This window comes from Prionailurus viverrinus, chromosome D2, assembly GCF_022837055.1.
Source record: "Prionailurus viverrinus isolate Anna chromosome D2, UM_Priviv_1.0, whole genome shotgun sequence".
In the NCBI taxonomy this organism is placed as follows: domain Eukaryota; kingdom Metazoa; phylum Chordata; class Mammalia; order Carnivora; family Felidae; genus Prionailurus; species Prionailurus viverrinus.
This window is the reverse complement of record NC_062571.1, coordinates 16,839,247-16,949,799: the sequence shown is the minus strand read 5'-3', so window position 1 is coordinate 16,949,799 and position 110,553 is coordinate 16,839,247. Positions and strand designations below refer to the sequence as shown.

General features: G+C 42.4%; 3 protein-coding genes across 7 annotated transcripts; 1 reads left to right on the top strand and 2 right to left on the bottom strand.

The window, feature by feature from the left end:
- Window positions 1-3,419: 3,419 nt before the first annotated feature.
- On the bottom strand, window positions 3,420-11,393 carry EXOC8 (exocyst complex component 8). Of its 3 annotated transcripts, none has more exons than XR_007145213.1 (2): window positions 5,787-11,392; window positions 3,420-3,614 (listed from the first exon to the last, which is right to left on the bottom strand). XR_007145213.1 is itself a non-coding variant. In XM_047824509.1 (2 exons), the coding sequence occupies exon 1, from the start codon at window positions 11,271-11,273 to the stop codon at window positions 9,090-9,092; it is 2,184 nt and encodes a 727-aa protein (XP_047680465.1). In that variant the 5' UTR covers window positions 11,274-11,393; the 3' UTR covers window positions 3,420-3,614; window positions 9,076-9,089. The 3 variants fall into 3 exon arrangements, 2 of the variants coding, with proteins under 2 accessions (XP_047680465.1, XP_047680466.1); XM_047824509.1 differs by having other exon boundaries at window positions 9,076-11,393; XM_047824510.1 differs by having other exon boundaries at window positions 9,080-11,393.
- A 185-nt stretch (window positions 11,394-11,578) lies between these two features.
- On the top strand, window positions 11,579-25,066 carry SPRTN (SprT-like N-terminal domain). The gene is made up of 5 exons (XM_047824511.1): window positions 11,579-12,144; window positions 13,663-13,762; window positions 18,771-18,899; window positions 22,135-22,396; window positions 23,505-25,066. The coding sequence occupies exons 1-5, from the start codon at window positions 11,924-11,926 to the stop codon at window positions 24,251-24,253; spliced, it is 1,461 nt and encodes a 486-aa protein (XP_047680467.1). The 5' UTR covers window positions 11,579-11,923; the 3' UTR covers window positions 24,254-25,066.
- Window positions 25,067-33,475: 8,409 nt separating this feature from the next.
- On the bottom strand, window positions 33,476-91,651 carry EGLN1 (egl-9 family hypoxia inducible factor 1). Of its 3 annotated transcripts, XM_047824512.1 has the most exons (5): window positions 90,178-91,640; window positions 43,499-43,618; window positions 40,238-40,374; window positions 37,534-37,601; window positions 33,476-35,952 (listed from the first exon to the last, which is right to left on the bottom strand). In XM_047824512.1, the coding sequence occupies exons 1-5, from the start codon at window positions 91,105-91,107 to the stop codon at window positions 35,888-35,890; spliced, it is 1,320 nt and encodes a 439-aa protein (XP_047680468.1). In that variant the 5' UTR covers window positions 91,108-91,640; the 3' UTR covers window positions 33,476-35,887. The 3 variants fall into 3 exon arrangements, with proteins under 3 accessions (XP_047680468.1, XP_047680470.1, XP_047680469.1); XM_047824514.1 differs by lacking the exon at window positions 43,499-43,618 and having other exon boundaries at window positions 90,178-91,651; XM_047824513.1 differs by lacking the exon at window positions 37,534-37,601 and having other exon boundaries at window positions 90,178-91,648.
- Between the last annotated feature and the right edge of the window lie 18,902 nt (window positions 91,652-110,553).

Sequence of the window (110,553 nt, the reverse complement as noted above, 5' to 3'; positions counted from 1 at the left end):
AAGAAAAACAGAGTGTTCAACCCTATTTCAGGAAGTACCTTGCCCCGCCCCCTGCTGGAAGCCTCTGGATATTTTCCTCTGATACTAGGAGAACCTAGAAGGAGGTATATTTCACAATATGGTGGGTGATGAAATTTGAAGTGGGGTTCGTGAGCTAAGAAAGAATTCTTGAGACTACTTTAGTGCAAAAAGGTGATTTTATTAAAGCACGGGGACAGGACCGTAGGCAGAAAGAGTTGCACTGGGGTTGTGAGGAATGACTGATTATATACTTTTAAGATTGTGGAGGGAGGGGAGGGACGTATAGATAACAGAGGTCTCCAAGGAGTTTTTGGATGCTGAAAGCAGGTCTCCCAGGACCCTGAAGATTTAGCTATTGTCAAGGTAAGGTTGCTTTTAGTTTTTAAGGAAGTGTCAACATTAAGCATTAAGGCAGCCATGAACGTCTTGGGGAGTATTACACTGACATCTATCAATGGGCTGCAGGCTGTAAGGGCATTTCATTTAAATGACATTTTTCTTGCCTTTGTTTCCCTCATCAGTGGGGGTCCCCCTGGAGTTAACTCTCAGAGTTTTGGGCACTGAGCCTCCAGTGAGCGTTCAGATTTCTCTGCCCCAGCACTGGTTTCTACCCTAAACTTCTTTCTGCTCTAGTAAGATAAGACATCCTATATCTGCCAACTGGTCTCTTCAGTCTGGGGGCGGACCCCACCTGTGCCCCACCCCCACCCCCACTTGTGGATCCAAGAAGACTGGCTGCTTTTTCAGTCTCTTCAGCTTTTACTTATCAGGACAGAGGGAGACTCCTGGGCTTACATGCAAAACCGGAAACTAGAAGTGTTCTTACAAACTTATTTACAGGAGCCTGGGTGGCTCAGTTGGTTTAGCCTCTGACTCGTGGTTTTGGCTCAGGTCATGATCTCACAGTTCGTGGCATTGAGCCCTGACTTGGGCTCTGTGCCAACTGTGTGGAGCCTGCTTGAGATTCTCTCTCTCTCCTTCTCTCTCTGCCCCTCCCCTGCTGGCTCCCTCTCAAAATAAATAAACTTTAAAAAATCTGATTCATAAATCACATAAGTTTACGGAGTAAATTTAATTTAGGAAGTATGCTAATATTTTTGTAGAATAAATCTCCAGAAATGGATCGTAGGGTCAAATGGTTTGTATAGTTCTGTATTTTTTAAAATGTTTTATTTATTTTTGAGGCGGGGGGTGGGTCAGAGAGAGGGGGACAGAGGATCTGAAGCAGGCTCTGTGCTGACAGCAGAGAGCCTGACATGGGGCTCAAACTCGTGAACCATGAGATCATGACCTGAGCTGAAGTTGGATGCTCATCTGACTGAGCCACCCAGGTGCCCCATAGCTCTGTAATTATTTCCAATCTGTAAATATCGCCAAAGTGCCAGTGACCCAGTTTACTGTAATTCCCCCCTAGCAATGGCTGAGGCTACACACACAAATATTTTAGAGACACTTCAACATTGGTGTGGATCCTGTAACTTTGAGGGACATGTTTAGCTAGAGAGGGTAAGTCAACATATTAGGTAAAAGGAATCAAATGTGACATTTAAGACATAAGCTCTTGTCCTGCAACTTTCCAACTTAAATGACACCTACTCACCTGTTTAGAAGGTTCATCTAAACAGCTAAGTGATATGTATCTTCATGCCCAGTGAAATTTCTTCAAGTTTGAGACTGTTTAATTTTGCCAATTACAAAGAATTCAGTAACGTACACGTCAGTGTTAATGGGGCGCCTGGCTGGCTCAGTTGGTGGAGCATGTGACTCGATCTTGGGGTCATGAGTTTGAGTCCCACATTGGGCATAGAGATTACTTAATAAACAAAGAAATAATAAAATATCTTTAAAAAAACCCAAATTGGTGCAAATGCAAATAATCTGGTTTTATCTATCTCATTAACTCAAATCTGCCACTTCAAGGAAATTATAAATTATGATATCCTCTGTCAAAACACCATTAACTTTAACAGAATACTTACAACTGTAAATGGATAAACCTTTGAAATAAAGAGTGATCTATACTAGTGATATAACCATCAGACATAATCCAATAATCTAGCCTACTGGCTCAGAAGCCAGCCCTAGAAGAAAGTCTATCTGAGTTCAAATCCCATCTAGGCTACTTATGGGAACTCTTTACAGGCTGAATTACTTGCAAATTACTTAACTTCACAAAACCTTAATGCCTTCAGAGACTGATGTGAAGATTAGATAAAATAACCTGTTAAAGGTGCTGTAATCATCGATAAATGGTTCTCCAAAGGAAGGTTTGCATGTTGTTTATCATACTTGAATTTTTTACATGTCAAATATTTTGATTCTCTTTTTTAAAATGTTTATTTATTTTGATATATATAGAGAGACAGAGAGAGAGCACGTGTGAGCGGGGGAGAATCCCAGGCAGGCCCTGTGCTGTCAGTGCAGAGCCCGACGTGGGACTTGATCTCACGAACTGTGAGATCATGACTTGAGCCAAAATCGAGGATCAGACGCTTAACTACTAACTGAACCACCCAGGTGCCCTAAATATTCTGATTCTTATTGATGGAGCCACATGTCAAGAAAATTTCATCTTCAGAAAATGTACAAAGAAACACCAATTTGAAAGAATTCTGTGTATTAGTAGTGGTAGGGTTAAAGGTGGAGTGTAGAGAATGTTGCTTTGGCGTTGAACAGACCTGGCCTTGAGCACTGCCTCTCATGCTCAGTGGGGAGATGCTTTGGCCAAACAGCAACCTCTCTGTCTCTTTCCTTAGCTGGACAAGGACTAGAACAATTGCTATCTTCCAGAGTTACTGTGAGGGTCAAATGAGATAACGGCTGGAAAGAGCCCGGTGCAAACTAGGACCTTCATAACCGAGAACTGTCATTAGTTATTCGAATCATCCAGTCAATAATATTCATTAATCAGCATTTATCAAGTGTCTATGTTATGCCCAACACTGCTCTAGGGAAGCCGATGAGAAAAAATGAAATGCAAATATTCTGTATGTGTGGTGTGAGATTAAAACATACATGTGTTTCTCAACATAATGGGAATATATTTAACATACATGTATCTTGCATGTCCCGGACAACTCTGTTAAAGAGTAAAATGGAATGGAGAGGAGGGTCAATGGAACACCTCCTTATCTCTTTGTGTAAGAGCTATAACTGTCCTATAAGCTTAGAGTGGCTAATTCTGATTTGAGGGGCTACAAGCCAGCTGTGTCACCCTGTCTGATTTTTCATTCTCACTATTTGGGGACTGAAAGAAATGAGAATGTGTCTTATCATTTCATTATCATTATTATCAGGCTCCACGCACCTCATGAGTGACAGAAGCATGACAAAGCACACACACGCCATCATAGACTGATATTGCTAATGGATACCGAAACAAAAATGTGAATGAAGTCTTCATTAGAATCAGGCAGTATATTAAAACAATTATATATTGCAACCAAACAGAATTAATTCACAGGGTGTAAGTGTGGTTCAGTGTTAGGAAATCGATTTTAAAAACTCATCCAATTAGTATGACGTAGAAGAAAAATCACGAGGAGCTCAGCGGACACTAAGATTCATTTGGTATTTCAGAATGCATCCCAGACCTAAAAAAAAAATAAAAACAACTGTTAGTTAACAAGAATAGGGAATCACTTCCTTAACATAATGACCAAAAGCCAATGTCAGGCTTCAATGGACAAATAGGAAAAACGCTCCTACCAGATACACATCCAGTATAATTCCTAATTCTTAGGCAGGAATATCAAGCAAAAAGAGTGATGTAACATAGTTCTGGATGTTCAACTTAATACAGATACTAAGACAACTACGTAAGATGTGTAAAAATTGAAATGAGGCAAAATGATCTTTATTTGCAGGTGATGTGATTATATACTTGAAAACTCCAAAGAAACAACTGGGAAACTATTAAAACTCATAACCTAATTAAGGCACTGGTTGTAATATCTGTAGTTAAAAATATATTGTTATTTTTTTAATGTTTATTTTTAACATTTTTAACATTTATTTATTTTTGAGAGGAAGACAGAGCGATCAGGGGAGAACAGAGAGGGAGGAGGACAGAGGATCTGAAGCAGGCTCATTGCTGTCTGCACGGAGCCTGATGTGGGCTAGAACCCATGAGCCACAAGATCATGACCTGAGCCGAAATCAGGTGCCCAACAGACTGAGCCACCCAGGCACCCCAAAATGTAATGTATTATTAAAATGGCACTTCTAGTCAGTGAGGAAAAAGGACAATTCAAAACTGTGAAAACAACGTGCTTATTGTGGGAAAATGGGATCCTTACATCATTCTTTAAAATGAACTATAAGTGGGAAAAAATCAAATATTAAAATGGACAAAAACATGACATTTTTAGAATCTGGGTAGGGTAAGAATCTGAGTGATAAGGCTGTTCTAAGCCTGATGGAAAACAGAGAAGAAAAAAACCCCAGGTATACCTGGGTTCAATTAAAATTTACTATACTACAAAGGTGCCTGGGCGGCTCAGTTGGTTGAGCATCTGGCTTTGGCTCGGGTCGAGATCTCATGGTTGGAGGGTTAGAGTCCCACATCAGGCAGGCTTTGCGCTGATAGCACAGAGCCTGCTTTGGTTTCTCTCTCTCTCTGCCCCTCTCCACCTGTGCTCCTTCTCAAAAATAAATAAACATTAAAAAAAATTTTTTTTAATTTACTATACTACATAAGTAGACAAATAAATGACAGTAGGAAAAACCGACAGCATTTCGTACTCATGAATTTCCCAAGTATTCAATAGAATCCGGCAAAATGGTAACACAAAGATAATCTAAGAACGGCAAAGAACATAAACGGGTAGCTTAAAAAAATACGAAATTGCTCACCTCACTCATAAAAATTACAAACGAAACTAGGTACTAGTTTTTCACAGATAGGATTAGTAAAAATAAATTTTATTACTAATAAGAATAATCTGATTATTTAAAACTGGATGAATAAATGTGGACAGGTACCGTACATAGTTGGGACGAGGTAAAATGGTTCAACTTGCCTAATGAACAATTTGGCAATGTTTGCCTAAATTTAAGGTAGAGTTTGGTAGAGCAATTTCTAGAAATGCATCCTATAGACATATTCACGCATGTAAGCAAAGATATACGTACAGGGAACTTTTTTCAGGAGTTTTTGTAACATAAAAACCTGAAGCCAACAAACTATTGTAATTGGAAAATGCAAAATCATGATAAATCCATTCAATGTGACTGAATACTGTTTAAATCACAGGGAAAAAAAACCCCAAAACCCAGTCAGTGTAGCTACAGGTATTCACTTAAGAGTCTTAAAAATACTGAATTGGTGAGTAAAAGCAAGATACGGAACAATAATGTATAATACAATCTAATTTCTTTTTTCTTTCTTTTTTTTTTTTAGTATTTATTTCTAGGAGCCCTATGTGGGGCTCGAACTCAATGAACTGTGAGATCATGACCTGAGCCAAAGTCGGATGCTCAATGGACTGAGCCATCCAGGTGTCTCCAGTCCAATTTCTGAGGGAAAAAAATGTACGAGAAACTCTTCTGAGTGGCCACCTATGGTTAGTGGGTCACTGGGTCACCGGGCTTGGGTGCAATGACCCTTTTTACCTCACGCCTTTCTGCGTGGGCTCAAGCTTTCTTAATAAGCACGAATGAATGACCCCACCTTTCTTGCCTCCAATATTTGAAACATCTTCCGTGTGTCCCTGCAGCCCATCCTAGCCTGTGCCTCAGGTACTCCCGTTTGTGTCCCTGCTCACCTTTGCTCTTCCTTTTCCTTTGTGCATTTAAATCTTGTCCATCCTTCAAGGGCCAGCTCAAAGGCCAACAAATCCATGAGGACTCTCCAAACTTCTCAAAACAATGCCGCCCTCTTCCTTCTCAGTATTCCCACGAAATTACTGAGCACGAAAATGACAACACACAGGGCTTTGGGCTTTTTTGCAATGCTGTCTGCACTCAATTATTTAATTGATGTAATTTGCATCACACTGTTGTGTATTTCATTTACTTTCCAACCTATTTTTTTCCAATTTTTTATTCTCTATTTTTTCCAAGTCTCAAGCATTTCAGAGAAAGCATGCTCAAATTTATTTTGTCCTCCCCACCCCACGTTATAGTCCATGTGAGGCATGGCATTCAACAAATACTTTTACTTTTTAAATCAATCATATGTGAAAGCTCCCTCAGGATCTATATGTATTAAAAAAAACAGACCCTTGTCATTTATGTTCCTAGGTCCTGGGTCACATGGCCGACATTACATTTCCTTCATTTAGGGATGTGCAAATGGCATCAAATCCACTTTTTAGAGCCAATTCACACTTTGTGTGTCTGAAATTTCCCATTCAAGAGAGTCCCCCCAAAACAGATCTGATTTGATCACAATTTGGATAGTAAGCAGAACACTTATTTAAATTAGCTAACAGCTTCCTACCTATCATCCCCATATACAAAAATAAACCAAAAAAACCCCCCAAAAACCAAAAAAACAAAACCTGGGCTCATAAAACAGTATTTCAGTAACAAGGATGTAAGAATACTGAATCCTAATTAAAGAAGAGAGATATAACATTGTAATACCAATTTTATCCAGCGTAAGAAAAATTTTAAGCTTTATTTTGATAAAACATTTCAGATTCCCTCATATCACAGCATATCAATAAGCAAGATGTACATGTACTGATTTTATCCTACATGTCAAGCCCCAAATTCCCAATCCCAGGTAAGCAAGTTGCAAAATACAAGTGCCGATAATTTAACTATAGGTAGTATTTTAAAGAAAAGTGAGTGTTCAGCACTTTAAATTAAATGAGGCTTTAATCAAAGAGAGACTTAATACCACAGGGTGTCTTTTTTGCAACAGTAATGAATTCAATCAAGTCTGTGATTCCAAGCTCGAGCGACAGTGTTCTGTTTGAGGCAAACAAGCAAAGGCAATCAACTCTTCGGTGGTATATTACAGTATGTACTATATATTTTTGGACAATTTCATTCCATTTTTAGCACTTGGGAATCTAAGGAAACAAGAATTAGAGAAGAGCTCTGATTCCACTTTGGGGAATGCAATGTAATGGCTCTGTCTTGGCACAAAGGTACACTGTAACACTGGTGGTGGTCTTTGATCAACTTCCCACGGTAATTGAATCACCAACAACTATAACTCTGATCAAGGAACACACAGATTTTACCAGAAGAAAATTCTGTACTTCCAGTTTTAAAAAGCAAACGGTTCTATGAAGACGCAACCATTTGAATTATCTGAGTATATACATTTAAGTGTTTACAACTTCATGCCTTAAGTTTTGACTTCCAAAGTATCATTTCCTGGACCCAACATCAAATATTTACACGCTATGTGTTTCACACAATATAATTTTAGAAACCGTAAGTTGCACAAAGTAATCGTAAAAGTTTTTATCAAATTCATGTTTCCAGTGATCTTAAAAAAGACAATTTATAGTTGTTTTTTTGTTATCTAGAAAATCCTAACTGTATGTGAAAAATTAATCAAAGAAAATCTGTAACTCTGATAGTTTTCCACCCTTAAAAGGCATCGCTAAAAATAAATAAAAGGGCTCCTCTGCCAATGAGTAATGACGTCAAGGAGCTTCGCAACCCTAAGCCACTCTTGAAAGCAATTTTAAGTTTTACCTAATTTCCAGTCTTAATATCACTATTTTAATTCAGGAAAAAGATATGACCTTTTGAAGTCCGTGGCATCAGAAATGGCACTTTTGGACAAGAATCACAACTGAAAGCTAGTGGAAAAATGAACCTGAGCACAATTTCTCTCCACGGATGAGAGATATGCTCAAGGTACAGTAGAAACAGTAGTTCAGAAACCTTGGGAAGCTCAAATATCTTGAGCTATTTTTGTTTCACTAAACAATCTGAAGCATTATATTCACTTTTAAGAATAAAGGAAAATATAAAACATGAAACATGCAGTAGGAGTCACCAAACGTTCGTTTCCTCCCTTTGCTTTGGGCACACTGTCTCACTTTTTTGTTCTCTACTTTGTTACAAAAAAACCAAAAGCAGATCTCTGCTGAAAGCAGTCATACTTGAGAACACTATAGGGTGTGCATATGATTTTTTCTCTTTTCCCATCCACCCAGACCTGAAATCTACATAAATATTTCCATGTATACTTTTCTCCCATTTGCATGAAGTCTGAGCCACTATATAATTTACATGGAAAAAATCGGGGGAGGCAGCTAAAAATCACTGGTGGTTGCCAGGTTCCTCAGTGTGTCCTGCTTCTTTAATCATTTTTATTTTTTTAATATGATAAAGACAAAAGCTCCAGCTGGAAATTCACACAGTTCAGGAACATGTTGAAAATGTTTTTTACCATAGTCCTTAAGATTCAAGTAAATGCTCCCAAATCAAGTATCATAAAGCTGCTAATTAGCAGCTCAAAATAATCAGCCATTCAAATGACGTTGGAAATGTTTGCTGAACTGTTTTTATGAAAGCTCCCCCTTGTATTCTAGAAGGTTCCAAGTACTAGTCCACAAACTAGCCACTTTTAAGAAGGAATTCTTTTGACCAAAATGTACCCTAAAACCAATCTTCTCAATTCCTTTCTTTTCCCAAAGTTGTTCAATCACATTTTAAGGTGGGGAAGTATATGACCCAGGGTGTTTTGTATGGAACTGTACTCTTTAAGAAACCTAACATTTTAGTCAACGGGGAAACTTCACAACATACTTAAACCCTATGTATTTTAGATATGATTTCTCTGTGCTGCATAAAATATACTGTAAGGAAGTGTGTTTTGACTCAAAGGATACACTGAAATGCTGCAGTATGACAACATATTCTTAGCATAACTTAAAAGGAAAGCATGTATTTTAACAATTCCAATGTTTTGTCATTGGGGCTTAATTGGAACTTTCTTTTCTTTTTCCTTTTGATTCTGCATTTCTGTTTGAGAGGGCATCTTTTATTTTTAAGCTGTGTTTGAGACTATAAAGAATATGCTAATGCAACTTAATATATAAATATAAATAATATATGAGCAACATATACGTATACATATACCCACGACGCGAGCATCAGACCACTGATGTTGTACTTTCGGGGTTCACACGAATAAGTCTAGATGCGTTCCTCAGGTCCTGGAGTTGCTTGGCAGGTTTCCCCACACCTTCCTCAAACCTTTTCTCCACCACGGGGAGGACGGTCTCATATAGAAAGGATGCATTCTGTCTGATAAAGGCCTTTTTCTCTGGATCCTGCTCACACCGAAGGCTATAATCCACATGCTGCACAGCGACCAAAATAATCTCCACCAGGCTCTCCAAAAGTACCATGTGCAGCTCGGGGAAATACAGCTTCAGTGCCTCTTCCAAGAAGCCCATGGTCTGTTTGGTAAAAGCAACCACCGTGTAGCTCAGGTTCACCCAGCAGTCGTCCCCGGTGTACTGCTCAAAGTTCCTCACCCCACAACTCTTCATCTCCTCTTTGAGCTTGCCCAGGGCCTCTGGAGTCATCAAGTTCATCCTCCTCCACATCTCCTCAGAGTTGCGATGTTTAGTGGCTTCGATGATAATTTCTTTGTAACTGTGCAAGGCCCCTTGGATGTCTTTCACCAGAAGGGCATGGATAATGAAGGTGAGGTCCAGTCCGATGTCACCCAGTTGCTGACAGTGCTCCTTGGCCACTTTGACACACTCAGCCGCTGTAGAGAGGCTCTCCTTACTGTCAAACACCTGCTTGCTAAAAGCATCCACGAACATGCCCATGGCTGATCTCGCCCAGACCACAAAGGCAGAGTAGCAGCCACTGTCAGTGCCTGCAAAATCCGTCTCGAATTCCCTTGCAGTCTCAAGGAGGCTCGTAAAGAAGACGTGGCATAGCTTATGGATGTAGAGTAAAGTGGCACCCTCGATGCGAAGCTGGCGGATTGCAGTATGCACAGCTGCTGCCCTGTTTCTCAAAAACAGCTCACAAGCCTTTGTGCACTGGCCAAGCCGGATTAGTTGAGAAACTGCCCTTCGAGTAGCCTTGGGACCACCTCTCAGGGAACGATCTGGGGAGAGTTCAAAAACTAGCACCTCCGTGAGCTGTCGGACGCGCTCATCCACTTTGGCCCTTAGTTCTTTAACAGGCGGTGGGCTGGGCTTATCTTCCAGGTAATGGTTCAATTTGTCCAGCAGGTCAACGGCCCCTTCGAAGTCCCTCTGGGCGATACAGACATCCAGGTCTTCAGGCAACTCCTGGATCCACTCCATTGAGAGGTCCACCTTCTCTTCTTCTACCTCAGGAACAGCTGGTTCGTCCTCTTCTTCGTCCTCAAATGGGTTACTGGCCTTGGAAGGCACCTGCGGTGGTCCTCGTGGGGCCGCTGCCTCCTCCTGTTCCCTGCGTCTTTTTTCACTGAGGGCCCTCTTGGTTTCCTCCAGCACTTCCAGCCACTCTCGTTTGATTTTAGCATTTTCCGCCTGAAAAATACGGCTCTCGGGAAACATTAGCAGCTTGAACATGTCTTTCATGGGCGGGTTGTCCTTGACATTGACCACGGCCAAACCATCCAGGGGATAGAGGGCGTTGTAGCGATACATCCCACGCCTCTGAGGCAGCCAGGTGGCCACCAGCAAACAGTCATTCATGAGAAAGCCGTGCACCCGCTGCAGTTGGGCCATGTGGTCCGCCTCGTATTCCACCAAATCCCCGTTGTACACCAGGTACTGCCCCGGCGTCTCCAGCAGGTGCCTGCAACCTTCCACCTTCTCAAGCAGAGTGGTAAGAGTGCGCTGCTTCCCTTCCTCGCCCGGACCCACACCGTCGCGGGAGGCGCCCCCGGGTGTGGGAAAAAAGCCAGCCTGGCCCCGCAGGTGGTCTCGGCCCCCCGCGCCACCTCCTCCTTCCTCTCCTCCAGAGGCCGCGGCGGCCCCGGCGGCGGCGGCGGCGGCAGCCGGGAGCAGGGTAAGCGGGATGCTCTCCAGGCTGCTCTTCTGCTCTGTCAGCAAATGGCTGAGCTGATACATCTCGCTCTCCAGGTAGGAGATCTCGCGGGCAGTCTCTATGAACTGCCGGTAGTTCTGGTAGACGTTGCGCTTCAGGTTCTGCGCCGTCTCCTCCGCCAGCGCCTGGATGCGCTGCCGGTGCTCCTGCAGGTCCCGGTCCCCGTCCGACTGCTGCGAGAGCTGCTTCACGTACAGCCGGGCCTCAAAACCCCCCGATTCCAGCTGCCGCCGCAGACGGCTCGCCCCACTGTCCGACATCGCCATCGCCATTTCCCTCCGAGTCTCACGCAGTCGCTGTCACTACCGCCTCCGCGGGTGCCGCGGCGGTCGAGACCCACCCAAGTCCCGCGGAGCTCCAGGGCTGAGGAAGCAGGACGGAAGGGAGACGAGTACGCCTGCGCCCGGGTCTGAGTCTCAGACTGCGCCTGCGCAGGGGCCGAGCGCAGACAGTGCGCCTGCGCGGGAACGCCAGCGGCTAGGGCTCATGCGCCGGAGGCTCTGTTGCGGAAGAGAGTGGAGGGCGAGGCAGCGAGACGTGGGTACTGCGCATGTTCTGAGCGTGACGTTGGTATTTGAAGTTAGTGGCGAAGCGTAAAGGCGGTAACCGGTTTCTTGAAACCTTCCTCTAGACCAAGGCCTGGGAACCCACGTTTTGAGCCCACTAAGAGGTGTCATGCTGAGTTCTCTACTTTAAGCCGCAGAATCTTGGCTTCGGCGTTTGGGGCAAATTCAGTTTTCGTTCTGGAGCCGGTTATTCTTGAATTCTCGCGAGATCGGCGGGCTGCCTCGAGAGTAGCCCGAGAGCCAGTATCTCCTAGGAGCCGGGTCAGGCCGCCGCCGCCGCTTCAGAGAGGTGGAGTCGCGGCCTCCCCCGGGGGCCCGCTTAACGCCGGCGAACGCCGCCTGGGATCCCGGCAGAGATGGATGAGGATCTGGTGTTGGCACTACGGCTTCAGGAGGAGTGGAACTTGCAGGCGTCGGAGCGCGACCGGGCCCAGGCGCCCTTGTCGCTGGTGGACGCGTCCTGGGAGTTGGTGGACCCAACCCCGGATTTGCAGGCCCTGTTTGTGCAGTTCAACGATCGGTTCTTTTGGGGCCAGCTGGAGGCTGTCGAGGTGAAGTGGAGCATGCGAATGACCCTGTGAGTCTCGAACCCCGCTGGGGAAAAGAGACCGGCTGGCAGCTCTTCTGCAGCCGCCGGCCGCGAACTTCTCCTCTTTCTCCGTCCCCAGTGGTCCCAGGGCCTGTGCAATGCGGGGCGTGGAGGGGAGTGTCGGTGTCGGTCTTGTTTTGGGCCAGCATCTCCTGGTGTATCTCTCCCTTCCCTTCTCTCTTTCTCTGTCTCTGTCTCTGTCTCTGTCTCTGTCTCTGTCTCTGTCTCTCTCGTGCTCAAACAACTTGAGGAAAGCTGTGTGGGCCATCTCGCCAAGAGTTTGATTTATAAAGGACACAGTGAGGGGCGCCTGGGTGGCTGAGTCAGCTAAGTGTCTGACTTGGTTTTGGCTCAGGTCATGATCCCACGGTTGGTGAGTTGCATCCCCCTCCCCCATTGGGCTGACAGTGTGGAGCCTGCTTGGGATTCTCTCTCTTTCCCTCGCTCTGTTCGCGCGCACGCGCTGTCTCTCTCTCCCGAAATAAATAAACTTAAAAAGCAAATAAAGGACACAGAGAAAAGGATATTCCTTTGTTTTTTGTTGTTTTTGAGAGAGAGTGAGCACGAGCGGGAGGGGGGTGGCAGGGGGAGAGGGAGAGAGAATCCCAAGCAGGGAATCTCCACACTGAGTGTGGAGCCCCAGGTGGGGCTCGAACTCAGGGACATAAGATCATGACCGGAGCTGAAAGCGGGAGCCACCCAGGGGCCCCGAAAGGATATTTCTCTGAATCTCCCCTCACTTGAAAATCAATTAACACATTCCAGATTTGTCTTATGGTAGTGCTTTGGGACCCAGGAGGGAGAAGCGAGTCTGCCCCAAAAAAAGAATGCTGAGGACACAGGGAAGCCTCCCAAGGGTGGGTGTTGTCCTTTTCCATGCTCGTTAAGACACCACCACTTAGTACTGAGCTCAGGTGTTAGAAGGGTTGACCGTTTCCATATTGCTGGACCCAAGGGATCTTAGGGGATGCCTCTAAAAGGATCCCTTTCCCACCAAGGAGAGAAGTCCCAATTTGAAATCATCTATTCCTGCACATGAGCTGAGCTAACAAGTTTAAGATGGGGTTGTGTTCTATGTGCTTGTCTTTGAAGTGCTACACGACAGCCTTAAGTAAGCCAGGTTAAGATAATGATATAAAACTGTGTGTAAAGAACAAATCTCCTTCATAGAGGCTTCTGTTACCGCTTTGGAGACGTGCTCATGGCGACCTGGCTGTAATCACCGCAAACCGATTACAGTTTGTAGGGAGGAGACTAGGCGCAGCAGAGGAGGATGATCTTCTTTGGGCTCTTGCAGCCTGGCAAGGCCAAGGGACAGTCACTGCCTGGCTGGGGCAAGGGATGTCACTACCATTCACACATCTTTCTCCCTAGGGTGAGATGCAAATATCTCCTGACAAAGAGGGTGTCCTGGTGGGAACTAGTGTGAAGTGATTTACTCTTTCATTTCTATTTCCCTTTTGTGTATATTTGGTAAATAATGCTTTTGTGGTGGTTGTTTTCCAGGTGTGCTGGGATATGCAGCTATGAAGGGAGGGGCGGAATGTGTTCCATCCGGCTCAGTGAACCTCTTTTAAAGTTGAGACCGAGAAAGGATCTTGTAGAGGTATCCTTTGCATAAACTTGGTTCTTACCTCAGTTATTTAAAAATGCTTATTATTGATTTAGACTGATGTGAATTCACCTATACATGTAAAAAAAATTTTATTTCCTCACAACTTTAATTGCAGGGCCAATAATAATGATTACCTTATATTTTTATGGTTCTTCACAGTTAAAGTTTTTCAGGTATAATACCGGATTTGAGCTTTACAACCACCTTGTTTATGTGCAGTGTGTGTTGTCCTCATTTTTATAAATGAAGAAATTTAAGGTTCAGAGAGCGTAAGTAAGCTAGTTTAAGTTACATACTAAGAAGCAGAGAAGAATCAGGACCCATATCTTCCTATTGAGGCACACAAATTTTGATTGTCCTCTGTTCAGCCACAATGACGCTGTCCTCCCAGAACATCTCGCTGAGCTGGTAGAACCAGCCCGCGTGAGTGAGGGCACTTGACTAGCAAAATGGAGCCATAGGAGCTCCCGGATTATGGTTAGTTTGAGTTTAGAAGATGTCTGAAATTCCTCAAGATATACCCAGTATGACTTGTCTTGCCCCAATTGTATAACTTGAAACGTGGGCACCAAAGAAGATAGAGTGGTAGAGGCTGGATGGGACGTACATTAAAATATGCTTGGAAATACAAAAGATGCTGTTTTTAAGGATAATAAAAGGTAATGGGTTGCAGAACACTGTGAATACATTTAACACTCTTGAGCTGTACACTTAAAAATAGTTAAGATGTTAAATTTTGTGTTGTGTTTTTTTTTTTTACAATTAAAAAAAAAGTAAATGGCTACTAAACATAAAATGGTACAACAGGAATACTTGATTAATAAAAAAGAAAGGAGGAATAAAGGAACAAAGCCCTCCAAAAAGAAGGGTAGGTGTGAAGACGATATCAGTAATTATATTAAATGTAAATGGACTAAGCACTGGTTTAAGACATGGAGTGACATACTAGATTAAAAAGGTGTGCTTAAAGTCACACACACGTTAAATGTGAAAGGTTCAGAAAAAGTATATCATCCAAAACCCTAACAGAAAGCTATTGTAGCAAACTAAAGGTTTTAAGGGAAGAAGTTTTACTAGAAAAAAAAGTTCATGTTTTATAATGGTAAAATAATCTATTAAATAAAAACACATAATGATTCTAACAGTAATAATGTAGCTTTAAACTACATGAAGCATAAATGAGTAGAAGCAAAAAGAGAAATAATCGACCCATAATCATAGTTGCAGATGTTAAACACAACACTCTTGGTAACTCAGTGAATAAGCAGAAAAAAAACTGTAGACATAAAACAAAAAAGTTGAACATAATTAACCAAATCCACCTTCTGAGGAGCCCTAATTAGAGTAGTAGTTGCATAATGAATATTTATTGTGTGAATGATTAAGTAAACACACGAACAGTGTTCTTTTTAAAGATAATGGGCGATGGGGGCGCCTGGGTGGCTCAGTCAGTTAAGCGTCTGATTGCAGCTCAGGTCATGATCTCAGTCTGTGAGTTCAAGCCCCACTTTGGGCTCTGTGCTGACAGCTTAAAGCCTAGAGCCTGCTTCGGATTCTGTGTCTCCCTCTTTCTGCCCCTCCCCCACTCACTCTTCTGTCTCTCTCTCTCTCTCTCTCTCTCTCTCTCTCTCGTTCTCTCAAAAGCAAATAAACATTACAAAAAATTTTTTTTTTAAGTAACGGGCAATTGGGGCGCCTGGGTGGCGCAGTCAGTTAAGCGTCCGACTTCAGCCAGGTGACGATCTCGCGGTCCGTGAGTTCGAGCCCCGCGTCGGGCTCTGGGCTGATGGCTCAGAGCCTGGAGCCTGTTTCTGATTCTGTGTCTCCCTCTCTCTCTGCCCCTCCCCTGTTCATGCTCTGTCTCTCTCTGTCCCGAAAATAAATAAACGTTGAAAAAAAAATTAAAAAAAAAATAAAGTAACGGGCAAGAAGAGAACGGAAAATGTGTGGTAATGCTGTCAAGTGAGCATTTGCTATTGGCAGAAAGTTACAATATCAGATCAGTGTAAGAAGGCCCACGGAGGAACAGTGTGACTCTGGCCTGTACATAAAGTAGCGACACATATTATAATGAATAGGATTCAGGAAAGGAAAGGACTGAGTCTGGGTGAGGACAGAGAAGAAAAGCTTCATACGCATGTATTTTATTACTACCTAACATCACCACTCCTGCCTCTCACTCTTTATTGAGCACGTATTATATGCCAGATTTTGGACTAGGGTTCATCTAGTTAATAGCTAATCCAGTGTGTGCCTTTCCCGTAGCCCCGCAAGATTAGGATATCCCCATTTTAGCGACGAGCAGCAAGTTGTAACTTGTCCAAGGTCTTGTGCGTAATAAGTGACAAACCCTTGTGGTAGGCTCTAGTTTCCCTGGCCCTAAAGCTCTTGTCCTGTCCCCTCATCACTACTGCTGTGTGATTGCTACTGCTGCAAATGATAACATGGAGCTGAGCCTCACAGGACAGATCGGATTCTGACAAGTAGAGACGGTACAGGAAAACTACTCTTGGCAGAAGGAATAGGGTGCCGTGAGCAAAATTGAGGCGTGAATCTCAGGGCATATGGAGGACTAGAAGTAGTTGCTTTTGGCCAGGTAGAGAACCCAGTGGTGGGAAATAGAGGTGTTTTGGGACCGTGTTGAGTAGAACCTTGAATCTAGCCTAAATGTGCAAAATAGAAAATACATAAAAATAGAAACGTTCAGTGTGGTGCCGTGTGCCGCTTTCAGGATGTTTCCGTTGAACCCCAGATTAGGGATCTAAATTTATTCCTCCTTTGTAAGAATAGTTACTGATCATGACTTTAGAATATTGGACAAAACTGAAATGTAGAATGCCCTTTGAATTTGAGTCCTAGTAGAGTGGCATTTACTTGAAAAGATTAAGTTCATTTTCAGAGCTACAGAGTCGATCATTGTAAAAGGGGTGTTTTCACAATGACCAAGTTACAGTGCTTGACACACCCGTTTTTCTGTTCGGCATAATTTGATAAGCCTACGATTCATTAATGGCAATCTGGTTCTTCTGGCAGGAATTCTTTTTATAAAAATTATGAACAAGGTTTGTTCTTGAAGACCTGTATGACTTTCACTTTTTAAAAAACGTCTTCATATTTGTTAGGACCAATTATGAAACAGCAGCTTTAAATACTTTTAATTCTGCACCTAAATGTCTGCATTCGTGGTGTGGGAATGAGCAGGAGCGTGGTGATTGTGTTGTTTTAAGTCAGAGATTTTTGGAATTTCTCTAAGTACAAACTCAGACAAAATCTGGGCCAGTCACAGGATTTACCTTCAGATGCTATTCACCAGAGCAGTAGGTTTTAGTGTTTGTGTGTTTTAAAATTTTACATATTCAGAAATCCCCAAACTATGGAAAGCTGTACACAGAGAAATGTCCCACCCCATCCCTGTATCCAGAACTCCCCAATTACTGTATGACACTCTTGCCATTAGTTTCTTTTTTCTTTTATTGTTGTTTTGCAAATATTTATGTCCATTCTTATTCCCTCTCCTGATCACATAACATACTTCTTACACGATATATTGTGTACTGTCTTCTGCCTTTCGCCTTTTTCATTAAAACCATGTACTCTGGGGGCGCCTGGGTGGCTCAGTTGGTTAAGCGGCCAACTTCGGCTCAGGTCATGATCTCACACTCCGTGAGTTCGAGCCCCGCGTCGGGCTCTGTGCTGACAGCTCAGAGCCTGGAGCCTGTTTCAGATTCTGTGCCTCCTTCTCTCTCTGACCCTCCCCTGTTCATGCTCTGTCTGTCTCTGTCTCAAAAATAAACAAACATTAGGGGCGCCTGGGTGGCGCAGTCGGTTAAGCGTCCGACTTCAGCCAGGTCATGATCTCGCGGTCCGGGAGTTCGAGCCCCGCGTCGGGCTCTGGGCTGATGATGGCTCAGAGCCTGGAGCCTGTTTCCGATTCTGTGTCTCCCTCTCTCTCTGCCCCTCCCCCGTTCATGCTCTGTCTCTCTCTGTCCCAAAAATAAATAAATGTCGAAAAAAAAAAAATTTTAATAAAAAAAAAAATAAAAAAAAAAATAAACAAACATTAAAAAAAAAAAAAAAGCATGTACTCTGTAGGTTCCTCCAAATGATTTCAGAGATCTTTTTCATTTTTTTTTTTAACTCTGTATAGAATTTTGTAAGGATTTTCCATAGTTCATTCAACCAGGTCTCTATTGCTAGACACTTACTTGCATTGTTTTGCTACCATAAACAATGCCACAATGAAAATACCTTGCACCTATGACCTTTCCTATTAGCTTAGGTATTGCTGGGTCAAGGGATAAATGCTTTTGTCATTTTGTGAGATGTTACCAAATTCTCTTCCGTGGGGGTTTATAAAACATTTTGCACCTCCTGCCAGAGACAGCTGGGAACGTTTGCTTCCCTTAGCTTTACTAATGGGGTCAAACTTCGGGAATTTACTCCTCTAGATAAGCGAGAGGTAGCATGGATTTGTAATTATTTTTATAAATGAAGTCGAACATTTCTTTTCATGTTTATGGGTCATTTACGTTTTTCTGTGAGCCATCTATAACCTTTACCCACTTAAAAATTGGATTTTAGGTCATTTTCCTGTTGACTTCAGTCGGTCTTATGTTTGAAGAATTAGTAGCCCGTGAGAGGCATTGCACGTTGTTCTGAATTTGTCTTTTCACTCAATGCCGCTTTCTCCCCCATGCGGAATTTTAAAGTTCTTTTGTAGTTGAGCTCATTGATCTTTCCTTTTGGATTCTGAGTAAGAATCAAAAGGGCTTTCCTGCGACAGGAGTCCTTGACCTGGGATCTGCAGAACTTCAGATATCATGCGCTGAGTTTTGTGAATGTATGTGTACGTAATTTTTCTAGCAAAATGGTTCATGACTTAACAGTTTCTGAAAGGAGCCTGTGATCCAAGGGAAGTTAGGTCCCCAGGTAGAGAAGGAAAATGCATTTCTCTCTTCAAAAGCGCCCTAACAAATGCATTTGTATGTTTCTGTTTCAGACCCTCTTGCATGAAATGATCCATGCCTATCTATTTGTCACTAATAACGATAAAGACCGGGAAGGGCACGGCCCAGAGTTCTGCAAACATATGCATCGCATCAATCACCTGACCGGAGCCAACATAACGGTGTGTAAAGCCGCGCGCGTTTATGATTTTTAGTCACTAAAAATCATAAAAATAGACAACAGGGTGGAAACGAATACCAACTTTGAGGATTTTCCACGGTGGGTGGTAAGACAGGCCGAGAGAAGCTGACTGGCTTGTTTGGGCCTCACAGTAGCGCCCTTGCTGTCGCCTCGTGGCACATCTGGTGTGACATGTTGTGCATGGTTACCGCAGGCCCATGGTACCTCTGGGTTATGACATTTGTCTCTTTGTTAACTTAGTTTTCTGGATTACGGCCTCCTCCTCCGATAGTTCCTGTGCTCTGTCATTTCATGTGTTGTTACACTCACTGAAAGTCTTCCTTGATTCCTCTTTCTGCATAATATTGTAGGAAGCAGAGCCTGGGGTCAAAAAAGCGTGAGGAGTCCTGACTGCTTGGGTTGAGATGCTGGCTCTGTGGATGGTTAACTGGGGGGCCTCCTCCCTAACTTCTCTGCACCCCCGCGTACTCCGAGGCAGCACGAACTCATCTGCGGGTCCTTGGGGGGGATCAGAGGAGAAAATACAAAACGTCGTAGCCTGGTTTGAGCACAAGTTAAATACAGGTTGTTTTTATTACTGATGTATTTTATCAAGTGACCGTAATGTCTTTAGTTTTTTTTTTTAATTATTTTGAATGTTTATTTATTTTAGAGAGAGAGAGAGAGCACAAGCAGGGGTGGGGGAGAGAGAGAGGGAGACACAGAATTCAAAGCAGGCTCCAGGCTCTGAGCTGTCAGCACAGAGCCTGACATGGGGCTCGAACCCACGAACCGTGAGATCGTGACTTGAGCCGAAGTCAGACACTTAGCCGACTGAGCCACCCAGGGGCCCCAGTTCTATATCTTAGTTCCTACAAAGATTAAATTCTTTGGTGTGTTTGGTTATTTCCTGCCTTTAAAGGGCGGTAAAGACCGGTGTGGTGGAAAATGGAAATGTTCACCTTCTGTGTGGTTTTTTTTTCTAGCTATTGGTTTTCATTTTCTCCAGAGCTCTTTTCAATTTTTTTTTTTTTTCAACGTTTATTTATTTTTGGGACAGAGAGAGACAGAGCATGAACGGGGTAGGGGCAGAGAGAGAGGGAGACACAGAATCGGAAACAGGCTCCAGGCTCCGAGCCATCAGCCCAGAGCCCGACGCGGGGCTCGAACTCACGGACCGCGAGATCGCGACCTGGCTGATGTCGGACGCCCAACCGACTGCGCCACCCAGGCGCCCCCAGAGCTCTTTTCATTATTGCATAGAGTTCCTTCAACGTCAAGAAAGTAGCTTGCATTAAAAATCAGTCCCATCAAATCCAGATTAGCAGAACAAGTATGGAGCTGCTAGTACAGTACAAAAGGCTTTTAGTTTCCTCACTGGTGTTTTCACTTTAAGCAAAGTCCTGGTATACTTCCTCTTGTTCACTTGGAAAAAGAGCATCTATTCTTTTATCTCGGCCGTCTGTGTGTTTTCATTTAGGAGGTTTTATCGAGTGGACACCCCTTGCTTTTACAGGTTACATCCTGTTATAACAAACTCCGCAGGGCATCCAGTTTCACAATTTTATTTTAGTGACTATGTCGTTAAAGAAGTCACATCCCCATGCTGGAGGAGGAGTTACAGGACTTGGAAGCAAAACAGATCCCACTCCCTGATCTTTTTGGCCAAGAAATGAAGCGAAGAAGCGGCCGGGCGTTCCCGATCTCTTTGCCCCTAAACCTCTGCCCTCCAGTTCCTTCTGTGCCTCATATACTGTGCGTTACTGATATGCTTGCCAAGTGATACGAGATTTTTGCTTAGGATGGAGAGGTGCTATAAAACTAGGTGTAGAGTTATGGAAGGCTTCACATTCCCTTAGGGGAATTTATTAGAAAACTCAGTCTCTGGTTAAGAAAAGTCTCACTGGGGCGCCTGGCTGGCTCAGTCGGTAGAGTATGCCACTCTTGATCCTGAAGTTGTGAGTTCAAGCCCCACGTTGGGTGTGGAGATTACTTAAAAATTAAAATAAAAAAGTCTCATCTATAGATGCTCCTTATCTTGTACAATAGTAACATTCCACTGAGAAGAGAGAAGAAAAAGGTACTCAGGGTTATTTAGGATTACCCGCTTTTATTTTTTATTTATTTTTTTAAAAGACACTTTCCGGGGTTTTGTTGTTGTTCTTAAAAAATTTTTTTTAATGTTTATTTATTTTTGAGAGAGACAGAGTACAAGTGGGGGAGGGCAGAGAGAGAGGGAGACACAGAATCCGAAGCAGGCTCCAGGCTCTGAGCTGTCAGCACAGAGCCCGACGCGGGGCTCGAACTCACGAACTCTGAGATCACAACCTGAGCCGAATTCAGACACTTAACTGACTGAGCCACCCAGGCACCCCAGATTATCGGTTTTTAAATGGTGCCCTGCTATCCTCCAGGCCCCCAAGGTGGTAGGCCTAACTTTCCTTTCAGACCTCTTTGATCTGTCCTCTGCTTGGGTTCTGAGTAAGGTCCCATCTAGAAGGTGAAAAGAAAGGATCCCATGTAAGGATCAAAAAACACATTCGCAGAGAATTTTATTTGAGTCAAGAAGTGAAGCTTTCCATTCACCCAGGCAGCAAGCAGGTACTCACTGTGCCGGAGCCTAAGTTAGCCACTAGGGGAACAAAGACGAAAACGATCCTGGGGAGCCTTTGCCTTAACCAGATAAAATGCTGCCCCATGAGGCTCGTTACAGAGACCGGAGCAAAGAGCTGCAGGGCTGTGGATAGCGGGTGTGGCAGAGGCCGGGACAGCGCAGGGTGCTGGGTGGCGGGGGCCGAGAATTTGCAGCAGGTGGTCCAGCACCCTGTGGTTCTGTCACCTCTGAGGGCAAAGTTGCCACTGAGCAGTGGCAACAGTTCTTCCTTATCATGGCACTATGCACAGTTTTGTCTTTATCCAAATATTTGATTGTTTTACGATTTGGTCTCTAAAACTTCTAGCATGTGATAGAGCTTTTGGTGAGTCAGAAAATATTTTCTTTTGTCTTCTGATCTTGCGGTTTTCTATCTTCACACAGTTCCTGGAGTATGAACTGCTGCCCTTCCATTAACGTGAAATTTCGAACAGAAGCTAAATCTAGTTGCCACCTTCCCCCGGGTATCCCTACAGAGAGCTCTCGGAAGCTGCAAGGTTGAAACCGAGAAAAGGCTGCCCGTGTATTTTCTGGAAATCGTTAACCTGCCCCTCCTAACGCCTACTGCGTTCTGTCCGCGCAGGTGTACCACACGTTCCACGACGAGGTGGATGAGTACCGGCGACACTGGTGGCGCTGTGACGGGCCGTGTCGGCACAGGAAGCCCTACTACGGCTACGTCAAACGCGCCACCAACAGGGCGCCGTCTGCTCACGACTACTGGTGGGCAGAGCACCAGCAGAAGTGTGGTGGCACCTACGTGAAGATCAAGGAGCCGGAGAACTACGCCCGGAAAGGCAAGGGGAAGACAAAACTAGGAAGGCAGCCGGTGGCCGAAAAGAAAGGTACTTCTGTCTGTCCTTCTGCCTCTGCCGAGACTGCAGCTGATGGCCCAAAAAGCCAGCCCTGGCCTGGGGAGGAGCAGTGTTTAGATGAGCTTAAGGATTGTTGCTGGTGTAGATGTTTGCAAGCGTGGACCTCAAAAGATCACGTTTTTTTTCTGAAATGGTGGTAGAAAAACGTACGCTGCTCTGTATGGAGGGGAGTTAAGGTAGAAATAGTTTGCACTGGCCATATCAGAAACTAAAAAGTCCCTTTGCTAGTGTGACTCACGCTGCTCTGTATGGAGCATTACATTAAAACTAAGGGAGAAATGGTTTGCACTGGCCATAATTAGAGGCTAAAGTCCCTTTCACGGTCTGGGCTCCCTGAGTCACTGGGAAACAGAAGGCAAAAAGATTGTCAAAATAAAAACAGGGATTCAAATAACAATGCCCGGAATCAGTCCTGACTCCACCCCTTCCTATCAGTTGGATTCTGTCCAAGTGACTTCTGTGGATGGACGTGTTTTCACTGGGAGAATGGGAAAAGGATATGACATGTATGTGCTGGTCCTTCATCTGCAAGATTTATCCGTTTCCTATGAAGTTCAGAGTCACTGCCTCTTGAAGAGGGAACCAGGTCGCTGAGTTAATGCTTCTTCCCTTGGCGAGTTGCTGATTGGATGCAGGAGCCTAATAAGCTGCCCTTCCCGAATCCGAAACATTACGTGAGTGGAGGCGCTAGAGAACGTCCGTGGGGAGATGACGCATCCTCATTTTGTGCGAGCCGGAGGAAAGCGAAGCATGTGGGAGCAGACTTTTCCCCCTGGGGCGGAACCGCAAGACCGCTATGTGATTTTCAAGGTCCAAGTGCCTTCGCTAGTGGCCCTCGGATGGTAGAACCCCTGATCTAAATAGGAGAGGATGTTGTTTTCTGGCCTTTGCCCCACCAGCGCCCCCTGACCGCTGCAGATCATCCCCCTCCCGACGAATAGGTAGTTGGTGCGGGGACCGAAGTTACAGAATAAAACCGTATTTCTTCATTTGGAAAAAAAAAAAAAACCTGTCCATTAGCTCGACATTTGTTACCGTGTTGATCTCGAGTCAGGAAAACCTCTGCTTTCTTTTGCAGATCAGCCCAACAGAGGTGAGACCCAGCTGTTGATCCCTTTCAGTGGGAAAGGATACGTCCTGGGAGACGCGAGCAATTCGCCTTCGTCCGGGAGATTTGTCGCTTCACACGCCGTCAATAAAACCCAAGATCTTTTAAGTCAAGACCACTCAGCAACAGCTCTGAGACCTAATTCTAAAATGGAGGTGAACTCTGAACAGAATGGTCCAAGCAAAAAAACCTCTCTCGTCGCCCCTGTTCTTGCTGCCAGTCGCCAAAATGTCCTAAGCAACTACTTTCCTAGAGTGTCAGCTGCCAACCAGAAGGCCTGCAGAAGTGTGAGTGGATCTCCACCAAAAAGCGGGGCAGTCCGCGACCTCCCTAAAAACTCCGTCTCTTCCACGTCTCACAGAAGGGTCCCCTCCTCTAAGATAGCCCCGAGAAATTCTTTAAAAGCCCCGGAATCAACACCTGTGACCGCGGCCCTGGACGGGAGCGGGCCCGAAGAGAGATTGCCAAGTAAACGAGCCAGGCTAGAAGACCAGTCTGTTTCTGACGAGCTTTTTATCAAGAAAGAGCAAGTGCAACGTGGTGGAAGTGATTCTAAGTGGAGTTCACGTCCTCCAGCTGCGGCTCAGAGCTCCAGCCCTTCAGCCAGTCAGAGCAGAGCGGTCAGTTGTCCTGTTTGTTGGAACGAAGTCCTAGAGTCGCAAATTAACGAGCACTTGGACCGGTGCCTTGAAGGTGCTAGCGTCGATGGCAAAAGTTGAAAAGGTCTTCGGAAAACAGACGGGTGTCACACGCCACCTGAATTACCTCACTAGTCTAGTGTCAGGCCCTCAGGAAGTTCTTGTACATACTCCGATTTGTCGGTTAGAATTTAGTTCTATTTTATATATACACCTGAGATTATAATGAAAAATATTTTATGTTTTAAGGCGCTACCGTTCACTCCTGCCTTGTGTATACTGTAGCCCAGAGTTTACTCTGCATGTATACACGTAGAATTTTTAGATATTTGTGTTCTTGCGGTTAATCTTTTTATTTATACACCTTCCTCAGAATACTCCGTGAGGAATCCTGTCCGGTGTTTGGTTCGCTGAGCATTTCTTCAGTTACATTAAAACTCAGTCCTAGAACTGATGTTAATTTCATGATGTCAGACATACCAAAAAACACAATCTGGGGTACACAGCATATTAGTTGTTTCAGGGTACTCAGAGGCTTGTTTTGTTTTTGTTTTTTTTCAATCTTCACAGGAAGTAAATTTTCTCTGTTTTAAAGAATTTTACTTCTGTCATCACTGAAAGGTGGCAGCAGATTTTAGGTTCAAGTACATAAGGAGTACAGTAAAATAAACCTTTTAGAATGTTGCCAGTAACAAATAGCTACTGCAGTTTCGTAGGCCAGGGTTGAGCGGTTTTCTCAACGCGTCGCCGAGTGAGTGGATCCGGCGCTACCCACCTGGAACGTACAACGTCACAGAGCTGCCTCGGTGGTGTTCACAGTAGCGCGTTCTCTGGAAACAGTATTATGAGCCGTAAGCCAAAGTTGTAATCGTTCTAATAAAAAGGAATACCATTTGTGCATTTTGAAAAGTAGAATTCTTTTTGGAAATACTCCTTTCCACCTCTGGCAAAGAGACGAAGATACTTTCGTCTGCCGAGTTTCTGTCTCTGGCGACGCCTCTAGCAGGTTGGTTGGCATATTCCCGAGAGTTTAGTTCACGGGTTCTCCCTTTTCTCGACTTTGTTGCAACACGACCTGTGTGTTCCTAAGGGGCCAGATCCCCAGTGTACAGTGGGGTGAGCTTCCCCGGGGGGGCCCCTGGGCGCCTGCTGCCCAGATCAAGTTAGAGAACGCTGTGGTTCCCGCAGGAGGTGTCCTCAAGGGTGCCCACTCCTGAAGTCCGAACTCACAACCTCCAAAGGTAACACGGTTTTCATCTCCGTCACCGCAGATGGGTGGGTGAGCTTGTTTTTGAACTTCACAAAGGTACTCTCCTCGCTGCTGCTGCCGGTGTAGATGTCTAAGTTCATTGTTTCATTGCTCTGCGGCGTTTGTATGAATATGCCAGCGTTCATTCATCCATTCCACTGCTGCTGGGCGTGGGAGTTCTTTCCGATCTGGGGCTGCCCATCAGGAATAATGCTGCTGAGAACGTGCTTCCTCATTTCTGTTGGGCGTATACCCAGGATTGGAACTGCAGGGTAGATGTACGTCTCGCTTTACAAAATGCTGCCAGGGGACCCTCGGGCCAGCAGTATGGAAGCGTTTCAGGTATCCATCTGTCTTAACTATTATCTATTACCATCTATTATCTATTAATAGCTAATACCTTAACTATTATCTATTATTCCTTTTCATTTTAGCTTGTGTGGTGAAGTGTTGACAAGTTTTGATATTTCTTAAGTATGAAGTTAAAAAATAGTACTTAGTATTTACAGATAAAGGACTTCAAATATGTGTATTATGTTGCGTATATGCCGTTACCTGCTTGCGTAGAGGATCATTTTCTCTTCATTTGGCAAATTATGTGCAGGTAAGCATTTTTTTGACTCAAAACTGTACAAGGTTCTGGGGCAACGAAGTAAAATGCCCCATGTCCGTAAGTTTTACAGCTTGGTTGGGGAGTGAGACAAGAGCGGATTAATTTGAACACAGAAAGTGCTCTGCTGGGTGCTGTGGGGACGTCAGGACTTCGGGGGATGTTTCCTGGATGAGACCACATCCAAGCTGGGTCTTCTAGGGTGAGTCAAGCTAGCCGGGTAAGGAAGGGTGGAAAGGGCTGAGCAGAGCGAAGGGGCACCAGAAAGGCGGTGGAGACAGACCACCACACTGTTCTGGCAGAAGTAAGCTGTTCCGAATGAACAGAGTAAGATGTGAGGGGTAAAGCTGCAGAAGGACGGCAGACAGGCCTAGCTGAATAGAGTTTCGGGGGTGGAGACCCTGTCTGTCACTTTGTCCACTTCGTGTGGCCCCTGAGAGTACACATCTTTTGATTCAGGTGGGGGGGGGGGGGGGGTTGGAAAGATTTGTAAGCCAGAGAGTCAAGGACGTTTGAGAAGCGTTCAGATGGATTCTCCGGGGGCAACATCAATGGGCAGAGGAAGGGCACTGGCCGGGATGAGAGAGGGGTGGGCCGAGAAAGAGCCAGCTGGTAAAATCAAGAGGTGGTCAGGTTTAAGGGATGATGGAAGACTGTTGGCTGGCAAGAAAAGGGAAGTTAGTTTTAAATTTGGAAATTAAATGGCCTTCAATTCGCATTAAAACTTTTGAGAAAAAATGTTACCTGAAGAATTCTGTTACCCCCAACTCTGAGTCATTTATAACAAAGAAAATTTTGTTGGTTTTGTTTTTTTATCCCTTAAAAAAAGCAAACTTCCTACCCTAATACCAGCTGGAAATTCTGGGTCCACCTTTAAATGCTATCACCCTTCATTCTGGGGACATGGGTTGCGGGGGGGGGGGGGGGGGAGGGGAGTAGACTTTATAAAAACTCTGTGTTTTCTTAGAGCCAGGGCTATTCATTATCTAGCAAACCTGACTTCAAATCTGGAAAGTCCTGTCTTTTTAGACTATAAATGTGTATCTAAGTGAAAGACACAAGAGCGAGCATCTCATGCTGTCCCATTGTCCTAAAGCACTGTTTATGTGTTTTCGGACTTCGTAGGATTTTTAAGTCAATTTCAATGTCAAAGTGGAATAGCTGCTGTATCTTCTTACAGACTTGCTACCTCCCTGGGATCCTGCACCCGGGGCACGTGCAGGACCTCCTCTCATTGGGTTGTTTGAAGAAAAAAGCTGAGCTCTCTGTAGTTTAATTCCTACTGAAGAGCAAGGGTTTCCTGTTATTCTTTGTCTTGGTTTTTTAGCAATTTGTTGTAGTTGTTGTTGACTAGTGAAGTGAAACTCTAATGTGACAATTATCATTACGGGTTAAATCGCCCAGGGAGTTAAAATTAACAGAAAAGGACGTCACGTGATTAGCGCTTTTCTGACATTCCCCCAGAATGTTACGTATCATACTTCATCATCAGCTGTCTTTTGAAATGAAGAGCAAAAGACTTGCTCTTCTTAAATGACTCTGGAACCACATCAAGGCTCACAGTGTTGTATACTGTAGTACAGAAACTAGCTGCTGTTGGCTTGTTTCTGTGCTGGAATTACCCTTGCCCAAATTTACCCTCTCGTTTATTGAACACCAGGGGACGCTCTTGGGAAGTTCAGTATCTGAAAAACTGAAGGTGAAGCCAAAGGAAATGGAGGAAACTTGCCAGCAACTGGCATGATAGCTGCCAGTTCTGATTCATAGAAAGGAAAGGACAGGTTATGATCTCAAGTCCTGTGAGAAGGGAACGGCAGGCCAAGAATGTGTGCTTGTTCAAACAAACAAGGGCCGATGCACAAGGCACCCTCACCTCCCCAACCTTGTTTTCAGTTGGCCTTTCACTGGACACACTAACAGAACAGTCTTCTGCCAGAAAGACACCCGGAACCCACATATAGGGCCTAATGGTAATAATTCAGAACAGGAAGCCTTCCAGACAAGGCAAGACCTATATTTTCCTACTATTTCTGAAATTACAGTGCTGTTCCTTTGAGTCTGTCTGACATCTAGCACTTTGCTCCATATCATAGATTAGTCTGGAAGCTTCCTGGGACACAAATAATGTCGCTTGACCCTACATCAGCGGTCCAAAAGAACAAAGAGGAGCCTCTCAGATTCTTGGTGTTAAGTTAGACATTTCTCAAGTTTGTTTTTATGTGCTTTTTCAATAATCCCTTCATGAACACGGACGCTTTCCGAAGAACCAAAGTTTGTGCATTCTCAAGCTAGAATACTCTTAAGAGATGCAAATCATTCCAGGTTAGCAGCACTGTTTACAAACTAAATATTCCTTACAAACGAAACGTATGAAAATCTGCATTTATACGAAAGAAATGGGGAGGGTATTTGTTTTATTGTTGTTCTTACAAGATTCCTCACAGGATTCTTTTTATGTATTGGTATACACATAAAATAACAATAGAGGAGCGCCTGGCTGGCTCAGTCTGTAGAGCTCTTGATCTCAGGGATGAGTCCCATGTTGGGTGGAGACATTACTTAAAATCTTCAAAAAAAAAAAAAATTCAGTATATAAATGTGTGTACCTACACAGGTATAAATGGTTTCCAGGAACTCATTTATGAAGATAGACCGACCCACACTTGTTCAGTGGCATCCTAATGCCAGATATCCAGTTACCTCCATTCGATCTACAAGGGGAGGCTGTGTATCAGTAGCCCCTCCATTCTCGTCACTGTGTGAGCGCACCGCGATGCACACACACTTGTGTGCACCCGTTCTGCTTCCTCTGTGTAACTTCTGCTGTGTACCCTTGCCTGCTCTCCTACTTTTCTTCACTGCCCTTCCCTGAATCTGTTCTTCCTTGTTCACCTTTTAATCATGAGATGATTTTGTCTTTTTCATTTTTTTACAGGTCGTTGAAGGTTTTCTTTTTTGTTTCATTTCTGTGCTGACATTTTGAATGTTCAAGTTCCGGCGTGAAGTTTAATTTCTGCAAAGTCCTGGGTAAGGATATTTGACTCAGCCTGGCTCTTGTGGTTTTCTCTGCCTTCTGGTTGAGGAGGGGCTTTTCATCAGCTGGAATTGACTCTCATTTTGTCTTCTTCCTATGGCAGTGTTTATAAATGTTGTCTTCCTTTTTCTGCTCATTTTGAAAGGCATTCTTTCTCTTGACTTGCAGAAAATTGGCTCTATCTAGGCAGACATGAGGGGTTTGTGTGGCTTACTGGGTATGATTCCAGAGTGTTCTGTTGGTACCGTGACATGCAGTATTCCTCAGAGGGAACACTTTGCTATTTGAGCTGGGAGGGTGGTTCTCTTCTGATTCTGTGATTTCCCCCTGCCCATACCCCCCCCACCCCTCCCCCCGCTTCCTTCTTGCACTTTACCATCCAGCCCCTCCTCCAACAAACAATACTTTCCCCAAACAGCCACCTGCAATCTCATGAACTTTCAAACTTCTTGATGACCCAGTGGCCAGTGCTCTGGTGAACTGGTGTCAGATTTAGCGGTACAGAGATCCTCCCCAACTTACAGTGGAACAAACCCATCATAAGCTGAAGATGCATTTAATACACCTAACCTACCCCACATCCTAGCTCAGCCCAGCCTTCCTTAGACAGGCTCAGGACAATTATGTTATCCTGTGGTTGGGCAGAGTCCTCTAACACACAGCCTATTTAATTTTTAAATTTATTTATTTTTGAGGCAGAGAGAGAGCAGAGAAGGGGCAGAGAGAGAGGGACAGAGAGAATGCCAAGCAGGCTGTGTACCATCAGCGCAGAGCCCAATTTGGGGCTCGAACTCATAAACCATGAGATCATAGCCTGAGCCAAAGTCAGATGCTTAGCTGACTGAGCCACCCAAGCACCCCATAGCCTATTTTATAATAAAGTGTTGACTGTTTCATGTAATCAGCTGAATGCTGTGCTGAACAGATGGCTGTGTGGGTGCAGAATGGTATGAAGTGTGTCGTCGACCCTTGTGATTGCATGGCTGCCCGGGAGCTGAAGCCGCTGCCGTCATCCGGCATCATGAGAGAGTATGTACCTCGTATTGCTGGCCTGGGAAGAGATCCAAATTCAAAATTTGAAGTACAGTTTCTACTGAATGTGCATTGTTTTTGCACCCCTGTAAAGTCAAAAAATCATTTAAGTTGAACCATCATCAGCCGGGACTGTATTTCCATCACTCGTGGTGGGGTCCCGTGTACTGCCACCACTCGGCCCCTCTTGCCCTCGTCCCCTTATCATACAGTTTCCACCTGACTCTGCCTTCACATGGGTCCTGATGCTGGCCTCGGATGCTTATTTCTCTGCTTTCCTGAAAGCTGAACTTCTGTCTGTGTCTCACACTTACACTGCAGGTATTGCAGGTATGCGTTATAGGGAACTTACTTGGTTCTCCTTGTCTGTATGGTCTTGGGAAGATTATGAAAGAGATTCAGATTTAGGCAGCTGCCAATATTTCTTGGAACACCAGAAGCCCAGCTACCTCCCCTTAAATATGAACGCACAAGAATTATGACATCTGAGCAAAACTTACAACGTGAAAGAGAAAAATTAAACCCAAAGTAAGGTTAAATACTGTATCAAATAGAACAGGTTATTGTATCCTACACACACACACACACACTGAGAAGAAAAGAGAGCTCTTGGAAATTAACACCAAACCCTCACTTGGCGTAACTGGAAAAGAGATGTAAAACAAGTAAAGGACAAAGACACGGTAACTAAGAGCAATATGCACAAACCAGTCGATGCACTGTCTGGACAACAGAAGTTCCAGAAAAAGCAAGACAACGGAGAGGAGAAATAATCTCATAGTTTAAGAAAACATCCTCAAATGTGGGGCGTGAAGGTACAGTCTGCATGCCTGCTACACTGGCTGAGAAAGAGGATCATGCTAAAGCATGCTGTAACACTACAGAGACCCGGGAGCGAAGAATCATTCCAGGAGCTTCCACAGAGGACAAGCAGGCTACATATAAAGAGTGAGGAGTAGGAACGGCCTCGGATTTCTCTGCAACCACACTGGAAACTAAAACCAGTGAGGCAATGCCTTCAAAACGCTGAAGGAAAATGATTTCCCAACTCGAATGGTAAGCTCCATTCTAGTTACCAACGAAGCGTGAGGGCAAAATAAAGACACTGGTCTTGGGAAATTTACCACCCACATACTCTTTCCCAGGAAGACACGTGAAGGACACGCTCCACCAGACCGAGGAAATCAGCTGAGAAAGGGGAAGATAAGGAAGGGATCCAGGAAACAGGAGACCCAACAGAGAGTGGTGGAGGGGGTCTCCAGAACAATGGGGAAAGGAGACCTCAGGAAGACGGCTGCCTACCAGGCAGAGAGGACAGCAGCTCCGGACTGCTGCAGGCTAGAAGCCACAGGAAAAGTATGAAAAACCAGGACATCAGGATAAAAGCAAAAACTGTGGAAGACAAGTCATCACAATTTCCTCCGTGTAAACCATGCTCTGAATATCACCAGTAGTCTTGACTATCAACCCGATCTAGGTTACGAAAGAATTACAAAAGGAAGATGGGGGGATATGGAGGCGTGCTGTACATGTTTGGCGGGGATGGTGAGGGAGGCCAGACAGGAACCTACATTTTTATCTTTCATGTGGGGAACCGGTCAGTACATAATAAGGTCTCACACCGAAGATCCAACATGGAGCAATGGGATTATTTTACTTAGACCTCTTCTGGCCACAAATTAAACCCAAAGAGTCATGTAAGAGTTAAATTCTCAGATGAAGAACAGGAGGGGCTGTTTTCCTTAAAAACCCTTACAGAACAAGTTGACTTGGCTACATGCACATGTATAGCTTTGACTATGAAAACAGGGGCGCCTGGACAGCTCAGTCAGTACAGCATGTCACTTTTGATCTTGGGGTTGGGAGTTTGAGCCCCACGCTGGGTGCAGAGATTACCTAAAAAATAATTTTTAAAAAGTTACGCCAGGAAAAAGGAAAGCCGATGCTCACTACCGCTTACTAGCTCCGTGACTGTGAGCCAATCACTGCGCTATCCTGTTGCAATTCTAAATGGAGATGAGGTTTGCTCGGCCTACTCTGCTGGTTCTGAGGGAAAAAAATGTAGAGGGATTTTATAGAACTTGATAATAACAGTAATTAACTTTGGCAGGACAGGTCCTAATCCCAATGAAAAGACCTGATCCAGTAACGCCCTAATAAACTTTACACCTTGTTCAGAGTTAAAAGATCACCCGTTCGATAGACGGCGCTTTGGCTGCTGGCAGCTGTTAGGGCTCCACCTGTCTTGGGAAGTGGTTTCTTCTTGTTTTCTCCTTACAAAACTCTTTCCAGCTCGTGAGGCCAGGCCCTTCACGCACATCACTGGTCCAATGGTTTATCCTTGGGCACTTGCCCTATTTCAAGTGAAATTTACTTGCTGGTGGATCAGGAAAAGAATATGCATTAAAACCAACAGCAGAATTTGGGGAACATATTCCTGACTTCAGACTCCTGAGTGGTTATAAACTAACGGAGAAACTCCAGTCTACAAGTCCATTATTAAATGTACGGTACAAATACTGACCATCGGAGTCTACAGCCACAGCGGAGCTCTCCATCCTTGGGCCATGTGCACCTTGGGAAATAATCTGTACTTCATTAGGTCTTAACAGCTCGCAGGTCCGGAGCTACTGTGTTTATTTTCAGATGAAGAAGTCCCCAGCGGTCACATAATTAAGTTCCTGGGCCAGAACTGAAGAGAGATTTGTCAGTCCTGTGCTCTTTTCACAACACTACCTAATTTAATTAGTCTTCGTCTTGGACTCATCTGCCCTCTCCTTTCATCCACCCAGCTTTATTTCAGTACAGTTATCCAAATGCCCCAAGAGAGAGGCTGGAAAATAACGAGAACACCACACTAAAAGTTTCTTAGATAAGAGATAAAGGAACGTGTCTATTGATCTCACATGGCAAGAGCTCTTACATTTTAGTCCATGACCACACAAAGTAAACTTTTGTGCACACATAGATAGGACACCTGTGACAATTATAGATCTATGCCTGATGCCCCTTCTTGTTTGTTGCAGAGTGGGTGATACAGATATGCTCAGCAGCCCTGGTGTTAGGGTAGTTTTAAAAATTCTATTGAAACGGCAAGAATCCAATTGTTGAGAATCCAAACGGAGAGCTCATGGATCCCATGGACAGGCCAATCACCCCCAGGACGTCTCTAGGATTGTTAGACTCCTGTGTTTACTGTTGTCTCTCTTTCCCTCATTATCATTTATAAAAATTCATCCCAGACATTCTGGACTGAGCCAGAGATGTGTGATAGAAAAGCACATTATCTGATAGAAGGGCCCATTAAGACTGTCCGTGTAGGATAAAAGATTTAAAAACCGAAAGAAAAAAAAAAAAGACAGCTGGAAATAACAACCATAATTTTTCAAGAACATTTATACATCTTTTTAATTAGATTAGCTTTACAAGCAACTTGAGAGCTCTTTCGTAACGGAACACTGCTTTTCAAATTACATGACTTTCCCGTCTATCTGTATATGAATCCTGAAATTCTTTGCCTGCTGTTGATAAAGGTCTGTGTTTTACAGCCGGTTAACGTATTCAATGAAAAACAGCATTAGAAGCTTTGTCTTTAACTAGGATTAAACATATATAGGCCACAAGTAGTTTTAAATTTTGTTTTAAACATAGTCCTGTTTGGTGACAAGTTAACGGTCCCGCTAACATGAAACAAACAGGTTTTAAATGGATATTAAAGAAATGGCTCTCCTGGATTCCTTGATCCTTTCACAATGATCTCCAAGGAATTAGATAAAATTTTCCGAAAAGTACAAATGTTAAGACCTGCCTGGAAAGCACAACCCACATAGAGTAGAATCTGACACTTTGCACAACTGCAGAGACACACATGTGAATGACACAGGGGCTCCCACCCTGACAATCACACAACCCCCCCTCCCCCCATCAACAGAACAGTCTCCACTAGACCTAAACATGACAGCGTTTCTGAGTCAAGGCCGAGTGCAGCGTGCCGCACGCAGACCAGATGGCAAAGACAGCTTGCTCTCCCAGGTCCGGCTGGCAGAGGCACTTACTAGAGAGATGTTACATTGCATTATCTGGAACAGAGAGAGGAAGTGGAACAAAACTGAACACGGGCAAGGAAAAACAACCATAAGCTCTAATTTTCTCCTGCAAGTTCTAAGTGAGATCACGATACTGAATATTTAACCCCACCCTAAGTCCACACTATTGGTCTCACTAGATTTTTTTTTTTCATGTTTTACATGAATAACAATCTTTTAATAAAAATTACTGAGCTTTCCATAGAAAAGGTCTCTAATTGAATACAAACTATACAGATGCTAAAACTGTCATAAGTTGAAATATACAGAAATATTTCTGTACACACATTTTGGCAAAGATTAAGGACAGAGATAGAAAACTGAAGTGGGCAAGGTCTAGACCCTAATTCACGTTAAATACGGATACCACCCTCTGGGCTCTGCTAAAGACTAGCCCAGGAACATGAAGTCTTATGTATCCATCCCAGTTCATATATCAAAAAACAAAAGTCTGGGAGGCCTTGTGTGATACTGTAATATTCCCTCTTCTTCTGAAAAGTAAAAGAAAAATCATAAAACAGAAAAAATCATCTGGTTTTCCACTTTTTGTTTTTTTAAGCTAAACACACACCTTTCAGTACTGACAAGGAGGCGAGTATCACGCCTAGGGAATACCTGCCTCAGCACTGGTCTGCGCTATCTCGGCTCAGCCCTGGCGCTCTGTCCGCCCGCCCCTGCCCCGACGCCATCCAACAGAAGCAAGGTTCTGATCTGCACATCACGTGGGTCGCAGGAGGAGGAAAACATAACAGCAAAATTGGAAGTACGACTGACTGGCTGGGAAGGAGAGCTCTTAGGAAGGGGACGTTACCTTCTACATCTACAGAATATACCTGAAAGCGTGAGAAAGCCCTTTATCTCGGGAACTTGATGCAGAGGGCAGATCAAGTTCATTTAGTGCCAGTCACTTTAGTCTTGTAAAAATTCTAACTTAAAAAATAAAGCCTTCTGGGTATTTTTTCTTACAAAATGTGAACTGAAAGTTATTTGTAGTAGTAAATGGTGATGGTTTGTACTGTTATGTTCCATTAACAATGTCAAAAAAACGACAGCAGCAATTTTTAAGAGTTCAAATTAGTGTACGAGACGGGACTACAAAACAATCTGATTTTTTAGTTGGTGAGTAAAGTGCTCCTTTTCTTACGTTAGGTAAAAAGAAAATGAAAGGAATCATCAGTCACTGGCAACAATCATTATGAGAGGTCTTTTAGGGCAAAATTTAATAGTACGAAGAAGTTTACAAAAATAGATCGATGCTATTTTGGGGAATAATACTGTAATTTTTTCTCAATTCAGTTTTGATATATTGTACCTGATCATACAAAAATTACTTCAAATTCAAACTTGACTATATAAAAAAGGGAGCGATGAAATGAACTCATCTAGATGACAGATCTGGCAAAATATTAAGAATGAAAAAATTCTACCGAGGGCACTTATTTCATGTCCAGATGTCAATACCATTGTCAGCTGGTGGCTTATACTCTTCCCATTAGCAATCACAGGTTTGGAGTCGATCATGCAGTACAAAGTCACGCAGTCCAGATCTTCCTTCTGATGCAACACAAAGAAGTTGTTTCTGTTTCCTTATTAAAATGCCAACTGGTTGTCTATTTGTCTTTATCCCACTTATTTGTATTCACAAGTTAACAAATCGCGTCAACAATTACTGTAGGTGAAGGGGGGTATTGCTGGATCAAAGGCTCTATAAGACGTCTTTACTGATTGAATCAGAAGGCTTATTGAGTTCAACCCTCACACCTTTTTCGCCTGCAAGGCAAAAAAAAAACAAAAAACAAAAAACAAAAAACAAAAAAAAAACACAACAATTATTACTCATTCATTAAGCACCAGCTAGCTTCTGTTACTGCTTCCCACTGAGCTAACAGTGTGCACCATGCCTCAGCTTTGCAAACATACATCCCCTGAAAACGATCACACTCTCACTCTTAAAATCTACCGGTAGCACTGTTGTAACTGATGCATTACTCTGAACTAGCAAACCTTCAAAAGGAAAAGCCATTCTCTACAGCGATCATGATTTTATCTCCTTTTCACTTCAAAAGCAATGTGAATTGCTACAAAATAGCAGTGTGTTGTCACTGAAAGCTCACCACTAGGGTTCTGCCACAAATAAGAACTTAAAAGCACAAACATCCAATTATAGGGTTAAAAAAATTTTTTTTAATGTTTTATTTATCTTTGAGAGAGAGACAGAGTGTGAGCAGGGGAGGGGCAGAGACAGAGGAGGAGACACAGAATCCGAAGCAGATTCTAGGCTCTGAGGTGTCAGCACAGAGCCTGATACGGGGCTTGAACTCAGAAGTTACGAGATCACGAGCTGAGCCAAACTCAGACACTTAACCAACTGAGCCACCCAGGCGCCCCCAATTTTATAGTTTTATAAAAGGTTGGTGTGGGATTATCGACGGCTCATGAAAATACAGCTAATCAGTAATGTGAGCACTGAGCAGCCTTTGGAGATATAGGGTAGGGTTAAAGAAGGAAGTGGTCCATCTGTTAGAAAAGTAAGACCCACTTCTCCTGGGAGAGAGTCCGTGGTAGGGACGGCGGGGGAGGCCAGCACGCCGAAGGATCTTCAGATCTGGTGCAAGTGTGTTTGGTCCATGGACACCACTGGCAGGTACAGACTCAGCACACCTCACTTAATGGTTTCAGCATTTCAATTCATCTCCTTTGTATTAACGTTCTTCAAAAATTCACGTTCAATGTGGAAAACCTGGATTCTTTACGTATTCGTTAGAGCACGTACTTTTAAAAAGGAAAGGGTACTGGGGCGCCTGGATGGCTCAGTCGGTTAAGCATCCAGCTCTTGGTTTCGGCTCAGGTCATGATCTCATTGTTTGTGGGTTGGAGCCCCGTGTCGGGCTCTGCGCTAACAGTGCGGAGCCTACTTGGGATTCTCTCTCTCTCTCAAAATAAATAAATAAACTTAAAAAAAATAAATAAATAAAAAGGAAAGCATACTTATGAACTTCCTGCTAAGAGGAGCATGAAAGGAAGCCAGATGGCAGTTATCAGAAGTGTTTGGCAGCCTGCGATTGAAAGGGATATAATCACAGAAAAACTCCGCTTGTGTCTGAATAATTTTCTGACGGTTTCTTGCCTCAAACTTTCCTAATCTTTGAATAATTTTTTGGTTAATGATAACAACGAAGAGAGCTTCAGAGAAGTCCTCTTTTACCTAAAGGAATTAAGGAATCTGACAGAAACAAGGAGCAAGTCTTTGTGGTATTAATAAAGGCTGTGTCTGCGCTCACACTCACGGACAGCACCGCCTGACTGCGGGCGCTTTCCCTGCAGTAGACCCTGGCCCCAAATAATGTTTACCTGTTAGATATTTTACTTTAGCTCGTGCTCTCTCATCTGCATCAAAATACCAAACAGTTATTGCGTACCTACAAGAAAATTTAGAATAGGGTTAAGAATGATCACACCGGGGGGGAAGAAAAAAAGTGGTAAGCTCTTCCAACAGCCTATTAAAACGTGTAATGCCAAAGTAATGCCTAAATTGAATGATCTCAGAGGATAACAACCCACCTCTCCAGGAAGCTCAATGCTCAAGAGTATAGCAGAGGGGCAAGAGCACCTAACAGTGATGTTGCCAAGTTGATGAGTTTTCATGATGTTCTTACCACCTACTTAACCTGCTTGATTATCTGTTTTGCAAGCCCACAGATCGGAAACCGACAATAAGAAAGTAAAAGAACTGGCTGTTACAGAAAAAGCACACTATCAATAGCATTAAGTTCCGCAGAACAGAACCCCAGGCTGGGGTCCTGTGGAGAGGAGGAGGGCTAACAGTTTGAACCGCTTCTGAGGACGTCGCTGAATTACCGCAAAGACTGAGGGACGTTTACAAGTTTATAACCTGGAGCCATCAAGAAAGACTTCAAATTATGCTAAGAGTTTTCAGGATTTTTACCAAAACACACTCTGTTTTAACATTTCAAGTTTATTTAGCTAAACTCCATTCCTCTGAAAACTTCACTTAATTGGAAGAGCTCATTCCACAAATAAAGGAAGAATCTCTGGTTTATCAAATACTACAGAGCACAGTTACAGCTTCTGGTACCAATAATGGGGAAAGTGCACACACACACACAAGGAAGTAAAAACACCCTATAAATGGTTAATTCCTTAGAACACAACAGTGAAACCATCATGCAGATTCTGGCCAGGGCTCCCTGGTGGGGGAGCAACACGGATCGGATGAAGAGCCCATGAATGTGAACTGAACGAGAACTGAATCAGGTAGGCGTCTCAAGGAAGGCGTCAAAGGCAGAGGAGAGTCAGAGTCTGGACAACTGGGCAAAGTGAGGTTCACAGATCACTCAGCTGCTGAGTGACAACAAGGAGGTCAAAATGAGGCCTCCTGACTTCCAGATTCTGCTCCTTCCAGAGCTCCAGCACCCTTCTAACCATGTAGCCTCTTCTATGTTTCCCCAGTGGCCTTGGCAATGGGAAAGGTGCACAGATATTGCCCCAAATTTTCAGTTACTTAGTAATCGGAGTCCTCCCATCTGGATCAACCCCTTCTCTAGCCCGTAGTCCTCACCGGAACACAGCTGGAAACTCACACGCCATTCTATTCTTCTGCCCTGATCTCCCATCAACCTACTCAAGAGTCCTTCTCCTCACATTAACTCTGCGCTTCTGGTCATTCTGGGCCCAGCTGAGCTCCTCTCTTCACTGTGACACCTGGCTCATCTAGTCCATCTTTTCCAATTAATGCCACTCTCTCCCTCTTCCAACGTCCTGTAGCATCTACTCTCCACAGCTGTTTGGCATTTACTACCTAAAAATGTCCACTCTCTCTTTATCTAGAAACGATACAAGCAGACCATACTCAAGATTCCATAAAAAGGAAGGTCTATGAAGCCGTTTCTAGGTCAAAGGGGTTTTAAAGAAGCAGCAGGAGCAGAGACGGGCACCGGGTGCCAGCAGGAGAGATGGGAGAGTCAGGACAGGCACATCATCTGATGGGACAGGATCCCCCCTGGTTTCCATCTGTGGCTTCTTAGGATCTCTTACCACAAACTACTAGGCTTGCTACCAGCTGTGTGAATCAGGGTTAAAGGCAACACAGCTCAGAAGGAAGAAAAGAGGGGCACCTGGCTGGCTTAGTCGGTAGAACATGCAACTGTTGACCTTGGAGGTCGCTGGGTATAGGGATTACTTCAAACAAAAAAAATGCAAAGAAGGAAAAAGAGAGATGACAACAAAGTCTTTGGAATTGGAGCCGCACTGGGGCTGGCCCACGCCTAGCATCACCGGGTAAAGCCCGCTCTTCTCCTGTTGTATCTGAGGCTAGGCCTCCTCTGCCCCCACCTACCCACTGAATGCCGGTAATTCATTACCATGATGCTCAAGGTCCCTTCTGTAATGAAAAGTGGGTATCTGAAAAACAGTGCTATTTTTCTATAAATATTTATAATGAGGTCCGCAACATCTTCCATTTTAATACTCTTAACATTTCAATGTAGGAAAATGGCAGAAAGAATATATAATAAGGCTCACAGATGCTTATTATTAAAGCTGAAGAGTTACTTGGCTAACGTGAACTCCCACACATGGCAACTTTTTCCTCCTCACTTCTACTCTCTGAGTGCTTCTGATTTTTCTGTTTTGTAAAATTTTTCTACATTATCCCTCTTTTTCCTCCCTCACTCTCTTTTAAAAAACTGCCTTTTTCCTTCTCTGTAGAATCCTTCTGTCCCCCAAATGACTATCACAGAATTGCAGAATGGATAGTAGTTAGAGATGCATAAGACAAGGAGACAGGGCTGGAGACAGATGGCCTGTATTTCCATTTCTTAGCCTAAACATAAGTGAGTGTGCAAAGAAAGTCACAAACGCTTGGCACTGAACTGGGAATAAGTCATATAAAATTATCCAAATTAAAAGTTATGACTGAAGCATTATGATAAAGATTACTCGACAACAGGAAAATAGAAAACTTTCAAGTATATCCTATCTATCCCCTCCTCTTCTACCACAGTCTTTTCCAAATTTTTCTTAAAAGGAATACTACCTTGTAGCATATGCTGGTTGTACTTCATGAGGGTTGCGACGGTCAGACCAGAAAAACAGCAGTCTATCAAATTTGGGTTCAATGTCAGCAAACTGGGCTTTGCCTTCTGGAAAAATTCGAAGTATACCTCCACTTACCTAAGGAAAAGAGCCAAATATTTGAGTATGAGAGTAAGAATACTATAAAATTAAATTGATGGGGGGCGGGGGAGATCATTTCAGAATCAAAATTCTTAACTGGATTATTCACAAATACATTCCAATTAACAAGGTATGAAAAGGAGCTGAGATTCCAAGTACATGCAATGATATGAGGAAAAATTCATTTTTTTAGGGACTTTTTTGTAAATATTTGGTGAAACAGATGAATATTCTGAATTCAAAAGGCTTAAACATGACACTTCGAAGTTTTAAAAACTAGTCATTACACCTTTCTGATTTAGGTATGCTAATGATATGCTTAATTAGCCTATTCTTTAAAAATGTGTCCGTTTCAATTACTATAAATGGTTAAGTATGTCGAATAAAGGGCTTACTGTGTTTTAACATTCAACAGTAATTAACAGGACAGTCACAAATTTAATGGCTCTTACTTAAGGAATTCAAACTATCAGTAGAAAGTGTCCTCATTTATGATCATCACTGCGGTCATTTTATTAGAAATGGGGGCTCTCCCTTGCAAGACTGGGCCTCACACATTGACGGCTAGCTGCTTACAGCACTGGATTCCATCCAGAAAGGATAATTACTATTCACCCAAATACACATCCTTCTCTATCTGGAATCAGATGGACTCACCTATTTATTCCCATACCAACCGAGTGTCTACTGTTCTGGGACCTGTGCCGGGCCCTCAGGACAGAGGAGGGAACTGTGCACACAGATGCTGTCCTTGTGGTACTTACAATCTGGGGGGAATTAAAGTGAGGCAAAACCCACCCAACTGAGTAGCTCTTTACCCTTGAAGAACTGAACTCCTAAGCACGTAGATTCTAAAACTGAAAGGAACTCATACTTAATCAAGACATCAAGGAGGTTGAGCCTATGCCCAGAATCTGTAGACAAGCTGTTTATCAGGCTCATCCTTAAGTTAAATTTGAGCTACTGTGTACCCTGGCCTGCCTTCCTCAGGCTCTCTTCAGATGGATTCCCGTGGCACTCATGCAAACATCTAAAGAATCTCTAGACTATGACCAAGAACATATCCTTTCTTCCCCTTGCCCTTTGACTGGAGTCACTGGGAATATCACAGGTGATCTGCTGAAAATATTTGAAAACAGGTAATTAAAGCTTCCAATCCCCCTGTGGGAAACCTTCCCTGAACCCTGAATTAGGTGGCCCCCTACGTGGTCCCACAGCAATCTATCCTGCACTGGGCATAAGCAATTGTTAATGTACTCATCTGTTCCCTCCACTAGATTCCAAGCTCCATGAGGGTTATTTCTATTTCTGGTCTATTTCCAGCATCCAGAATGATGTCTGGCATGCTGTACATACTCAGTGTAATCTTGCAATGGAAGCTTTTAGATCTATATACAAAAATCCTAATGACTTTTTCTTCTTACGTACTAATTTAGAAACTACGTATTAATGACCTTGGCTAGGTCATATCAAAATTAAAAGGAGAGCAGCCTAAAAAAACCTAACAAAATACAGAAGTTAGGAGTTGTTCAAACATATTTCTAGCTGTCAAGATATTCACAGAATTGGGGAGAAATATTTTTTAAGTTTTAACCGAAGTTACATCAATCTGTTTTGTATGTTGGGCTCAAGGTGAATGACCAAATTTCTTTCTTTTAAACTTTGAAAGCTGTAATAGAAAAACCATGCACGTTGTAATGCCTCAACATCTACTTAGTAGTAAAACTTACCTTCATTTTGAACTTGGGCAAAACCAGAGGAAAATCTTTAAATTAGTATAACACAGAAAGATTACTAGAACAACACTGTGAGCATGCCTTAGGTTTTAGGGTATGATTTAGGATAGGACTAGGTTTTTACATAATTAAGACTTGGTGCTTTCCATTTCTGTGTATATGTTTGTTTGTGGGAGGGAAGTGTTTAAAGGTTATTTGATTTTTAAAAATTACTGGGGCACTTGGGTGGCTCAGTCAGTTAAGCATCCGACTTCAACTCAGGTCATGATCTCATGGGTCGTGAGTTCGAGGCCCATGTCAGACTCAGTGCTGACAGCTCAGAGCCTGGAGCTTGCTTCAGATTCTGTCTCCCTCTCTCTCTGCCCTTCCCCCGCTCACACACACACACACACACACGCGCGCGCGCGCACGCACACACACACACACACTCTCTCTCTCTCTCTCTCTCTCTCTCTCTCTCTCTCTCAAAAATGAAGAAACATTAAAAAAAAATTACCCTGGCTATACAGGTGTGTTCCCTCTGAAAATCCACAGAGCTATCACATACAGTGTGTTCATTTTTCTATTTGAATATTTTGCTTCAATAAAAGTAAATATAGATTTTAAAAAATCAACCCAAAATTAGTTTAAACAACCTACAAAGCAGTAACAAAGCATGACATACTTCTGAGGTTTCAATCATTTAAACTCAAGTGAAACTCAGGCTAATATAAGGAAATAAATATTTAAAACAAGAGAAAATGTACTGTAAACTCTAGTAGGTTTTACAGGATTTGTCAGCACTGATAAACTTCTAGTTTTTCCATAATCAGGAGAGAAGGAATCCTGCCTCCAATATTCAATTCAATAACCCAATGCCAGACAGTATCTCTGCAACAACAAGAAGTAGGAAATAACCCATAATAATTATTTATATATAATCTCCCTCAAAAGCCGTTATAAAACAAGTGTTCTCAGAAATGTTTTTTATAAAAGCCACTAAAACGTATATATTTTAATTAAATACATTTTGGTATCAGTTAAATTTGGGGGGGCACCTGGCTGGCTCCATCAGTAGAGCATGCGACTCTTGATCCCGGGGTCATGAGTTCGAGCCCCCCGTTGGGAGTAGAGCTTACTTAAAAGAGAAAAAACAACAACAACAACAAAATGTTACATTTGGATGAATGCTCTAATATCTGAAAACAAGGGAATCCACTTTTTGAGACATATTATTAGATTTCACTTACAAAGATCCACTCCTAATACCCAAGACTGAAACAAATCTAAGAAATTTTAGACTATTCCATGTGTGAAAGACAGTCTCACCTAAGAGGAATCTGAGTCTTAATACCTATGAGAAAAAAAAAAAAAAAAAAAAAAGAACGGTCAAGCAAGCTGCATACCTTGGCATCCCAGTCTTTATTAAGATAATATATACACGTCACACATCTTCCATCTCCATTTGGATTATCAACGTGACGTACATAACCCGTTCCGTTGCCTGGATAACAAGCAACCATAGCCTGTAATAATAACGATGATGGTTTTAAAAATCTATACATACATGAATAAAAAGGAAAACATTTTATAAAAGAAATCTCTGATTTGGGACTACTTTTACACTTACATTCTCCTAAACAAAAACCGTATTTTGTAGGTAAGAAAAGGCGAAGATATTCTACGTTGACACAAAGACTACAAAGGTAGGTTGGTGAGTAATCCAAAGCCTGGGGAAATCTGCTTCACGGTGAAGGGAAGAACTGACATCGAAGAATCAGAGAGTATCACTTGGCTGTTACAAGCCATGTGCCCTTGCTTAAAACCCCAAAGGTCAGAAGGATTCAGGAACTACTTTCACCTTCATTCGTACTGATAATCAAGATCAAGTGAGTCTTTGTTCTGCTCCAGGGGAGACTATCATCCCTGAGCTCAACCAAAGAACACCTACATTATTACTGTCCGAAGGCGAAACACCCAATCTGACACTGTCTCTGAATTTAGTTCAACTCCAAACATTAACTCATTTGTCAGTGACTTTAAAAAAAAAAAAAAAGGCTAAGTGTAAAAAAAGGCTAAGTGACTCACTCCTCCTCAAACCAGAAAGAAAGTCGTTTTTTCACTCAGATTATAACAAGATATAGTTCAGAAGACCGTTGGGTTAATAAACACGAAGGTGAAGAGAGGTCTAAAATAGGAAGCACTAAAAGAACTCATAGGTTCTACGACCGTAGTATAGTAACCAGCTGAAATTAGAAAGAGTGATTAAAAACAAAAAACCTCAGGAATTATGCAAAAAACAAAAATAAAGATGGTCACCACTTATTCCCGAAATCCTTCACTTCTCCAATCTCTTCATGGATTGAAGTCAATAGGGTCAGTATTTTTTTTTTAATAGGGTCAGTATTAATGTCAATGAATTAGTATAAAGTTATTACACACTAATTAAGTTACATCATTATTTAAAGGATAAATGGCAAATGCTAATTTTTAAAATTCATATTCAACTGATTAGTGAATAAGTAACTCAGTGTTCCATCTCTGAGAGACTAGGAAGCATTTTAAACCTGAAGGCTTAAAAAAAAAAAAATCACATTTTCATAAACAGCCTGGACCTACAGCTCTTTCAGAAGCAGAATTCTTGGTAAACATTCCATACGTCTCTATTTTTTCTGATTCCAGATAGACTTACATGCTTTCTCTTGGGACTTGAGGTTGGTAGTAACAGGCAAAACAGCATGAGCTCAGTGGATTGAATAAACCCAGATAATTTCCTTGTCACTAGCAGCTAGGGAAGGCATGTGTAGCAGACCTTGAACAGTAGTATAAGAAGGTACCAATTCAGGGTACCTGCGGGACTTGGTCAGTTAAGCGTCCGACTCTTGGTTTCGGTTCAGGTCACGATCTCATGGTTTGTGAGATCAAGCCCCATGTCAGGCAGGCTCCATGATGATAGCGGGAAGACTGCTTGTGATTCTCTCTGGTCCCCCCTGCGAGTGTGTGCACACACTCTCTCTCACAAAATAAATAAAACTTAAAACAAAACCAAAACACCCAACCTGAAGTCTTCTCTTCTCTAAAGTGATCTCATCTTAAAAAAAGTTCACTGAGGCCTCTCCAGCTATCTGGTAACCTGAGCATATCTTGAGCAAAGAACAAAGGGGAAAATCTTTCTTTGTTCATCCACCCACCACCCCACCCCATCCATCCCATAGCAAACACCCCCTGAGCATCAACTATGTACCTGAAAGGCCTTGGTAGGGAGGGGCTACAATGATGAACAAAACAGAGTCCCTTGTTTTCATTTATTATGGAACTTAGTGTAGTGAATAAATAACCAATAAACAAACATATAATGTTAGGTAGTTATCTTTTCATAAGGTTGAAGGACACAGAAAACAGGATGATTTCTAGAACAGAAATCAAGGAAGACCTCTCTGAGGAGCTCACATCTGAGCAGAGACTAAAATGAAGGGAGTGGCAGGTTGTGCAAATATCTGTGGGTGAGCACTGTGGCTGAGGGAAAATGAGAGCAAAGGCCGAAATGGCTGGGCCAAGTGGAAAACCATCGCAGGCCAGCTGGACTAGAGTGAGCACGGGCAAATTAGGAAGGGCTCAGCAAGCCATGGTAACGACTTCGGATACTGCTCTAAAAGGGACACAAAGCCAATGGAAACATATCTGATCAATGTTTCAAGAAGGTCGGTTTCAGTTCTGGATGCATAAAACATGGCAACTGCAATAACCTCAGTATCACCTACTAGCTGACGTTTGCCAGATGCTGACCATCTGCCCACACTATTCTAAGAGATTTGTGTGTAAGAACTCCTCTGATACAACCACACGAGGTAAAAAGTATCATTATCCTGGTCTTCATTTAACTGTGAGGGAAACGGAGTCCCAGAAAGTCTAACACACTCAGGGTCATGTGACAGTAGAGCCAGGTATACTGCAGGCAATGTGGTTTGGAATCCACGTACCGAACCGCTACATGAGGCTGCGGGGAAGAAAGAGTGAGAAAACAAAGGCGGCCAGCTAGCTGGCCGCTGTAGTTTCTAGCAGAGAAACAGAAAAGGAGGCTGCCCAGGCGGGCAGAGTGGGGCATACTCTGAAGGCAGAAAAGCAAGGTGATTTGCTAACAAAGCAGAAGTAGAAATCGGGAAGAGCCAAGGATGACTTCAAGGTTCTCCACCTATATCATCGGATGAATGGAGTTAAGTCTTCCCCAAAATGGAAATACTAGGTGAAAGAGCGGTTTTTATTAAAAAGGGGAAAGAAGTTTCTCAGCAATGGTCAGGATGAGCCAGACACGCCAGAGCAGAACAAAACTGCACAGCGGGATTATGGCTCGACGTGGGATCTGTTTGTACTGGTCACTTCTAAACTGCTTTCCTTGGAATCCTGGGGTTATGTAGAGGTAAGGGAAGGGGGGGTGGAGGAGGGGAAGTGAGTGGGGAGGATGGGGGGGAGGCACTGAAATGAGAAGAGACCTGGGCACCTGGGTGGCTCGGTCGGTTAAGCGTCCGACTTCAGCTCAGGTCATGATCTCACGGTCCATGGGTTCGAGCCCTGTGTCGGGCTCTGTGCCGACAGCTCAGAGCCTGGAGCCTGTTTCAGATTCTGTGTCTCCCTCTCTCTGTGACCCTCCCCCATTCATGCTCTGTCTCTGTCTCAAAAATAAATAAACGTTAAAAAAAAAAATTAAAAAAAAAAAAGAAATGAGAAGAGACCAAAGTAGGCGGTTCTGCCCCAACCTTCAACTAGGGGCAGCATTTCCCCACATGCTGGTTTGCAACTGAGGAAGCAAGGCCAGGAGTGAGTCCCCAGAGCACATCCCTGCAGGCAGACACTAGGAGGGCAGAGCCTAAGCATACCCAGAAAAACCAGACTGTCACAGGAAACCTGTGAGCTGGGCGGGGGCGGGGGCCGGGGGGGGGGGGGGCACTCCTAGAGGTTCTGGGGAAAGAGAAACCCTGTAGGAAACCTGCAAAGGTCTGGATGAATTCATTCAAATACTGATATGGGGACAGTGCATTTAGTAACTGACGCACGTACCAAGACTCCTCTCATTTGGACTGTAGAAAACACAAAAAGGTATTTCTCTAGGGCTCGGGATTAAGAAGGGCACTTGTCTTGATGAGCACAGGGAGATGTGTAGAATTGGTGAATTGCTACATTGTACACATGAAACTAACATAACCCCCGTATGTTAACTGGAATCAAAATAAAAACTTAAAAACTGTAAAAAAAGGTATTTTTCTAATCTCATGAAATCTGGCAGCTACAACTGTCTTCAGCCAGTATTCATATTTAAACAAAGTTATCCTAAAAGATCTGAATTATCAAAATTTAAAGTTCCTTAAATATGGAGCACCGGGGTGGCTCGGTCAGTTGACCGTCTGACTCTTGATTTAGGCAAAGGCATGATCCCAGGGTTGTGGCATCAAGTCCCAAAGGTGGGCTCTGCACTGGAACCTGCTCGGGATTCTCTCTCTTCCTCTCTCTGCCCCTTCCCTGCTCACTCTCTCTCAATAAATAAATGAATGAATAAAGTTCCTCAAAAGTAACATAGCTTTTCCAGTTCTTCCAGTTTTGAAATGATATTCATGCTCTATTTCTTAATTGGTACTTTTGTTTTCCTAGTGCATTTTATATATATTTGTGTAAAAAGACTCTGATGTTGCTGTTCTTGTTTTGTTTGCTTTCAATATGCACCTAACATGTTCTTATTCATAATACTTTTAGTAAACTCACTTTTTTTTCTATGAATCAGTTGGTAAAGCAACTAATAGCCACTCATTCTAATCTACATGTCATCAGCAGCCTTAAAAAATATTTATGGCACTGATTGGAATTTAAACAAAAACTTTAAAAAAAGAATTAAAAAAATGTTATTTATGGCACACCTACCATATTGCAACTACAAAAAGGGCTGCTATGGTAGCGGTCTCAAAGGACTTAACTGCAAAGAAAAAAAAAAATAGGCACACACAAAACAAATAAACTGAGTCGTATAAATAATAAACAGAAAAAGAATCTGAAAAAAGGAAGCATTTGTGTAGGATAAAGTAAAGTGAGGGGATGAGGCTTTGAGCTACACTAAGACTGAAGCTTATCTTTGAAGGACAGATGTGATCTGAAAAGGTGACAGGAAGAAAAGCAGAGTGTAAGAGCGTAACAAATACAGCAGTTAAGTGACTGGGGGGTATTTTATTGATCTGCTCCACTACTTGACTACTTAAATGGTGAAGTTCATTTGGTGGAAACAGGATGAAATCTTGAAAGTTACGCAGAGGAAGTAGGACATGAAAGGGAAGCAGCGGTGGGCCACTGTGGTCCTTGGGTGGGTATGACCACTGGGAAAGCTTTTAAGAAGGCAGCTTTTTTATTCTAGGATTTATATGAAAGATTATTCTAAGATAAAGCACACTGCTTTGGTCTGAATGTCTGTTCACCCCAGATTCATGTTGAAATCCTAACCCCCAAAGATGACGGTAACAGGAGGAGCCTTTGGGAGGTGCTTAGAGGTAATGAGGGTGGAGCCCTCAGGAATAGGATTAGTGCCTTATAACAGTGACTCTGGGGGGATCCCTGCCCCTTCTGACCAATGTGAAGACAGTGCAAAGTAGCTGGCCATGAACCAGGAAGAAGGCCCTCACTAGGCCCTGCTGGTCACCTTGATCTGGGACTTTTCAGCCTCCAGGACTGTGAAATACATTTCTGTGGTTTAAAAACTACCCAATCTGGTTTTGCTGTTGTTGTTGCTGTTGTTATGGCAGTCTGAATGGACCAAGTCACATCTGTAAAAGATAAAACTGTTCCAACAGATTTATGTTAGATGTACTAGTTCTAAGGATAAGGAAATGCATTAAAGTCTATCAAGAAAACTCAAAATGAGGCTTATCAGGGATTGAAGTGATATTCCCTGGTTGTCCTCTGTCCTTTCCCAGGAGAAGCAGGACTAGACTTGACCCTGCACTCCTCTAAGGTTTGGGGATGAGGATAGCAGAAGAATCTAGGCATTGGGGGGGGGGGGGGGGGGGCAAACAATGCAAATGCTCATTTACAATTCTGAGGTATGATCCTAATCTGCCATGTCTTTGAGATGCCAGCTTTAAATATTTCAATTTCCCACTAGGAAAAGCCTATTTAAACATAAGCAAAACAATTAAATACTATTTTTTCCTTTTTGATATGAAAATATACATGATTGAGGATGTTCTTAAGATAAGAAACACCATAAATTTGTTTTTCACTCTGAGAATAAAAGGAAGGAAGAGGTTTGTGATACCTCTTTGGAATCTGAAGACATTTATTTCTGGCATTGGAAGACTTGTATTCAATATGAAGTTGAACCAGGAAACTTTAAAAAAATTTTTCCTTTTTGAACAGAATTATTTTAAAACATGGATTCAAAGCTAAGAGAACTAGGGGTGCCTGACTGGCTCAGTCGGTAGAGCACGCAATTCTTTTTTTCTTTTTATTTTTTTTTAATTTTTTTTTTTCAACGTTTATTTATTTTTGGGACAGAGAGAGACAGAGCATGAACGGGGGAGGGGCAGAGAGAGAGGGAGACACAGAATCAGAAACAGGCTCCAGGCTCTGAGCCATCAGCCCAGAGCCCGACGCGGGGCTCGAACTCCCGGACCGCGAGATCGTGACCTGGCTGAAGTCGGACGCTTAACCGACTGCGCCACCCAGGCGCCCCAGAGCAGGCAATTCTTGATATCGGGGTTGTAAGTTCGAGTCCTGAGTTGGGCATAGAGAGCACTTAAAAACAAAATCTTCAAAAAACAAAAGAAAAAAAACGAAGCTAAGAGAACTAAAATTTTACGGGCTATCAAAGTACTATTTTCCCTGGATGAAGGGAAACTGTTCATGCTCTGAAAATCTATCCTATTACAATGTACCGCCTAAGGGTACACAGCCCTCTGCCCTTTGTCCATGCTGACAGCTAACACTAGCAGGCCCTGCCTGCAAGCCAGGTGTGGACGATCTCCTTTAGATTTCACAGCAAATTTATGAGGAAGGTACAATTAATCTCTCCATTTTAGAGGTTAGAAAATTGAACTACAAGGAGAATAAAAATCTTGCCAAAGGCTCTCAGCGGTGGAGGTGGGGCATAAATTGAGGCAATCTGGAGGGAAAAATCACTCCGCCTACTGTGTTCTTCAATTCTTGGCCCCAGTGAGGCTTGTGTTCAGTCTGAGGGGTTCAGACGGGATCGGTAACACAGGCTCCTATGTGATTCTCCCGCCTGCTATATGCCACAGACTCTCGCATAATGCTCAACTCTCAGACGTACAGATGTTTTCCAGCTCTATAGGACACCTTACCTTTTAAGTCTCTTCCCCATCCATTCTGAAAGCACACCCCGGGCCCATCATTGCTACCTCTGTGGTTATATACATCTAATTCAAATATGGGGAAAAATAATTGGTCATCAAAAGAACTGAAGAGCACATACTGTAAGAATAACCTAATTTTAAAACTGCAGACTTCAAGTACACCGGTTTAGGTAAATCTCATTTCCAAAAAAAATACCACTAAAAACTTTACAGAAAGTCATGAATTTTGTTCACTGCTTTAACTACTACGGAGGGAGGGGGTAATGAAAGAGGGCAATCTACGTGCATTAACGTTTTTAATCTCTTATTTGCTAAGCTTAATGTTATAAATAAATATCTCACCATAAGTAAACCCAGACTTTACGTTTTGGGAGGCAAATTTTGCAAATCCATGTCATGGCAAAAACGAAACTAGCACTGAAAAACAGGGTTGGGCAGTAAGAACAAGGCCAGTTTTTCTCTTGGTACAAAAGCCTCCAGTCCACATGGGGAAATAAAGACCTTTCAGAAGATCAACATTTACTGAAACTCAACTAATTCTAAAGAGGAAGAGAGGAATGGAAAAGGAGGTCCTGGGAAAGTGTTATGGCAGATCATGGCAGAGTTTATGGGAGAAGTCATATACGAACTAAGCTTAAAAAGGAAATCTGTAAGGTGGAAAGTGGGTACTTCCAACAGAATGAATTTCACAAGGACAGTTTTAATCATGGGAGAATAACAGAACACGTTTGGTGACAGGGAACGTTCAGATTTGCTAGCGCACCGAGTTCTTGAGAAGGGGGAAGAACCCCGAAGAGGTAAGAGGGGCCAGACTGCAGACAAATTTGAGCACCTTCTTACTCCACAGGTAGAGGAGAGCCAGCATCCTGGGCAAGGGAGCAAAATAATCAGAACACGGCAAGTTGAATGTAAGATGGATTCATTCAAGGGAGCAGGAATAAAGGAACACTGAGAAGACCGGTCAGAACACACTGAAACACGCAGAACTGCAACACATCAAGAAAGGAAAAACGGTGTGATGTGGAGGAGGGTCTCTGGGGAGGGTGGAAAAGAGGGAGCCAGGGCTGGGCACAATGGGGAGGAATCCTGGCCAGGAAAAAGGGAAAGGACTTGGTAAGGTTTTCACAGACGGTGGGCGGGGGAGACACGGCTGAACCAAAGATGGCTTACGAGGGTCTGTGTCTGGTTGAGATTAACAGACCATGAACAGAAGCAGGGAGCATGGGCTTGGGAGAGGCCGGTTCCTTTTTTGGACATACTGAGTTTGCCATGCTGATGGGCCATCCAGGCGGAGATGTTCAAAAGGCAGTTGGAAATGCAAGTCTGGAACTCCAAAAAGAGTCAGGGCTGGAGATGCAGACTTAGGCGGCCTCTTCACAGGGGCTGAAGCCGTGTGGCTACAGACATTGCCAAGGAAGAGAGTGTAGGGAGAGAAGAAAACAAAGCACAGATTCGTATGGCATAAACTCATCTGGAATAAAAGCTCATTAAACTGCTTTCCTGATCACAGCAAAAACAGTTAAATAACCAGGCAAAGGCTGATAACTGTAAATGATTTATGACTGATTTTTTTTGACTAATTATTCATTGACTAATTGTACATGATAAACATACTACAAAATGGGATTGATAGGGGCATTTAGGTTGTTTCTTTAAAATGTTTTGGGTGGCTCAATCAGTGAAGCATCCGACTTCGGCTCAGGTCATGATCTCGTGATTCACGAGTTCAAGCCCCACATCAGGCTCTGTGCTGACAGCTCAGAGCCTGGAGCCTGCTTCGGATTCTGTGTTTCCCCTCTCTCTCTGCCCCTCCTCTGCTGATGCTCCATGTCTCTCTCTCTCTCTCTCTCAAAAATAAATAAACATTAAAAAAAATTTTTAAAAAGTTTCTTGCTATTATAAACAATATTGGGATCAACAACAGTTCTGGAGCTCTGTCATTGTAAACATCCTCAATAGTTTACTAAAATTAAACTCCTAAGAGTGAAATTATAAGCCTTTAAAAATTTGTTATTGCCAGAATGTTCTCCAGGATGGTTATATTAGCTTCCACCCCCACCAGCTCTGTTGAGAGTATATACATCCTCCTACTCATTTGCCAATCCTGGCTACCGGATTTTATTCTTTTAAAAACTGCTCAATTTGATAGGTAAACATGTATATTAATATTTTAATTACATCTCAATTTGTGAAAGCAAACATTTTCCATATTTTTATTGGCCATTAAATTCTTCTTTTGTTAACTGCTCACTCACATCGTTTACTCGCTTTCCTATCAGGCGGTTATCCTTTCTCTACTGAACTTTAGGAGTTCATTAGCTACTACTAGCCTTCTGCCACATGACAGGACAATTTCAACATTTTTACTGTGCTCCTACAGAATATTTTAATACAAAGTAGTTATTATTTGTGCACGAAGGCAGAGTATGGCCGTATTATTAACATAAACTGAAGTTTTAAAAAGTCCAAGAGACTTTCTGACTATATTCATAGGAATGTGAAAAATGCAGGGAACAAAAGCAAAGATAATAAATAGCATTGTTCCAAATTACTCCCCACGTGGCTCAGGAATGACGGACTGTTTAACACCACACACACTACTTTCCTTCCTGGGCCCTAATTCTATCCTAAGAGAAAAAAACTTCAATAACTTAAAAATCGGCTTGCTGAAGGGCAATGCTCCCAGTAGGCAGCATTACTGGATTGCTCCAGCAATCTGGGGCTGTACACTGATGCTGCCTTACTAACTCTCCATTTCCCTTTTAGGAATTGTGAAGTTATACTTTATAAATTAGGAATCTATCTGGTGAAGCAGTTTCTATTTGAGCTGCCTAACCCTGCCATCAGAACAGAGACCCATAATTTGCTAACCTTGGCTACAATCTCACCAACTCTGCACAACTCTTCCCCCAGGCTCCTAAGCAGGGCTCTGTATTTATGCCACTCAACCACAATGCCCCTGTCCCCCAACCAACCGCAAACTTGAGGAGGAGGACAGAGCAACCTCTCTCTGCAAGAAGGCTGGGGATCCCAGGCAAGCCTCAGCTTGATCCCCACCCAGGGAGGGAGTTATGGGATTTCATTCCAGCCCATGCAAGGAGGGGTCAGTGGTAACATACATACTCAGACAGCTATGGTAAACTTGTTATGTTATTAACAGAACTCCCTGGCAGAGTATGCAATTTAGCATTAAAAGAAAAATAAAAACAGAACAAAACACTCAGCTGTTTAACATTACAAACACCTGCCTCAGCACTTCCCTAGGCCTCCTGAGCAGGCACTGCAGTCCGCATGGGGACACCAATGAAAAACTTCAATTCCAGAGTCTACAAGCGAGTTGCGATTTTAAAACATTATTTAAATGATTTCAGCACAGAGTGTAATGCGTGTTTATTTTAGTGGACTGGAGGGCATGGACTGAAGGTTCCTGATATTTGTCCTGGAGCAAGGGGTTAACCATTACTGGATATACACAATCATTGGTTAATGCTGAAAGCTTCTAATAAAAAACCTCTAGGGGCGCCTGGGTGGCTTGGTTGGTTAATCATCTGACTCTTGATTTTGGCTCAGGTTGTGATCTTGCACTTCCTGAGATGGAGCCCCCTATGGGGCTCTGCACTGACTAGCTTGGAGTCTGCTTTGGATTTTTCTCTCTGCCCTTCCCTCGCTGATGCATGGGCTCTCTCTCTCTCAAAATAAATAAACTTAAAAAAAAAAAAAATCTTACTCCAGTGAGATTAAGTCCAGTTTCCTCATCTCAAATCCATAAGGTAGGCAATTATTAGCGCAGATATCAGAAATGACTACAGTACTAGAAAAGAGAAGTATAAATATACTTATATATTTATATATATTTACACTAAACAAAATTAACAAAAAAAGAACCGAATACCCAAATAACTGAATCGATTCAAGATGAATCACAACAGGGAAACATTATGCAAAAGCATCCAGGCCAGTGTGATAAACACAACAGTCTTATACAAGGTACCCACGCAGCAAAGATCATGAATGCTCTCGTGGGAATGGGGACTCAGAAAAGACTTTGTGGAGAAAGTGACAAATGAGCAGAATTTGAAGGATAAAAGTACACGGTTTCTAGAGTCAGGGGAAATTCCCAGCAGAGGAGAGGAAACAGAGTATCTACAAAAAGAACTACCAGGGCATCCCAAGAGAAATGCACCTGGGTAAACACTTTGGGAGATGAACTGTGTGGTGCAGAGCAGATGATGGGGCAGAAAAGATGAGCAGGGGTCAGGAAAGTTCTTCCTGACTTGCTCAGGAGGTTTGTTTCGTAAGCCAGTGTAGCCAAATATGTTCAGTAAGAATCACTGGATGTACTTCTTAACATACGCTGCCCAACCCTCTACTTGAAATCATGAGTTAGCAGGCACAGAATGAGACCCGGGAACCTGGAATTTTAAACACGCACTCCACAGGATTCTGATTAGCAAGTGGCCAAGTTTTGAATAACAGCAGCAAAACAACCAAATCAAGGTCTTGACCTCAGGGTTGTGAGTCCAGGTCCCGTGTTAGGCCCTGCACTAGGTGTGAAGCCTGCTTAAAAGAAAATAAAATAGAGACGCTTAGGTGCTTCAGTCAGTTAAGCGTCTAAACTCTTGATTTTGGTTCAGGTCATGATCTTGCAGTTTGTGGGTTTGAGCCTCGTGCTGGGCTCTGTGCTGACAGCACAGAGTCTGCTTGGGATTCTCTCTCTGCTCTTCCCCCGCTCATGTGCACTCTCTAAATAAATAAATAAATAAATAATAAAACTGAAGATCAAATAAAAAATGTGAAACAGCATTTGGTGGTGGTGAGAGAGAAACAAGAACTCATTAAAAAAAAAAAAAACAACAACCAAGGCATGTGGCTGGCTCAGAGGGGCATGTGACTCTTGATCTCAGGGTTGTATGTTTGAGCCCCATGTTGGGAGAAGAATTTACTTAAAAAAAAAAACAAAAAACAAAAAACCCACAACTTAAAATATATCCACTATTTGTTCATTCAGCAAATATTTTCGAAGCACCTATTCCATGCCAGGCATGGCTCTAGATCCTGGGGATACAATAATGAACAGAACAAAGAAATGACCACCTTTGGGTAATACATGTCAGAAGATCAACACTGGGGAAGCACTGTAGGGACTGGGGAACACAATGCTGGGGTCTCATTATCAATAGGGTTGTCAGGTCAACCTCTCTGAGAAGCTGACATCTGACAACATTTTAAGAGATGAGGAAGTGAGCGTCCCATGCACACTGTGTCCAGCATGTCTAAGGAAAAGGAGGGTCAGTGTGGCTGGAGAGGAGAGCAAAGCAGGGGATATGGAAGATGACATCAGAGAAACAGGGTTGGAAGCACAAATCATGTCGAGCTTTATAGAGGCCACTGTATAAAGACTAAGCCACTGGAGGGTTCTGAGTAGCCTGGCCGCCATGTAGAGCAGGGACTGGCAAACTACAGCTAACTGCCTGTTCTTGTAAGTAAAGTTTTATTGGAACACTCATTCGTTTACATTTTGAATGGCCGTTTTCATGTTACAACAGCAGATCTGGGAGGCTATGCCAGAGACTGTGTGGTCCAGCAAGCCTAATATGTTCACCATCTGGCCGGCCCTTTGCAGAAAATGTTTACTGACCCCTGATGTACAGAATGGATTGAAGGCTGGCAGAGTGAAAGGTCGAAGACTGGTTAAGAAGGCCACTGAACTAAATCAGGTGAGGTATAATGACTATCTGGGCCATGGTGGTTAAGAAATGATTGGATGAGTCAAAAGGATTTCCAGAAAGACTGACATGTGGTATGAGAGGATGACTCTGGGTATGGGGGAATGTGGGAGATCAGGGGTTTCATTCCAAACATGTTCAGTTGGGGCATGCATAACGCACAGTTTTAGGAAGACAGTCCCTGGTCTTAAAGAACTTATATTCCAGTGGAACAGAAAGGAAAACTAATCATTTCAACACAACCAACGAAACGACCAGGCCAGGCACTGAGTATTAATCGACTGAAGGGGAAGCTGGGGTCAAAGAAAGCTTCTTGAAAAATGGGTCTTGGAAGAAGAATACGAATTAGCCAGGCAAAAGAGATGTATGCATATACACAAAGAAAGTTACTAAATTACTACTACAGACTGGTTTTCATTCAGTACCATATGCCTTTATTTTGGGCCCACGCACAGCTTATTTTTAAGAATGTTCAAATACGGGGGATGCCTGGCTGGCTCAGTCTGAGGAGCATGCAACTCTTGATCTCAAGGTTGTGAGTTCGAGCCCTACATGAGGTGTAGAGATTACTTAGATTTAAAACTATTTTAAGGGAAAAAAAGGTGGGGGGGACATCCAAGTAGGGGCACCTGGCTGGCTCAGTCAGTAGAGCATGCGACTCTTGATCTCAGGGTTGTGAGCTCAAGCCCCACGTTGGGCTTGGAGCCTACTTTAAAAAAAAAAAAAAAAAAAGAATGTTCAAGTATACCTAGTAAACGGTTTAGAAAAAGAATCTAAATAAAACACAAGATTTCTACAACAAGTATTAAGAAGTTAAGTTCTGTAAGCCTTTATACCTAGAGACTTTCAGGCATATTTCCAGCAACCTCCAGGATTTCTCTCCAACCCTTGTTCCCACTGCCCACCAGACAAGCATCTATGCCACTCTGCTGCTTCTCCCCTGTTCTTCAGAGCCACCTGCTTCTCTGATCCACAGTTTTCTGCTGGCCCAGGCTGTCTTTATGTCACAATGTTTACTGAATCCTATTAATAACTGATCTACCCTGCTCATCCGATCAACATGACATGTCAATTGACTGTAGGCAAATTCTTATTCGATATTATGTGTAAACGTGCTGTTGGTAAAAGAGGAAGTTTTATTTTGGTTCCAGATGGGGCCCAGTGGCTCTAACAAAACTGACCTATGGGCCATAAGATAAAATCTGAGGACCATTGCTATAAGGATAGGAATTTGAAGAGGATGTTCCATGTTGCAAGAAGTCTTAAGCTGAAGTATTAAAGGCTCCACTTGTGTGTGTAATCTGAGAGAATTTTCAGTAAATTAATTATGGAGAAACAACCAGATACATCTAAAAGAGTCTTGAAAAAAATCCTCACATATCTGGCTAATATGCTGTGCTGTACAAACTAATAGCTCACTTCTCTATGAATCCACATCTCAGCCTTTGTCAGCCTGGAAGGGGAGTCTGCTGCCATTAGCCTTTAACTAATCTACATTTTTATCAATGATTTTGAATCAAAGACATGTGTGATTTATCAGTGTGACTTTTGTGAACAGGAAAAGTGTAGGTAAGCACACTCGACAGGAAAACCGCCAGCAATCACTGCGGAATTACCACATGCCAGTCACTGCACCAGGAACTTTACACTTTTTTACTGGATCCTCAGAGTCCCTGTGAGGCAGGTATCATGCTCCTCATATGGAGTGAACTACACAATGCGGATAAGACCGGTTGGCAGAATAGACACCTTAAACAAAACAAAACAAAACAAACCTAGTAGGGCTGGTTGACCATAAATTTCAAGTGTTGCTAAAAAGCTCTGGCTACCTTATGCCACATTAAATAGTTAACTAGATTCTGTATGACTCAGGCCCCTACACATTTCTGGGGATACATTACAGGAAGGATACTGATAAGCTAGAGTATTTTTTTTAAGTTTATTTATTTATTTTGAGATGGGGGGGGGGGCGTGGGATGGACAGAGAGAGGGAGAGAGAATCCCAAGCAGGCTCCACGCTGTCAGCACAGAGCCCGATATGGGGCTCAAACATGTGAGTGACAAGTGAGATCATGACCTGAGCCGAAATGGAGAGTCAGATGCTTAACTGACTGAGCCACCCAGGTGCCCCTGGTGTAAGTATTTTTTAAAAAACAGCCAAAATGCTGAGGGCAACGTCCAGTAAGGAAAAGGCACAGGAAGTGAAGAGGTTCAACCTAGAGAAGATGTTCCCAGTGCGCTGCAATCTCCGGAATACAGGGCCCGAGTTCAGATAAAAATAGCACCACATTTTACATGGTGCTTTCCACTTTGCAAAATGTCTTTTACCTTCCCAAAAGACCACATGAAATAAAGGAAGCACACTGAGATTAACAAGACAGGGCTATGAAGCCAGACTGCCCGTTACTCACACTCCAATTTTGCCCCTTCCCAGGTGGGTCACTCTGCACAAGTTATTTAACATTTCTGGGCCGGATTTCCCTTGTCTGTAAAATGAAAATAACAGTGGTGTATCTGCACAGCTGATACATTAGTGCATAGAAAATTGCTTACAAACACTGCCCAGTGTGCAAGCAGCATTAATATTAGCTACGACCATTAGCTATGGGGCACTGGAGAAGTCCCAAGCCCCCAGAGCTGTGTCCTCACTTGAAAAATTAGGATTATCACTATTTACTCATAGGGCTAGGAATGAAACAAGACAACAAGTGTTCGGTAAATCTTAACTCCTTCCTTCCTTCATAAACACCTTTGTCATAATCTCTGAGAGAGCCTACTATGCGCCAGGCACTATGCTAAGCATAACCTTTATTATCTCATGTAATCCTTGCCACAACTTTATAAAAGGCCTGCTTCTAGTACCCTCGCTTTACAGACAAGGAAACAGGCTTGGAATGGCTAGTTTACATGAGGCTGCAGAGCTAAGTCATCACGAAGATTGGGAACCCAGGTTTGCTGTCACCCAGGTTTTTTTTGTTTTTTTTTGTTTTTTTCAATTTTTTTTTTTTCAACGTTTATTTATTTTTGGGACAGAGAGAGACAGAGCATGAACGGGGGAGGGGCAGAGAGAGAGGGAGACACAGAATCGGAAACAGGCTCCAGGCTCTGAGCCATCAGCCCAGAGCCTGACGCGGGGCTCGAACTCCCGGAACGCGAGATCATGACCTGGCTGAAGTCGGATGCTTAACCGACTGCGCCACCCAGGCGCCCCCTGTTGTCACCCAGTTTTGAGCCTCCATTATATATGGCTTTTCATACACGTTCCTTCATTTGTATATCTCGGCAACTAATAACATGCCTAGTAAAATGCCTTAAATGGATAAGATGTTCAGTAAGTGTTTCCTTCATCAAATAAATGAATGTTAGCTGTCTTCAACTCAGTACAGCTGTAAGGAAAGCAAAGCTGTAGAAAAGCTTCTGTCTCTGCTCCATGTGCCACTAAGTGGGGAGAGATCGTGGGTCACATAATCTGGGCCAGGTTTATTTCTAAGGTATGGAACCTGGACTGCACAATCTTCCAATCTCATCCGAAGACTATATGGTTCCATGTGGCAACACTTCTGATATAGCAGAGGTTTAAAACAAAAACTCTGGAATTTCAAAACTGGAAGAGACCATACAGGCCTGGCCCAAACTCTTTAAACATGGGAGTCCCAAAGGACAAAAATCTGGGTTTCCCAATCGATTTCCAAACCTACATTGCTTCTTTTATAATGACACAGAGCAGACATTTCAAACAGGATTAAAAGAAATATTACTGGGATCACAAAGTCCAAAAAACATGGGTGCCAAAAGTAAACAGTACTTAATAACTTCTATTTTCTAAAAACTCACTTTATTAGTCACTACAAAACACCAAGTTTTACTGCTTAAAATAGCGTTTCAAAAAAGATAGTATTATCTTTTAATTTTGTGAATACCCAATTCTAATAAATGAACAAGGTGACCTCAGAATAAATTTTTTATAATAACAGCCTTGCAGTAGCACTAGCTTTTTTATTTTTTGAAGCATTTATAGAAATCCTGGATAAGCTTCTGAAACTATTGTTATAAAGGCTAAACAAACACAACAACAAAAAGTTGTCACAGTCTCTGGAGACATGTTAAATGCAAAACTTCAACTCGAATTTTATATATTCAAGGATGGTATACAGTCTTTAAAAAAAGAGTACTGGGGCTAAACATATAAAAAAAAAACCTTTGAGATGAAACTATAAAATATCACAAAATATTTCAGAGAGAAATAAATAAGATTCTTTTAAAAAAAAGCAATTTCTACTCTAACACTTAAGGTAAATGTTATTTAAGTCACACTATAAGTTATTTCTTAAGCATATTATATAGAACAAATGTCCTAGACCCATCTGATTCAGCATGCTTTCACCCACCATAAATCCTTAACTGTAATACACAAAAAGTGGGCAATGGGAAACCTACAAAAAAATGTTACAGTGGCAGACAGAGGGTAAAGCAACATGCAGTAAAATGGTCTAGTAAGGTTCGGAGCTAGCAGCCTGGATTCAAATCTCAGCTCCACAACTACTACCTCCATGGGGGGATTAACAACCACATACACCCCAAAGGGGTACTATGAGGACTGAAAACAGAATGCACATAAAGGACTGGCACTGCACCTGGTACTCAGTAAACATCTGATAAATGTGAGCTATTAGCAGCACTGCCAATATGCTCCTCAAACACTGACACAGGAGGATTTCATCCCTGCCCATGTGCTGACACCTGCTTTTGTTTTCCCAGTTCCCATTCCCCACCCCCATCCCCGGCTTCCTTGGGCAACCCCGATCTGCTGTCCTCAATCCTATGTTTGGGTGAGGTTCACTCTCTACCCTCCAGGGTGAGCACGAGGCTTAAGCCTGGTCAGAGATTGGTTCAGAAATGGGCACATGGCCCAAGCCATTTGGAGCCAGTGGGACTAAACCCCAGGATTTTATTTGGAAACTTCTGGTAAAGAGAAGCTCTCTTCCTATGTATATCTCTAGGTTGTAAAGCTAAAACTTTTGGGGCCAACTTGATGTCACATGAAGAAAGCTTACAGGAGAGTAACAGAAGAGCTGAGAGAGCAAGTTTTGATGTGTATAATTTGCGCCCTTGGTTCCAACTATGCCAGAATGTTGATCACTGGATCTATAGTTATGGGGACCGATAAATTTCTTTTTTGGTTTGCTCAAGCCCATTTAAGGGATATTTCATTTTGTTTTTGATATCTGCATCTGAGATCTGACACATGTGGTCCCAATCACTTTCCAGAAGCTGGTGACCCAGGGTGTAGTCGAGCTTTCCGGCGAAGGGCACAGATTTGAAATCAGCGACATCTGGTTTCAAATCCTGGTTGTAGCACTCAAGAGCCGCGTGAACCATGGGTAATTTGTTTAAGCCTACGTCTTCATCTATGAAGCAGTTTGATACCTGCCTCAAAGGGCTGATAAGAAGGGCGCCTGGCTGGCTCAGTCAGAAGAGCATGCGACTCCTGATCTCAAGATCGTGCATTGGAGCTACACGTTGGGTGCAGGGATTACTTAAAAATAAGTAAATAAAAGTGGCAAAAGAAAAAAAGGGCTGATGAAGGGACAAATATGACAATGCCTATAAACTGCTCAGCCTTCCACCTACAGGCAGTAAATACTCAATTAGTAGAAGCTATTATTATATCATTGATCCTCAAATCCATCTTCATATCTGACCTGAGTCCCAGGTCTTTATTTCTAATGGGTTAGCCCCCTGGCCTCAAATTTAACATTGTCAAATCTCATCTTATCCTATCTCCACGCTGCCCATCACTCCCTCTGCCCCTCCCAAACAACCCTCACTGGGGATCAATGCTTCACCGATTAATGTGTTCTAAGTGGTCTCTGATTCCAGAATCCTAGGAGTTATTCCAGACTCATCCATCTCCTCGGTTACCCAATCAATCACGGAGTCCCGCCAAGTCTCTGTAGCCCTGACAGGAAAGAATGCTCTTCTTCCCGGTGGATGAGGACAGGGCAGGACCCCTCTGACTCCAGGAGGTGCAACCTTCTCATTGACTTTTCAAGGAAGCCTCTAATCCTCTTACCCCTCCTGTTCCTCATCTTTTCCTTGTGGCCTCAGGCCTTTCTATATCCAGGATAGATTTCTTGCTATCCTTCTTTATTTTTTCCTTAACCTCACCTTGCAATGGGAAAATTTAAATGACTCCAATCTTTGCAGCTCTTACGCCCACCACAGGCTGTCTCTGCCATTATTTCAGCCCCAACTTTTTAATTCACTAGATGGAGATGTTTCCTCTTTACCTGAGGTAATTAAGGCAACCAGGTAGAAACTTCCTCAGCTTCTTACTTCCACATTTCTTAAGGCATCTGAATCGAAATCTAAAAGCCCACCACCTCATTTGCCTTAATCAGAACGGCTGGCATGTACAAGATACATGTATGGTGATGGGATAAGTAAAAGAGGTGTTCTTTCTCCTAATAGGGCTCGTCCGGCCTCCCAAGCTGCTTCTGAAATTTTCACATGCATACACATCACCTGGGGATCTTATTAAAATCCATATTCTGATCCAAAAGGTCTGAAGCTGGGGCCTGAGATTCTGCATTTCTCCCAACAAAACAGTGCTGCTGGTTTGGAGCAACATTTAGAAAAGCACGGTGGGGTGCCTGGGTGGCTCAGTCGGCGGCGTCGGTTAGGTAAGCATCCGACTTCAGCTCAGGACATGATCTCATGGCTCATGAATTCGAGCCCCACATTGGGCTCTATGCTGACAGCTCAGAGCCTGGAGCCTGCTTCGGATTCTGGGTCTCCCTCTCTCTCTACCCCTCCCCCAGTCACGGTCTGTCTCTCTCAAAAAATAAATAAACGTTAAAAAGCAAGGTCTAAGGGTGCCTGGGTGGCTCAGTCAGTTAAGCGTCTGACATTGGTTCAGGTCATGATCTTGCAGTCTGTGAGTTCGAGCCTTGCATCGGGCTCTGTGCTGACAGCCCAGAGCCTGGAGCCTGCTTCTGATGATTCTGTGTCTCCCTCTCTCTCTGCCCCTCCCCCCAACCCCTCTCTACAATCTCTCTCTCAAAAACAACATTAAAAAAATTTTAAAAAAAGAAAGAAAGAAAGAAAAAGCAATGTCTAGATCCATCGTACTTCATCTCCTCAGAGACCTTTTACTCCAAGTACTTGTTTACTCCCTGTATCTTCACATCTGCTTCTCTATCAACTACTCCTTTCACCAGCATTTAACATATCTGTCTCCTCGACTTCAAAACAAACCTCCCTTTGCTCTTCCACTAGCTACCATCCAATGTTTTTAACTGCTTGGCTCCACAGCTAAGTTTCTATGAAGAACACAGAAACATTCAATGGTTCTCAAACTATCTTGGTTCACAGAGTAATTAACGTCTCAGTAATTTTTTCACGGCACGTCTAAGCCAAAAGAAATATCTATTCTCTTCGTTAAGTAGTATGGGCCAAACCACCTGGCAAGCATTTAAGTCCTAACAATTTTGCACCTTTGGGGCGCTGCACAACTTTCCCAACCTTGGAATCAGATTGGACAGACAGCTTCATTTCTTGTTTCACATTTATTTTTAGGTGGGACTTACTTTTTTATCAGAGCAAGCACTGAACATCCACCTTCCAAAGGTATGACATCAACAAAAGGAATATAGTGATTTCACACTGTAGCATCTAAGAGACATTGGTGTATTTCTCTTGAGACTTAAAAACATTCCATGGCACCCCACAGTCTGCCCTGGGGTGCCTTGGTGTGCAATTAGTGGTCCTTGGGATAGCAGCATTCTCCTTGCTTGGGAGGGAACCTGGAGATTTACCCCAGGCTCACTGATTCAGACTACTTTAACAAGATCTCCAAGTGACTGAGACACCACTAAAGTGTGAGAAGGCTGATCTAGAGTGCTTGGCTACATCTCCCTTTTTTGTTTTTTGGGGGCTTTTTTGTTTGTTTTTTAAGAGAGAGAGAGAATGCCTATGGGGGGGGGCAGGGAGGGAATCTGAGCAGGGGTGCAAGCAAGGGAGGGGGAGAGGGAGAGAGAAAATCTTAAAGAAGCTCCATACTCAGTGGGGAACCCAAAGTGCAACTTGATTTCACCACCCCGGGGATCACGACCTGAGCCCAACTGAGCCAGTGTCAAGAGTTAGAAGCCCAACCAACTGAGCCACCCAGGTGCCCCTTGCCTCCTCTCCTCTGATCACTCCTGCTCAGCTCACCGCTTTCTGACTTGTCTCAACTCCAGTGAAAGTGCCGTGGGCAAAGTCCCAGATTACACCCACCCCCTTTTTAATTTATTTATTTTGAGAGAGAGACAGAGAGAACGTGAGCAGGGGAGGTGCTGAGAGCGAGGGAGAATCCCAAGCAGGCTCCGTGTGGTCAGTGCACAGAACCTGAGGGGGGGCTCAAACCCACAAAACTGCGAGATCATGACCTGAGCCTTGTAAGTCGGATGCTTAACCGAGCTACCCAGGCGCCCTGGCCCTCCTCCTTTTTTAATGAAAGCAATACACATCTTTCAGTTCCAATCCTAATGAAGCCTCTCTGCTGTGTTTGATACTATTGATCGTCTTGCACCTCTATTCTTTCTTGTTTCTAAAATAGTCTTCTGGTTTTCTTTTTCTTCCAACAGTACCGCCCCCCCCCCCCACCCCAAAGAAGAGTTTTGTTTTCCCTAAGGCTTCTGTAATTAGCATTACTCTTGCTATGTAAAACTCTTCCCTCAGGGGACTGCACTCAATTTTGTGGTTTTAGCTACTGTCTATATGCCAACCACCACAGTCCAGAAGGCTCTCTGGAGTCTTAGGCCTCTAAAAGCAATTTCTCCAAGCATAGGAGCATTTCCACAGGCACAGGAGGCTCCACAATGCCTAAACACTTCACTTGCCTATCTTCCCTGGCCTTCAAGTGGCTCTTCTTCAATACCCTTTCCTTTACCAAATGGCACCCTTGTTCAACCAATTTCCCTAGAAAATCTGATAAATCATCCTTGACTCATCCTTCTCCCTGTTCCTTCTCCTACACAATCAATCCAACCAAACATCCTTGCTTTGTCTCCAATCTGTCTGAATCTCTCCATCTTCATTAGCTCTATCTTAAAAGGGGTCCTTGTCTTTTGCTCGGATTCCTATAACATCCCCCTAAACTCGTCTCCCTGCCTCCAGGATGGCCACATCCTGCTCCAAATCCTTTTCCGTGCCCCACCCAAGTTAGCTTTCCAAAATTAAAATCTCGGTGTCACTGCTTTCCTCTAAACCCTTCGATGGCTCCAATGCTCAGCAGCACTTTTCAAACTTTTCCAACAAATTGCAGAAAAGTTTGAGATCCAGATCTAAGAAGCGCATTATAAACAAGACACTCCTTGCAAGACTCAGTTTCACCTTAAACAGTCATTTCAATTTTACATTCTAGTCCATGAATAGCTACTTGTTATTAAAAGAATCTTTTAGGAGTGCCTGGTTGGCTCAGTCGATTTACTGTATGAGTCTTGATCTCAGCTCAGGTCTTGATCTCAGGGTCATGATTAAAGCCCCACACTAGGCTCTGTGATGGGTGGGAGGCCTACTTTAAAAAAAGAATCTTTTAAATTACTTACCAATTAAACTACTTAAATTTTTCCACGTGATAACTAAGTAAAAGTGACACACAAGGAAGATACACTGGTTACCTGTAGTTTCAAATATCCTTTGGCACAACGCCACTATGCCTGACAGGCTGGCAAACTACAGTCTACAAGCCAAATCTGGCCCATCGCATGTTTTGCAAGTAAAATTTTACTGGAACACAGCCAAGTTCTATCATTTATGTATTGCTTATAGCTCTTTTCAAATTACAACAGCAGAGTTGAGGGGTGCAAAAGAGATCATGTAGCCCACAAAGCCTAAAACATTTACCATCTGGCCATTTGGGAAAGCCTACTGACCCCTGCATTTGACCACGAGGACTGTTAAGGCTAGGCCCATTTTACATGTCTTTGTGTCCCAGCACAGGTCTAGAGAAAGTACTAAAAAATATTTAACTTAAGAAATTAGAATACTGCCAGGAAGATTTCCAAGGGCTCATAAGGGATGTGCCCACAAAGTTGATACAGAATGCCCCCAAGCCCTAAGGAAGAGATGTTCCTTCATCATCCAGTGTAATCTGAAAGGATGAGATGAGGTAGGGAAAATAGAAGACTACTACACAGGTTGAAACAGGTTCTGAAGAAACAGGCCCATCAAACCTAAAGCTGCCTTCCCAAAGAACCTCCATCCATACAGCGCTGTATCACTAACCTATGTCTGGTAGCATCTAAGAAAGAGTTAGAAACTATCATTCAGGGCAAATGCTGTAAGAGCCAGTATTTCTGGAACTTTGGCAACCGCATCGTATTTTTCTTCTCCAAATGATGAGCAGCAAAACTATACTTAAAGCCAAAATATTTTAGTTAAGAGTAAGAAAGCAGGGCACCAGGAAGACTGTCCTACATTGCAATCAGTATTAAAAAAGAGAATCATTTCAAGAAATACTGTATGGAGTGGTAATTAGGGAGGAAAGGAAGAAAAGTAGAGTGCTTACTCTAGGACCTTAACCAACAAAAGAGCCATGAGATACCGGACTGAAGCACGGCACGTCCTAGGAACAGGAGGTAGTTCCAGTGGATGAGGAATGTGTGATGCGGAGAAGAGGAAAATAAAGCGAAGAGGAAAATAAAGTGAAACGGAGGCCCCATAATAGCAGATCTTACATACTGTGCTGAGGAATTCAGACACCATTTTTCAAGCTACTGAATGCCTGAAGTCATGTAAACAAGCACAGATAACAATCTGAGCTATACTCTGGCCTGTGGGTCAACTCTAGCCCACCACCTGTTTTCTAAAATAAAGTTTTACTGGAATATAGCCACATTCATTCATTTACATATTGTCTAAGGCTGATTCCCAACACGACAGCAGAGTGGAGTAGTTGCAACAAAGACTGTATGGACCACAAAGCCTAAAATATCTGCTATTTATTTAGCCCTTTGGGGAAAATCTGCTGATTTCCCACTTTGAGACGATGACTCTGATAAAGGAAAATGAATGTAAAAAACAGATTAGGAAGGACAAGGAATAATGGAGGTGGGATGATGACATTCATGGCTACTGAGAAAAAACTCACAAAGAAGGTAACGAGTGTCTAAACTATAGTAGTGAGAACTACAAGCCAAATACGGGTTGAGTCTCAGTGTGGGTAAGAATGGAGCCTACACAGCGAGGAGCCAGAGACAGACTGAACAGGAGCACAAATCAATTCAAGGCTAAGTAGTACCGTGACTAGGAGGACGTCAAGAACATGAATTTTATTTTATTTTTTTTAATGGGGTTTTATCTAAAAAAATTTTTTTTAAGTTTATTTATTTTGAAAGAGACAGCACAAGAGGGAGAAGGGCAGAGAGAAAAGGAGGGAGAGAGAATCCCAAGCAGGCTCCATGCTGTCAGTGCAGAGCCCGATGTGGGGCTCAAACCCACGAAGCCACAAGATCATGACCTAAGCCGAAACCAAGAATCAGACGCTTAACTAACTGAGCCAGCCAGACGCCCCAGAACGTGAATTTTAAAACAGAACACAGGGGCGCCTGGGTGGCTCAGTTGGTTGGGCGTCCGACTTCAGCTCAGGTCACGATCTCGCAATCCGTGAGTTCGAGCCCCGCGTCGGGCTCTGGGCCGATGGCTCAGAGCCTGGAGCCTGTTTCCGATTCTGTGTCTCCCTCTCTCTCTGCTCCTCCCCCGTTCATGCTCTGTCTCTCTGTCTCAAAAATAAATAAACGTTAAAAAAAAAAAATTTTTTTTTAAATAAAATAAAATAAAACAGAACATAGGACAACGTTTCAGAGGGAAGATGAAAGTTTCTAAGGGATTAGTTGATCTCAGATATGAAAACTGCAGGATATCAAAAGACATACAGAAAGCACACCTTTGCAGTGTATAAAGGAAATCCAACTAGAGAAACAGCATTAAGGAGCCTCAGTTCAGCGATGATACCTGAAGATACAAAACCAAGTGAGACTGAGTGGATGAGACATGCTAGAAATGACGGCAGGAGGAGCAGAGCCTATGGACTCAGCAGCTGCATGTGTCAGACCCTATACTGGGCACTGGGTTCTCTCATCCTCTCAACCGTCTTGCAATACAGAGATCACCCCAGTTTTACAGATCAGAAACCTGAGCTTGGAAAGGATTCAGGTTAAATTCTGAGGTCACACAGCTAGTATGTGACAGGGGAAGAACTGAAACCCAGGTCTACTTGATACCAAAGCCAGTGGCCAATCTCCCTATTACAGGTGAAGAGAAAAATGTTGACACCAAATCAGAGGGAAATACTCACATTTAGTGAGAAGAAAGGAAGCCAGCAGAAGACTGCTTCAAGAGATTACAGAAAGCCAGGGCAGTGCAGCATGTCAGCCAAAGGAGGAGAAAAGGAAAAGGAAGAGGGTGCCTAACAGTCGGGAATTCTGATAGCTTATGACGTGTCAGGTACAATGCGCTACATACATCAGCTCATTTAATGCTCTCCACGATCATGGTGTAAGTACTATTGTTTCCCATAAACAAATGTGAAAAATAGGCAGGTAACTTGCTAGCATCAATTAGCCAATGGTAGAGTGAGGTTGTGAATCCAGCCATTCTGATTCTGAATCCTACACTCCCCAACCAATACACCACACTAATACTGGGGTCAAGCGCTACAGGGTAGCTAAGGAGAGAAAAGGTGGGAAAGAGAAAAGGTGGGAGACAGAAAAGGACAGGTCCTCTTGTAAGAGGGGAATAACAACTTTCAAAAGATGAATTTCAGTACAGTGCCTGAAGGCACATGTCACATTATGAGAGAGGTTAAGAATAAGTAAGTGACGAACAAGTAAAGGCAGATAGTATCATCTACTTGTAGAAGACATGGGTGGGGGGGGGGAACGAGGGGCGGGGGGAGGTGAGAAAATAGCAATTTATGGGATTAATGCAATCAAGAATATGTAAACCCATTATTTTAGTTAATGAAAAGATCTTTTTTCTTTGCAAATCGTTGGGTTAAGAAGTGTTCAGAATAGTTAATAAACATCCTTTGGGTATCTGATATATCAGACATTACATTTTTAAGATATCCCTTACTGATTAACAGTATGTCCTATACTATTTTCCTCAGACCCAAATGTGAATCAATTTCTGTGAAGTTCTACGAAGTTGTCTGGCCTTCACTCTGGATTCAAAATCTCTGATTCAGGAGATGTACAGCAGGCCCCTGACATTAACGTGATTCTGGTGCAAAACTTACACGCCAAAAGGACTACAACACCCTCTGCACACACTGCCTATTTGAAAACCTTATCTTGGGGCGCCTGGGTGGCTCAGTGGGTTGAGTGTCCCACTCTTGATTTTGGCTCAGGTCATTATCTCTGGGTCTTGGGATCGAGCCCCACATCAGGCTCCGTACTGAGTGTAGAGCCTGCTTGGCATTCTCTCTCTTTCTCTCCCTCTGTCCCTCTCCCGTGCTCATGTGTGTGCACGCTCTCTCAAATAAAACAAAACAAAACAAAACAAAACAAAAACAGTATCTTGATAAGTGTTTGAGGTTAACATGGATTTACTATCTGATACCTTTATACAATTTGCATAAAAAAAACCAGCTCAAAGAATTGCATAGTATATTTGTATACTCTCAAAAGAATGTTCCTTTAAGTGAATGGTTGGTATTTTCCTTGAGTATGAGCTTGTCTATGTTGAAATTAAACAACATTCCAATGGTACATTTCTGAAATTACTTCAGTAAGGAAAGAGAAAGACTCATTTGATAAACACTTGGCTTATCCTCAACTTCCTAAAATTAAGAAATTTCTGTAATGCACAGAGCAAGATCAAGTAGGGGACCTGAAAACAAATACAATACCCTCAAAACATGCATAAATAGCTCTGTAAGCACACTATCCTGATTTGTGCCCCGGCTCTCTAACTTCCTAGTCGTGTGATTGGAAACAAGTTTTTAAAAAAAAAATCTTTCTGTGCCTTAGTTTCCTCTAGTGAGAAATGAGGGAAATAATAGTACCTCTACTTTCTATGGTTGTTATGAGAACTGAACAAGATAATCTGGGTGGAAAGAGTACTTACAAACACGCTTGGTACATAAGCATTCAGTAATGCTGGCCAAATAAACATATAAAAACCTTCTCTAACCCAGCAATTCTACTTCTGGAAATTTTTCTTACAAAAACTGTGGGTATCTTCAAGGGTATCTAAGGCCATAGCAAAAAATCAGAACACAAACTTCCATTACAAGGAGCGAAATAGCTGATAGTACAATCTCTCCCTTGGCACAGTGTTTCTGAGATTTATCCAAGTTGTTGCCCAAGAGTACAGTTCGTTTCATTCTATGGCTGAACAGGATCCCACTGCATCACGCACTACATCTTATTTATCCAGTCACCAGATGATGGCCCCTCGGGTTGCTTCCTGTTTTTGACTATGATGAATGATAATACTCAAGTCTTTGTGTGGACATGTTTTTATTTCTCTAGGTGGGTACTTAGGAGCAAATACTTAGATGCGTAGGGCCATAAGAAGAGTCTATATTTAGACTCTTTAGAAAAATGGCCGACCTGTTTTCCAAAGCGGCGTTCCCTTTTGCATTCTCGCAAGTAATGAATCTATCAGTGTAGAAGGATTCCGGTTGTATTTGCTACATCCTTACCAAAATTTGGTACTCTCAGGATTTTAAGTTCTAGCCATTTTAGTGTATGTACAATGGTATCTCGTTGCACTTTTAATTTTCATATCCCTAACAACCAATGATATACTGAGAATCTTTTCATATATTTGGTCATTTATATATCTTCTCTTGTGAAATACCTGCTCAAATATTTTGCCTATTTTCTCCTAAGTTGTTTCACTTATTACGGAGTTATAAGAAATATTTAAACCTCTCACCCTCTCTCACTTGCCCACTCTGAGGGAAGCAGCTGCCACACTGTGAAACTGTCCATATTTCCCACTCTATAAAAAATCAAGGGAAGGAGAAAGTCCTCCAGCCAACAGCTAGTGAGAAACTAAGGCTTTCAGTCGAACAGTCTGCAATGAACTGGATCCTACCTACAACCAAGGAGAAAAAACAGAGAGACATTTACGGGAGAATGGAAAACACGACAGGATTTTTCTCTACCAGCTCTCTGTTGTTACCTAAGCGAGCAGACTCATCTATCTCCATGACTCCAATATCTAATGAATCACCTTGACTGCTGTTTGACTTAAAAAAATTTTTTTAATGTTTACTCATTTTTTGAGAGAGCGAGTGAGCGTGAGTGGGGGAGGGGCAGAGAGAGAGGGAGACACAGAATCCAAAGCAGGCTCCAGGTTCTGAGCTGTCAGCAAAGCCCGACACAGGCCTTGAACCCATGAACCGCGAGATCATAACCTGAGCCAAAGTCAGAGGCTCAACTGACTGAGCCAACCAGGCAACCCCCATTTAAAGAAATTTTTCATAAAAGAACACAAAAACTAAGTAACAAAAACTTAAGAGCAAATTATGAAGAACAAGTTAGCCATAATAGCAAAACCCAAAGAGAGAAAAAAGTAAATATTAAGACATTAACAGTGGTTATTTCTTTCCTGTTTTATGTCTGTATATGTAGATTACAATATATGCTTATATTTTTTAAAAAGCATATATTCCAGATTTATTAGATATTATGTTTTATAAACATTTTCTCTCAAAAGAGAGAAAATATCATCTTTTTTTTTTAAGCGGTATTTTTCTATAAGCAAAAGGCTTTCATGTTTGAGTCCAATTTGTCAGTTTTTTTCTTTTATGGTTCATCTTTTTGTTTTGTCCTGAAAAATCTCCGCCTATCTCAAGGTCACAAAGATTTTCTGTTTTCAACAGATGTCAATTAGGTCAAGTTGGTTGATAGTGATGAAGTCTTCTCACCCTTATTGATTTTCCTCTATTTTATACATAACTGTTATAGCTATAACAATGACTAGAACTAAGCACTGAAATCTTCACCTTTAATTTTTAATTTGTCTATTGCTTTTTTTCTATTCCATCAGTTTCTGCTTCATGTATTTTGAAGCGCTGTATTACTTTTCATCAGAAACACATAAAGCTGGGGCGCTTGGGTGGCTCAGTCATTTAAGCGTCCAACTTCGGCTCAGGTCCTGATCTCACGGTTCCTGAATTTGAACCCCATGTCAGGCTCTGCCATGACAGCACAGAGCCTGCTTCAGATCCTGTCTCCCCTTCTCTCTCTCAAAAAAACAAATGAACATTAAAAAAGTCTTAAAATTACCACGTATTTAAGCTATATTAATTACTAAATTATCCAAAGTATTTGTAAAATTCAAAGCAATTACTCTTCTATAATATCTGGATAGATATATTTCTATAAGAAAAATTCAGTTATGGACACGTGCTGTTTAACTTCACTCGCCCTTCCATTCCTTACTTTCAAATAAGTTTTATTTCCTTTGTAAACAACTAAAATAATCTTAACCAGAGTCAAAACATAGTAAAGCTGCTTCCTATAATATGCAAAGTTTCAATGGTTTCAATGGTTTCATGTTTCAACTGTCAAGAACGATCAATTTTAGAAAAAAAAAAGTGTGGAATCTACAAGCAATTTCTTAATATTTATTTGTTTATTCAGAGAGAGAGAGGGAGATTGAGAGAGAGAGAATCCCAAACAGGCTCCACACTCGGTGCACAGCCCAACACGGGGCTCCAATCTCACAACGGTGGATCACAACCTGAGCTGCTGATCAAGAGTCAACTGACTGAGCCACCCAGGCATCCCCAAGCAATTTCTTAAATCAAGGGGAACACAGGCTTCTTAAAATGCATCTTTCACTATGAGCACAAATATCATGAGTCAAATTCAACAGAGCAGACACCAAAGTAACTCTAGGAATTGATGACAGCCACAAGATGATATGATAAATTAAGGGTAAAAAGAAGCCATAAAGCATGGCTGAAAAATAACTAACGCCAAACACTTTCCATCATTTTAGGGAATTAAAAATTAACTTTTAGGATTTTGTTTTAAAAGCTTTTTGTTGGGGTGCCTAGGTGGCTCAGTTGGTTGAGCAGCAGACTTCCGCTCAGGTCATGATCTCTCATCCTACATGAGTTTGAGCCCCACGTCAGGTTCTGTGCTGACAGCTGATAACCCGGAGCCCGCTTCGGATTCTGTGTCCCGGTCTCTCTGCCCCTCCCCTGCTCATGTGCGGGCACTCTCTCCCTCTCTCAAGAGTAAATGAACATAAAAAAAATAATGAAATAAAAGCTTATTAAGCCATAGACACTATGGTAAATAAAAGAAATACTAATACCAACAAATTACAAAACAACCGGATGTGTACATCACCAATAAAAACTATAAAATAAGTATAAACTCACTTATGTGAGATCTGATCCAATCATTTTATAGGCACTACCTAATTTGTATGCATGACTAGCTTCTAAAATTAACACCTAAAAGATTCAATTTTTTAGATGCACCTTAAGTAATTAAATTAATAATAAATAAAATATTCACTGCCATCTGACTTAATTCTGCTAAGAGGACATAGAGTGGCAGAGTGAAGAGAGTGGGGGGGGAAAGAGGGCCAAGAGAGAGAAAAATGCTTTGATCAAAGTGTCCCTGTCTGTTATTTCATTATCCATGATGTAACACAACTACCTGAAATTCAATGCAAGATGCCCTTATCAACGGACCATTTCTTTTTTTAGTGTCAAGGCTATGTGCCAACTGCCTAATCAACATTAAATACATTTTAATTAAAAATAAGATTCTGCAAATGGTGTTGGGAAAACTGGTCAGCTACATGCAGAAGAATGAAACTGGACCACTTTCTTAAACCATGTATAAAAATAAATTCAAAATGGATTAAGAACCAAAATGGATTAAATGTGAGACCTGAAACCATAAAAATCCTAGAAGAGAACACAGGCAGTAATTTCTCTGATATTGGCCGTAGCAACATTTTCTTACATAAGTCTCCGGAGGCGAGGGAAAAAAAAAAAACAAAATAAACTCTTGGCACTACATCAAAATAAAAAGGTTCTTGCACAGCAAAGGAAACAATCAACAAAACTAAAAGACAACCTACTGAAGAGGAGAAGGTATCTGCAAATGACGTATGTGATACAGGGTTAGTATCCCCAAAATATAATCCAACACCAAAAAACCCAAATAATCCAATTAAAAACTTGGCCAAAGATATTAACGGACATTTCTCCAAAGAAGACATACAGATGCATGAAAAGATGTTCAACATCACTAATCATCAGGGAATTAGAAATCAAAACTACAATGAGGCATCACTTCGTATCTGTCAGAATGGCTAAAATCAAAAACACGAGAAACAAGTGTTGGTGAGAATGTAGAGAAAATGGAATCCTTGTGCACTGCTGCAAGGAATGCAAACTGGTGCAGCCACTTGTGGTGCAACCATTTTTTGAGGTTCCTCAAAAAATTAAAAATAGAATTACGCTAAGATCCTGTAATTCCACTACTGGGTATTTTCCCAAAGAATACAACAATACTAATTCGGAAAGACATATGCGCCCCTATGTTTATTGCAGCATTATTTACAATAGCCAAAATAGGGAAGCAGCCCAAGTATCCATTCAGCTGATACATGAATAGACAAAGATGTGTGTGTGTGTGTGTGTGTGTGTGTGTGTGTGTGTACGTATATGTATAATGGAATATTACTCAGCCATAAAAAGAATGAAATCTTGCCATTTCCAACGACATGGATGGAGCTAGAGAGTATAATATAATACTAAGCAATGTAAGTCAGTCAGAGAAAGACAAATATCATATGATTTCACTCCTATTTGGAATTGAAGAAACAAAACAAATGAACAAAGAAAAAAAGAGACAAACCAAAAAACTGTAACTATAGAAAACAAGCTCATGGCCACCAGAGGGGAGGTGGGTGGCGGGGACTGATGAACTAGGTGAAGGGGTTACTTACCACGATGAGCTCTGACTAATGTATACAATTGTTGAATCACTGTATCATACACCTTTAAGCTGATGTAACAACATAGGTTAACTAACTGGGAATAAAATAAAACAAACAAAAAAGAACCCCAAAATAAAAATACGGTTCTGGTATCCCATTAAAGACAAGTCAAGAATTCAGAATCTACAAATGAGCTTTAACTTGTGATGCTAATGTTAATCAACATGAGGCAGAAGAACAAAGGTCTAGAGTCAAGGCCAAGTCCTAACAATTTGAAAAGGTGCTGCAGAAAGCTAAAAATATAATCACTTTTTTAAGAGTTTCTTATGGGGGTTCCTGGCTGGCTCAGTTGGTGAGAGCGTGCGACTCTTGATCTCGGTCTTGTGGGTTCAAGCCCCTACACTGGGTGTGGAGATTACTTAATAAAATCTTAAAAAAATAATAATAATTAAAAAAAATTAAAAAAAACTTCTTACAATAATCAATTATTCAACATATCTCCTTTAACTAGGTCAATATGATTCCCACTGCATCGATAAAGTAACTGGGAGAGGTGCTGAGTGATTTGCTCAGCACTGAGAGAAAGAGGACAAGAACCCAGAGCAGGGTGGCCAGTCTATTCCCATTCCTGGCTCCTGTCAACAATCACCTCTTTCTTTTCCCTACTGTCCTCCCTTTCTCGAGACAATTCTAAGACAAAGAAACACCTGCAGGAACCTTTACAGTAAGTATAGATTAGAGAAATACCTCACTGTTGTCATGCAACATCAAAACACAGTTCCTGGAAACCAGCAATATGAACAAATTGTTCTTACATATTTTAAAGATACTTTCTACCAAAACTATCAAGAGATGCTTTAGATCTTAACAATTCTAGGAACTATTTTTAATATAAATAAAACCAACCAATAAATTCTAGTTTCATTTTTGTTAGTAAGAGAGTACCCCTACTCCTGGGCCCCTGGTACACTGTTACTGAGGTTTTTATTTTTTAAAAATTCAAATTAATCTTACTGAAATGCTAGTTACAAGTAAGAAATCAAAATAAAAGCAAAAGACACATGAACACACGCAATGGGAGCAGGGAATAAGACAGTATAAAGGGAAGAGAAAAGAGAGAAAGAAACACAATGCAGCGTTAATCATTTCTGGTAAAGGTTCTCAGTCTTATGGAACTGTACATCTAGAATACTAAAGCAAGGCTTAACCCAGCACCTGCTTAGAGAAGTACTAAGGTTATGGTTTCCACCTTGGTACATGCCAGTTAACTTTGTTTTATTATATTCAGATTGTATGAGGCAAACATCTTTCAGAAGTCCATACATATAGACCACTAGTTTTAAATTATATCCCATTATCTGGGTCTCTACAACTTGAGTACTACCATGGGGGGAAAATCCAAGGCACAGTTCTACAGACACAGGGGAGGAACAGCAACTGAATAAATAAAGAAACCTGGGGGCGCCTGAGTGGCTCAGCTGGTTAAGCGTCTGACTTCAGCTCAGGTCATGACCTCATGGTTCCTGAGTTCAAGCCCCGTGTCGGACTCTGTGCTGACAGCTGGGAGCCTGAAGCCTGCTTTGGATTCTGTGTCTCCCTCTCTCTCTGCCTCTCCCCTGCTTGCACTGTCTCTCTTTCTCTCTCAAAAATAAACATTAAAAAAAATTTTAAATAAAAAAGAAATTCACTCTACCATAAACATTTAATTTTTAAATGCTTAAAAATGTTTGTTTTACTCTTTTAGAACCCTTCTTGTAACAAGTGTTCTTAATGTTGGGTCTATGATGCGTGTTATAATAAGCAAAACTTTACATGCATGTTCTTCATTAGGGTAAAAAACTGCACAGCTTCCATTAGATTCCCAAAGGGGTCCAGAAGCAATACAAAGTTATAAACCACTAACATGCATAATTACTTTGAAAAAAAAAAAAACAAACAAACTCCTAAGCTATTGAGGAAGGATGCTATTTTATTATTATACATGATTTTTAGTCTAAGTTTTCTTTATTCAAAAAATACACAATACTCCAGGCTGTATGCACCAAAACTACAACCATTCTTTCACACATGAATTATCTGCAGTAAATATGAAATCTCAGGTTCCCTTCCTTACCAACCCCAAGACTGTACTCAGAGAAGGAAAACACATTTTAAGCACCAAAATTCAGCAAAATTAGGAAATGCAACTCTTTTTAAGTATACAAATGTCCGAATACGTGTCAAGGCCAAATTCAAATGACCATGACACTGACAGGTTTCCATCATCGGCACTACTGGTGCCCTCTTGGAACAGTTAAGTCGACGGTTTCCCCCAAACTGATCGAATGCTTGAATGTGGCTAAAGTCACAGGTTTTCTGATCATAAAGAAGTATGTCTCACCTTGTTTAACCCATGTCCTCTGGTGTTAAATATCACTCTTAAACCGTCTTTAATGTTATCTGAAATTCTGAATATAGTTCTAAAACCAAATCAAAAGTAGGATAATTTTAGAAGTTTCAAAGTTTGCTCTTGAAAATTTTTACTTTGTATATTAATCACATGGTATCAATGTCAACTTGAACTTCGTGTCAGCTTGCTAGCCATAAGCTTCTCTCTTCCAGGTCATGCAGAAGAATACACAAGGGGTCACTTTCAACATCATGTTTATTATGTTGCTTTGTTTTGAAGTGACGCATGTTCCCTGGGGATTCTCATGCCGCTGGTGGGGGAGAGGGAGGGAAGATACGCACGCAGGCCCGTCCCCCTTGAGATTCACGGACGGGCAGGATTCTACAGCCATCTGTAACCCGATCAACTGACTTTGGGCCTAGGCAATGGCATGAAACTTCATTTTATCTTCACAGCACCCAGACTTAGGAGTTAAAAATAGTTTAGGCCATATTGGCCTGGGTTATTTTTATCTGGAAAAATAGGGACTAGAAGCAGCACAGTAAGCACAGAAAGGAAAGCTGACCACAATAGGACAGAAACCCTCACGGACTTTCTAAACCCCTTACTGTAGATTTAGAAATGAGACGGAAATAAGGGGGAGCAGGGTGAGGTGTGCTGTGGTGCAGGGCAGTCGGGTACGACTAAGTGTTCTTATGTGAATAATAAAAACCATGAACAACAACAAAAGGTGCTTTGCATAAGTCAGAACGCTATATAAACAGCCCCTCTGCCCTTCTTTCTGGAGAAGATACATCAGGAATAAATGGTGTACGAAGTGTTTGAGAAGAGAGATCGGTGGAGGCACAGTGTTCAAGGAGATATTTGGGAATGGGATTTAAGCTAGGTCTTAAAGAACGCAAAAGATTTAAATTGCTGGAGCAGGGCGTGCGAGTCATAAACCAGTGAAAGAATTCACAGATGTGCTGGGCGGAGTGAGAAGGGCAACAGGAAGAAAACAGGCTGGCAGAAGTAGCGCATTTGTCAAAGAGGAGAAGCGAAGACCAACGGACAGATGGTGTGGTTGTAGGCCATCGGTGAGCATTATGTGCATAAGAATCAAACTGTCTCCTTTAAGTAAAACTCAGGAGATGGGGCGCCTGGGTGGCTCAGTCGAAGCGTCCAACTTCAGCTCAGGTCATGATCTCACAGTTCATGAGTTCAAGCCCCTCGTCGGGCTCTGTGCTGACAGCTCAGAGCCTGGAGCCTGCTTCGGATTCTGTGTCTCCCTCTCTCTCTGCCCCACCCTCGCTTGTACTCTGTCTCTCTGTCTCTCTCTCAAAAATAAATAAAAATATTAAAAAAAATTTTTTTTAAATAAAACTCGGGCGATTTCTGAGTAAGCTTTCGACAAATGTTGAATTTATAAAAGATGGATACAAGTAGTACATGGAAAAGAGTGAATTAACAAATAATAATACTGTGTAACAATCCAGGTGCAAAGTAATCAAAACCTCAATCAAAATAGGGCAGTGGAAATTTAAATATGATACTTACTGGATGCCTCACCTGATGAGCATTGTGCAGCACGGATAAGACAGGGGTCCCATCCTCAAGTGGCTCACGTTTAGGACAGGAGTCCCACCACTGTAGAAAGCACGCTATCATTGATAAGAAGTGTCACAGCAACAGCAACACATAGGATAGAATTGTAACTGCTTAGCGACTGGGGCAAAACTCCACTCACAGAAACCCCCCTACCACCTTTCCACATAGAAAGAGCCAGGGAAATGGACAGAGGCAGAAAGCAAATGCAGGTTCAAGGAACCTGCCAGAAGCCTCCCGTGGCAGGAGTAGAAAATATATGATGAGAAATGATGTTTTTTTTTTTGTTGTTTTGTTTTGTTTTATTTTTGGGACAGAGAGAGACAGAGCATGAATGGGGGAGGGGCAGAGAGAGAGGGAGACACAGAATCAGAAACAGGCTCCAGGCTCTGAGCCATCAGCCCAGAGCCCGACGCGGGGCTCTAACTCACGGACCGCGAGATCGTGACCTGGCTGAAGTCGGACGCTTAACCGACTGCGCCACCCAGGCGCCCCGAGAAATGATGTTTTTTTAAAAAAAAATTGTATGGCATATCAAGACTCTGGAGGAAACAAATATTTTCAAGCAGGACAACAATATGATCTGTGTTTTCGGAAAGTAACACCAAGAGAGAATGGACAGGAAAGGAAACACACGAAAAGAGAAAAAAAAATACTTTTGTAATAATCTAGACAGAAAAAAAGATGGGTCTCAGCAGGGCAGTGTAAATGGAAACAGGGACAAGACACAGGTAGGAAATAATTTTTAAATAGGTAAAATTCCCATAGTCATAAAAAAAGGTATGTTCTTCTGAAACATCATGCTCTTTTCAGACCTGGAGACTTTCAATGGACTTCCTCCACTGAAATTGACTGAACTGCTGGAAGCATCAGTCTAAAGAACTGCTTCTTCCGGGAGACCTTCTCTGGTGTGCAGGCTATTAGGGCCCCTCGAACAAGCTCCCATAGGATCTTGTACATCTGATCAACATCCACCACACATGGTATTGCTGGCTCAAGGTTGTCTCCCCTCGGACAATAAAACTCCAGAATGGCAGAGAGAATGACCTTGACTTGCCTAGCACTGACCCTGGCATATACTGGGCACTCTGTAAATAGTTGTTGAAAACATAAATGCAGTTCAAAGACAGGACCAGTTTTAAACCTGCTCCCCCACTCTTCCCACCACATAGCCCCACCAACCCTCATCCCCTCCAAGAGGAAACTTGGGAGGGCGCTTCAGTCTTAACCATGCTGAGTTTGCAGTACTTCCAGAACATTCAGGTGAAGGTTTCCATTAGTCCTCTGCAGATGCCAGGGTAAGGCCAGATCAAGGACTCTGACAAATCCTACTAGCTGAAGTCATGGTTGTTCCTCTCCTTGTTCTCCTCCTTCCATTATTATTACAGTTACAACTAATATTAAATGAGCACTAACTGATCACCTGCTGAGCATTTCTCATGCATTATCTCATCTATCTTCAAACAAACATTATTGAATTAGGCGCTATTAACTCCTATTATACCAATGAGGAAGCTGATGCTTTAATTGTTAGAAAATGTGCCTAAAATCGGAGCACAATTAAGTAGCTAAACCAGGCTTTGAACACAGGCAAACTACCCTAAGAACCTGTGAGCTTCCCAAGCGCAAAGTGATAATCAGCCAGGGAGAAAAATGTGTTGACTAGAGCAAAGAGAGAAGACAAACCACAGACCATGAAGAACAGTAACATTTAAGGGGCACACGTGGCAAAGGAAGAGTCAACTTAAGAAATGGCATTCACACCCTGTGTAATTGCTTCCCCTTGAGTGTGGAATCAATCTTGTGACTTGCTGCTAACAAAAGAATCCTGTACAGGTGATGGATGTCTCCGTGGTTAGGCTGCAAAAGCCTGCGACTTCAGTCTTGCTGGGGCATTCTTGGCTTGCACGCTTTGATGAAGCGAGTTCCTGTGTTGGAGAGACCCACACGGCAAGGAACTGAGGCCCTCAGTCCAAAAACCCATGAGAAAATGAATGCCCCCAACATCCAGAGAGCGAGCTTGAAAGCAGACACACCCCATTCAAGCCTTGGTAGGAGAGTGCAGACCCTTGCCGACATCTTGAGGAACAGTGAAGGCAAGGATGAAGCTAGGCTGTGCCCAGATTCCTGATTTACAGGAATCGAGATAATAAATCCGTACTGTTTTAAGTCACTACGTTTTGGGGCAGTTTATTATGTAGCAATAGGCAAAAGAAAAGTATAGAAACAGAGATGTTTCAAGTTCTTCCTACCTGTGTCTTCTGACAGCGATGAGGAGAAAATTAAGAACTGAACTTCAAGAAAAAACTATAGTTAGCGCTGCCTGGGTGGCTCAGTCGGTTAAGTGTCTGACTTCGGCTCAGGTCATGATCTCACGGTTCCTGAGTCCGAGCCCTGCGTCAGGTTCTGTGCTGACAGCTGGGAGCCTAGAACCTGCTTCAGATTCTGTGTCTCCCTCTCTCTCTGCTCCTTCACTTGCACTCTGTCTCTCTCTCTTTCTCAAAAATAAATAAACATTAAAAAAAAAAGGTAACTTTTAAGACACCTATTTCAGAGGAATAGTGCTAAGAAGTCAGAGGAAGCCACAACAGAAGGTAAAAACTTTCTAGAGCTAGAATAAAGGATAATTATAAGACAAAACTATAGACTCTGAACTTCTAGTTACCATTTATAGATGAGAACTGAGTACCTATACTGAGAAAAAATTCAGATGCATGGTCAATCTCTGATTACTCCAAAATCCTCATTAGACCATCCCAATTAATTGGCTAGATCTGCTATTTCCTACCTAGGTTTTATTATTTAGTCCTAAACTGAAGTTGTTTGAATTAAATTGAGAGTACAGATTCCTGGATTCTATAAGCTCATGTTTGACTCTTCAGGTTTAAAAATTTTAAAACCATTTCATACACAATAACCATACTTCTGGGCCCTCCCCTCACCCTGGAGTCAAAACCAAGGCTTCTTATCCTTCAAAGTCCTGGATACAATATTCTAATGGGAACTTATTAATAAGGGCATGAGAACTATTTCTCTGGCCTCTTTTCAGACCACTTAATATGGTCCCCAAGCGATCATGAATTTATCCCCTCCTTCCTTACTACAGGAAGCTATCACATCATCCTGTGTTATTTCTATATGTCAATGGGATTACTTTTGATATTTTATATTCCTTCTAGCTCTTCTCAATTTTCTAATATCGTTTGAGTTTCCACAGCATATTTACATGAAGGTGTTTTATTTCTGACTTTATCTGGACATTTAATCTACGTCTTTGCTTGTCTCTCACGTTGAACCACTCAATTTTCCCCAGTGTTTCCCTAGACTTTCCCAATCCGTGCAATTCTTTTTACATGATTTGTATCTGTCAGCCATCTTAAGTGAGCAGTTCACGCGAGGAGGCACAGCCAGGCTTGCGGACAGCACCAGAAATGCGGCAAGGTTTCCCGCAGCAATCCCTGCAGGCAGCCCCCGCGGTAGGGCTGACGGGAGCGCACACTGTGCAAGGAAGCCATAAAGCCTCTGGAGAAGAAAAGATGGGCTGTAAGGTCAACAACGGTAGCGGCGAGCACAGCCAACTTGAAGGAATGTGCAAAAGAAGAGCGCAGAACTTTTTTCTGCCGCTCTGGCTGCAAAATAAGTGTCAACAAGCTGCTATAAATAGAAACTGAAAAAGTGGGGCAAGAGAAGAAAGGCAGAGAGTTAGGGCAAAACAAAATAATAATTATTTCCTCCCAATGCTCAAGCCAAAACCCTTGGAGTCACTCTGACGCCTTCCTTTCTTTCACACCTCACGTCAAATCCATCAGCGAATCTCACTGACTCTACTTTGAAAATATACCCAGAACCCAACCCGTTTTCACCATGTCTGCAGTTGCTACTCTGATTTAAGCCACCGTCTTCTAGAGCCTAGACGACTACAAGGATTTCCTCACTGGTGTTCTTGCTCCCCTCCAGTCTACTCCAACCCGGCAGCCACAGAGAGCTTTTAAAACAAACTCCCCAATGGCCTCCCCATCACCTAGGATAAAACCCACCGTTCCTGCCTACGAGGCAAAATCCTACATGAACTGCTCTTCCTTCTTCTCCCACTGCTTCACTGACTGCATCCTTACCACACCCCCTCCCTCGCTCTGCTTTAACCACAGTATTCCCAACACACCGAGCACTGTTGTATCTGCTCTGTAGTATCTTTACTTGCAATGTTCTTCTTGCATGTATCCACATAAGCCAGGTCCTCGTTTTGTTCAAGCGTCTCCTTAAATATCATCTTACTACTTTATGGATCCTAAGAGAGTACCCCTGTTTACTTTTTGCCTTAATATTTGCTACCTAACATGTTGTATATTTACTTACACACTTGTTTATTGACAGTCTCTCCCCACCTTTCGCCCACCTCAAGTAGAATGTAAGCCCCGTGAGAACGAGGGCTTTTTTGTTGTTGCTAAGGTAATCCTAACTCCTAGAACCGCAAAGTACTCACTTCATATTTGGTGAATGAACGAAGGACGGAAGAGATTATCAACACAGGACTCAGAGGACAGAAATAAGGGGGAACCAAGAATACATACATTTCACTTTTGTTTTTTAAAATTTTTTTTTTCAACGTTTATTTATTTTTGGGACAGAGAGAGACAGAGCATGAACGGGGGAGGGGCAGAGAGAGAGGGAGACACAGAATCGGAAACAGGCTCCAGGCTCCGAGCCATCAGCCCAGAGCCTGACGCGGGGCTCGAACTCGCGGACCGCGAGATCGTGACCTGGCTGAAGTCGGACGCTTAACCGACTGCGCCACCCAGGCGCCCCTACATTTCACTTTTGTAAAGAAATGGGATTTGGGACACTGAGTAAGGAAAATGAGGACTCCGAACACATGAAAAGGTTCTAGCGGTGTTAATGAGCAAATAGAGACTACAGATACTATTTAAGCTCTTTGGAAACAGAAATGTGAGTTGGTTCTGGGAAAATGTGATAACAAAGTAGAAGACATTCCCATAAAGGTGGCAGAACAGTTCAGAGTTTGACCAGGAAATACAAGTGCAAAAAAAAAAAAAAATAGTTTAAGGGAAGACTCTTTTGTTTGTTTTTGTTTTGTTTTTCAGAACGGAAGGCTTTCAGCTGGAATAAGAGTCCAAGAAAAGCTAGGAATATGGTTCAATAAATGACAGGAATGCCATCCCATAGTTACAGGGTTTCAAGTACAGAAACAAGGGCACAGTGGAAAAGGAGATAGCACACAAGCATGGTAGCAAAATGCAAGCACAGTAGTAAACTGCATCTATGAAAACCCTCCAAGCATGGATTCAAATGAAAGGGACTGAAACATTTGGTTTCACTTTAAAGTCTAAAGCAAAAAAAATGAAACAGGAGCAAAGCAAAACATTAAATAGGAGCACCCGGTGGCTCAGTCAGTTGCGCATCCAACTCTTGATTTCCGCTAAGGTCATGATCCCAGGGTTGTGGGATCAAGCCTACGTCAGGCTCTGTGCTGAAAACAAGGAGCCTGCTTGGGATTCTCTCTCCCTCCCTCCCTCTCTGCCCTTCACCTGCTCACATGCTCTCTCTCTCTCACACACACACAAAATAATAAACATTAAAAAAAAAAAAAAAAAAAAGATTCTCTCTCTGCCCCTCTCCTTTATGTTTTCTCTAAAAAAAAAAAAAAAAAAAAAAAAAAAAAAAGACTAAGCTGATAACACTATCCAAAGGCATACCAGCAAGGCACAGGCTTCAGAAAACATTGGAGAAGATGAACAAACATAGATTTGCAATCTGATAGTGAAAAAAGGAAGGGGGAGGAAAACAGAATGAAAGTGTAAATCAGAAATGCAGAGTATGGAAAGACAGTTCCTACTAAGGAAACATGAGAGGGTAGGCCTCCTTCAGGAAGATGGCTTGAATGTTGGAGGAGAGAAAAGGTGAATAAAGAACATCTGGGGAAATGAGGGAGGAATTAACCAAAGGAGGAAAATTTTAAATAGGTCAGATAAGCCAAAGTGTACAATGAGAGGAATCAGAGGGAGAAGAAAAGGGAAGTTATAAATGTTCAAGCAATTCTCAAAAATGGTATAAAATACACCAAAATTAGTTAAGTAGGAGTATGTCCATTTTTCCAAGAGATGCAGCAAAAAGTTGCAGGTGTAAGAAAGAAGTGAATCAAACGTCAGTCTGATTTGTCAGTAAGGAGCTCTATGACCTTGAACAAGTCACTTAACCTCTCTGGGACTTATTTCCTCTGTTTAAAAAAGAAACGAATGTGTTGGTGGGGGGTAGTGGTAGTGGTCATGTCAAACATGGGTGATCATTCTCGGTCTCTTCCCCTCTGGGTTATAAGTGGGGAAAACACAGGAAAAGCATAGAACTCTTCCAGAAAGAATCAGAAAAACTGAAAACTTTTATGATGAGAAGAGTAATAGTTAACAAAGGTTTCACAACCTTGCTTCAAATTTTAAAAAGTGCCTTTATATGTATAATTATGTGTACTCCTCACAGCAAGCCCGCAAGGCAGAAAAGGCAGGTATGGATTTAACGCCACTGTGCAAATGGAGTCATTCACCGAAGCTCAGAAATATTAAGCAAGTGGCTCAAGGACACAGAAACAGTGGCTGATCCAGGAGCCCAGCCAGACTGAACAGCAGCACAAAGTCCAGCCTCCTTCCACGTTCAGATGCTGTCCTCTTGTGTGACTAAGGTCTCATGGGATATTTTTGCAGCTTACTAGGTAATAGATGAGTGAAGAATTATCAACGTGCAAACAAAAAGCCCCTTTTGATTTAAAGTTGTTTTTTTGTTCACTTTCTAATTTTGAGAGAGAGAGCGCATGCGCGAGTGGGGGAGAGAGGGAGGGAGAGAGACAGAGAGAGGGAGGGAGGGAGGGAGGGAAAGAGAGACAGAGACAGAGACAGAGAATCCTAAGCAGGCTCCATGCTGTCAGTGCAGAGCCCAACACGGGGCTCGATCCCATGAACCATGAGATCACGACCTGAACCGAAATCAAGAGTCAGACGCTTGACTGATTGAGCCATCCAGGTGCCCCCAAACTCCTTTTGATTTAAAATAAAATTCCTTAGGGCGCAGGGGTGGCTTAGTTGGTTAAGCGTCCAACTTCGGCTCAGGTCATGATCTCACGGTTCCTGAGTTCAAGCCCCACATTGGGCTCTGTGCTGATGGCTTAGAACCTGGAGCCTGCTTTGGTTTCTGTGTCTCCCTTTCTCTCTGCCTCTCTCTCTCTCTCTCTCTCTCTCTCTCTCAAAAATGAATAAACATTAAAAAAGATTTTTAATGAAATTCCTTTACAGTTAAAGGAGTTATGTTATATGTGAACTACATGCAAACTAACTCATTATACATTTTCCTACAAAGTTGACCTTGATTCCGTAACAACCCATGAAGACCACTCTTTCAGTCCAAACGAATCTCTTTTAACTGTAAAGCACTACAGTGAAACTGTTATTACTGCAGCTGCCATGTTTTCAACCTTTTTGCATACAGAATAACGGACTTTGATCTTTAAGACTGATTTAGCTATTAAAACATTGAACAGGCTGCTCCCCTTTATACATGGTGGATGTCAAGAATACAGAGGAAAGTGGCAGAAGTGGATTGATAAGGAAGGTTGGTTTGGTTTGTAACATCTAGGACTGTCACATGTCTACAGCAGTGATGATAATCCTCATCCTATTCTTTGCTCTAAAAGCCATAATCAGCCACAGCAGACCAACTACGACACTAACAAAAAAATCTTAGATATATATGGCCTTCTTCGTAGCCTCAACCTATTTTATCACTCCCTTAAGGTTCGGCATTTCCCCGTGATCCCCGCTGGTCTGCGCTTCTTGTCTATCTCCACCCAAGTCAAGGCCCTTATGATTTCTTAAGTCCACAAATCAGCAGACCATGATTTCTCCCTCCTGAACACCACTGCCAGCTAAAGAAAGGGTATGAGAAAGGAAAAGGATCAAAGGTCAGTCTAAGGGCAAAAGAGGGGAAAATCCCAATAAAAGGACCAGAGAAAGTGGAAACTTGATGCGGGTTACATCAGTGTCCTTGTGTATTACTTCATCCTTCCCTTGCAATTCCTCTTTTAAAGCAGTTGGACAAACAGTGAGCCAGATAAGCATGCCTGAAGTAGAAACTTGGGGGAACAGAGTCTAACGCTCAATGAGCCACAACCAATTATACCTCATCTGATTATCAGGCCCTCAGACACACAAAGACCACACAGTAGATAATAAAAATAAAAAAGGACATCAGAATCTTGGTCAGAAAACTTCAGTTTAAGTCCTGGTATGCTGCATGATTTCCAACAAGTGCACGATTCCCTGAGACTCACTTTTCTAACCTACACACAGGAATAACATATCAACAATCTATTTTACAGAGTTGCTGTGAAGAGCTAAGTGAGAAAAACACTACACGTTTGACGCAAGTAACTTTTTAAATCACTCTAGTGTTGTAAAGGACAACAGAATTCTTCATTGAAGACCCTCTCTCTAATCCCATTGTGTACCCATATTCTGCCCCTCTTACAAGTTATCCTGAAATGACCAACACTGAAATAGCTAGTTTTAAAATGGCTTTGCAGTCACTGAAATAAACATTTGAAATAAGCATTGTGTAGTCACCTAATAAAAAGTTTATAGAGCCTAACCATAAAGTACAGTTATTCACATACAAGACTACCACTGTCAATAAAATCTACCAAATTTTAGTTCCAGTATGCTAGGTAATCTACATCTTATCTATATCCTACCTACATGCACAGTAGTAGAAAAGCCTGGGGCTTGATATCTGAAGGACCTAAATTTGAATCCCAGTGAGGTTATCATTAAGTGGTAGGCCTTAGGCGAGTCAGACCTGAAACCTTCTCAAATGGAAATTAGGAATACTACTACCTACTTCATAGGATGAAGATTACTGTGATCATGTGTCTCCTGGGCTTAATCTGGTACCTAGTCCACTGTGCTAGCTCAATGCATGGTGGCTAATAACCTGATTGCCTTCCCAATTCCCTCACAGCAAGATATTTGTTTTTGGTGTTTTTTTAAGCAATACTAAAATTACATGATTAAACACGCTTAACAAAAACTCTCTCAACCAAATACAACGAAGGGGATTCCCAACAATAACTCACAGATTTTCAAACTGTGCCCTGAAAATTAATGTAAGGAAAGATCAACCCAAAGAGCTTAACAGTCTGACCGTCCTTCAGGAAGTCCTTTATCATATGACAGTATGTGCAGTCAAGTGATTTAAAACCTCAACTACTGCTCCCTTCAGCCACTGGGACACCTGAGGAAGGAGCTCCCCATGACAAGCAACTTCTCTAACAGCTGGGCTGACTAACAGCTCTAACACCTGTCCCTTCCCTGAGGACAGGTGAAAACAGGGAGAATAGGAGAGGGCTTAGCTTAACTTGGAAAGCTAAATTAACTAAGGAAAGCAGATCAAGGAAGATTTAGGACATTAACTTCTTCAGGACTTCACCTTAAGCTTATGCCTCAACTAACTACTCTGGTCAGTCCGCACAGAGCTACATTAATATCCTTTCAAGCTAGTTCCTGTCCTGCTCTAGAGTCCGTGACTATATTCAGATCTGATCTATGACAAGGTTTTTTGTTTTTTTTTAATATAAATGAAATTCTCATTGAAGACCAAGACTGAGGTCTAATCAGACCCCTTTTTCTCTACCAGCTTAGTATTAAGAAACTGCTCAGTTTTTTTTCAAACTACATGACCTTCAGACATGTGCCTTCATCCACTAATAAAGCGGCAATATATAAGTCAGACTTGGCGTTGTATTTTCCCCCACAAGATTTTCATGTTTAGAACTTTCCTCATTGCCTTATGCTCAGCCTTTCAGGCAGCCTGAGAGTCACCCACAACGACAGCTAAAAAAGACGCCCTGACAACACACAAAAGAACCAGAGGCAAGAGTCAGCATGCGTGCACAAACACACACATGTGATGATCTCCTAAGACAAGCTCTCAAAACTCAAAAAATCAGACAGAGATTGATGGTGGAGGAGGGTGGAGCAGGGTGGCCTGGGGAGGAGCCGGATACAAAGAAAAGATTAAGACCTGGGAAGTAAAATGAAAAAGAACTGGGAGAGAGTATTAAGGAGGGAAGAGTCTCCCATTTACCATCTAGAGGAGAGAAGAAGGATTAGAGTAGGTACGAACTAAAGAATCTGTTGGGGAAAAACAAGAGAAAACAAAGAGATTCCACCAAATTGAGACTTCAGAACCAGCCCTCCCTCCTGCTCCAATTCCGTGTTGTTGTTGTTTTTTTCTTCCAGGAAGCTACAACACAGCTTTTTCAACAGGAGGATTACACTAACAAAGCAAATAAAGGAAACCTCTGCTAAAAATGTAACCTACCTACACTGAAAGGTCTAAAGACGGAAATACTTCTTTCCCCGTTTTTTGTAGTGGGTTTCAAAACAGAAGAGACAGGAAGGGGGGGGAAGAGCAATAGAGAGAGGGGAGCAGCCAAGCTCCTGAACATGAGGAGTCTTTGGACTACATGCCTATTTTAAGTTTATCTTTTCGTGGGCAAGTTGGCAGATTCTTAAACTAAACACAGCATTCCACTCTGTAAACCACAATCTGACCCCTGGCTCCAACACCACAGAGAATTGAGGGGCATATGCAGACACAAGGCATATCCAGAACCAGCTCTTGCTTTGGGTCCTACCCTAATATCCCCAAACCGGGAGGCTAAAACTCCAGTCGGGTTTGAATGGACTAACAGTGCAAGGGAAAAGGAGGGGGGAAAAAAAAAGCCAAGTGAAAGGGAGGGCCTAAGTTTAGCCACAAAACCATGCACTTAGAGAGGCTTGTCAACGGGCAGTTAAGTGGAAAATAGTGGACACAGAGAAAGCAGCTACCTAGATAAGCACCTACTGCACGGATTAAATCCCTTTTTCTTATGGGGGTGCTACACAAGAAGGAAATTACTTTTATACAGAGAAGCCATGCTCCTCTGCCCTGAGCAGCTCCCGTCGCCGGGCAGGGGGGCTGCCCGCCCAGTAAGAGATGTCCAGCGCCACCCTCTAGCACTCACTTACTTTCGTCCGGCCATTGATTTTGTAGTTGCCCAGCTTCCCGTTACAGTGGCGGATCAGGTCGTCCATGCTGCTCATGAGCAGCCCGATGGTTTCGCAGCCGGGCTCCTTGCCCTCGATCCAGGTGATCTTATCGCCTCGGATGTCCTTGGACGAGTCACTCTTCTGGCTGACCAGCTGCCCGTCCGTGAACTTGCCGGTGTCGTGCAGGGCGCGCACCTCCTCGCCGATCTGCTGCCCGGTCTCCTTGCCCAGGAAGTCGTCCACCACACAGATGCCGTGCTTGTTCATGCACGGCACGATGTACTCCAGCGCCAGCTTCAGCGCCGGCAGGGGCTTCGTCTGCCCGTTGGGCCGCAGGCCGCCGCCGTGGCTCAGCCCCTCGCCCGGCGTGTTGCTCGGCGGGTACAGGTTCGCCTTCTCCTGGTACTGCGACGCGCGGGCCAGCGCCTCCTCCTTCGCGGGCTCCACCTCGGCCGCCGCCGCCGCCGCCTGGCCCTGGCCGCCTGCAGCCGCGCGAAGCGGGGGAGCGGCCGCCGCGGGGTCGGCCGCGGGCTTGGCCTTTGCCTTGGCCGCGTCCCCGGCGGCCCGCGCGCCCGCATTCTCGACGGCGGTGGCGCTGTCCCGGCGCGGCACTGCCTTCCTGGCCTCCCTGGCCCCGGCCCCGCCGGCCCTGGGCGGCGGCGCGGAGGCGGGCGGCGCGGAGCCGGGGTGCCGGTGCTGGCCCGCTCCGGGGCCCGGGGCGCCCTCGCCGCCCTGGCACACTAGCTTGTGCTTCTTCCAGTCCTGGCGCTGGTGCTCCTTGCTGCAGTAGAAGGAGCTGCGGCAGCGGCTGCAGCGCAGCAGGTTCTCCATCTTCCCGCACAGCTCGCAGTACTGCCGGTCTCGCTCGCTCGGGCTCGGCCCGCCGGGCCCGCCGCTGTCATTAGCCATGGCGGCGGCGTTGGCGACGGCGGCCGAGCAGGACGGGTGGCGGCCGGAGGGCCTCGCCCGGGGCCGGGGAACGGGCGGAGCGGCAGAGGCCGTCACTGCGCCACGCACCCGCCACTCCTCGCCTGAGGGAGGCCGGCGCCCCGCGCTCTCGGTCCGGCCGCTGCCTCGTCCTCGGGTCCTGCCGCGCAGCGCCGGCGGCCGCCTCAGCGCCTCATCGCTGCCGCGAGCTGAGGGACCGCGGCCTGCGCGGCGGACGGCGACCTCCGCTCGGGCACGCGGGCCCGGACGCGCGAGATCGGCCGCCCCGGCCGCCGCCGCCGCCTCACCGTCCGGGGCTGCCCGGCCCGGCCTGTGGAAGAGCGCAGGGCGTGCGGGCGCCACTCGCTCTGCGCGCTCTGCACGTACACCACGGCCCCGCCGCGACCCGGGCGGGCGGCGCGCGAGGGCGGAGGGGGCCGAGGGGAGGGCCGAGGGGAGGGCCGAGGGGGCGGCGGCCGAGCACACACGCTCGGGCGCGGGCGGCGCCGGGGCCGCCTCCGCTCCCCCGCACGCGGCTCGGCGGGGCTGGGCCTCGGAGTCGGGTCCCGGCGCCCTGCCCCCGCCCCTCTGCGGGCTCCGCCCGGGGCGGGCTCGGGACGCGGAGGCCGGCGCGGGGACGCCGAGGGGCAGGCCCGGGAGGGCGGAAGGGCGGGGCCGCTCGGCCGCCGCCGGGCCCTACGCCGCGGACGGTGCCTACACCTGCTGGGGGTTGCGGCGCCGAGCGGGGGACCAGAAGATGGCTGCTATTTGTTTAGGGCCCACCCGGTGTGCGCTAGGCGCGCTCCAGCCTACGCTGCAAGGTGGCTCTCGCCTGGTTTTTTGCCTAGGAGGAAACGGAAATTCAGAGAAGTAAAGTAACTGGCCCAAGGTCACGCAGGACTGGACGGAATCCAGGAATTAGACTCTGTCAGATTCCAAGGCTGCTTTTTCCCATCACACCAACACAGCCCCCATTTCGAGGCCTGAAATGGTTAAAAGTACTAATTATTGCTGCGGTGTTCATCCAAGCCCCTATGCCCCGTTCGAGCTACATTTAAAGGTGCTGAAGTTTTGTTTAAATTTTTTTAAAAACCATTTCTAAGCCCTGTGAAATCTTGGCGAGTGTCAAAACCTTGTGAAGAAATTTTTGGCTACCAAGTTCGATGAGTTAATGCGCATTCCGGTATCCACATTCAGGCACTTAAATTCAAACGGATGAAACTACTGAGAATTGGGCTTTGGTGGTCAATGAACACTGCTACGTTAACGTCTTAAAAGAAAAAAAAATCTCGTATTGACAGTCGCTGGTACGCAGATGAATACGGTTCTTTGTTTTATATAACGTGAAAACCTTATCAGAAATAAGCCAAAGATTTCTTTCCCCACGCCATTTAAGAATAAAAAGAGCTGCGATTTTGATTGTCAGAATTTTTATTGAACACCTGCTAATGTGGAAATTCTGTGCTAGGCTTTCATGTCGTCTGAATAGATTGCAAGTAACGTCGTCAGTCCTTGAGGTGATGGTCGTTCAGACAACATAAAAGTTGAAAGGTGTAGGTCAAAGGCAGAAGAATATAAGGAATAATTATAAACCACTTTGTAGAATATTTTTTAAGAAATTAGCCTGAATCCAAAACATCACAGCTCTTCACCAACTATACAGAACTTAAAAGTGTAATTAAGTTCCTCTATATAAATGAACAGTTTCCTGGGAATCCAGCCTGGTCAAAGAGGACAGTAATTCCAATTAGTTTGGACTTTGGGAAACCGAGGTAAATGTTACACTCACAGCTTCAAATTCTAAACCAAACTAAAAACCCAACTGTCTGTAAAGAATCAAGATCTGAATCAGTCTCACTTGTGTATCCCAGAGCTTTATTAAATAGAGTAAAATATTGTTTCAGATACTACTAATTAGGCTTTTCAACAAATGTATTCGGAGCGTGCTACATGCCACAGTCCTTGGCATACAAATGAACTAGTTACACTAGTTATACTCAGGAGGTGTATATGTAGTCCAGTGCAGGGAGTAGACTTGTAAACGAAAAAGGACAACCTAGAATTTGGACCAAGTGTCCACAAAGAGTGGGATGGATAGGATGGAAAGGGAACAAAGAAAAAGGAATTGCTGGGTCCACCCTTTGCACTAATCCAGATTCCAAGCAAATTAGTTTAGAAATTCTTGAAAATGTAAAGAAACTATTTAATGGCTTAAGAAAGCAAACTTTTCAAACATTTTTGATATACATAAATTATATATATAATTTCAATACAAGTAAAACCAAATACTTCTTAGGCCTCCTTTTGCTGTGGTAATTATAAATGATTCTTTTTTTCTTGCAATTTTTTTAATGCTTATTATTTATTTTTGAGAGAGACAGTGTGAGCAGGGGAGGGGCAGAGAGAGGGAGACACAGAATCTGAAGTGTGCTCCAGGCTCTGAGCTGTCAGCACAGAGCCTGACGTGGGGCTTGAACCCACGAACCATGAGATCATGGCCTGAACCGAAGTCAGACGCTCAACTGACTGAGCCACCCAGGTACCCTAATTATAAATGATTCTTAACAATTCTCAAGGGCAGGAACTTTACTGGAGAACACTCATTCCACAAACACTTGATTCTTCTAAACTTAGTTATTTGTAGGTACTAAAAGTAGTCCAACAATTTTGTTAAGAATTACTATTTGTAATTTGTTAGAATTATTATTTGTTAAGAATTACTATTTGCTCTTCTGGCAATGTTTACATAAGAATTACCTACATAGTGCAAACAAGTGTATTTACATCTCCACATGCTCTTTTCATTATATTTTTGTTGATACCTAGTTAAAAGAATCTTGTCTTTTATTAGCTTTCATTTTCCAATTAAGTGTACTAAATCACAAATTGGGGGCGCCTGGGTGGCACAGTCGGTTAAGCGCCGGACTTCAGCCAGGTCATGATCTCGCGGTCCGTGAGTTCGAGCCCTGCATCGGGCTCTGGGCTGATGGCTCAGAGCCTGGAGCCTGTTTCCGATTCTGTGTCTCCCTCTCTCTCTGCCCCTCCCCCGTTCATGCTCTGTCTCTCTCTGTCCCAAAAATAAATAAACGTTGAAAAAAAATTTTTTTAAATCACAAATTGAACATGTACACCTTGAAAATACCTAATCAGTCAAATATGACACTTCCAAAATCTTCATAGGCAGAAGTCAAATATGAAGTATTGTTTCAAGTATTTCCAAAGATCCACAAGTTCTGAATTTTCATTCATTCAGGCTCAATAGTCTGTGAACGAATTCCAAGTTAGGGAGGGTTTCACCAAACCGTCTGCTGGCAACGCAACAGCCAATGACAAGCTCACCGACAAGATTCTGGAACTCTACCAGCATTGTAGCAGTCGCCGCGTATTCAGATGTTATACAGAAGAATTACATTGTCATGTGGGAATTTATCTTATAAACACGTACGGTGCTTAATACTCTGTCAGTCTCTGTTCTAATCATTTTGCAAATATTCATTTAATCCTCATAAAAACACTGTCGGGTGGGGACTATTGTTATGCCCATTTACAGAGGGTGAAACAAGAGTAAGGCAATGAGTGTCCCTCCCAATTCTCAGGATTACATGATTAGCAGCATTAGGTGTGTTACCGAATACTCTGGGGAGAACAAAGGCTTGTGCCTCCCAAAGCCAGGAATTATTACAAGTTGTTTCCTGCCCCGAACCTAATCAAGATCTCGAAACCAGAGGATGAATTAAGTAAAAGTTCTGTCATCTCCATATCACACTGGATTGGGTCAAAGGTAACTGACCACCTATCTGGCTTCCCTTTGCTCTCCTGGCAATGTTTACATAAACTGTAAAGCAGTATCCACTACAAGCTGACAAGAGACTTACTGAAAGATCAAGGTGAAGCTGAGAGTAAATACACAGGACAGAGCTAAGTGAGGAAATGAATTTAGAAATGGCTCTGTCGACTCGAGGCAAGCCCAAGGAACAACTTAACCTTCAAGGGGCTACCCCCATTTCTCCTTTAAAAACATGTTTAAAATTCACAAGAGAGTACCTTTGCTGCTCAGGAAATAAAAATCAAATATCGGATTGTTAACTAACGACCTCTTGTTTCCCCATCGGTGACGATCTTGTTTTAAAATGTTACAGAGAACAGAAAAATCACAAGTTATCATATAGGCATCCCACCAAGATAAACAGGAAGACGATCTTTGAGTTCTGGGAAAGCAACTAAAAATCTGAGCTGTTTTCTAACTATAGTTTTGGGATGTGCACAAGTAGGTGTCGTTGGGAAATAGCACCTGCTCTTCTCTGTACTGGGGGTTCTGCCAGATGCACACATAAGCTGTGTGCTTCCCACGTACGTGGGGCCAGCTTTACCGTCTACTAAGGTTTCCTCCGAAAATAAGGTATTTAAAAAGGTTTTTTTATATACTCAGGAAAATTTGTCTATCACCTGACTTTATCAGTTTATGACTGTAAACTTATTCACCAGTCCAGTTAAAAATTGATCATCTCATCTCAAGAAACATAAAACTTTAAACCATTTCTCACTATAGTGAATTTTTGTGTTACTAACGAACATGGGATACTGTGTTGTGTGTTAATATCATTACACAATGAGGGCTTTTGCTCCCCCCCAACAAACATTACTTAATGTTGAACTGACTTTGAGTGTATTCCCAATAAGTAGCTTATACCAAGCTAGGCAGGAGACAGCTAAATAATTTTTTCTGTAGAATTTTTCTGTGTGCAAAAAATGTAAACCTACACAAAAATATTGGTCATCGTATAATCAACCTCGACCCTGATTAGCTCAACAATTATCCACATTTTTACAACCTAGTTCCACCCCCATTTTGCCTTTTTAAAAATTTGTTTTTATTGCGATATAATTGATGTAGAATATTGTATTAGTTTTAGGTATACCACATAATAATTTAACACATGTACATATTGTGAAATGATTACCACAATGTGTTGGGTTAACATCAATCACCTCACATAGTTAATTTTTTTTCTTGTGATGTGAACATTTAAGCTCTACTCTCTTAGTAACTTTCACATATACAGCACAGTATTGTTAACTATAATCACCACATGGTCCATTATATCCCCAAGACTTATTTATCTTTTAACTGGAAGTTTGTACCTTCTGGCCACCTTCACCCATTTTGCCCACCCCACCAACCCCCACCTCTGGAAACCACCAATCTGTTCTCTGTGTCTATGAGCTTAGTGTTGTTGTTGTTGTTGTTTTCATTTAGATCCCATATATAAGCGATATAATACAGTATTTATCTTTCTGTCTGACTTATTTCACTTAGCATAATACCCTCAAGGTCCATCCATGTTGTCACAAATAGCAGGGTTTCCTTCTTTTTTGTGACTAAATAATATTCATATATATGAATATTATATACCTTCTCTCAACTTCTCTATCCATTCATCCAGCGACAGACACTTATGCTTCCATATCATGGCCTTTGTAAATAATGCTGCAGCGAACATGGAATGAATGTATCTCTTTGAGTTAGTGTTTTTATTTTCTTTGGATAAATATCCGGGAGTCAAATTGCTGGATCATACGGTAATTCTATTTTTAATTATTTGAGGAAACTCCATACTGTTTTCTATAGTGGTTACACCAATTGACATTTCTACCAACAGTGTATGAGGATTCCCTTTTCTCCACATCCCTGCCAACACCTGTTACTTCTTATCTTTTCTAAATTAGCCATTCTAACAAGAGTGAGGTGGTATCTCATTGTGGTTTTGATTTGCATTTCCCTGAATTAGTGATGTTGAACACCTTTGGATGTACCTGTTGGCCATCTGTATGCCGCCTTTGGGGCAATGCCTGCCTATTCAGATCTTCTGCCAATTTTTAAATCAGATTCTTTTTTGCTCTTATGTTGTATAACTTCTTTATAATTTTGGATATTAATCCCTCATCAGATATGTGATTTTAAAATATTTTCTGCCATCCAGTAGGTTGCCTGTTCATTTTGTTGATGATTTCCTTTGCCCTGCAGAAGATTTTTATTTTGACATAGTTCCACTTAGTTTTGTTTTTGTCACCTTTGCTTCTTGTGTCAAATATAAAAAGTCATCCATGAAGACCAATGTCAAGTTGCTGACTGCCTATGTTTTCTTCTAAGTATTTTATGGTTTCAGGTCTTACATTTAAGTCTTTAATCCATTTTAAGTTAATTTTTGTGTGTAGTGTAACAGTTTTTTCTTTTGCATGTGGCTGTCCAATTTTCCCAACACCATTTATTGAAGAGGCTGTCCTTTACCCACTGGATATTCTTGGCTTCTTTATTGTAAATTAATTGGCTATGTATGTGCGGGTTTATTTCTGTGCTCTTGATTCTGTTCTATTGATTTTTTGTAATGTTTATTTATCTCTGAGAGAGAGGGAGAGACAGAGTGCAAGAGGGGGAGGAGCAGAGAGAGAAGGAGACACAGAATCTGAAGCAGGCTCCAGGCTCTGAGCTGTCAGCACAGAGCCCAACATAGGGCTCCATCTCATGAACTATGAGATCATGATCTGAGCCAAAATCGGATGCTTTAACCAACAGAGCCACCTAGTCACCCCTATTGATCCTTTTTTTTTTTAAGGCTAATACCATACTATTTTGATTACTATAGCTTTGTGATATACTGCTTTGAAATCAGGGAGCAGAAATTTCTACTTCATGATTCAGTCTTGGTAAGTGGAATGTTGCCAGAAATTTATTCATTTCTTCTAGATTATCCAATTTGTTGGCATATAACTCATAGTAGTCTCTAAATTTGTCCTTTTTTTCTTTTGGCTGAAGAATCATAAAGCGAATCCCAACTTCAATATGCAGGTCTAATAAGGAGGGGTTTTTTTTCTTTATTTAAATTCTAGTTAGTTAACAGCGTGATTTTGGTTTCAGTAGGATTCAGTGATTCGTCACTTATATACAACACTCAGTGCTCATCACAAGTGCCCTCCTTAATACCCGTCACCCATCTAGCCCATGCCTGATAAGGACTTTAAATAAGACCATATTTGCAATGCCATTATCACACTTACAAAATTAAGAAAAACTCGATACTATCCGTCACCCAGCAAGTATTTAAATTTTTCTGATTGTCTCAAAGATTCTCTTTACAGTTGCTTTATTCTATTCAAGATCTCGGGGCGCCTGGTGGTGCAGTCGGTTAAGCGTCCGACTTCAGCCAGGTCACGATCTCGCGGTCCGTGAGTTCGAGCCCCGCGTCGGGCTCTGGGCTGATGGCTCAGAGCCTGGAGCCTGTTTCCGATTCTGTGTCTCCCTCTCTCTCTGCCCCTTGCCCGTTCATGCTCTGTCTCTCTCTGTCCCAAAAATAAATAAACGTTGAAAAAAAATTAAAAAAAGATCTAAACAAGGTTAACGCATTGCACTTGGTTAAGTCCCTTTTACTCAGTTTTACTAGCACCTTACCCTTTTGTTCATACCATTGATTTACTGGAGAAGTGATATATTCCATATTCTGGATTTAGCCGATTCCTTATTATATTCCTTCCTTAAGATAGTCCTCTTATTTTTGTAGATAGGTAGTTAGAGCTAAAATTTTTGTTAAATTCCGTTCCATATTTTAGATGAGAATATTCCATAGTACTTGCTATATGCTTCCTAACGCATCACATCTTGAGGCATATAATGTCATAGTATCGTTTTTTTATGGTGAAATATTGATTGATCATAGGTTCAAGTGGTATCAGCTTGATTCCTGTATTCAAAAGTTTTTCATCAACCCTTCACTTAATTGTTTTTGCATCAGTTGATGATTGTGATTCAATATTTTATTAGAGGTTGTACAATAATGAGTTTGTTATTCTGTCATTCCTTGTGAATTTACCAGGTACCATAGAGAACTTTGTATCATCAGCTGTTGTTACCTTGAAATACAATTTGTAGATGAGGGATAGGATCAATGCTTGGTTCTTTTTATTTATCTATTTTTAAAATAATGAATTGGTGCCCTTGCATCTTCGGTTGTGACAATAGGCCTTTTAAAAAATTGTGATGAATGGATTTTCATATATTTGAATTATTTTACTCTTTTTCATGCTTAAATATTTTGGCCAATAGAAATTATTCAAGTTGGTTCCTGTGTATTTTAGATGTGATCACATTAATCCTTGAACATTTTCTTGCTTTCTGGCATAAGATGGCCAGACTCATCCTGTATATTTCCTGCTCCTGACCTTCAATCAGTCATTTCTCCAAAAAGCACTGGTTCCTTATGGTAGGAAATGGTAGTTAGAAACCACCAGCAGTAGTACTCATTGCCACTGAGTTATTATTGTTCTAGATCTTTCCGATGAGTAGAGCTAAGAATTATCTAATTATTTCAAGAGATAAAAATGTTGAATTCATACCAATATTCCAGTTCAAATGTAACATAGGGTTTTATCTTAATGTGTTTGATTTTATATTTGTGTTTCATTTTCTCATATGAAACCTTTTTTTCCTAATGACATTTACGAAACCACTTATCTATTTTATACTACTTAACAGTTTATTGCATTCCTTTTGTCTGTTGTAATAAGTGTGTTTTAAAGTCATCTGATCTGGGGTGCCTGAGTGGCTCAGTTGGTTGGATGTCCTACTCTTGGTTTCGGCTCAGGTCATGACCTCATGGTTCCTGAGTTCCAGCCCCACATCGGGCTCTGCACAGACAGTTCGAAGCCTGCTTGGGATTCTCTGTCTTCCCCTACCCCGTGCTCACTCTCTCTCTCTCTCTCTCTCTCTCTCTCTCAAAATATATAAATAAACTTAAAAAATGTTTTTAAGCCACCTGGTCTAATTGTTTTCTCTATATGGCTGTGCCATCAACTTGAGATGTAGTTAGTTTAGTTTCAATTCTGTTTTCAATTTTTAGGGGCTTGATTTGTTTCCTTTTTAGAAGAATTGCCTTTTAATTATATAGTGTATGGCATATAGCTAGACATTGTTCTAAATTCTTTTCCTGCATCATCTAATTTATCCCTCAGGGTAAACCTGTGCTGTGGGTATTACCAACTCTGCTTTACATTTAGGGAGAGTGAGGTACTAAAAAGTTCCATAGTTCCCAAGATCACAAGGGGCAAGATAAGGATTTCAACTGAAGGATCTGGGGGTGCTTGGATGGTTGAGTGGGTTAAGCAACCAAGTCTTGCTTTTGGCTCAGGTCATGATCTCACCGTTCTTGTGTTCGAGCCCCACGTCCAGTGCTGCACTAACAACGGAGAGCCTGCTTAGGATTCTCTCTCTCCCGCTGTCTCTGCCCCTCCTTCTTTCTCTCTTTCAAAATAAATAAATAAACTTGAAAAAAAAATTAAAAGATCTGATTTATAATCCCCTGGCAAAATATAAGTTCCATGAGAGAGAAAAATGCAAATCAATATGGGGAAATCAGAGAAGAGAAAATTGCATTTTTTAAAAAAGTTTACTTATTTATTTTGAGAGAAAGAAAGTACAAGTGGAGGAGATGCAGAAAGAGGGGATAGAGCGAGAATCCCAAGCAAGCTCAGCACTACCAGCATGGAGCCCGATAAGGGACTGGAACAGTAAACCGTACATGACCTGAGCCAAAGTCGGACACTTAACCCACTGAGCCACCCATTGTTTTAATTACAGCCATCCTAACAGGTGCGAAGTGATATCTCATTGTGGTTTTGGTTTGCAGTTCCCTGAAGTTTAAGGATGTTGAGCATCTTTTCACATACCTGTTGGTCATTTATATATCCTCTTTGGAGACATTTTTATTCAAGCCCTTTGTCCATTTCTAAATTGGATTATTTGGGTTTTTTTGCTATTGAGTTGTAGGAGTTCTTTGTATATTATGGATGGGTATTAACACCTTATCAGATACCTAGTTTGCAAATATTTTCTTCCACCCATAGGTTGCCTTTTCACTCTGTTGATTGTTTCTTTTGCTGTGGAGGAGCTTTTTAGTTTAATGCAGTCCCCCCTTCCCCTGTCTATTTTTTTTTTCTTTTTTTTTTTTTAATTTTTTTTTCAACGTTTATTTATTTTTGGGACAGAGAGAGACAGAGCATGAATGGGGGAGGGGCAGAGAGAGAGGGAGACACAGAATCGGAAACAGGCTCCAGGCTCTGAGCCATCAGCCCAGAGCCTGACGCGGGGCTCGAACTCACAGACCGCGAGATCGTGACCTGGCTGAAGTCGGATGCTTAACCGACTGCGCCCCCCAGGCGCGCCCCCCCCCCCCCCCGTCTATTTTTGCATTTGATGCCTGTGCTTAACATGTGATATCCAGGAAATCACTACCTAGATCAATGCCAAGGATCTTTTTCCTTACTTTTTTTCTAGGAGCTTTTATTTAAAATTTTTTTAATGTTTATTCATTTTTGAGAGAGACATAGATAGAATGTGAGTGGGCTAGGGGCAGAGAGAGAGGGAGACACAGAATCCAAAGCAGGCTCCAGGCTCCGAGCTGTCAGCACAGAGCCCAACGCGGGACTCGAACTCACTAGCTATGAGATCATGACCTGAGCCGAAGTCGGATGCTCAACCGACTGAGCCACCCAGGCACCCCGTCTAGGGGCTTTATGATTTCAGGTCTTACATTGATCCATTTGAGTTAATTTTTGTGAGTGGTATTAAGATAGGGATCCAGGGGCGCCTGGGTGGCGCAGTCGGTTAAGCGTCCGACTTCAGCCAGGTCACGATCTCGCGGTCCGCGAGTTCGAGCCCCGCGTCGGGCTCTGGGCTGATGGCTCAGAGCCTGGAGCCTGTTTCCGATTCTGTGTCTCCCTCTCTCTCTGCCCCTCCCCCGTTCATGCTCTGTCTCTCTCTGTCCCAAAAATAAATAAACATTGAAAAAAAAAATTAAAAAAAAAAAAAAAAGATAGGGATCCAGTTTCATTCTTTAGCATTTGGCTGTCTGGTTTTCCCAAAATCATTTATTGAAGAGACTGTCCTTTCCCCATTGTGTGTTGTTGGCCCCCTGTCAAAAATCAATTGGCCATATATGTAAGGATTTATTTCTGGATTCTCTATTCTGTTCCACTGATCAGTGTGTCTTACGTTATGACAGTAGCATGCTGCTTTGATTGCTATAGCTCTGTAATATAGTTTGAAATCAGGTATTGTGCTGCCCCCAGTTTTATTTTTCTTTCTTAGGATTGCTTCAGCTATTATATGGAGTCTTTTGTGGTTACACACACATTTTAGGGTTGTTCTATTTCTATGAAAAAAATGCCACTGGAAATTTGATTGAATCTGTAGATTGCTTCGGGTAGTGTGGACATTTTCACCATATGAATTCTTCCAATTCAAGAACATGGGACACCTTTCCATTTATTTGTGTTTTCTTCAATATCTCTCATCAAGGTGTTACAATTTTCAGTGTACAGGTCTTTCACTTCTTTGGTTAAATGTATTCCCAAGTATTGTTTCTCATGCTATTTTAAATGGAATTGTTTTCTTAATTTTTTACTTCATATAGTTTTGTTATTACTGTATAGAAATGCAGCTGAGGGGTGCCTGGGTGGCTCAGTCAGTAAAGCGTCCAACTTCAGCTCAGGTCATAATCTCGTTGTCTGTGGGTTTGAGCCCCACATCGGGCTCTGTGCTGACAGCTCAGAGCCTAGAGCCTGCTTCCAATTCTGTGCATCCCTCTCTCTCTCTCTCTGCCCCTCTCCCACTGGTACTCTGTCTGTCTGTCTGTCTCTCTCTCTAAAATAAATAAACATTAAAAAAATTTTTTTAATAAAAAATAATTTAAAAAAAGAAATGCAGATGATTTCTGTATGTTGGTTTTGTATTCGGCAACTTTACTGAATTCATGTGTTAGTTCTAACAGTTTTTTTGTATTTCCTATTTTTTTTTTTAAGTAAACTCTAAGCCCAACATCAGGCTCAAACTCATGACATAGAGATCAAGAGTCTCATGCTCCACTGACTGAGCCAGCCAGAAGCCCCAGTTCTAACAGTTTATAGTGAGGTATTTAGGGTTTCTATATATAAGAGCACATCAGCTGTGAACAGAGATAACTAATTCTTCCTTGCTGATATGGATGGCTTTTATTTCTTTTTCTTGCCTAATTGCTCTGGCTTGGACTTCCAATACAATGTTGAGTAAAAGTGTCAAAAGTGGGCATCCCTGTCTTGTTCTTCATCTTAGAGAAAGATTTTAACTTTCACCATTGAGTATGATGTTAGCCGTGGGCCTGTTATATATGGCCTTTATTATGCCGAGGGACATTTCTTCTATACCCAATATGTTGAGTGTTTTTATCATGAAAAAATGTTGTACTTTGTCAAACGCTTTTTCCGCATTTGTTGACAGGATCATGTGATTTTTGTCATTTGTTTTGTTAGTGGTGTCTCAATCACATTGATTGATTTGCAGATGTGGAAACATGCTTGCATCCCAGGAATAAATACTACATTCTCATGGTGAATGATCCTTTCAATGTGCTGTTGAATTTGGTTTGCTAATATTTGGTTGAGAATTTTCACGTTTACATTTGTCAGGTCTGTAATTTTCTTTTCTTGCAGGGTCTTTATTTGGCTTTGGTATCAGGGTAATGCTATCCTCAGAAAATGAGTTTGGGAGTGTTCCTCTTCAGGTTTTTTGGATGAGTTTGGTAGAGTTTGCCAGGAAAACTATCTGGTCCTAGGCTTTTTTGTGTTGGGAGGTGTTTTGATTGCGAATTCAATCCTGTCCCCTGTTTATCTGTTTAGATTTTCTATTTCTTATGATTCATCCTTGGTAGACTGTGCTAGGAATTTATCCATTTTTGTTCTCATTTACCCAGTTTGTTGGCATATAATTGTTTGTTGTAGTCTCTCATAATCCTTTGTATTTTTGTGGTATCAGTTGTAATTTCTCCTGTATTTCTTTTTATAAAACAATCTATAAATATAATAATAATAAATTTGTAAATTTCTTTGTAAGCAGATTTACATATGTTTTTTAAATTTTGTCTTATAAAAGGTAGCATACTTTATGTACTGATTTGCATTTTACTTATTGTACTTAACATATTCTGGAAACCACTACACATTTCTTCCCCAGGGATCTTCCTTAATTTTTACTATAACTGTACGGGTTTCCAACATGTGAATATACTGTAGTGTATTCAACCACCCTCCTGTGTTCAAATCTTTAGGTAGTCCCCTTATATTGGTATTTTATTTTCTCTCTTTTTTTCCTGATTGATCTAGCTGATGTTTTTAAGCATTTGTTGATCTTACGAAAACAATTTTGATTTCATTGATTTTTAAATTAAGTTAAATTTATTTTCATTTTTTGAGAAAGAGAGAGCATGCACAAGTGGGGGAGGGCCATAGAGAGAGGAAGGAAGAGAATCTCAAGCAGGCTCCAAAGCCAGCATGGAGTCTGTCACGGGGGTGGATCTCATGACTGTGAGATCATGACCTGAGCTGAAATCAAGAGTCGGATGCTTAACGAACGTACTGAGCCACTCAGGAACCTCTCATTGATTTTCTTTACTGTTTATTTTCTATTCACTGATTTTTGCTGTTCTCTGAATAATTTCCTTTTACAATTCACTCTAGATTTAACTGTCCTTTTCTGGTTTTGTTAAGGTGGAAACTTGGGAACGTGTTTAAAGTTTCTTCTTTTCCAATATGAACACTTAAAGGTATAATAAATTCCTCAGGGTGCCTGAGTAGCTTAGTCGGTTAAGTATCCAACTTCGGCTCAGGTCATGATCTCACGGTGTGTGAGTTTGAGCCCCACATCGGGCTTTCAGCTGTCAGCGTGGAGCCTGCTTGGGATTCTTTCTCCCCTTCTTTCTCTGGTGAATGGTCCCTGTGTGCTTGAAAAGAAAGTATCTTCTACTGTTGCTGAGTGTTCTGTAGAAGTCAGTTGGGTCAGTTGGTTAATAGGGTTCAAGTTTTCTCTATTCTTACTTATTTTCTGTATGTTATCGGTTGGTGAGAAAGGAGTGTTGAAATCTCCAGCTATACTTATGGGTTTTTCTTGTTCTGTCTGTTCTGAGAGTTTTTGCTTTTGTATTTCGATGCTCTGTTATTAGATACACAATTGAAATTGTTATTTCTTAGTGCATTGATCCTTTTTTCTTTAGGAAATACCTCTCTTTATTCATGTTAATTTTACCTATCCCAATGTTTACTTTGATATTAATATAGACACTTTAACCAACTTATTGATGTTTGCCTAAAACAAACAAAACTGATGTTTGCCTAAAATTGATATCATTTTCATCCTTTTACTTATGTCCCTGTGTTTTAAGTGTGTCTCTTGGGGATAATATATAGTTGAATTTTGCTTTTATATCCAGTCTGATAATCTCTATCCTTTAATTGAGATATATAATCTAGGGTTTAGCAAACATTTTCTGGAGAGCCAGATAGTAAAGTGGTCTCTGCTCTGCTGTTGTGGTGTCAAACTGTCTATAGGAAATATGTAAAAATATTCACATGTTCCATTTATTTACAAAAACAGGAGGCTCTCTCTGCTTACGAAGCTCATTCTGCTTTTCTTCCTCATCCTTCTCTTTCTCCTCTACCTCCTCTTTTCTTCTATTCCTCTCCCTTTTCCTTTGCCACCTCACTTCCTCTTTGTTCTTCTTCTTTGATAGAGTGATGTTTTCTTGGTGTAATTTTCCTTAAGCCCAATAAACTTCCATAAATATTTCCTTAGTACAATCTGGCTGGCAAAAAAAAAAAAAAAATGTGTGTGAGAGAGAAATTCTCTCAGTGTTTGTCTGAGAAGTCTTTATTTTGAAAAATATATTTTAATGTTCATTTTATTGGATTTTGGGGGGAAGGGGCAGAGGGAGGGGGAGAGAGAATCACAAGTAGGCTCCATGCTCAACACAGAGCCCTATGTGGGTCTCTATCTTACAACTGTGAGATCATGACCTGAGTTGAAATCCATATTTGGACACTTAATCGGCTGAGCCACCCAGGCTCCCCTTGAAAACTATTTTTGCTGGATATAGAATTGTAGGTTGAGAGTTTTTCTTCTGGCAAAATAAAGGTGTCATTTCACTGTGTTCTGACTCCACTGTCTCTGAAAATAGTCTTTGATGTTTCTTGCCTTTGGTCTACTACAAATGTGTTTTGTTTTAAATGTTTTTTTAAGTTTCTCTTTTTCCACTAGTTTTTGGCAATTTGATGAAAACATGATGGTGTTGTTTTATTTTAAGCCTGATTAAGTCTCATTGAGCTTCTTGAATATATTGGTTTATAGTTATCATCAAATTAGAGAATATTTGGCTATTCTTTAAATATTTTTCTGCCCCCATTGTTTGGAGATTCAAAATATACATATATTAGATAACTTAATATTGTCCCACAGATCCCTGAAGTGAAGTTCTTTTCTCCCCCTAGCCTTTTTCCCCCTCTCTGCTTCCATTTGAAAACATTTCTATTGCTATATCTTTAGTAGATGATCTTTTTTTTTTTAACGTTTTATTTATTTTTGAGACAGGGAGAGACAGAGCATGAACAGGGGAGGGTCAGAGAGAGGGAGACACAGAATCTGAAACAGGCTCCAGGCTCTGAGCTGTCAGCACAGAGCCCAACGCGGGACTCGAACTCACGGACCGAGAGATCATGACCTGAGCCAAAGTCGGCCGCTTAACCGACTGAGCCACCCAGGGGCCCCAGTAGATGATCTTTTCTATGCAGTGTCTAATCTTCTGATAATCCCATCCAGTGAATTTATTCATTTCAGATATGTCATCTTTTTCAGCTCTGGAATTTCCATTTGGCTTTTTCTTCCAGTATCTTCCATTTCTCACTTCATTATGGCATTTTCCTTTATGTCCTTGAGCATGCTTATACAGATTTTTTTTTTAACGTTTATTTATTTTTGAGACAGAGAGAGACAGAGCATGAACGGGGGAGCGGCAGAGAGAGAGGGAGACACAGAATCGGAAGCAGGCTCCATGCTGTCAGCACAGAGCCCGAAGTGGGGCTCAAACTCATGAACAGTGAGATAATGACCTGAGTGGGAGTCAGATGCTTAACTGACTGAGTCACCCAGGTGCCCCGACTTTGCATACATTTTTGAAGCTTTTAAAGTTCTGTATGTTGCTCTTGAGAAGTCTGGTGCCAGCCTAATTTTCTTACCTTTATAAGTAATTTTTGTGCCTGGAGGCTCTGCGGTGTTACCTTTGTCTTTAAAATTTAGTGATTTTTCTAAGATATGTCTCAGAGTTCATTATAACAGGTCATTTTCCCCACGCATGTGGTGAGCCCTATCAGTATTTATATTTAAATGCTGGAATATATTTAGGGGCACCTGGGTGGCTCAGTTGGTTGAGCATCTGACTCTTAATCTTAGCTCAGGTCTTGATCTCAGCGTTGTGAGTTCAAGCCCTGTGTGGGGCTCTAAGCTGGGCATGGAGCCTTCTTAAAAACAAACAAACAAACAAACATTAGAATATATTTAAATTCACTTCTGGACACTTTAAAAAATTTTTGAACACTAGTTTTATTCTATTATTTCATTTTGCTTCTTCAGAAATTCCAATTATGTGTATTTTGATTTGTGTGTGTGTCTATTTTCCATCCCCACAACATGCTCTTGATCACTTTTTAAATATCTTTACCTCAGTTTCATTCTCTTGTTATTTTAGTCACTTTCTTCAATGTTTCTGTTTTTGTCTTTGTGATGAGAACCCTTAGGTTTACTCTTAACAAATTTCCTTTATACCATACAAGCAGAGTTAGCTATAGTCATCCTGCTGTACATCAGCCCCAGGACTGATTTGTTTTATAACTGGAAGTTTGTACCTTTTGACCACCTTCCTAGTTCCCCTTCCTCTGCCCTCCACCTCTGGCAGCCACAAGTTTGATCTCTTTTTTATGAGTTTGGTTGTTGGTGTGTGTGTGTGTGTGTGTGTGTGTGTGTTTTAGATTGCACATGTAAGTAAGATTATACAGTATTTGTCTTTCTCTATCTGACTTATTTCATTTAGCATAATGCCTTCAAGGTCCATCCATGGTATTGCAAATGGTAGAATTTTCTCAATTTTTTTATGGTGGATAATCCATTCTTCCATCAATGGATTCTTTTAAATTTTTATTTGAATTCCTTCTTTCTTGGGCATGTTGTAGTTTATCCTTCATTTTTTAGACACGTATGCCTTTTTTTCCCATTACTTTCTGAGTTTAATCATTCTTGTTGCCTTTCATTCTGAGTTCATTTGTTTGTTTATATCTCTTCTTAGTGTTGGAATTTATGATTCTAAGTGCTTTTAAAAAAATTGTCTTTACATGCTTGTTTGAGACTATATAATTCAGTGTAGTTTTGTGTTACAGTATACTACTTTGTGGTTGGTTTGGGGGGGGAGGGGAGACTTTTCATCGGCTAAAAGTATTTTTTTTGTTTGTATTTGTTTTTTTATAGTTGCTTTGTATAGAGTTGTTTTAATATTTTGCGATTCCTGGAAGATGGAGTTCAGCCAAGATGGAAGTACAGGTTTTTGGGGTCTTGGGGTTTTTTTTCATGAATTTGTGGTAATGTGGAGGGTGGAAGTGTTTGTACAACCAATTTTTCAAGATCCTTAATTTAACTTTCTCTCTTCCTTTCATTGTGGTATCTCCAAGGCTTTTGTAGTCATCCAGACAAGAGATTGTGGTGGCCTGGACAGTGGTGGCAGCAGTAGGATTGGTGAGAAGTGGTCTCATTATTTTGAAGGTAGGACTGACAGGATTTGCTAACAGATCAGCTGCAGAGTAGGAGAGAGAGGGAGATGAGTCCAAGTCAAATGACATCAACATTTTTATTTTTTATTTTTTATCAAGCAACAATAGAATAGAGTAGCCATTCACTGAGATGGAGAGAACTGATGGAGATGCTGTTGGAAAGGGAAGCTATCAAGAAATGAGTTTTAGGGGTGCCTGGCTGACTCAGTCGAGCATGTGACTCTTGATCTCAGGGTCATGAGTTTGAGCCCCTCATGGGGAGAAGAGATTACTTTAAGAAAAAAGGAAAGAAAGAACTCAGTTTTGGACTTGTAAAATTTGAAATGGATGTTACTGATCTAAATGGAGATTCAACCAGACAGTTGGATAGACAGGTATAGAATTTGAGGGAGAGGCCCAGGCTGGAGATATAAAGTTGGGAGTCACCTGCATATAGATGATATATAAAATCATGAGACTCAACAAAGATCACCAAGTGAATGGGTATAGATAGGAAAGAGAAGAGGACCAAGGGCTGTGGTAGAGGAACTAACATTTATAGATTACAGAGAAATGAGGAGGAATATGAGAAAAGAAAAAAAAAAAGACTGAGGAAGAGCAGGCAGAAAAATGGGAAGAGGACCAGGAGAGAGCAGTGTCCTGAAAGCTAAGAAATGTAAGTGATTCAAAGAGGAGAAAGTAACTGACTATGACAAATGCTGCTAATAGGGTGAGTAAGATGAGCCCTGGGAAGTGACCAGTGGCTCTGAAAAAGTGGAGACTATGGGTGACTTGAGATGAGCAGTTTAAGAATGGATTGGGTGCATACTTGATTGTAGTAGGTTTGGGAGAGAACAGGAGAGAATTGCTGATAATGAGGATAGGACCTTTATTCTAGAAAGGACAAATAGGACGGTAATTGAAAGGGGTAGTGGAATGGAGCAAGGGATTTTTTTTTTTGAAAGATGGGGGGGAAGTATTTTCTGGTAGGAATAGTCTAAGGAATCCTTATAAAAAGAATGTCTAACAGTGACCTTTGAATTTCCTTGAAATTGTAGGATGACAGTAGAGGCAGGGGAGAGCATTTAAGTGCAAGTCAGCTCCTGAGGGTAGCTGCATGTGTACCGCAAAGAAGCTGGGGTTGTGGTTGTGGCTGGTGATTAAGATTTCCCTCACAATTAATCATGGCCGCTTTGCTACAGAGCCTTACACACTGTGTAACGCTTAATCTTTTGTTATTGCCTTATTGCGGTTTATAAGATGAAGTGAGGACGTTTGCGTTTCATCTACATTGGAGGTCATTATACATTGCTATACTGCATGCCTGTGCATGTATATATTCTGCATGTATTGTGCATATGGCAGTATACAAAGCAGACAGCTATCTGTACACATACATCTCTGTGTGTCTATATATACATAGACACACATTATATATATGTATATATATAGACATGCGTGTGTGTGTGTGTATATATATATATATATATATCCCAGTATAGCAATGTATAATAATCTTTAATTATAATGTGTGTATGCATATGTATGAAATATATAAAAATGGGATTCCCATAACCATACATACACACACACACACACACACACACACACACACACATGCAATGGATCCTATATTGCTGTGGTGGGCGCTAAATAATATACATTGCTATATGTCTGATACAAATAGTTGAGAATTCAAAATTTCTTTCCAGTTCTTTTTTTTTTCCTTTCCAGTTCTAGTAGTTTTTGAGCTTATCACACCACATAAAACATATAGGTTAC

Bases quoted from the DNA above. Each gene is read 5' to 3' on its own strand.
- EXOC8 (XM_047824509.1), bottom strand. From the start codon at position 11,273: ATGGCGATGGCGATGTCGGACAGTGGGGCGAGCCGTCTGCGGCGGCAG.
- EGLN1 (XM_047824512.1), bottom strand. From the start codon at position 91,107: ATGGCTAATGACAGCGGCGGGCCCGGCGGGCCGAGCCCGAGCGAGCGA. The intron at 37,602-40,237 runs GTAGTATTCCTT...ATTTTCTTGTAG, and splicing joins CAACCAGCATATGCTACAAG to GTACGCAATAACTGTTTGGT. The intron at 35,953-37,533 runs GTAAACATTATT...TTTGCCTTGCAG, and splicing joins TAAAGTAAAATATCTAACAG to GCGAAAAAGGTGTGAGGGTT.
- SPRTN (XM_047824511.1), top strand. From the start codon at position 11,924: ATGGATGAGGATCTGGTGTTGGCACTACGGCTTCAGGAGGAGTGGAAC. The intron at 18,900-22,134 runs GTGTGTAAAGCC...CTGTCCGCGCAG, and splicing joins TGACCGGAGCCAACATAACG to GTGTACCACACGTTCCACGA. The intron at 22,397-23,504 runs GTACTTCTGTCT...TTTCTTTTGCAG, and splicing joins GCCGGTGGCCGAAAAGAAAG to ATCAGCCCAACAGAGGTGAG.